At 46.4% G+C, this 144179-nt stretch overlaps 1 protein-coding gene across 9 annotated transcripts; it reads right to left on the bottom strand.

The window, feature by feature from the left end:
- Positions 1–33671: 33671 nt before the first annotated feature.
- Positions 33672–133186, bottom strand: BCL11A (BCL11 transcription factor A). Of its 9 annotated transcripts, none has more exons than XM_081100855.1 (5): positions 132775–133186; positions 125525–125854; positions 49984–50085; positions 44264–44406; positions 33672–34513 (listed from the first exon to the last, which is right to left on the bottom strand). In XM_081100855.1, exons 1-5 carry the CDS (start codon positions 132827–132829, stop codon positions 34412–34414), a joined length of 732 nt encoding a protein of 243 aa, XP_080956981.1. In that variant the 5' UTR covers positions 132830–133186; the 3' UTR covers positions 33672–34411. The 9 variants fall into 9 exon arrangements, with proteins under 9 accessions (XP_080956981.1, XP_080956976.1, XP_080956978.1 ...); XM_081100850.1 differs by having other exon boundaries at positions 42512–44406; positions 132775–133179; XM_081100852.1 differs by having other exon boundaries at positions 42664–44406; positions 132775–133017.
- Positions 133187–144179: the final 10993 nt, after the last annotated feature.

Here is a 144179-nt window from a genome sequence, read left to right as displayed (position 1 = left end):
GGGCCAGTGTGCACATCTTTAATTTAATTACTATTTATTATTTATCAGCCCTTCATAAGCCTGGGAGCTCTGAGCCTTTAAAGAATTCAACATGTGTACTACTAAGATTTGCAACCCAAAGGAAAACAGATTAATCACTGGCCTTTTCCCTTTTCTTTTAATTTTTAAAAAATGTCTTTACCATTCCTGCTTCTCCCTAACATGCATTTACCCGGAATTAACTTTACAGAAAAAAAATCCCTCCCCAGGGAGCAAGAGGAGGGCAGGTATATTAACAGTCAACTGAGAGCTGACTTTTAACCCCCCCAGGCCTTTCATCAGAAGATTGACCATTCAGTAAGCAAAAGGCCAGGCCGAGGGCAGCTGCAGGCACCTTTGGACCCTCGTCCTTATCACAGAGCAGATGCCTGTTCTCCTTGCCTGGCTTCAGTCCAGAAGCTCAGTTCAGCCAGCAGAGAGTTCCCCACATCCAGGCTGATTCCAGAATCCAGGACTTCAAGAACAGGGTCATCACCAAGACCCCAGTGCAAAGCAGCAAGGGCACTTGCTCTGCTACAGAGAAGCTGTGGGTGGACAGACCAACATTTATGGAACAGCCATCTCTGACGGGAAGAGTCTGGTATTTAGACAGTCCTGGGTTGAAATCCTGGCTTCACCCCAGACTAGCTGTGTGATCTTGACTGAGTTACTTAACCTCTCTGTTTCTCCATGTGTAAATTATTTAACTCACTAGTTATGAAAAGGAAAAGTGATAGTATAAGTAAAGTGCCTGGCACATAGATGGTCAATTTCTTCTGTCTCTTGCAGGGAGGAAACTCTTTAAATTAGTGGGGAGTGGAGGGGACAAAGAAAATGGTACTTCACTTGTTTCACCATTGATCACAGAGCCAATACTAACTCCCCTTGGCTATAAATAGAAATTCATAAGTAATATAAGCTATAAAAAAAAAAACACGAGAGAAGCTATGCATTCACAGGAGGCTTGTGTGACAGCCTATTTTGGTCCATATTCTATGCCAGGGATCAATAGACTTCTCCTGTGAAGGGCCAGGTAGTAAATATGTGTGGCTTTGAGGGCCAGTCTCTGTCACAGCTACCCACCTGACTGCTGGAAGCAGCCATAGCCTTAGACAGAGAACCATAAAAGAATCAGCTTGGCTATGTCCCAATAAAATAGTATTTACAAAAGCAGGCATTGCTCTGGATTTGGCCCCTGGGCTGTAGCTTCTGTCCTGTATCAGTAAGTCCTGATTTTGTGACTTCCTTGGAGCATTACAGGCCCACCTCTGAAGATCTTGCCATATTCCATATGCAGTCTCAAGGAGAACTGAAGTCTTGGGCACGTTCTTAAGTTTGCCAAGCCTTCCAAACTGCCACCTGGTTGAGACAGTCAACCTTTGTTAGGTGTTTTTGGTGACAATTGCTAGCACTTGGGGAAATATGTCATGTCCCTATCCCAGGCTACTATCAGACCACATGAAGCTGGGTTTAGCCTCTTTGAGGAAGCATCAAAGGATTGGGGGGGAGGGGGGGAATGCAAACAATATGCAGAGCACTCTGTTCCCTTCCAAGCCACTGTCTCAGTACATATCAAAATAAAATCAAGGAACTGAGCAGGTACCATCACCCCATTCTACAGCCCTGCAAGCTGTGGTGGCAGGGGTGAGATTTCCCTGTCACTAACTATGACTAAAGAGTGACAGAGCTGGAAATGAAGTTCAGATCTTGGTCTCTCTACCATAGCAAAACATCTCCTTCTGCCCTGCTTTTCCTGGTTTTTTGTTTTGTTTGTTTTTTTATTTTAGGGCTGTCAAAAGTGGCGGTGAGCAGATATCTGCCACACTGGAAGGGGCTGAATCTTCTGAAGCACAGGTAATGAATCAAGAAGCTCATGTGGATAGGAATGATTGTCTTGCTGTGTGTGATCTGTGATGTCTCAGGCATATGGCAAAGTTTAGCTCTCTTTTCAAAGAGCAGCCTCTGCAGTCAGGAGATAGGGCTTGGGAGATGGGGGCAGAGGGTGTCAGGGGCAGGAATAAGGCTGGGGCTCTCCTGCAGGTGCCACTGGGCTGTCTCCCCAAACTGTTCCTTGTATTTTGTTTCTTCATCTAAGTAGATTGTTAAACAAGTAAATCTGACCTTAACCTATTTAAGGACAGCTCTCCAAATGGCAACCGTTCTAAACAGGGCTCTGAGCCATCATGCCTGTCCTGGAGGTAACACTAGGTGTCTGCATGGGTTCTTTCCACCACAGTGCTCTGCGGAGAGAAGAATTCTTCAGCTCCCCAAAATAAAGGAAGTTATGTTTGGTCAGGAGTATTGGTGGATAAAGTACTCAAGACACATTCCTGCGCCTGTTACTTTCCCTCTTCCAAATGCCCATTGTAAAACTCTGCCTTTGCCCTGTGGATTTATGCATAAACTGTCTCTAACTCTGAAATGAGGGCTAGATCTAGATCTTAAGAAATGAATAACAACTAGCGTATATTGAGAGTCGACTTATGCCAGGCACCTCGCACGCAGCAACTCATTCACTACTCGCAGTGACCTCATTATTGTCCCCATGTCCAAGATGAGGAAGGAAGACTCTCAGAGCAGGTACAGCTTCAAGTGACACTCAGGATTTGAACCCAGGTATATCTGTCTCCAAAGTCCTCCTGCCCTTGCTGAATTGTGCTTGTTAAGAGAGCTGTCTCTCTTTATAAAGCCCGAATGAAGTTTGTCTGGGAAAACTGCTATTCACTGATGGCTCATTCTCTCTCCCACCAGCCTTCAAAACTCAGTGTCCAAAAGATGAAGGGGGAAAGAGAAGAGATATTCACCACTCATGCCCACTTTATTCAGCGTCCTTGGGGAGACCTAGGGAGTCTGGACAAAGAGGTGAGTCCCAGCCAGGGTCTTATGCAGAGCAGCTGTGCTTAGGCAGGGACCATGGTGACAGGGATGGATGAAGACGAAGATCAAAGCCGGAGGTCCACAAGGTGAAGGGAGGCCATCTGCCCACATCACCACAGGGCGGCAGACACCCGGAACCAAGAGCCACAATCACCGCTCTCTGAAGTCTTTTCCAATGTGTCTGTCTGCCGAGGTTTCATTCCCCTCCTCTGAGGTTTCAGGAGATGACCCGACACTGGGCTGCAGACCCGAGGCTCTCCTTCAAGGTCACGAGCATGAAATACAATACGGCTCCCTTCCCCCAGTCCATCCCAAGGCCTCCGGCAGCCCACAGGCAGCCCACAGGAGCCCAGGAGGGGAAGCAGACAGGCCTGACCAGGGAGAGAAGGGAGCACATGACCTTCCAGGATTTCTCATGCCACCACATTAAAAAAAAATAGATAGGTCAAATTTCATTCATGTCTTCTGGTTTACAGAAAGCAAGTCTGAGAGTTCAGGCGGGAAGTCCACACAGAAGAAGGTCCCTAAGGTACAGAAACCAGACAGCCTGTGTATACGGAGGGGAGGGGGTGACACACTGTTTGACAAAGGTGTCATGTGATATTAAACATGGTCTCAGACCTGCGAACACTGACCTTCGCCCCCTTTCAGCCACACCCCCTCCTCCCCCCATTTCAAATCTGAAATGTAGATTTGGCTTGAATACAAAATACCTTCTACCAACCAGAACTGAACGTTTGCACACCCGACTGCATTGAAATGATACAATGCCGGGGTCAGAGTAACACAAAATACTAGGACCACTAGACATAACACAGACTCTTTATTTCTAAACACCATTCTAGCAGTTGGCAGTCCCCAACCCCCATCCTCAACCCCAGGCTCAAATGGAAGAGAATTTTCACTTTATCTCCTCAGGCTTGTTTTGCCTTCACTTTCATTATTCATTCAGTGTCTCGTTGTTTTCTTTTGGCTTTTATAAAAAATAAAATAAAATATCAGGGCTTTATTGAAAGCTTCGGCCAGACTTTTTAAAACAGCCCTGGTGCAGGAAAAGGCACCTTCAGAAAACGTGTGGAAATCTGTTTGCAACTTTCTGGAGTGTAATTCTAAACCACAAGGAAGAATATCCTTCCGCCCTGCACAGCTGAAAAATTTAACACACCACAATGGCCTTTCCCACTCAGAGGCCAGACACCCCTCCCACCGGACAAGTGGATTCTGAAGAGTAGGACCAATGGGAAGAATCCTCACGAAGATGTTATCTTCTCTCCACTCACTCACCTTGAGTTCTGAGGGTCTAGCTGTGTGTGTGTGTGTGTGTGTGTACATGTGTATGCATGAGTACATCTTTTTGCAAGTAAGTGTATATATATATATATATGTATATATATATATATATGAATGTATGTGTGTGCCTGTGTGTATACATGTGTGTACAAGTGCGTGTGACTTTGTTTATATGTGTGAGAGTGTATGTGTGTGTATGTTGGTATGCATTCATGTATGTGAATTTATGAGTTTCTGTGAACTTAAGTAAGTGCATATTTGTGCAAAGGAGTGTGTATATGTATGTGTGAGTAGTGAGTGTCTGGACATGACTGTATATATGTGTAGGTATGTGTCAGTGTTAGTATGTATATTAGTGTGCATGCATGTGTGCAAGTGTGTGTGTATGTGGATTTTTAATGGAGAAATGTAGCGTCTGATTAATCAGCCGGAAAAGTGTTCTATTGGCTTCACTTGGGACCTGCCTCCACCCCACCCCTGTTGCTCCTTAAGTCAGGGAAAGGTTGGGGTTGAAGTCACCAGGAGATGTGCCATGAGCCAAAGGTCAGAAAAACACAAAACAGTGAGCCAGTTCTGTTGTTGAAGGTAGACATTTGTGGGCTTGACCCTGAGTCCCTGGAAAAGCCTACCACAGGAGGGAAAGCAATCACAAGATGGGCCCACACCCTAGAACAAAGCAGGGAAGAGGATGAGACTCCCTGCAATGCTGTTTATTTGCCGAATTTCTTAGTTGTCTATCTGCCCCAAGTTCACCAGACCTCCTGCAGGAAAGACGGTGGGCATCAGGGGGAAGATGCCCAGCCACAGGGCAGCCTGCACTGTGGGGCAAGAAACTGATATATCCTGATCCACCCAAACTGGTTCCCTCCTCTTCATCCCACCTCTACCCAGCATTTCCTCTCTCCCTCCTAGTCCACAGCACTCTACCAACCGAGCGACAAAAGAAGAATTAAATTTTCCTTTTTCCCCACAAATTTATGCTCTTCACTACCCCCTTATATTTCTAATCTCCTAAACTCATTTAATTATGTCCAGAGTAATTAAACTTGCTATCAGGGGGCATCTGGAAGAAAACTTAATACATTTTAATTTGACTTATACAATGAATATTCGATCCCACATACCGTGTGGGGGGAGGTGCTTGTACACACACATTCTTGCATAATGTGCTCCTGGGGAGCATGGGTTACAGGAGGTTCTCAGGATGGGAGCGGAGAGGATTCACCCAGACGTGCCAGGAGCCCATGAGCACCGTGTGGACAAGGCCTCAGGGTGAACGGGGATTAGTGGGGAGTGTTAAAGCTGGGCAGGGTGGAACTTCAAGAATCTCAAATACCCTTTTGACAAAACAAAGTCCCTGAAATTTAAACCAGACAAAAATCTCCCTCAATAAAAATTGAGGATTTGTATTTCCTTTTAAAAGCAGAGGTGGGTGGGGTAAAAAATAAAATGTGTTGCTTGTACTGAACCTCCCTCCCAAGTGAATTTTTAATGAGGCTCTTATCCTGAACTAGCCCGGCAGGGAAAGGTGGACACAAACAAAGGTCCTCACATGCTCCTTCTGAGAAGGGGTAAGGAGTGGGGTAGCTGCCCGCCATAGGCACATAACATGTGTCTATCTACACATGTGCCAGGCCATGCCCACACCTCTTGTAAACCAAGAGGATGAGTTCTCATGACTTAGAAAGAACCTTGAGGCTGGAGGTCTGAGTCCTGCTCCTTAACAGGCTGTGTGACATTGAGCAAGTCCCTTCCCTAACGGCTCTCTGTGACCAGCTAGCCTCAATTTTGTCATCTGTGAAGTGCCAAGTTGAACAAGAAGCTTGCCAAGGTCCCTCTAGCCAGGACACTCTATGGTTCCATATCTTCTCGCTTCAGACCCCCGCAGGGAAGTGTGCTCCCTGGTGAGAAGGGGTTGTGGGCCAAGATCTGTTGGCAGTAGAGTTCCCCAGCAAAGGGCATTAATCCACATGGGGACAGTTAGCATAACTGAAATTTAATCAAATAAATGGCTAAACCTTAATTGTTAAGTAGGAGCCTCCCTATGCCATCTGACAGATGGCATACTCTCTAATCCTGCAGCTTATTGCACGGCTGGACACCATTGGAGGCACAGGGTGGGGCTGAAGCAGATCCTGCTCACCGCCCAGTTGGTCCCAACCACTCACGTGCTTGCACTGGTGAGGCCACTTGTCATCAGAAGGCCCCATTATGCTAACAAGCCACCAAGATAAAACGTGTGACTATTTGAGGGTCCCTGGTGGGAAAGACTCATGGTAAGAGAACGCACCTCCCTGGAAACAGATGTCCTGATCCTATAACACAAATTGCAGTATCACATCCCCAAAATACAAGCCCTCCCATAAATCATTCAGTGGAGCCTGTTTCGTTTTCCTGTTCTGATGAAAGTGACCCGTGTGTGGGGCTCAAGGCCAGAAGTGCTGCCACACTCGAGCAACTCCACACTTCCCCACAGCTTACTGTAAAGGTGCTGACCAAAACCACCGTGGCTGGAACCACTTCCTCACTTGCCCTTGAGAAGTTGGCATTCCCCAGGCTCTGTCCACAGCTAACCCCCTGCCTTCCCCCTCTTCCTGTGCCAACCCCACCAACCCCGAAAGCCCATCCACACAAGACTCCTTTCTCCCCGCCACCCCAGGAATATCCACATATAGTTGAGAGCTAGGTCTCATCTTTAAATTTCTATGAATGAGAGTTCTAGTTGCTCCAATCTTTGCCAATACTTGTTATTGTCTGTCTTGCTAATTTTAATCATTTGAGTGTGTATGTAGTGGTATCGCCTTATGGTTTTAATTTGCATTTTTCTAATGACTAATGATGTTAAACATCTTTCCAGGTGTTTACTTGTCATTTGTATATCTCTTCTGGTGAAATGTCTGTCATTCAAATCTTTGCCCATTTTTATTGGGTTTCTAATTAAGTTATACAAGTTTTTTACTCTGGATACAAGTTCATTAGATGTATTTTTGCAACTATTTTCTCCTTGTCTCTGTCTTATCTCTTCATTTTACTAACAGTGTCTTTTGAAGAGCTAAAGTTTTCAATTTTTATAATGCTATTTTATCAATATTTTATTTTATAGTTTGGTGGGTGTATGTATATGTGTATGTATGTGTGTGTGTGTGTCCTATTTAAATGTATTTGTCTAACCCAAGGTCACATAGATTTTCTCCGAAGTTTTCATTTAGTTTTTAGCTCCTACATCTAGGTCTATGATCCATTTAATCTTTGTGTATAGTGTGAAACGGAGATTAAAGTTAGTTTTGGGGGAGTGGGGTTGCTTGGTTTGGTTTGGTATGGTTTTTGCATCTGGAATCTAAATACTTCAGTTCACTTGATGAAAAGATTATCTTTTCCTCCACTAAGCTTCCTTTGTATCTTTGTACAATTTTCAGCTGAGCATGTGTGGATTTATTTCTGGATTCTATTTTATTCTATTGACCCTCATGTCTATCTGTACACCAACACTGCAATGTCTTGATTATTCTAACTTTACACTAAGTCTTGAAAGCAGGTAATGTAAGTCCTAAAACTTTCTTTTTCTCTTTCAACATTGTTTTGACTATTCTAGGTATTTGTATTCTTATATAAATTTTAGAATCAGTTTGTCAGTTTCAACAACACAGTCTCCTGGGACTTTGATTGCATATGCATTGAATCTATTGATCAATTTTCCTCCCCGTTATGTTTCCAGTTCTTGGAAGACATGGAACCTATCTTACATTTCCCCCATGGTTCCTGAGTGGTGGTCACATATCACCTCGGTGTGGAAATGTGGCTGTGACTGGGGGCAGGGAAGACTGAGGGCAGAATGGGAGAAGGCAGAGCTAAAGGAGCACAGGCAAGGAATGGTGTGGAGTCAAGTACAGACATGAGTACAATGAATGGGAACTCCTGGCTGGTTCCTATATCCTGGGAGTAGCACAAGAAAGGGCCAGTTTCTCTTATAGCCAAGGTCACTGTGTTCCATATCAGGGAAAGTTCTAAGATGTCCAGAACTTGGCAATTCTAGAAAGAGAAACTGGGTCTCTTGGAGGCTGGGAGCTGGTGATCAATCACCCAGAAATGGAATGGAAGTTGATTTCATTTCCATCTGACTTTAGATCTCCGCTAGAAAGAGTTGGAAAGGTTTTAGAGATCATCTAGTCCATGTTTTACAAGTGACCAAAACAAGAACTGAAGAGATTTAGGTCACAGTTAAATAGTAAATCAGTGGTACAACTAAGGACTAGAAAACAATACAGGTCTTCAATCCCCTTCTGTCCACTATAGCCCAGCCACTTTCTTAGGTACTGTGTATCTTCTCCAACCTGTCAACTAACAAAGCCATTTGCCTCCAGAACTAGAGCTCTAAGAAGTTAATCAGATGGCCGTTCCAGAAATTCAGAGGTTGGTCTATAGATCTCCCCAGATGCCTCTGTCCTTTCTGTCCACCCATCAGCAGAAGCTATTTTCAAGAAATTGTAGAGACTTCTTCTCAAAAGCCCCACTGCAACCAAGCTCCCTTTCTCTTCCTTTCGCATCAAGCCAGCTTTGGCTTTCCCAGCACTTGGGTGAAATGAAATGACTCTGAACCAGGAGTCAGGAGACCTGGTCTCTGGAGCACCTGCCCCAAACTTACCATACAAATGACTGGCCTTCTCCAAGCCATGGTTTTTCTCCTCTGTCAAATAAACATAACATTTGCCCTATCTGCTTGAGGTTCTGTGAGGATACTGTGCCTATAGGGTGGCATACAGAACAAGGTACATGAATGGAGATAATGGACTCCAAAAATGTGCTTTTTCTGAAACTTTATTACCAGAAGCAGGAATTACAAAGAGGTTTGGAGCACACTCTCTTCCCAAGATTGAACTACCTCCTTGCTTGTAAAAAAATGGATTCACTTCTTTTGTTCCCAGTGTATGTAGAGGTTTCATGTGTTTGGGAAAGTGGACATCCCAACTCTCTGCCAATCTTCCCATCTTCCTCTCTCCTGAAAATAGGACCTTCCCAAAGATATTTAAGCTCACCTTTGCTCTGGTCTTGGAAGCCCCTCCTACTTCAGATAATTGTGCTGCTCAAGTCTTCAACATGCAGCGGCCCCTGCTCACTCTGCCTCCCAAGTAAGTCCAGTGTCCTGACCCATCCCTTGAGCTGTCTCCTACTGCAACTCTGATTTGCCTCTTCAATAGCTACCTCAGACAGCCCAGGGCTACATCCTTCCATAAGCCTGCCATGCCTAAAATGAGGTGGTTCATTCACTGGACACAGTTTTGAACACACCCAAGTATTAAATGGGAAAGAGCCTTAAGAACCATTAGCGATCACCTCCTTGATACCAAGCACTGACCTCATTCTAAAAAATCCCAGATAAAACTGCAACTGGTTCCCATAGACATACTCCTTTTGCTTGCCTTTGCCTCCCCAGAAAGGAGATACTGCCTCCCCTCTCCCCCCAATACTGCTCATGTGGAATACCCTCCTTCCTGGTGATGCAGGATTCAACTCCTATTCCTGGAAGGCCTAAAATTCAGGGCCCCTGGAATTAACTCTAGGCCTGTTTATCTCTCCTGCTTAGAGCAAATTAATTACCAAATTAAGGTAGTATCATTGCTTTTCTAATCACAAATAGCATTAAAATGATCAATGTCACTAATGGATAGCTGGATCTCCCTACAGCCTTCTCTACCTACTTACATCCTAACCCCTTCCCCCAACCTCCCAGAATCAAACTGTCCCCTCTCCTAGTGAGAGTATCACATTTCCATGCAAATTGAGTGTCCAGACTGAATGGGGTGGGGGCGGTGCCCAGACTTCCTCCATGGCTGAGTTGCTGGAGTATTTGCATAATAAAATGCGCTAACAGCTTGGAATTAATCATCGCTGCAACCCTGGATGGCCTAAAGAACTATTTTCCAGGCCCTCTTCTGTGAAAACTCTGGGTGGCATTTGTAGGTAATGGAGCCTCTGTATATTTTTCTAATTATCATTACATTTTTCTGTCTGTCTCCAAAATGTGCCCCAATCCTAGATTATCATAAAATGTGGTCGATTTCTTAGGATATTTTTATTATATGAAAATCCTTAAGCACGCAATAAATTATACATTGCATGCCTTTGTGCATGAAGATTAGGCTGGAATAGGGTGAGTAGAGGTTTGCATGATCGAGTAGACTGGGTATAGGCTCTGGAGTGCAAATGACCCGGTTTGTGTCTTTCTTCAAGGATGATTTAGATCCTTACTAAGACTCGGTTTCCTCTGCTGTAAAAAGGGGATGTGGTAAGCTGCCTTCTAAAATGGCACCAATGCCCAGCCTTCTGGTATCCACACCCTTATTTAATTCCCTCCCTTTGAGTATGGGCTGGACCTAATGACAGGTTGGCTTCCTTTAACACAACAACAACAAAAGATGGCAAAAGTAATAGGATGCCAATTCAAATATTAGGTTACAAAAGACTATGACTTTCCTCTCTCAACTTGCTCACCTAATAAAGCTAGCAGCTCTGTGTGAGCTGCCCTATAGAGGCCCACATAGCAAGGAACTTAGGATTGTCTCCATCCAACAGCCAGAGAGGAACTGAGGTGCTCAGTCAACAGCCCACATGGAACTGAATCCTGCCGACAATCGCTGAGCAAACTTACCCAGTAGAACCTCCAGAAAACTGCAGGTCTGGCCTACACCTTGATCACAGCCTCATAGCAGAACCCAGCCCAGCTAAGCTGCACCTGGTTCCTAACCTCCAGAAACTGAGATAATAAATGTGTTTTCATGTAAGTGCTACCTTGGGGATAATCTGTTTTGCAGCAATAGATAACTAATCCAGGAGATCAAACCATATAAGCTACTTCACAGGATGCTTTCTCCTCTGAGGTAATAGGGTTTTAAATAGTGAAGTGCCATACAGATGTATATTATCATTTGTTTTCAACCCAATAAGTCACTTTCCTAAATGCTCAACTTGCTTTGGTTGAAAAGCCAGAGGCAGTCCTACTCTCCTCCCAATGCCCCATCTATGTATTTTCAAGGAGGTTTTATTCCTATGGCAATTCTGGCTTCAGGGCTTGGAGACTGTGTTGCCTGATTGTGGATAGGACCACCTCAGAGAAGAGAGTGGGTAGACAATGGTGAGAAGTAAAATAAGGTAACAGGAAGGCTGGGCCTATAAAACTATTTTTACATGAGCTTTGTCATGGACAAACTCTAAAATAATAGTGATAAGAGTCATAATTATAATAGCTACTACCATTTATTGAGCAACTACTATGTTGGCAAACATTCCTTCAGATCCTCACCACAACCCTGAAAAAAAGAAAATCCAGAGGCTTTAAATCACTTGCTCAATGCTAATCAGTTAGAATGTGTCAGAGCTGAGGTCAGAATCAAACTCTTGTGTTTATATTTATTCCTTGTCTTTTTTGTATGTGTGTCTATATAAACTATCTATATACACTGAGTGGCCAGATTATTATGACCACCTGACATTTGTAGGCAAATCAGCTATAATTTCGCGGTGAAGTTGCTAGAGGGCCAGACCATTATAAATAGGGAAGCAGGTTGTTTACCACGACAGTAGGAGTGATTTTTTCTGAAGATATGGGTAAACAACACGATTTAACAGCCTATATCACACACACACACACAATGAGTGGCCAGATTATTATGACCACCCCATCAGCACTTCGTTGGGCCACCTTTTGCCTTCAATACTGCGGCAATTCTTCTTGGCACTGACTCCACGAGATGTTGAAAGGTGGTGCGAGGAATCTGACACCATGCCTGATGAATAGCACTGTCCAGTTCTGTGAGATATGATGGTTGTGGAACCAGCTGCCTGATGGCTCTTTTAACTTCATCCCACAAATGCTCAATTGGATTGAGATCTGGTGATTGTGGGGGTCACCTAAGCAAGGTAAAGTCTCCCTCATGTTCTTGAAACCACTCCTGCACAATACCAGCACCATGGCATGGTGCATTGTCTTGTTGGAAGAAGCCATGTCCATTGGGATACGCCATCAACACGATAGGATGAACTTGATCAGCAATGATACTTAGGCATGTTGTGCTATTCAGACGTTGATCCACATGAATTAAAGGGCCCAAATCATGCCAGGAAAACATGCCCCAAACCATAACACTGCCCCCACCAACTTGAAGGGTTGTATTTATGCATGTGGGGTGCATGCTTTCATGCTGTTTCTGCCAAATTCTCACTCTGCCATCTGCATGATGCAACTGGAAATGTGATTCATCGTACCACATGACTTTTTTCCAATGCTCAACTGTCCAATCCTTGTGTTCCTGTGCGAATTGGAGATGTTTTATCTTGGTAACTGCAGGCAGCAAAGGTGTTCAAACAGGCCTTCAGCTTCCATATCCCATACAATACAGTATATGGCTAATTTCCCTACAAACGTCAGGTGGTCATAATAATCTGGCCACTCAGTGTATATAAAAGGTTAATATGCAAAGTGTCTCCTTGGGAGTTCGTTGGGGAGACCAGGAGTTCAATCACTCACTGTGATGTGCGATGGCCACCAGGGGGCGGCACGGAATGAAGGAATGCCCCACCGGCAGCTGGAAGGCCCCAATCGGCCCTGATCTCCAGCCAGGCCTAGGGACCCTACCTGTGCAAGAATTTCGTGCACCGGGCCTCTAGTTTTTTAATAAAGTGAGAATTTATTTTGTATTTTTTTCTACTTAACACTTCATTGTGAGGATTTTCCTATGTTATTCAACTTTTTAAATGCTATTTTTAAAGGCAGCATAATATTCCATCATCAAGCAGATTGACCCTACCCTTATTATTATGCATTTAGGCTATTTCCAGGTGTTTTGCTATCACAAATGATGCTGTGATAAAGCATTCTTGTACCTACAACTGTGCTCAGATCTCTGATTATTTCCTTAGAATAAAGCCCAAGAAGTGGGTCTGCCAGGTCAAGTTTGTAAACGTTTCTAAGGCTCCTGATGCATGTTGCCAAATTGCTTTCCCGAAAGGTTGTACCAATTCATATTCCCAAGGAGATAAACACTTAACTTTGAAAGCAAAGGGTGTTTAAAATGTGAGATAAGCTGGCACCTTGTTTAAAGGAACAACTCCTCAAGCCCCCTGCAAAGGCCCTCTGAGAAGCCCTGTGAACTGCTGGCTGAGGAAACATTGTTCCGCCTTCCTGACTGGCTGGTTAAATTCCCAGTGTCCCAGATGTTATTTTATTCGCAGCGATAGGAGGGGATTGGGTGGGGTAAGAGGGGAAATGGAAACATTTGCATGATAATAAACCTGAAACTTAATAATCATGCTTTTACAAAATGAGTATATGGTCCTTTCTTGAGGCAGCTTTGCCAGAAGTGGATGACCTTCTCCAAGGGGACAGGATATTTTTCTCTGCCAGATCTTAAGCTAGGGCATTGAAACAATTTCTATATACATACACAAAGAGGAGGGAGCTAAGGTGCAAATATTTAGTCACCCAAAGAGAGGAGAAAAGATACCACAGTGGCATCTAGATAGTACTTCAAGCCAAAGGAAGATTTGGAAAGAATTTTTTTTAATTGTTAAGATTTTCCATCCCAATTTGCTATGCATTGACATAGCTAAAGAATCATTGGCATATTTTAACCTTTGAACATTTCTATTTTACTTTTATAAATTGAGAGAGATAAAGGAAAAGAATATTCACAGACAATCAGGGAAGGAAGACAAAACAGAGGAGGGGGAAGGCTATTTCAATTCTCTGTAGTTAGAGTTTTCAGACCATAGGCTAGGTATTAAGAAACAGGTCGGCTTCACATACAAGCCAGGCAGGCCAGGGTCTGGGTGGTATGGTTGTCAGAAGCCAAGGAGACTTCAGCATTCTGCCATTATTTGAAATGCCTTACATTGGTCAGATCATGCCAAACTGCTGTAGCAAACAACTTGCATTTCAGTGGCCTGACACACACCAAAAAAGTTACTTCTTCCTTGTATCACAGTTTGATGCCGGTTAAGGGGAAGGCGGGGGTGATGGAGGGCCTACTCTGCACTGTCATCCAGGAGCCCAAGGAAATGTGATGCAAAACAAGACCATAACATTCTCATAAAATGTGAATTTTTGCAACAAAAAATATATCTGTATATAAATTGTGTGACTCAAATAGATTTTAGGAATTATAAAATAGCCAGCCGGTGTTGTGCCCCCAGAACATACAGAGAAGGCCCTCATAAGCAAAGCGAGGAGTGGAAGCCCCAGAAAGAAATGACTGCCTCCCTACAAAGAGCAGCTATTGGCCACAGGGAAGAGGCTCTTTCAGGCTCCTGTGGCATCAGAACCCTCCCTGCAAGAATAAATCACCAAAATCAGTACATCTGGGATCCTGGACATGAAACCTCCAGACTCATGTCTAAGCTCCTGCACTTCTGTGCTCACGTTTCTTACTTAGCAGCCCAATTGGAGCATCAGTTTCAGAAGACAGATTCCTTGTTCCCAGGCAGAGGGCGAGGGGTGGGAGGGGGTGGGAGAACTGGGTGCGGCCTAGCCACACTCTCATCAGACTCATTAGAATCATCCCTCCTGCCTTGGACAGGTGAATGCTGGACAAGGAGGCTGTGAGGAATGAGAAGGTGGTTTCAGGGACATCTGGTGCAAGATCAATTAGACCAGGGCCAAACTAGCCTGTGCAATAGGAAGTAACTTAGTTACATAGGCCTGGGGACAGGGGCAGAAATCAGTTCATCATTTAAATTTCAATATTTGTCTGAGGGAGACCTGAAGAGTCTTGCAGGGAAATACTATAATTGCCAGAAGAGACTGGCACTTTCTAGAATTTTACTACATCTTAGATGTGATACCTCCACTCTCCTTGGTTGAGCAGCACCATGCTAACTCATACCACTGTCCTTCTTAAGGTGGTACCTCATCCCAGTTTGCTCATTTGCCAAATTTAAAACGGAGTGAAACCCCTCCTTCTCAAACCAGTATGGCTGTTGGTCACTCTAGTCCTTCCACACAATTTTGTTGAAAGCATCAACCAGGGGCTGTTTTACCCAAAGTGACAAGGGACTGGGGCTGATGCCCTGACATTCTCACCTGGAGGAGTCAGGATGAGGGCAGGTTAGCACCTCTGTCTGTGACCCTGGGACAAAGCAGCATTATCCATCCCAGGAGGAAAGGAGACAGAATTTACATCTTGGGCCTCTAACAACAGATTTGGGAGGGAGCTTGGAGATTATCTAATGCAACTGTCCAGATGGACAGTTAAGACCCTCCCAAGACATCTCACCAAGCCTCGCCAACCCACATCACTCTCCCTTCCCTGAATTCATGTAGATAGTAAAGTAGTATTTAACTACAATACATGCTATATTGTGCTTTGTCTTGTGATTGTTAGTTTGTTTCCCTTGGAGTACATGCCTGCAAAGGCAGCATGTTTGATGGGAAATGCTCGATTAATATCTGTTGAATGAATGAGTGAATAACAGCACAGATTTTGGAGTCAGAAAGGCCTGACTTTACCTCTTTCTAGTTAAGTGACCTTTATCTAGTCACTTACCTAGTTTAAGCCTCAGTTTCTTTATCTGAAAAATGGTAATAATACTCCATAGCTCAGAAGAATAAATGAACTACACATAAACAGCTGCTCAAAAACAGAGTGTACCCTTTACCTTTGCCCAAGTATCCCATGAGTTAGCATTCATTTATCATCTAAATCAGTTTGTATGTATTCCAGAGTCTTCTTTTTTTTCGAGAGAGAGAGTGGAAGAGAGAAGGAAAGACGGAAACATCCATGTGAGAGAAACACATCGATTGGTTGCCTCCTACACAAGCTCCAACCAGGGTTCGGGCCAGGGAGGACCTTGCAATCAAGGTACGTGCCCTTGACCAGAATCGAACCTGGGACCCTTTGGTCCACAGGCCAACGCTCTATCCATTGAGCCAAACAGGCTATGGCAGAGAGTCTTCTTTTTTAAAGTGTTCACGCTGGACTATGAATATGTCTACCATATTTTAATTAGGACAAAGTTTGGCCTATTGATTATGAAAAGTTTCCAGAAACCAAGACCAAATCCCATAGCAAAAAGACACATGAAAGTCACTGTATAGATGTGTGTTGATATGCTTTCTTATCTGAGAAGGACAATTCCCCAAACTTAGTACAATTCAGAAAATATCCTGTTTACTGTGTTACCCTCAAAATGCCTTGTACTGTGCTGCACAGATAGTAGGACATAGCGGACACACCTTTTGAGTTTGTAAACTGAACTAGAGTCATGATTCAAAAGTGTTGGGAATTTAAGTATGTAGTTGGGGTGGGAGGGAAATGTTTTCAAAAACTACTTAATTCTTTGCGCTCAAGACTATATTTCAACAAAACAGAACTCCAAAAGAATTACCCAAAGCTGCAGCCAAAACAGCCCTGGGCTAAGAGTTGTTGAATGGTGTTCTTTAAACCCTGCCTCATAAATACTCCCAGTCTACTGACCCCATGCCCCCACACAACCTCTGAGCTGGTCTACTAACCCCAATACATGTTAAATTTATGATTTCCAAACAAGATAAAAGACCTGATTGGATTTATTCCCTTTAAAAAAAAATAGCATGAAAGAAAGCATTCCATTCCTGACCAAGTTGAGACCCTGAACTGGTTTGTTTGCTACTAGCACCTACTTGCCCATCACTGAGGCCAAAACTCCCTCTGCAGCTTCGTCTTCCTTCTCTGACTGACCTGAGTCTACTCCTGTCACCACAGATTGCTCATGGCAGTGGCTCCTCCGTGACTCTCTGATTCCTCCTACAACCGTGCCTGGTGACTTCCTACCTGGTCACCACTGAGCATCATTCTCCCAGGTTTCCCTCCCAGGTTCTCCCCTCCATGGAGAGTCACATAGAATCTCAGCGTCAGAAGTGACCTTAGAATTCATCTACCCATTGTACAGATGAGGCCCAGAGAAGAAAATAAACGGAGAGAGCAGGAACTAAAACCCAAGTGTCTTGGTTTTGAATGCGGCGATGCACCACCAGGCCCGTGGCCTGAAGATGCCCTCATGCCCCTCCCCCAGCACACGTTCCAGGAGCCCCTGTGAAGTCCAGGGCGTTTGCCTTTGGAGCCTCGGTGCCTCGGCTGAGCCTCCAAGATGTTGCCTGGAGAAGCCCTCTGTGGCTGTCACCCTCCCTCCCAACATCCTGTGACTCCAGCCTCGTCTTACCTGACTTCTCAAGGTCAGACTCCTTGCTTCTGGAATAAAGTGAGATGTGCAAAATCTGACAAGCTAATCCATCTGAGGGAGACTAACAACTCCTCCCACATAATTTGAAAATATTAGAACAAGGGCTTTCTAAAGAAAATGGCTTTGCTATCCAGACCGGAACGGTAACTTTTAAAGAAGGCATTTGAACTTGGGAGGGTGAAGGGATGGGCTGCCCTCTTATGGGTAAGGCATAGGAGCTGGCCAGGCTCAGAAGTGGCCCAGAGGCTGCAGGCAAAGAAACAAATTCCAATCATTTGCCTCCATCAGCAGCAGATACATGCTGACAGCTCCCTGGAAGCAAGTCACAGGGTTGAAGGCTTGGGGTCCTTTGCCTGGTCTCAGAATGTAACTTCCAGTCTCTCACGTTCCTTCGCTTTTGAGGCCAGTTCTTAACCTTCAAGTTCATAAAGCCCAGTAACGACCAAACAAAACTCCTGTGCCCACTGCGTCTTAGCTCACTGTTCACATCTTGCATTCCAGTCTCTTTCTGTCTGCAGACGTGAACCTTCAGGGTTTGACAGGCAAGGAGTTTTGCAAGGATAGGCTGTGATTACACCGTCTTTCACTTAAGGGTGAAAAAAGGGGGGAGGGAATTCCAAACAAACAAGGAATGGTCAGACAATTTAACAGGACAGGTGGGATTTAGAATCTATCTTCCCTGACCCACCCGAGTACATGTTGGAAAACCAGATCTTCCACTTTTCCTAAAATGGTCAGTATGGACAATAACAGAACTTTTAAAATGATACCAGTAGATTTCACAGACTAACAGTAAAGAGCCCAGCCCCAGGCCCGGAACATTCCCCCTGCCTTTGGAATGCCCCCATGACTTGAAAGAACCCCACTTCTTGTGCTTCCTAAGTGTTCAGAAATTATTCAGAAGCGGAACTACAGTGAAAGGGGGCAGGACGCCTGGAATGTGATGGTTTTCTCCGTTTCCTCCCCAACAGAAGCCTTCCACTAAAGTAAATGGCGCTGAGGGCGCAGTTCATCTCAAAAGCACTCATATCAACCACCGGCTTTCAAATGGACATAAATATCAGGTCAGTTTCATAGCCGTTTATCCTACTCTCGGCATAAAACTCATAAATAAATTGGAAATGGACACTTCTCCAACCCCAGAGAGGTGACCCCACCTGGGGGCAACAGGCACACTGTTGTGTAATAAAAGGAAACCTGCCTTTCTCAGGCTGAAACTGGCTGGGACTGTTTCCCTGAAGGTGTCTCAGGTCCCAGAGAGTGCCTCTCTCTCTTGACAAGCTTCAGGCCCCCAGGCAAAGGGCTTCCCCTCCCCCCTTCCATTCCCACACCACTGTCTCCCACCCCGGCCCGTGTCCTTGCCCTGTGCCTTCTCTGCTTTCCTTACAGACTCTGGTTTGCTTTTTTGGTTGTTGGTGGTCCTTTTTGTTGCTTTCTGTTTGGGTCTTGTTAGATTTTTCAAAGTGTTTTTTTTATTGTGGTAAATTACATATCACATAATATGTACCACTTTAATAGTGGCACCAAGTACATTCACAGTGCTGTGTACCCATCCCCACCATGCATCTCCGGAACTTGCTCATCACCCCAACATAAACTCTGTGCCCATTAAACACGAACTCCCCCTTTCCCTCTCGCCCCAGCCCCCAGCCTTACCACAAAGGTAAGGAGTGGCAGTAATAAGAAAATGGCAGGGAATCTAAGCCCTCCATGAACTTCTTGTAATGCCTCCTCCAAAAGCCAGGGGCTGCTTCCCCAGCAACCCAGTGTGTTACTTGGGCATCTCTCAGGTGTGCATGTGGAGTCAAGCACTTAGGGCTTTCCCTTCCAAAGCACCTGGAAAGATGGCTTCTCAAGGCTAGATCTAAACCGCTGGAAAAACATCACGGGAGATGGACTTTTCCCACTGAAGGTTATGTTGGTCCTTCCAAAGGGCCACTTACATGTGGGCACCTCTCCAGAGAATGATGTGTGGGCACTGTGCTCGCTCCAGGGAAAGCCACAGAGTGTGGAACAGGGACAGGTGGAGAGACAAGAAATTAACTGTAACGCTCCAATTAACAACGCTCTAGGAGACAAGCTCCTATTTAAGAGATAAGCTGGGTTTAAAAACAAAAACACATATACACACACAAAGACTTCACTGAACAATGCAAAGTTGAGCACTGGCCTTTGCCGCTGCACGCCTAAAATACCTTCTTAGATGCTTCCACTCTGCTCGCTCAGTGCGAAGTAAACTGGGCCTCATGCAGGGTTGGAGTCTTCAAAATGCACGCTCTGCACCCAACTCTCTCCTTGGTTTTAGCTGAGTCCGTCAGCCCTGCAAAACCAATACAGGTTCTTCTCTTCACCTGTCCAGACTCAAGGATGGATTGTCTGGTTATTCTTTAGCTCACTCATACTTAAGTGTTACCTCAACCCCGCCTTTGCAGTGTAAGCATTTTCTCTCCTAATTGTGTTATGAAAGGATTTTCATCTTACTAAAGAAGTTTTAGGCAGGTTAGTGGGAGCAGAATTAGTCTAAGAAGCCCCTGAGTAAGCCCAAAGGCTTACTCAGCCTGCCTCAAGGTCAACAAGTTTAATTACCTAGGGTGGCCCTGGGGCCCTGTCCTGAACCCTATCCCTCTCTTCCCTGTCTCCCTAAATTCCACTTTCAAAGAGAGGTAACTGGCACCCTATTGCTTTCAAAGAGAGCAAGGCAGGACAGACTACCCTTATGTCCATAGCTTTTTCCAGAGCTTCTGCCAACACTATCAGAGCAAATGTATTCCCTCAGTACACCCTCTGTGCCCCTCAAGATGGACAACCCTTCCCTCCCCAGCCCACATCAAGGTGACTCAAGTGTTATCTAAGGGAATATTTCACGGTGTCATGCTTGTGCCCTGACAAGCTCCAATGTATCCCCATACTTGCTATGATATTTTTCCCTCTAATCACAAAGATTTAAACCTCTCCCCCCCCCCCCCAAGATGATCATTGTTTGGAGGACTCTCTCTTCATTATCCAAACCCTACAAACCCTAAATGGTAAGTGCCAAATGAGAGGTTCATACAATAGGTCAGCGGGCAGGGCTGGCAATACTTCTTAGAAGTCAATACACGTCATTGAAATGCAGAGCTCACCTAGGGGCTCTGGGGAGGGGCTAGACCAGGGGTGGGCAAACTTTTTGACTTGAGGGCCACAATGGGTTCTTAAACTGGACCGGAGGGCCGGAACAAAAGCATGGATGGAGTGTTTGTGTGAACTAATATAAATTCAAAGTAAACATCATTACATAAAAGGGTTCGGTCTTTTTTTTTTTTTAGTTTTATTCATTTCAAACGGGCCTAATCCGGCCCACGGGCCGTAGTTTGCCCACAGCTGGGCTAGACGCTGTGCATTTTCTAATGGGTTTCCAAGCGATGCCCAGGCTCTGTGGTCCACTGATGCACTTTGAGTCTATGGGATGGAGGTCCCTTCCCCCAGAGCCACTAGGTGAGGAAGGCTTCTGAGAGCGGTAAGAGCTGAGGAACACTTTTCTTGCCTGTTGAACCGCACAGGAGTGAACACCTGGAGAGATACAACCTAGCAATGCCACCCTGAGAGGGAAGCATAATTCACCTGCTCGGGGGTGGCCGTGGTGGCGGGAAGTCCGAGTACACCCAGCAGACTATTTGTGCCACCTGAAGAAAGAGGAACTGACCTTGTTCTCGTGGGGAAGTACATCTTCTCTTGTCCAAACCACAGACTCACAACAAGACTAGCTCAAGTGAAGTTCCTGCGATGACCACTGAGCATGGGCCTGCCTCTGCTGGCCCCCACCCAGGGGCTCCCTCCCCATGGGTCTAGGCCAGCCAAGCAGGCCACCGTTCCCCTGCCCTGTGGTAGGACCCCAACCGCTCCACCCAGGAGCACAGCACCCCTGGCCTTCCCCAAGCCAATGCTGTGATGCCTCAAAGCCCAAGCCAGGAAAGAAAGCTGTGTACACTGACACTTAAATTGGATCCTTACAATTATCTCTCAATCCTGGCCTGCCCTGTGCTCCTCTATCACTTTTTTTTATAGCTAAAGTTACTCGCCCTCATTTTAAGTACATTGTGCAAAAGGCATAGGCCAACTTCTGATATATTCCCACAAGCAAAATTAAATACCAGTAACATGTGTTTTAGTGAATTGGGTTCCTCAATTTGCATCTTATAATAAGGATGTTATCATACTGGTTTATGGCTCAGCTCTTTAGTTTGTATCTCTCTGGGGCTAGATTCCCCTCATGAGTTCAATATAAGTCTATGAACTAATGTAATTTTAAAAACGCTTTTCTTCTGTGTTAACATTAACACCCTTATGAGTGAAAGGGTTTTACTCCCCAAAGTGTACCGACTGTTTGCAGTCACTGGAGGATGGGGTGGGATATTAGCCCGCAGTGACATCCGTGGCTGCTCTTAGTGAAAGAGTTGAGTCAGTAATTCGGTCTGCCACTAAAAAAAAAAAAAAGGGCTTTTTCACCTCTTTGCACCGAGACCTAATCTCTGGTGTGTTCATTCCCTTACATTTAGATTAATTATAAAACATTGTCACCAGAATATTAAAGTAATGTTTAATACACAGAAGGGAATAAGGTATTCTGGAAAATGCATAATTTTTCTAGGATGATTTTGCCAGTTGCATGCAATATGATCTTTTGATTGCCAGCTATAGAAATATTGTGACTAAGCTTTCACTAGCTTTTTATTTTTGCAACCATCCTGTCATAGCACTTTGAAAACTGTAAGCTTGGCCGATGGAAAAAAAAAAACACAACCTAAGGGTGCCCATGCTAAAGAGTTCTCTCAGTCTGGTTCCAAAAGAGGGTGGTGAAAGGAGAGGGTAGAGTATACAGTAGCACTTTCCACTTCAGCAGCCCTAACACAGCAGGATGGTGGAGAAAAGACTGAACCAGCCCCCTCTGAACCAGTCTCACACACACACACACACACACACTCACACTCACACTCACACTCACAACACACCACCCCACACCACACACCACACACACACACACACACACACACACACGCCATGTCCCTTGTATATGGGAAGGTGTCAACATTCCAAAATGGAAATCTCTCAAGCCCTCTCACTTGCTTCAGATTTTCCAAGCTCTCGTGCAGCCACACCCCCAGGAGGGATGGTTTCAGTCAACACAGGACAGCAGCGAGTGGAACGTTCCTTGCTGGCAGTGGCTGAAATGGGACCTATGCTCCTTGGGGGGACGGCTCCTGGGGACTGGTTACCTCAGCCATCTCCCTCTAGGTCACTGGGCTCTGTCCTGGGCTGTGTTGGTTAACAACCAAGTGTCGTTACCAGCACAGAGCTCCTGTCCTTCGAGGTCTGGCTCCAGGTCTCTGCAGGTGAAACTTTTCCATTTCAATAATAATTTTTTTACATGATAATAACAAACGCAGCAGGAGCCCACACTCCTCGTGAGCCGTCGCCACACAAGTTGGCGTTCCCATTCCTCTGTCACGCCACCGAGAACGTTGGTAGAATTCTCTGAGCTTTTAAAAACTGGGACTAATGTTTAAATACTTATCCATGTCACTGGATGACAATATGCCCAACACCTGTCATCTTGTTTCCATGATCTTCAAGGTTTCCTGTGCTTGTCTGACCTCCACCCTCTGCTCTTCCAATATATGCCAGTTGTATATATGAAAAACTAAGCCCTCTTACCCCAAAAGGCTCAGAGTCTGGAGGCTTAATTACCTCTCCATTTGCCACACAAAGGCCCCGTGGGTCGGAGTTCAATGTGATTTGCAGTAGGAGAGGGAACAGGTTTACTCCACTGCCGCCCATCCTACATCTGTTCTGTAGACACACTGTCTCCTTAGGCTGGGAGAGGACGAACACAGCTTCTCCGGCCAGCTTGGTGGCCTTGACCTTTAGCTTCTAGAGAAGAAAGGTGGAGCCCACAGCAAACACAGTTTCTGACCATAAGACTCTAGAAACTAGGGAGTGATGAATACCAAGGATCCAAACGCAGCCATGTCCTTAGATCATCACCGTCTTTACAAGGAGGCCTGTTCTCCTGTGTGGGTGTGGGTGTGGGTGTGGATGTGCGGGTGGGTGTGGATGTGCGGGGGGCACACACAGACATGAGTATGTTTTTGCTGTAAGCAGGTGTAGACATAAAGAATAGTGTCACTGTGCGTGGGTATGCACTTCCTGAGCATACACCATACTTCTGACTCACGGAGAAATTGGAGAAGGTGTTAATGTGCAAACTATTTCATTAAACAGTTAAATGGACACTTGCATTTCCTAACGAAGTGGTTACCGTTTTCCTAGGGTGTGGCTCGAGCCCAGGGCTGACGTGGAAGACGGGCCCACGGGCTGCACCTCGCAGAGGCCTGGCTTCCCACCCCGCCCCCGCCGAGGTCTGTAGGGGACCCGGTGGCCCCGGCGGTCCCGCTACCTGCCTTCTGGATTCCCTGGGTTTCGGTGCTGAGCAGTGAGCTGTCCTGAGGAGCGGACTGCTTCGTTCGTGCGCTGCTCCAAGAAGCGCGAGGAAATCTCACGCTGTCCCGGGATGAAGTCTCGCGCTGTCCGGGGATGAAATCTCGCGCTGTCCCGGGGATGACCAGGAATAAGGTCTCGCGCTGTCCCGGGGCTGACCAGGAATAAGGTCTCGCGCTGTCCCGGGGATGACCAGGAATGAAGTCTCGCGCTGTCCCGGGGATGACCAGGGATGAAGTCTCGCGCTGTCCCGGGGCTGACCAGGAATAAGGTCTCACGCTGTCCCGGGGCTGACCAGGAATAAGGTCTCGCGCTGTCCCGGGGATGACCAGGGATGAAGTCTCGCGCTGTCCCGGGGATGACCAGGGATGAAGTCTCACGCTGTCCCGGGGATGACCAGGGATGAAGTCTCGCGCTGTCCGGGGATGAAGTCTCGCGCTGTCCCGGGGCTGACCAGGAATAAGGTCTCACGCTGTCCCGGGGATGACCAGGGATGAAGTCTCGCGCTGTCTGGTCGGAGACCTGAACCAACCCTCTGGCCCGCCTAGCTAGGCTGTACCCACTCCCGCCCGTTAGCCACTGTCAGATCAACTCTTGCAGTGCTTGTGTTCCAGTAACCCTATTTCACCTAATAATGGCCCCAAAGCACAGGCGTGAGGATGCTGGCGGTTTGGACCGGCCAGGGAGAAGCTGGGAGGTGCTTCCTTCCAGTGAAAAGGAGTCCAAGACAGAAGATTTTGAGAGATACCACATTTATATAAATAACTGTTACTACAGTGTGTTGTGTTAATTGTTCTACTTTTAGTTATCGCTACTCTCTTACTGTGCCTAATTTATAAATTAAACTTTATCGTCGGTATATGTGTATAGAAAAAACAACAACAGTATCTATAGCAGCGGTTCCCAACCTGTGGGTTGAGACCCCTTTGGGGTCGAAGGAGCCTTTCACAGGGGTCGCCTAAGACCATCCTGCATATCAGATATTTACATTACGATTCATAACAGTAGCAACATTACAGTTATGAAGAAGCAAGGAAAATAATTTTATGGTTGGGGGTCACCACAACATGAGGAACTGTATTAAAGGGCCGCGGCATTAGGAAGGTTGAGAACCACTGATCTATAGGGTTGGGTACTATTCACAGTTTCAGGCATCCACTGGGGTCTTGGAATGTATTCCCTGCAGATGCAGATACCAGGGACCACTGGACTTAACTTGTTCTATTATACTCTATTTCAGTGGAAAGGAAAGCATGGGCCATATAATCAGTGTTCTCACACCTCAGGGAGCATCTCCACTGGTGTTGAAACCCTTGGGCAGCTCCCAGCCATTTCTGACTGATCCTCAGCGTGTATTTGTATCCTAGACAATCCTCCTAATGAGAGGGGCAGTGCTGAAGCTTGTGGCTGTGGACAGGTCACAGGAATGGGGAGGGGGCTCTGGGAGAAACTCAAGGGTGTCATGGAGAGTTCACAACCCACGTCAAAATGTAATTCTTGATGTGCCTTAAGTGTTCCGACTTCTGACAATGGACAGTCCTAGACCAGAATTGCTTCCAGGAGTAGGAGGGTGATAGGCAGGGGGAGGGAAGGTAGGATGAGGAGACAGCAATACAAAAATACAAAGGTCTCTATTTTTGAAACATAAGCTCCAAGAGAATGAATCCTGCTCAGCCTTACTTTGTGCACAGAACATTTCTCTGATTCTGTATAAACATGCTTGCTTATTTTCAATTCATGCTTTCTGTCTGAAAGTCATATAATGCTGTGGCCAAGTGACAATAAAATCATATTACAGGACCTGGAATGTATCAACAAGCATACAACAAAGAAGAAAGCAACATAATATAAATTTTACAAATAACCAAGAGAAGCCAAAAAATTCTTAAATCTCCCCCATCCCCACCCAAAAAAAAAAGAAATCCTTGGAGCCCATTGACCTAGTAGTTTTCTATTCTTTTTCCAGTTAAGTTTATCATTGTGCTTGAGACATGATGTTAAAGTGTTAAATGCTTGATGTGACATGTTTTCCTTTTGTATTATAAAAATAGTCGATCTCTAGGAACTAACTGACCTGTTTGGGTCTCAAGGTCTTTATCTTTAAGCTCTTTATTGTGTAGGCTTCTAACAACAGCCAACATGTAAGGAAGACCTTTTGTTTGCTTCCGTAGACTGGAATGGATGTAGACCAGGGCAAATAGGGAATTTAGATATAGTACCATCTAACAATTGGATCATTGTCTGCTTTAAGGTGCTAAAGGTGACTACATAGTCTGACCCAAATATTCGTAGTAGAACCCTTTCTGTAGGAACTTGCCAACACCTGCAAGGGGCAGCCTCCTACTGGTTTCTTGGTCTCCTTTGAATTCCCCTTCAATCCATTCCAGGGTCTGGTATGCTCTTCCTAAAACTTTTCTACCAACATGACTTTGAAAAATTATTTTTGACTATGATACAAGCCTATCATTAAAGGGCATCCATAACATGGCTCAAAATTATTTTTCAGCCTTACCTTCCATGATTTTGTAGACAACCCTTCTTTTCCTGCCTCACTGGTCTAGCCTTTGCCCTCCAAGCTCCACAGTACTGCCTTGAACTGGTTTGCCCTCATCCTTTCTCTTTATCATCTAAATCTTAGCCTAACTTGGATGACTAATTAAAAGCCCAATATCTGGACCCCAGAGAAATGATCTTTCTTCACATTCCTACACTTTGTGTCTCTCACTTCTGAATTAATCACATTGCATCCTTTCATTGTTAATTGCCTGCTTTTATGTTTATAATCTTATCCCACCCCGTTAGGACTGACTATAATCCCTTTGAGGACAGGGGTTAGGTCTTACATTTCTTTGCAGTTGCCCACAGTCCCTAGAACATACCTTTTTGCACACTGGAGGTAAGAAAGACAAACTGGGCTTATGTGATGTTCTGGGAGAGATCACAGGACTACATGTAGGAAAAGTGCAGATTTCTTTGTCATGTTCCATCTAGATTAAATTAGCAGCAGGTAATCAGGTACAGGTCAGGTTAGAGAGTTGAAATACATGGACTTATCCCCTATATAGGTCATTTACCCTTGATCACAAGACAAGAACAGTGTTCCTATTACTACTCTCCTTCTAAATCATCTACTGTTATTTTTTACAAGAAGGACTGGGTCAAATGCATGAGGAAACATCAATGTATACTCATCCCCACCATTTGAGAAACAACTTTTAAGTCTGAGTCTTACTGATCAGATATAAAGAATAACATTCAAAAAAAAAATAACATTCCCATTCATTCAGGAGCTCCAAAGCGCCTTGCCTGGGACTGCTATCTACATTGGCAAAGTGAATTATGTATTAGCATTTTAAAAGGCCCACTGTTCTCACCACATCAGCTTAACTGAGACTAGTTATTTAGGATGATTCTAATTAATTTAATTCTCCACTGGTGGCAATTTCTGATGGGCAATGACTGTGCCTTTTACCTCTTTGCATTCCTTCCCCAGCACTTAGCTCAGTAGGTTGCATATAGCATGGACCTAATAAATATTTGTTGATTGAACAAATGAAGCAGCCTTACTACAGATGGAGAAGATGCTTGAGTGAACTCAGACATGCCTCACAAAAAGCGAACTCCCAGTGCTGAGGACGGACAGAAATGCAAGCACCATGGGAAATACTGATAGCAGCCTTGCTTAGTAGCTAACAAGACCAGAACCCTCAAAGCCAAGCCAGTCTGCATATGCTTCTTAATCTGCTTAATTAGCATTCTTGTTATTGTTTTTATATGGTATCCTCATCCTTTTGCATTGGTAACAAAAATTATTTTCACATATATACACTAGAGGCCCAGTGCACGAAAATTTGTGCACTTGTGGGGAATCCCTCGGCCTGGCCTGCAACCTCTCGCAATTCGCAATTCAGGAGTCCTTGGGGGGCGTGGGGGGATGTCCTAAGCCAGCAGTCAGACATCCTTAGTGCTGCTGCAGAGGTGGGAGAGGCTCCCACCATCGCTACTGCACTCCCCCTGTGGGAGTGTACTGACCACCAGAGGGCAGCTCCTGCATTGAGCATCTGCCCCTTGGTGGTCAGTGTGTGTCATAGCAACCGGTCATTCTGCCATTTGGTCAATTTGCATATTAGCCTTTTACTATATAGGATATTTTTTTAAATTGATTTCAGAGATAGAAACATCAATGATGAGAGAGAATCATTGATCAGCTTTCCCCTGCACACTCCCAACTGGGAATGGAGCCCACAACCCAGGCATGTGCCCTGACTGGGAATCAAACCATGACCTCCTAGTTCGGAGGTCGATGCTCAACCAATGAGCCACATAGGCCTGGCAGTGACAAAATTCTTGAATGAGATCGATCCTGGAAGTCAATATGTAGAGGTTAAGAGTGCGGATTCTGGAGTCATGTCATAGTGGTAATACCAGTTGTATAACCTTGGGCATGTCACTTAGTCTCTTGAAGCTTCAATAAAATGGGAATAATCATAGTACCTACTCCACAAGACGGTTACAAAGAAGAAATAAGAACAAGCATGGAAAACTCCTATCACTGTGCCTACAACACAGTAAATGCTCAATAAACGTTAGCTAATATTGTTAGTTCTACTTTAACCTATATTCTGTTCTTTACCAAGCTCTAGGCAGTCTGCTAGCTAAGGATGGGAAGGGTTAGGCATTCAATGAGAGGTCATATTTCAGACATATCCTGGCCCTCGATCTGCAGGCAGCAAATGTGTGGTGCTTTGCCACTCCTGGTGGGATGCATGAGGCCCTGTGGGAAAGGGCTGTCCTTCAATGAGTGCTACCCTCCAGCAAGCCGAGGGACTTCTGACTTTAAGGTGCACCAAAGTGATAAAACGTAACCCATAAAAGGCAGATGCAACCATTTCAAAAAATGTGAGCATTTTTAAAACATGATGGCAGCCTTATATTCCGAACAAAAATCACTGCAGCTTTTTTATTCTGTGACATAAACTTTAAAGAAAATGGGTTTATTAAGCAAAAGCAAAGGAAAGTTCACCCTGAAGATGGACCACTACTTCATTTCCCCACAGCCATCAGGACTGGATATCAATATCCCCAATCCACTGTAGGGCCCAGGGCATTCGGATGGCTTACACTGTTTAGTCTGTTGTGTGCTACTGGTTAGTAGGTAGGCAGGAAGCAAGGTGTGTCCTTCCATTTTTGGAGGGAGTAATGGGACTTTAATGGGATCAAGTACAGAGAGAGGGGACACCAGGCAGGTGAGCATGGCAAAGACAGAGCCACCATTACAACCTGGAGCTGCTGGCTCAGACACCAGCACCATTTACTAGTCTAGACCAAAACCCCAGGAGTCCACCCCCAGCACAGCCTGTCAGAGGGAAAAGAAAGTCTACTCTCCAAGAGGCTGAAAAATAAAAGGAATGCCACAAATAAGGCCCAGTGGCTACAGGCAAATCCACACATAGGGGTCTGCGTTAAAGTCAAATCTCTGGTGTCCCTGAGTTCTGAGCTGCAGGTGAGCTTCGGAAGAGAAGTGTTTGCATTTGGGTTTTCCCCCTGTGTGTGGTGAAGTAAGCTACAGGTAAAATGGGGCGCTCTGAAATAGGGGCGCGAGCAACTCTCCGCCAACCAGGTCATCTCCCCGTGCCCCTCTGTAAGCTTTCAAGGTGTCTGAGAAGAGAGGACTCAGTGGCAGGGAGAAAGGAGCAGAAGAGACAGCGAAGCCAGCAGACGCTGCCTGTTTGCATCGCTGTCTCAGGAAATTCAGGGAACTATCACTAGGGGGTAAAATCGGGCAAATGACTTCCTCTCCACCCGCTCCACCCCCACCTTGAAGGGAATGTTTGATTCATGGCTGCTCTGGGAGACTTCCCCCAGTCGTGCTCCTATTTCAGGGATGACTTTGCCCCTGCAGGCTCCTAGCAGCTGCTCCCTACAGCAACTGCCGCCCTGTCCAGCCGCAAGACATGGGAAGTCAACCCGTGTTCATTCAAAAAAAAGTGCGTGTGAATCAAAGGATGGCTGGCAAGAAAAGCAATGGCAGCAGAAGAGCTGAACATAGCAGATCTAATAAGATCACATTTGTACATCTCTAAACACAGAGCCTGGGACCCCTGTTCAAAAGGGGAAATGAGTAAGATGAGATCTTGCACAGAAAAAGACTGTGCAGCCTGAATAGGATGTGAAGTGGAATAATCCTCACGGTCGAGTTGTATGCCATCACTCCTCCCATTAGTTCATTGCTCCTTCCCCACCTTGGAACTCAAAATTAAATAGCCCCAGTAACATGATTCAGGTCATGCTATTGGTTATATGGATTGTCTAGCAGGATGTGATGCAGCCTCAAAATTCAAATTAAGTGGGAGTTTCTCTTAAATCCTGTCTGGAGAATGGAGCAGATTGTGCGATCTATTTAAGTCATTTGAAATGCATTTAGTTTTGTTATGCCTTTTTGACTTTAAAGGCTGTCTCCCTACAAGGGTTGGTCCCTAAGTTTATTTCTGCCATCAGAGAGGTGAACTAAAGGAGGAATCCTCCCTGGTAGTGACCTGTCATCAGCATGCTGCTTAGAAACCTTTGAAATGTGGGCCATGCTTACATGCTCCCCGCTAGGACTGGCACCCAAACAAGCTTTTGATTTCATTCTTAAATCCTTCTGTAATGCACACTCTTCTGCCACTCCTGCCGCTGAACTTCGTAGGCCGCTAGGGAGAGATTTTCAGTGAGAATTCCTTTGCACAGGAGCTGGAGGCTGGGATTCCAGTCCTGGCTCAGCCACTAACTGTGTGGTTTCAAGCTTGGCTCTCACTTTTTTTTTCAAGCTGTGTGATCATAGGTCCTTCACTTAATCCGTGGGCCTCTGTTGCCCTGATCTGTAAAATACATGAGTGGGGTGGCTCCTTGCAGCTTTTGTCTGTTCTGGTCTTACTGAATTCCTAGAATCACTAAGAAAATTGATTCTATCATGTCTATAAAAGTGCTTTATAAATCTTCAACATTTCCTGGGAGCATTTTTAAAAACATAAAGCAAGGGGAAAGGTAATGTGGCTTAACAAAGAGTATGTTAGTTTATGCCAAGATGGGATGGAAAACAGTTACTGTCTCTGGATTTTGCTGGAAGTGAGAAGTTCTTTGGCTTCATATAACCCTAGGGGCATACAAACTGAAGAGTGCTGTCTCGCCTGGGGAGTTGTTGGTTAAGAACTAAAACAGGATGGATCCTTGCAGTTTGTTGTTTTTGAACTTCCAGCTGAACTTCATACGGACTTCACAGCCAACCTATAAATTCCTCAAATCTGTTCCCTCACATTAGGCTCCAAAAGGAGCCAGAGCTATGTATGAGGCATGGAGGAAGAGAAACAATAGCCCACCAAATACTTCAATTCTGACCCTCTCTACCACTTCTTTCTGGGACATTGATTTGTACAATAAGAACGCTTGATAGTAATAAACATAAGTACTGAAGAAAAATATACATGTTAGTGTTAATAATCATCTTTTTCAACATTAACCTCACTATCTAGCCCTCAAAACAAGAAAACCATGTCAGGACACACACCTTGAAAGATATTCCTCACTCCTTGAAAGGCTTGGCTCATCCAATGCAAATGCTCTTGAAAACGCCAAGCAAAAGTGCCCAGGAAACATTCTGCCAAGATTGGGGCCACCCAGTTAGGCCCCCGTAGAATTCAAGTTAGCTCTCCTTGTCTAAGATTTTTTTTTAAATGACCACCAGGTGCAATCATTTATATTCAAAAGGCTGGTTGCTAGGTGCTGCAGAAGCTACTGAGCCTCTATCATCATGCACCCAGAAGTCTAACAGACCTTTGAGTTTAGTGTGACGATCTGGACAGACCACAGAATTAATGTGCATAGACCAGGCTTGGTAGGGTAAGAGCGATATCCCGTATTTGGTCCCCACCCTCTCGAGCACTTGGGGCTGTGTCCTCAAATCCGAGCTCGGTGCATACTGGGTCAACAGTTAATCTCTCTGCAATGTGAGTTCCAGTCTCAGGATAGGGCTTGGTGAGAACCCCAACTGGATTTGTCAGCCCCTTCTGCTGCTCCGACCATTAGTGGATGGCCATGACCTTGACAGGTTACACAGGGAGATGTCTTCAGTGATCATCAATCCTGTGTGGGTTTTCAAAAGTCCTAGCCCTAGCACAACATCATTATTTCATAGGAATTTCATAAATGAATCTTTTTCTTTCAACCAAAAAAGGTAAGAGGAAAGGGATAACCTTTTTTAAAAAGGGGGGAGGGGATCTTTTTTTTCTCCAAAAGGGGGAAGAAAAAAAAGATATCCTTTACCCACTCCCTCTCTCCTCGCCCATTCCCACCCCCCTAAAATCTCACTTCGAGAAATATCCATTTATTTACAAACTGTCTCTGAGAGGAAATACGAAATGAAAGTGTAGTGAACACCAAGTGTGGTTACCAAGTTGAAATTGTCCAAAAACCCTGTTTGTTGTTTCAGTCAGGTCTCCCCTTTAAAGTGCCATCACTCTAGTTATCAGCAAGGACCTTAGCACATTCAGGAAGGATGTTGTCACAAAATCCCTAATGGTCTTAAGTGTCAACAACCCAGGCAGAACAGGGGGCGGGGAGAATATTTCTCCACAAAACAGTTTGTCTGGAAGTACCATCTCACCTAGGTGTGAAGGCATCTCAAAAACTCATCAAGGCCACCTAGTCAGTCAGAGTATTTTTTTTGTCATGGAGAAGCCACTGGGGAAAGGCGGTGAGGAGGGAAACTTGCTCCTGCAGTGCACACAGCTGTTGGCGGGAAGAGACATCTGCGCATGCCCTCACCAATGGACATCCTTGATGTGATGTGTATGCATGCGCGTGAACCATACATGTGGGCTGATGAACACTCAAGGCATGTGTGCTAACAGCACAGGGAGGGACATTCCCTTTGATCAGTTACAGAGTTTAATGGGATCAGCCCTGGACTCAATACCAGAACACCTGGCTTCTGGGCTCTCCCTCACCTTAATGACGTGGTCTCAGGCAAGCCGTGAACCTGGGTGAGCCTCACTCTCCTCATCCTAAAGTGGAAGTGGTGAGATGTGTCCCAGTGAGGGTCAGATGAAATAATGTACATGAAAGCACTGTAGAAGGTATAAGGCAGCAGGCTACCGAAAGGAGTCATTATTTATGATGAATAAATAAGCAGGAAAGAATCCAAGTGCCAGTAATTTTGTTATCTTCCCACAAGGTGAGGTAATCTAGCCAGAGGGTGAGTGGGTACGATTCCCCCCACCCCCTCACATGCACAGCCAATATGTACATCTACAATACATGGGTTTTATTATTTATAAACCTATTTTAATATGCTATATGGTTTCTAGTTCTCTTCTGGATCTCCAGGCAATAGAAAACACCAAACTGAGAAAAGTTCTTTGCAAGTTAACTGGGCCAGAAGGAGTCTTTATCACCAGTCTGTAAACATAACTTATTTGTGTCACTGATTTCTAAGTAATGGGGCATTACTATCATTACAATAGTGTGTTCTGATCTGAACCTCTTTCCTCCTAAAATTTTCCCCCTTATAAAATCTGTTCCAAATTTCTTGATGTAAGTAATAACGAAGCTTTATGTGTGTTTGTTTGTCTGCATTAAGATATATTTGCCAAAGGTTTGGGAACCTAAAATTAGAATATTTAATAAGCAGCTGGTGACATTTGCCGCCTTCCTTGGGATTCACCACTAACCCAGTGACGTTATCTTTCTTGAGCTAAATTAAAAGACAAATTCAAATCCTGCATGGTAGCCACCAAAAGCATATATTTGAAAAACAGAATTCAGCGTGCCATATTATGCATTATTTAATGGTATGCAAATTATAAGTCAGACAGTTAGGAAAACCACACTTCAGCATTAATAAACAGCAATACTACTACTACATTAATTATGATATCGCTATGATTTATCCCCAAGTTTTGCATGTTGCTTCTCCTTGAAAATTTATGCCATCCAATAAGCAGTAACCTATTTCCCCTCCTACGCCTCCTACCCATTCCTCAAATCTGTCCTTCCTACCCACCCAATGGGTGTCTGCAGGAAACGGGTACAGAAATACAAAGTTATAAGCAGCTGCATTGTCTTATAAACATTAATAATTAAAGAACAAGAAAACACCACCTAAAGCTCCAACATTTATTGTGTCAATGTTAAGCACACTTTTTAAAAGACAACATAGAATGTATAGAAACAAGGGGTTGGGGACTCATGCTCATTTCCACGATATGGGTAAGTAGGTTGGCTGGTTTCAAGGGGCCGGGACGTCACTCGGGGCAGCGTTGGTCCGTGGGCCCTCTCTATGGGACTGATTCACTATTCCAATGTGGGTCTGTTTTTTTGTTTTTACTTTTTATTAAAAAATATAAATAAAATGGTGCTGCAGGCCCAGGCAGGAAGGCCTCTGCAGGACTCTGTCTTCGCACACGGCTTCTTGGAGGCTACTGTCAGAAAAACACCACAAACTAGCAGGATGACAGACCACGCAGATGTTGCCGGGCGGCACGCGTCCACCCCGCCCCTGGGGGCTTCAAATTTTCTCAGAACTTAAGGGCTCTCGAGCTTCCATCCGAAAACTGCCACACATCTTGAGCTCTCTGGACACTACGCCGAATGGGGGTGTGTGAAGAACCTAGAAAGAGGATGGAGACAGAGGAGGGGGAGAAAAAAGGTACAGGTGTGACTTGGCCCAGTGATTTTCTGTTCTCTAACTAGCTTTTTTTTTACACTTATAACTTAAACCAGCCACAGGTTGAGCCACTGGCATCTTAAACATGATTTCCAAACTCCATCCCCCCCTCCCCCAATCTCTAACCTCCGAGTGCCTTTCCCATGAGCTCCCTCCGTGCCTTCCCCCAAAGGACCCAGACCCTCTACCCAATCATACGATAGTCCTAATAAACTGGGGACACACCTGGAAGGAAACACTTTCCCTTATGACTGAGAAAACTTGAGTAGGAAACAGTCCTTTGGTTGAGGAGAACAGGGGAGGAAGGAGGGAAGGGGGACATTTCCTTAAAATAATAATAAAATTATAAAGAAACTAAAAAATCAAAATTGATGTAAAAGCAGCACAACGAAAACATGAAATGTCATCAAGTTCAACGTCAAAGCAGCCAACGATTTACAAGAGGCGAACAAATCTCTGAAGAGGAAAACCAGAACCCAACATAGTTGCTCCCAAATTGCACCAAAAACTGCCTGTAGTTTCTTTCAAACATGCAGTTTTCTTTTCTTTCTTTCTTTTCTTTTTTTTTTTTTCTCTTTGTAAGGGGGAAAGGCAATGGTGAGGGAAAGATGGGAGTTATTTTCCTCCGGGGTTCCTCCCTTGCTGTGTACATTGACTTGAAGCAGCAGAACTGGGAGTCCGGATGTGGATGTGCCGAGGAAGAGGGCTACCACTGTGGCATTCCAGGCCTCGTTGCCATGGCGACCTGAAGCAGGGGCCTGGGGCCTCCTCTCCCCTGACTTGGCTCCGCAGGAGGCTCAGGGTCTGGAGCTCAGCTGCTCTCAGGAATCCTGAGTGGTGGAGACCTGGCTGAGGGGCCTGCTGTGTCCAGGTGGGCTCTGGGAATCCGGTTCCCAGTCCAGCCCTAAGTCCTTGTCGTTGAGGCCCCTTTAGCTGATACCCCCATCAAACCCCTTTGTCAGACCTGCTACCAATATTTAAAACCCTAACAGACAAAGTATAGCATGGGCATGTACCATGCTCACTGTTATTTAAAAGCACAGCCCCCTGTAGGTGTGGGGGGTCCCTGTAGGTTTAGAGGGTAGACTTTGGAGAAATCCTTAGATTGCCTTTTCTGCTGTTTCATAAAGACCTGATATATGCTCTCTTTAAGGAGCCTTTGCCACTTTACAGGAAGGAAAACCAGTATTTGGACCAACCACTGCATTGTGTTCAGCCAAGTTTAGAGTTGGAGTACAATAACCCATGTGACCTGTATTGGTCTTCCTTCCCATTTGAAAGGAGAATTAATCGCATCCTATGACCATAGATGACACTGGGGAATAGAGAGAGAGAGAGAAACAGGCCCATCCCCTAAAGGCTGATTCACTGGCCATGTGTTTTGCTAAATGAAACAGTGGGCTAATGAGATAACAAAATGACAGCAAGCAAAAAAAAAGTGATACCCAACAACCCATGTCTACAATATGTAGCTGTCACAGCCCTGGAATAAATGTATGTAATCCAAATTCTGCCTATGTGTTCTGATGTCCATTTCTCTAAAAATGAGTTCATTTATTTGTGATTGGGAGCTTCAGAGCCTTAGGAGACACTTGGGAAATTTTGCTAAGTGGCTTATGCCTTTTAAAAGTTAACAGTCTTTCAAAGAAACATTTTTTTCCAAGCAGTTTAAAGAACACTGCCAATCCCATCCTCATATCGGCAAAATTCTCAGAATTTTTCTTTTTTTAAAGTGAAGTTTTCTGGTGGGGAAAAAAAACACGCCAAAAAAACAAGAGAAAATGGGATGGGTACATTCTTGAACACACTAGCCGCGGGGACAACAGAGTAGCAGCATCATCAGGAAGAAGACAGGATTACAGCACAGTCATAAGAAATCGTGTGTGTGTGTGTGTGTGTGTGTGTGTGTGTGTGTGTGTGTGTGTGTGTAGGGAGTGGGGGAAGGGTTTAAAAACAGAAAACCCTGTATTTCCTCCCTCACTCTCCAGGAGTAAAGTGTTTGAAACAGGACAGGATGGGATCTTTTCAGGAAGGCTTTGAAATATCCTAGTACCCTTTCCCAAACTTGGAGTACCTGTAGAATAAGCCACCTCATGTCCTTATTTCTCCAAATGAAATATCTAACCCTCACTGCCACTTCCTTTCAAATTCTCACTTCTAGCATTATGAACATATACAGTATGTACTTATTGCATATACAAAAATGGTATTTAAATAAACAGCTCTGTCACAGAACGCCCTGGGAAAAACTCAACTACTTCACACTTTCTGCCATTGCTGTTACAAACGAAGAAGCAAGTGTAAACCTCACTTCTTAGCAACCGGGCTCATCAGTCCTATAGGTCCTAAACAGAGGCTAATAAATGGTCTCAGGATGGAGACAGTCCTTGTATTGAGTTTCTGGTTTAAAGTCTGTGAGACATACCATCTGCTGTATTCCTGTTTATTAAGTTGTTCTCAAAATGAAGATAAAAAGGCCCCGTCTTTATAACTGGCAGTTCAGGTATATAGAGGACATTGCACCCACACATTTGGGAATGTCATATAACCTTATTTGAAATTTTTGAAAAATGTTAATGTTCATAGTATTCCCTCATTTTAAAAGGATATCGTGAACTCATCCTACTGTTGAAAATGTGGGGGATTTTTTGGTTATTTTGCATTTATATTTTTAATTTTAATGTTCTGGATATAAGATGTCATTTATAAGTTATATTCTTATTGTCTAGGTTTTCATGCTTCCATTGTTTGTTCAGTTTCAGAAATAGTATTTTAGAAGAGGGCCTTGATAAGTCAGGAGACTAAGAACCCTGAAGAACCTGTCTCCCAATAAATTTATTTCACTTTGGGATCATGTGAATCAAGCACAATCTGTGATTTATCACCAGATGTTTGCATCCCTTCTTATCTGCCATTTGATTTAAGAAATCTGAACATACAAGTATATAGTATCCACCATTAATTCTGCCAGGTCGCAAAACCTAATTACACTAAAAGCCTCATATACTGAGAAATTAATATAAATACTGTATATAAAACGTGCACAGCTGCACTCATAGCTCCCAATAAAAGAGTAATAGGGACACACAGCGGTTTTAAAGACATTTAATATGGTGGAGCAGAAGTCACCACGTCTAAAACTGGTCTGGCACTGGGGAATAGTTCTGTCTTGAACAGCATTCTGGATTCAGTTGTGAAGTAACCTAATCTAAAACACATATATCTGCCCTCAGTTCATTGCCAATTATCAAGTTCTACAAGTCACCAGCCTCGCCCCATCCCATCCCATCCCACCCCATCCCATCCCATCTCTCCCAAATCCCCTCTTCTAGACTTCTCTCTGCCTCCACTCTCTGCTTCCCACCCAAACAGGCTTTAAAAAGCAAACAAACACCCTACTACTTTCTCTTTATTTAGAAAGATAAGACTATTCTTGCCTCAGATAAAAGGCGTTACATGAAAAGGCCACCTCACAGGCACCAGGGCATAAGAACTGAGCAACAGAAAAAATGCTACCACGAGAAGACAACAGAACGGCTTTTGTTTTGGTTTTTACAAGAATAAAAACAATGTTGTGTCCATTCATCTACACTGGGAATGGGGAGACGGGTATCACAGAAATATGTTGTAATAAGGCAAATAGATGCTGCAACTTGCAGTACTTGTAAAACTGACAACATAGATTTCTAAGGGGCTGGCGGGGGCGGGGCGGGGGGGCGGGGGGAGGGCTTAAAAATAGACCTAACTTGCTTTTCAAAGATGATGTTTCATTCCATAAATCTGTTGATTGACCAAAAGATAATTAATTGAAAGATGTTCCCACCCTAATCTGCTATCAGCCAGGAAGACCCTATAAAAGTGCCTAAAAGATCTGTCCCGTCTAGGGACCCTAGCAGCTCAGAATCACAAGGCAAACCACCACACACATCTCAGAACATCAGTGGCTGATTCCACAGATTTGGCTACATCTGGCTACTGCTTTCATTATTTTCTCTCTCTCTCTCTCTCTCTCTTTTTCATTTGATGCCTTCATTTCTGGATTTTTAGATCTGGGAGGTGTGTTCATTTTTGACATGAGGAAAGACTTTATGTGGGAACAAAAAAGCTAATTCCTTTTTTAAAAGAACAACAACACCTTGTTTACATTATGCTCTAAGGTAGGATGAGAATGGGAGAATAGAAAAGAACTTTTAGACAATAAGAACAGCAAAAAAAATCTAATGGAAATCAAAGCTTAAGATGCTATTACCACTATGTTTTTTTCTTTATATCTGAGTGGATTACTGTGAGGAGATAAAGGGGAAGTTTTTAATATCAGACTGAAAACACCTTCTATTTCTTGAAAATTATTCTAGAACTATAAAGTCTAAAAACTATTTCCATAGTTTGGGATAGATCTATTTTAATATAGTAAGTATCTTATGTTCCTTTAGGGTATATAATACATGCATCAAAATGCCCATAGAAATGATCCTGAAAAAGACTGACTGGCCTTCTCTTAAAACTTGTTATTTTCTTGAAAGTAATTTATAGAGTGTGTCAAATGAGGACACAAGAAGCTTACATTGTGTACTTTAATTTTTTTATTTTTTTTTCAATAAAGGGACAAAATGGGTGTATGAACAGGTTAATGCAGACAACTGCCAAAAAAAACACAGACAGTGGTTTTTCCAATAGAACTTAACAAAGACCAGAAACAAATACAATAAAAAGCCAGGTTGTAATGACCTTTGGTCATCCAAATAAAAAAAAATAAAAACAAAGAAAAATAAAAGATCTAATTAAGTGCCTCTGTTTTGAACAGGGCACATAAGCAATAATAAATAGTGACTCCCATAGTAAAAGATAAAATTTCAAGTTACGACAAACAGCTTTCATTACAGGAATAGAAAAGGCCAATAACAAAATATTCTGCATTGCCATTTACAAAAAAGTATTGACTAAAGCGGGCTTTCTCTTTAATATGCTTTGCATATGAAATTCTTTCCAATCTAAATATAAAGCACCATTTAGTTTTTGGCAATGAAAAAAACTGCAAAACATTGTGGGGTGTTTTTTTTTTCCTTTTTTTTTTTCTTTCTTTCTTTTACTGCATATGAAGATAAGATGCTGGAATGTAAGGGTGATAGAAGGAAAGGGACAAAAAGCACACTACATAACAAACCAACGTTATTAGCTTGCAGTACTGCATACAGTATGGCAGCAGGAAAAAGGAACAAAAAAGGATATGTACAACCCCTATGACAGCCATCTGTGTGACATTCTAGCAGGCTCCCCCAAACGGCCATTATATGGCTTCTCATTTGTACAATGTCACACTTTTTTGTTTTTCTCTCTCTCTCTTTTTTTTTTTTTTGAAGCATACAAATAATTTGTACTATATTATCCTGCCAAATTAAAAAAATATACTGTGGCAGCCTGTCTTTTTTTTTTTTCCACTACCAGAAAAGGTACACTGATACCTTTTAAGAGAACAAGCAACAGTTAAAAATACAAGCTTCAATATAAATACTATAGTGCCTAACACTAGATGAACATTTAATTCAAATACCATTCTAGAAATACAGAAAAAAGACCATAAATGTGTTTTAGCATAGGAATCAACATGAGTGTGCATTTTCCTATATTTAAGTACTATATAATCTTAAACCTTTCCCCAATGTATGTTTTCTTTTTTACAACCTGAAGAGCGGTGCGTATCCAAGGCATAGAATTTCCACTACCATTTTTAAATGGATAACAAGTCTTGTAACACCACCAAGACAATAGAACCCTAAAATGCAGTCCCCCCTAAACATAATGAAGTGTTTTTAAAAATTTTTTTCTTAACATTTATATTTAAAAAAGTTTTGTACAAAAAAAAATCCTTGCACTGTAGAAGCGAAAGCAATCATTCATTTCTATGTTAAGTGTATTCTGTTTTCCATTCACAGCGCTTGCAATGTTGAGTCCAAGTAAGTAAGCTCATTAGTCAAGTAAATGGCTGGCAAAGGTTTTTTTTTTTTTTTAGTTTTCTAAAAAATGCTCATCAATGAGATTGTGTTCAATTTTTTTTTTTCAGCATTCTTGTAACTTTTCCCTTAAGTATAGACCTGTAAACTGGGAAAATTGTACAGTGCACGTAATTGTCCTATCTGAGCAGTTTTATTTTATACTCAACCTCTGTATCTCTGATTAGAGAAAAGATACAGATATTACAGGCAGAGTCAAGTGCTATTTGAACACCAACTGGGGCAGATGCTAGCTTAATAAAAAAGAAAGAAAAAATTTAAAAATAAAATAAAAACAATGAGTCCTCTTCCATGTTAACACAAATAGCACACAGTGTATGGAAAAGAAATGAAGTACAACTTTTAGGGAGCACAGACACATATACTGCTACTCTTAAAACTCTTTCTCTTCTTTTTTAAGAATGTCACATTTCAACGCATCTTAAGAATTCATAATCATCATTGTATCAATATTAGCTTATACACCTGTTCTAGTTTAAAATGGCAAATAGTACCACATTGTGCTAATAAATCACTTTTTCCCCCTCTGTTATCCTCTGTCAAACCTTATGGTCAGCCTCTTCTTTTTAATATGGCATACGAGGTCTTGAAGTTTATTGTGTGATTGTCCTTTTGACAACCAAGTGGATCTGGATCTATTTCTTCTGGGGCCAGAATTTTTTTTAAAAGACATTATTTAAAACAAGTATCTTCATGAAATGAATTCCTTACTCGTGTATTTAATTATATTCCAGGGCTTTGCACATTACACATTCAATGTAATCATCATTTAAAAAAAAACAAAACAAAACAAAACAAAAAAAACTTTGGGCAAAACAGCCCATTTCTTTTAAGCTCTCACCAGGAGCAAAATAGCTTTTATACTGGTATAATCAGTTTTGCTTACAAGATTAAACTAAAGGGAAAATGATGATTAACTAGGACATAATGGGTCATATTTTTAGGTAGCCATTGTTGTGAGAAATACAAGAAAGAATTATATGTTAGGTCCTAAGGTTTATTACCTCACCCAATGCTGAATTAAGCTACAAGTTTATTACAAGTAGAAAGAACCATCAACGTGGTTTTAATAGATCCAAGGCACTCATATTTTAAAACCAAATGATAGAATAAACTTGTTTTGTATTTCTGTTAATTTGTCAATTCAAGGCCCTTTTTTCCCTCTCCAATTAATACGTTTAACCCTTTAGAGACAGACATTTAGCTCATAGAGATTTTCTTCCAGCACTACTTATTCTGTCTATAGAGGGTTAATCCAAAGACTGTTTTTCCTCCTCACATTATAAAATAAAACTGTACATGATATGTATTACAGAATGTATGCAGCATGGTCTTTTTCTCTCTCTCTCTCTTTTTCTCTCAGAACGGAACTGGAAACAGCAACATTTTTGCTCAACAACGAATCGGGGACAATTTAAAATAGCCATTACATACCATACATGCTGTCTAAGTTTAAAAAAAACAACATACACAACATGTAAATTATTGCACAAGAGAAAGGCTCAAAGTTTGCGTAAAATGCAATAGTATTGCCCCATACAGATCATGCATTCAAACGGTGAGAACATAAAGGAAAAAAAGAAAAAGAAAAAAGAAAAAGAAAAAAAAAATAGGTGTGCTGGTGACAAGCACTCTCATATTCTTAGCTTCCGTTACTTCTGTTTGTTTGCTTGCTTGCTTGCTTGTTTAAATCACATGGGACTAGAAAAAAAATCCTACTGGGAATGGGGCTGGAGGGCGATGGGGAAGGGGGTGATGAAAAAAGGAGGTGTCAAGTGGGAGTGAGGGGGGTATTAATATACCTCTATTCAGTTTTTATATCATTATTCAACACTCGATCACTGTGCCATTTTTTCATGTGTTTCTCCAGGGTACTGTACACGCTAAAAGGCATCTTACAAATTTCACATTTGTAAACGTCCTTCCCCACCTGGCCATGCGTTTTCATGTGCCTGGTGAGCTTGCTACTCTGGGCACAGGCATAGTTGCACAGCTCGCATTTATAAGGCCTTTCGCCCGTGTGGCTTCTCCTGTGGACAGTGAGATTGCTACAGTTCTTGAAGACTTTCCCACAGTACTCACAAGTGTCGCTGCGTCTGCCCTCTTTTGAGCTGGGCCTGCCCGGGCCCGGACCACTAATATGGGGCGTGCTCCCTCCACTTCCCGTGCCGCTGCGCCCCGAGATCCCTCCGTCCAGCTCCCCGGGTGGCGTGGAGAAGCGCAAGCTCCCGTTCTCCGAGGAGTGCTCAGACGAGGAGGCGAAAGGCGATTGTCTGGAGTCTCCGAAGCTAAGGAAGGGATCTTTGAGCTGCCTGGAGGCCGCGTAGCCAGCGAGCCACTGCGAATACACGTTCTCGGTGTTGGGCATCGCGGCTGGGGGCAGGTCGAACTCCTTCTCGAGCTTGATGCGCTTGGAGAAGGGGCTCAGCGAGCTGGGGCTGCCCAGCAGCAGCTTTTTGGACAGGCCCCCGGAGGCCGACTCGCCCGGGGAGCAGCCGCGGCCGTTAACAGTGCCATCGTCTATGCGGTCCGACTCGCCGGCCACCGAGTCTTCGTCACAAGTGTCCCTGTGGCCCTCGGCCTCGGCCAGGTGGCCGCGCTTATGCTTCTCGCCCAGGACCTGGTGGAAGGCCTCGCTGAAGTGCTGCATGGAGCTGAGCACCATGCCCTGCATGATGTCGGGCAGGGCCCGGCCCTCGTCGCCCACGCCCACCACGGCGCCCCGCGAGCTGTTCTCGTGGTGGCGCGCCGCCTCCAGGCTCAGCCCGAAGCCGTAGTCCACCCTCTCGCTCTCGGTCAGCTCCTCCTCCTCCTCTTCCTCCTCTTCTTCCTCTTCCTCGTCGTCCTCCTCTTCCTCCTCGTCCCCGTTCTCCGGGATCAGGCCGGGGTCATTCTCGCTCTTGAACTTGGCCACCACGGACTTGAGCGCGCTGCTAGCACTGCCCACCAGGTCGCTGGTGCCAGGTTCCGGGGAGCTGGCGGTGGAGAGGCCGTCGTCGGACTTGACCGTCATGGGGGACGACTTGTGCATGTGCGTCTTCATGTGGCGCTTCAGCTTGCTGGCCTGCGTGCACGCGTGGTCGCACAGGTTGCACTTGTAGGGCTTCTCGCCCGTGTGGCTGCGCCGGTGCACCACCAGGTTGCTCTGAAATTTGAACGTCTTGCCGCAGAACTCGCATGACTTGGACTTGACCGGGGGCTGGGAGGGAGGAGGGGCGGACTGCAGAGGAGGGAGGGGGGGCGTCGCCAGGAAGGGCGGCTTGCTACCTGGCTGGAATGGTTGCAGTAACCTTTGCATAGGGCTGGGCCGGCCTGGGGACAGCGGTGGGCTAGACGTGTTCCCTGCCAGCTCTCTAAGTCTCCTAGAGAAATCCATGGCGGGAGGCTCCATAGCCATTGGGTTCAACCGCAGCACCCTGTCAAAGGCACTCGGGTGATGGGTGGCCAGGGCCATCTCTTCCGCCCCCAGGCGCTCTATGCGGTGGGGGTCCAAGTGATGTCTCGGTGGTGGACTAAACAGGGGGGGAGTGGGTGGAAAGCGCCCTTCTGCCAGGCCGGAAGCCTCTCTGGATACTGATCCTGGTATTCTTAGCAGGTTAAAGGGGTTATTGTCTGCAATATGGATCCCATGGAGAGGTGGCTGGGAAGGACATTCTGCACCTAGTCCTGAAGGGATACCAACCCGCGGGGTCAGGGGACTTCCGTGTTCGCTTTCTAAGTAGATTCTTAATCCATGAGTGTTCTGTGCGTGTTGCAAGAGAAACCATGCACTGGTGAATGGCTGTTTGCAAGTTGTACATGTGTAGCTGCTGGGCTCATCTTTACCTGCAAAATAATACAACACCAACATCAATGTTTAATCACCGAGGAGGGTATCAGCAATCGCTTATTTATGTTCCACCTCCAGCCTTCCCTGCCCCCAGCTCCCAATCCCAAGGCCTCAACCCTCCCTGACCTATCCCCTGTGCCTACACAGGGCCTGGCATATCCAGTGGTTGGTGCCCAATACTAAATACTTGTCGAATCAGTCTTCCTGCCATTTAACGCAGTTCTAGGAATTTTAAATCTAGTCTCCAAAGCAGAAAAATCTAGACCAGCGGTTCTCAACCTGTGGGTCACGACCCCTTTGGGGGTCGAACGACCCTTTCACAGGGGTCGCCTAAGACCATCGGAAAACACATATATAATTACATATTGTTTTGTGGTTAATCACTATGCTTTAATTATGTTCAATTTGTAACAATGAAATTGGGGGTCACCACAACATGAGGAACTGTATTAAAGGGTCGCAGCATTGGAAGGTTGAGAACCACTGATCTAGACCAATTCAAGCTTGAGAATGACAATCCCTACAGTCTAGAGAACCTTAGCAACGTCTTCTGAACTTTCCAGTCTGTCACCAGCTGTGGTTTGGGGAAGCCATTTCATCTCGTGCCCGTTTTCTCATTTGTTAAGTGAGGGACTTGGACAAGATGACCTACGGGAAACTTTCCTGCTCCCTAAATCCCATCGTTCTCACTCCCCCCTGGGTGGCAGGTGAACTTTCTAAATAGGCAATCATTTCATGGAGATATCAAAAAAGAGAAGGTCAACTCATTACAATTCTCTGTGGCCCCAGAGATGCTTTTAATCTTAGCCTGAAATGCACTAATTGTTGATATTATTAAAAAATGAGAAGGTTCTCAAAAATAATTCCATGGAAGAAGAGAGACTAGCAACATTCTCACATCCTGTGTGAGGGTCAGTGAGTCCCAATTCTGATTCCACAGTGCCCCAGGAGGACTCTCAATTTTTTTTTATCTCAAGGGATGTTGTGAAAATCTCAAAAGATAAATTTAATTCAGTTTTAAACAAAAGGCCATGTCAAACCTTGAGGAGTTGTGCCCCAGTCAAACAAATGCAAGCCTAGAGTTAGGGGGAGAGGCTGGTGCCAACTTACGCAGACACGGCATCCTAGTTTAATAACAGTTAAAGGAGCCAGCACCATGACCAGCAGCAGGCTGAGAAATGCTACACTATCCTCCTCCTCATTATTTTGAGAGGCTAACAACGTGAACCAAATTATACAACATCCTGCGCCCTCGGCTGAGCCTCAGCTCCAGTTGAGAAAGAAACAGAAAGACACAGTTCAGCTAGTCAACTCTTTGGCTAGTAGCCAAGCCGTCTGGAGAGGGGCCCTGCTTAAGTCACATTATTTCTCTCTCGTTGAAAAGAACCCGAGAGTGGTAAATGCCACTTTGGCAAAAAGGGGCCAGCTTGACTTCACGATCATTCATTTTTGGAGATAGCTAAATTTAAAAACAACAACATATACACGCCAAGGGAGTAACTAACAGTTTACCAGTCAACTGCAGTATTAAAGAGGGCACAAATGTTGGTGGGCAAAAGACAGGAGGAGAAAAAAAGAAAATTTCCCAGGGATTCCAAAAAAGACAGTGTATAAAACACAAAGGAGAAAGAACAAACTTTAGCCCCTCTCTTAAAAGAGGGGCCAGAGGAGTTCCTGAAAGCATTGGCTAGTAACTTCTTAATAAGGAAAAAAATTCATACATGGGCGAGAGTGGGAATGAGGAATTAATCAATTATGATTCCTCCATTTAGCAAGTCAGAAAGAAAAGCTGGCCGGGTCTTCTCAGAAGCCCCAAACACTCCTATTCCAAAACAAGCCAGCCTTCGCACAAGCACTTGTCTGAATAATGGACTCCCTGCCCTGACCTTGCAATTTACTTTACAATGCATTTATAATCTCACTCAATATATCCCACTCCTGGGTAAATCTCTTTAACAAGATTAGATGATAAGATACCAAAATTAGGTTTTAAACATTTGCCTAATGTGGAGGGAGAAAAAAGGCAGAAAGATTTTGAAAGAAAATGCTGACATTAGTATCACATTATCTGCCTATTTTTGTTTGCCTCCTCTCTTCAAAGGGAAATAAAAAGCATCATTGAGAGTATTTTCATAATTTTTTTTTTACTTGAGTCCTAAACAGATAGGAAAAAAAGAAAACCTATCTGGTTCCAACTACGGTGACCCTCTGTGGCTTTCTCCGTTGCCTCTCTAGGACTCCATGTTATTATCATACATTTAGCCTGACAATCTGAATTGGGTAAGTAAAATAGAGGATTTGTCAGCTGAAGCAAGTCCTTCACACTTTCATCACTCCAAATGCCTTAAAACCATATTTTACTTTATACTATTCTGTCGAAACCCAGCACTTGGACCCCTGTGCCATGAATATGGCCACTGATAAACGCCGAGATCTGTATAGCACTACTTCAAGAAGCTCCCCTCTGTATCCTATCAAAAAGGCTTCACTGAGAAAAGCCCATTTCGTTTTGCTGCCCTGAGCTTCCTAAAATTTTGTTTTCAGAGCCAGCGTTGTGATCATGTTAACACTGTGCTGTTACCTTCCCCTCTCTCCCATACATCAGGTCAGAGAAAATGGCATTTTATCTTCTAATGAGCATACAACATACAGTTTTCACTACTGCATTTTAGTATTCCCATCAACTAGATATTCTAGATCACGAGGGCAGCTAGTGTAATCATAATGTCAATGAGAAGGGCTGTTACGATTGAGACTAAAGATTACATGAAAAGAGCTGCTTTGAAACTGGTAATTATTACCAGTCCACTAATAGCAAATGATGCATTACGGCTTCCCCACATAATCTGTATTTCACTCAGCTCATGCCCGTGCACCATATTATATTACGGTGCTCACAGATTCTAAATTCCTAAACTGCAGTCATCAATAAATGTGTTACTTGCCATAATTTGTGAAATTACTTTGTTCATAACATCTTTGATGGTTTAGAAAGACCAGAATTGATTTCCTGCGTGGCAAAATTAGGGCTACATTGATTTATTGACTTGTAAAATGTAATAATATTCTTCATTTACTCTGATGAAAATCAACTTCTCAATTTGAGAGCCTCATTGGGCAATCCTGGGGATTGTTTTGATTTAGAGCAATAAACTGAGACCTGGCCCCACGCACAGGAACTCGGGGCATCAAAACAGTTAAAATGAGCTAAGAGCTCACCTACTGGCTTTTATTTTATTTCTCTTTATTTTATTTCTTTTTATTGTATGGGAAGGAATGACCCCATTTCTAGTTTGTCAGGTGATTAAAAAGTCACATGATCAAAGCCTCAGGATTTAGAAGAACAAGAGAGCTGGCCCCTGGCTCTACTGTACACTAGCTCCTGGCTCTGGGACAGCCTGGGGTTTCCTATCTGTAAAATGAACATAAAAATAGCACCTTAAAGAATTGTGAGGCTCAAATGACAGTTGGATATAAAAGCCCTCTGTAAACTATCAGGTCCAACGTGAATGAACGTGAATGTGAGTCTTCATTACTACCAGGCTTGACTGGCTACCTAGCATGATGACTAACCACATCAAACACCCAGAAGGAAATCCAGGGGAAAGTCGGAATCTAGAATCCAGAATCCAGGTCTTACCCCAGGCCAAGGTGGGGGCCAGGATAGAGGAAAGCAGGAGGGGGCTGTTTTAAGGACTGTGACTGTGCCCACCAGCAGAGAGGCCACAAGTGCCTAGTGCTCTGAAAGCCTGGCTCGGGCAACTGAGTGAGGTGAGGGTAGCTTGGTGCTAGAGCTTTCTGGAACCCCACCACCCACTTCCACATACCTTGTTCTGGTCACTCCTAAACTGGTCCTGCCAGCATGAGCACCAGCAACCCAGGCACCCTCCCTTTGCAGCAAGCAAGGAACAGGGGGGGTCTTCCATATCAGGCTCTTAGTTTCCCATCCCTCAAATCAGACTCCCTGCCCTTGGGAGGATCAAGTGGAAGAGAGAGAGCTAAACAGATTCCAAGGCCAACAGCCCTTGGCTACTCAGCCCCACCCTCTGCTCTGCTGCCCCACTTCCCTTCCTTCCCCTTCCCTCCAAGGTGGCTCTGTTCCCACAGCCAAGTGTGGGGCCCCAAGCACCCACAGCCAAACAAGGAGAGCTCTCCCCACCCAGCACCCAGTCAGCATGTAGGGACTCGAAACCATGAGTCCAACCCCCTAAGCTCTGCAATCTGTGACCTAACCAGGCTTAGGCCCAGCTTGGTGTGTGTGTGTGGGGGGGGGGGGGGGGCGGGGGGGTGCTTTTAACCCCTGCACCACCCAGCCCTCAGGACCCAAGGGCTTGTGAAATTCACATAATAACTCTTTGTTACCTAGGATTACCTAGGAGTTAACAAAAATAAACAACTGGCTTTGAATTTGGTCCCAGGGTGTATGCCATGCCCTGCAGACACCATTCACAGATCTAGTTTACCTCCCATCTGAAAACCAGCCCCCTGTACAGCTTCTACTCCTGCTTCTTGCTCTTCCAGTATTCTCTTCCATGACACTTTCCCTTTCTTTTTTTCTTTCCACAGCAGGCTATTTTTCATTTACTTTCAAAATGAAAATACTTTCCTTAAATAGACGTTAGATATCAAACTTCTTTTTATCTTGAACCTGCTTTTTTGTGTGTCTTGGGTAGAATCAGCCTTCTCCACCTCCCCCCACACCCCCTCCCCCCCGCCGCCAACTTTTTAGTCATGCATGATTCATACTATTTATTCCTACACAGAGAAGCAAACTGTATTACTTTCTAAAACAGTATCTTTCAAAAAACATTTTTATGAACATACAAATCTAAATTTCATAGGAAGTTCTCCACTATAAAATTTGGCTTGAACAAGTAGTGGTTGGTGGTTGTGGTGGTGATGGTGGTGATGGTGATGGTGATGATGGTGGTGATGATGGTGGTGGTGGTGGTGGCTATGGTGGTGGTGGTGGTGGTGGTGGTGGTATCTTTGAATTTTGGCAACAATGCTGTGCATTTTTCCCTAAAACTAGGAAAAAAACAAGTAGAAATTACATATGTATGCACATATATAATGCACCACGTATATATAAAAATACACCATGTTTAAATACACATGTAAATGCATATGTAACATGCATGAGAATAACTCTGGAGTAACTCTAAACTGACTCCCTTTGGTTCCGGCCTCTGCTAAAAATGTATGCCATGGAATAATTCAATCTTAAATGAGGCCATGGGAGCGAATATCCAGCAATAAAATGGGCTCTGACCACACAGACTGTTTGCAGTCACCAGCCATGGAGCCAGACAGGACCCTGGGGAGGAGACCCACAGGGACGCGCTGCTGTCAGCTCCGCGCCCTCAGTACGGAAGGAAAGAAAAAAGGGGAGGGAAAAACTGAGTGGAGTGAGCGGGGGACTGGGTGCCAAGTGAGTAATGGAATAATACATGTGCGGATGCCAATCTATTTTGGAAGTAACTCCTTTCAGTGCTTAAAACGTAAGGGTAATTTCCAGAAACTCTCATCTCTACACACACGGACATTTGTAGAAGAAATAATGCTCAACTTACAAATACCCTGCGGGCCATACTCTGCACTCATCCCGGGCGTGGGGATTAGAGCTCCGTGTGCAGAACGAGGGGAGGAGAGGCCCCTCCAGTGCAGAAGTTTATCTGTGAAAGAAACCCAGAGTCAAGCACGGAAGCTATGAACAACATGCATCGAAAACCACAGAATATCACATTTCCACCCCAATAAAATAGATGAACATCATTGCAACAGCCTTGCAGACAGTTAGCAGGACCAACACCTGTATCCAAAAACAGTGAAAAGTTATTTCCCACAGTTTGGTTTAATTTTGGTCTTTTTGACAAAAGGAAAGAGGTTTCTGAGGTTCTTCGTTATTTTTTCTTTTTCTTTTTGTATTGGGGTGGTTCTTTCATTTATTTATTTGTTGGTTATTGCTTGATGATAGTTTTGTAATAAGATGTATATAAATAGCAAGGGAAAATTGGTAATGTGTGGGTAGGCTGGTAAAATAGGGGATTTATCTGCAAGGCTGGTTTGCGTGCGTACATTTACTTTACAGACAAGCCCAAGGAAAAAAACAATATGCTGATAGGAAATGAGTGGGTTTGTGAATCATTCCTTCTAGACAGAGTCCCACTCTGCCTTCCCTATCCCAATGCCCATCGTCCCATGCTGTGTTTATGACAGCACCTTGGCTGATAGGGAAACCTTAGGCACTTCAGGACTTAGTTGAGCCACACTCCAGAACTTCTATCAGTGGAGTACCCCATACCGACACAAGATAGTGGAGAATTAAGATCAGACTTTTGGGATTAAAATAACTTTGGTGAGTTCTCACCATGAGCATAAGGAACCCTCCCATTAAACGACGGGGAGAGAACCAACATTCCAATGTAGTGGCACCCAGAAAAAGCGACCCACCTTCTCCATTCCACTGCACTTTGTCGCACTCTGGCGAGGAAAAAATGACTTCTCACACTAATAAACATAAATCTAGCAGTAAATCAAGCATTTCTAGCAGTGAAATTTTGTGAGAAAGGAAATATTTGGTTTGTGCAACCTGGGGATTATATGGTTTATGTGGGAAGTTCCTAGCTTTTCCAAGGCCACCTTGAGCTAACCGAGCATGCAGAGGTCAACCTTGAGGCAGGGTGGAGGACAAATGGAGCAGGAGATGCTCAATGTGTTCTAGAGGTTTGCAGTGTGTGATGATTGGGGGAGGCAGCAGAGAAGAAAAAACAGACTTTGATGGTGAGTAAACAGAGTATGTTTTCCATTAGCTTAATATTAAGAGCACTTAAAAGTGTTGTTATACTCTAGGACAGCAGGTCTCCAGTGTAAAATACATCCTGTTCTCCTTACATAGATCGTATTACCAAGAACAGCCAGGGCAGTCGGCACAAGGTTTCCTTTCATGAGGACCCGGTGGGTGACAATGGCATGGGGCTCATGGAAGCTCTTCCCCAAACGGCACAAATCTGTTGCTACCAGGACTGCAAAGGGAGGCTGCTGGGGAGCCTCCACCCAGCCCAAGACCACCTATAGAGGCACGTCCTCCTCTCTGACCCCAAAGTAAACACCACAGAATGAACCAGCTAAAGTAGAAAGCCTGGACTCAGAAAAGAAGTATGTCTTCATCTGACCACTTATGTTAAATGAATTGAGAGTATGGGGTAGAATTACCTACAGATTTAGTCATAGTGTTTTTCAACGAGAAATCTGAGAATTCATTGTTGCACTTGGTATAAAAATGGAACCAGGTACTTGGACCCTGTAAGGAAATTAGACAGGCAGAGTCTAATTTCAAATTCCCTGCCACTCACTCTGGGAAGAGACCCCTGGGTGCCTCAAATGGACTCCAGCAAGAAATGGGACAACTGTTAACCGGATCCAGGCCTGGCCACCTGCATGTGTCTCTGGTTGGCAAACCTGTCCACAAACCTGGTGGCCCTGAGTACGCTGAGCTTCAAGGAAGCAGCCTGGCCCAGTTCTCCACAGCACCAGGCCATGTGGCACCATGAGGGCTCATCCAGGGGAGTGCTGAGTTTCTGGTACCATGGTTTGGTTTGGTTTTTTGTTCTTGTTTGTTTGTTTTTTTAATCTTTATTGTTGAAAGTATTACATATGTCCCCTTCCCCACCCCCCCCATCGGTTTTTGCTTTTTTTGAGTTGTGAAAAAACTAAGAGTTCATCAAATCTATGCCTTTTTTTAAAAATCCTCACCCAATGATATATTTCTTTATTGATTTTTAGAGAGAGAAGAAGAGAGAGGGAAAGAGAGAGAGAGAAACATCAATGTGAGAGAGAAACATCAATGGGTTGCCTCCCATACACAGCCTGACCAGGAATAGAACCTGCAAACTTTTGGTGCATGGGACGATGTTCCAACCACTGAGCGACCCTGCCAGGACTCTATGCCTTCATTTTACAGATGGGGAAACTAAAGCCTTAAGAAATTAAACGACTGGCCCGCAGCTATATTGATGGTTAGACACAACGTGAGGATCAGAATTAGCCTTCCGACTCCACGTCCAGTGCTCTCTCCTGGGATATCCATCGCCGCCTCCCCTCCGCCGGTCTTGCCCTGGTCTTCACTGACCAAGAAGCGCCGTGAGGAGGACTCTCCTCCTCCTGACCCAATAGGAGAAACAAACTCCTCTAACCTCTTGGGGGAGAGTCCAGCCCAGAGGTGTCGAGTGGGCCTTTCAAAAGGTCCAAGTGAACTGACTTGGTTTCAAAATTGGAAAATAGCACCTGATGTGCTTCCTGCAACTCTTGGCTTGCCCCACTGTTTTCACCCTCGGCCTCGGTTCCCCTGCAGAATTCGCCAGCTGAAGAGGAACAAACCATTCCTACCGCCTGGCAAGCCATCGACATTGTCCCTGTAAGACAGGCTCATCCTTGAGCTTCTCTTCCTCCAGGAAGAGTGTCAAAGCAAAGGCGGCGGGCCCCAGCTGACTGCACCGCTCCCGCTGGACACGCCCGCAGCGCTCTCCTTGTAAGTAGAATCGACATTCCCGCAGGGACTGCAAATGCTAAACTGTTAATAGCTTCCCTAGGGTTCAGCTTCTTGCTATGATGCTTTCAATTGTTTCATCACAGTTTAGGCAAAGCAAAGTCTCACATTAGAACATATATTTTAATGCTTCTACGCATCAGACTCAACGTGCAGCTCTGCCTTCCCAGACCACCCCTGGCCGAAGGCCTCTTCTCCCACCTGCACTTTCATTCTCCCCAGGGAGAGATGGGCTCGGGTGACTGGCTGGGAAGTGGGTGGTGCAGCTGTGCGCTCTTTATGTCCTTGGTGGTACTCTTAGGGCAGAGGTTCTCACAGCGAAAGCCCAGGCCCAGTATCAGCATCGCCTGGAATTTGTTGGAAATGCACATCCTCAGGCCCCACTCAAACCTACCCAATCAGAAACGGGGTGCAGGGTCAGGGGGCAGCCATCTGCATACAACAAACCCTCCAGGCGATTCAGCTGCACAATCCAGTTTAGCAAGTGCCACCGTCAGGTAGGGGAGGAACGAGGCTGGAAGTGCTGATGTTCACCTGGCAGAGATCCCTAGTCTGTGAGGCTGTCCTCCCTGCTAGCTGGGAAATCCTCGTTTAGGACTGGGATAGTCGGAAGTAGAGCAAGCCTGGGAGATCCCTAAGGCTGTCTGCATGTGGAATCCAAGACCCCCCTCTCCCTCACTGACCAGGACAGGAAACAGGCCCTGCCTCTCCAGCAAGTAGGAACACTCTTTGCGTAAGACAACATCCAAACCAGCTCATGTCAGGCAGGTGGTGTCCTCACTGCCCCCATAAAAGCTGGCTGACATGCTGGGGATGCAGCTGTGGCACACTGTATGGCTGGAGCTAGAACTGGACTCCTGCTTCCCTTTCTGGACACTCAAACATGACACATGGCCCTTTTCTGAATCAACCTTTTAAGTGCCTCGATTCCTCGGGTGAAAGGCGTTTTAACCTGCTCTGTTTCATAAAGGTCTCTCCAGACCCACCACCTCCACGGGGGGCCTCAGCTATGCCTTATGCATTGTTACGCTGCAATGTTTCCTTATGTCTGAATTTTTTAAAAAAAGAACCTTATTTTTCAGGTTTCATTAAAAATATGCAACAAATTGGCAAGGATTTTGATTTAATGTGACACCTTGGTCCTTCTACATGTCTATACACAGTAAGTACCAACTTTTGATGCACTGTAAACCCGGTTGGATTTTCCTGGAACTTAAGGTCACTAAATCAAGTTTTCAGTTTCATCGAGAACATCTCAAAGATCTCTTTACTATAGACATACTATTTCTTTCTGACACTAATTTAGGTGTGTAGTACATCCACATTATTGTCTACTAATTCACAAGGGATACTGCTGACCTACAAATGTGCCCAAACCGCTACGCACAAAGCATCATTTCCAATACACAGTGACTGCCCTGGGCGCCCAACTTCTATCAGGAATTAAAACCCCAGGCCTCTCTAGGACTATAGATGTTTGCTGTTCATTAAAATGTATACGTGTGACCCTGACCAGTGTGGCTCAGTTGTTTGGTATTGTCCTGTGCACCAAGAGGCTGCTGGTTTGATTCCCGGTCAGGGCACATGCCTGGGTTGAGGGTTTGGTCCCCAGTAGGGAGTGTGCAGGAGGAAGCCCATCAATGTTGCACTCTAACATTGATGTTTCTCTCTTCTCCCTTCCTCTCTCTCTAAAAAGAAAAATCAATAAACTATTCTTTTTAAAAATGCATATGTATGCATATTTTTTTTTTCTCAAACATATATTTTTAGATAACATCCCTGTTTTTCCAATGAGACAGGGCACAAAAGAAGTCAAGCTGTCCCCAAGAGGAATGGCCATCTTCTGAAACTGTGACCTACTTACCACGTTGGGTATTCAAGAAGAGAAAGGATGACAACCCACCATGATAGGGAGGGATCTCTATATTGGTGACAGGCCAAAATAAAGGACCCTTATGGCCCCTTCCAGCTCCAAGATTCTCAAGTCTCCTCCCCACCCAGCCAGCAACCAACTTGTAGACTACACTTAAAATGCATCCAGGAAGTTTGTAAAGTTCCCCGAAAGAACCAATTCCAGTTTGTTCAATATTACTGGATCCAAGTCACACAAAAAAACAGTAGTGCAGCTAGTCTGAGCTAGAGGCAAATCCACGGAACGTCCTTCAAGTTCTGTTTACGATAACAGATACGATAGATATCAGCTCCCCTCTCTCAGATTCTGTGACTTCTCAGAGTCTTATAGAACGAACGTGAGCTATGCCTATACCTTGAGTCATGTCGATCTAAACTGAAATGTGCCAGCTTTACCACTGCTAATAGACTTCTTAATTAACCTTCCAATATTGTCTAAATCACTTTCCCTTTTGTTCTAGAAATGAACATTTCCATGAGCTTTTTCCCATCACTGCTTTTTGACCAGCTAAGGGTTTGCCAAATTGTGGTGCTCTTTAAAAAAGTATATCGTGTACAAATGAAAGCAAGGGAGAGTTCTAGATACACCACACTACAGTTTCTTTGCTGAAACTTGGTCACGGTTCTTACATTCCTTGATATTTCATTAGCTACTTGAATTATCGTCAATCACTCATTTAAAAACTCATTTTCTTTTTTGACCAATTCTATCCTCAGAGCCCTGATTATCTAAACAGCACGTTACTAACTTCACCTTGGAAGAGTTCTCACCCTATGTATTCACTCTATGAGGGGGGGAGCTGGAGAGATGACATCTTTCAAGCCCCTTTATCTGTAAAAATGCAAAAAATGCACGCCACCAATCTGTCAGGCCTAAACAAAATTTTCTGCAATCTGTGTCTTTAACATAAGCAAAGCATATAATTCCAAAAAAAAAAGAGCTTGCTTTTCTGAAGAATAACTAAGCCAGAGACAATGTGTTCCATCTTTGTGTTGAAATGCAGATTTCCCACTAAAAGGCAAATCCTTCATTTCAAAAGGTTGAATAGGATGGTACTTAAAAAAAGAATTCCAGCTGGTTAAATTTAGGGTGTTGAAAAAAGTTCACTCCAATAATATTCTTTGGCTCTGGGCCCAAAGTATTTTTGCTTGATAGTGAATTAGATAAATTTTTATTACACATTACGCTTTTGCCTTAGAATGATGGAACTTATTGAGGAGACTGGAAGGGCAGCTGCATTAAAAAGACAAATTGTCTTAGGACAGTTTTTTTTTTTTTTTTTTTGGCTTAGTTTAACTGTGTGCTTAACTAAGCAAAATGTATGTACCCAAGACACATTTCATTCATTCATTCATTCTTTCATACATACATTCAACAACTATTTACCAAGTGCCTAAAAAGCCCAAAAAGTAAGCTAGCCTCTGGTTAGCACAAAGAAAACTCAGACCCAGACTCCAGGAGCCTTCATCTATAGTAGTGAAGAGAAGGCCAGAACTGGTTCTATTCCAGTGTAGGCAGTGTGTCATCAGAGACACACAGATAAACTGCTAAGGAAATTCAAAGGGAGAAAAATGGCCTCCATTTGGAAGAGAGACAGTGGAGTTAGGGAAGAAGTAACTTAGGAGCCAGGCCTGGAGAGCCAAGAGGAAGGACTTTCTAGACAAAAGAAAACACAGGTATGGATGCCCAGAGAGAAGCTGAGCCCAAAGTGTGTGCAAAGCAAGTGGGGCCCAGGGGGTATAGTGACATTTAAATCAAACTATGGTGCATTGATTCATTCGGTTGACAACAGAGGATATGGTCACCTAAATGGCCCTCCGAGGACTTCTGTGGAGTCTTCAGCTTTCCCAAGTTCCTGTGTCCAAACACCGCGCTTTCTTAGGGACACAGGCATGTGAAGCTCGGTGCAAGTTCATCTGCCCTCCTTGGTTTCCCTGCCTTGACTTTCTTCCCCTGATGAACGGTGGGTGGTCTCCCAAGGCAGACTGCACTGTGTTCTCGCCCCCAAGGCAGACCAACAAGTGTTGATAGCCACATTCTTTGCAATCCTGCCTCCCCAGCTTAAGTAACCTATTTCAGATGTATCACTGCCGGTTTAAGATGGGCTTGTACTTGTTGACACATTTTCAACAAATGACTGTACAAGAAATGTGGGGATTTTCCTACACTGCTTTGTCTCTTCAATCATCAATGTGACCGTCCCTCCAAAATCTCCCTCTTCCTTCTCTCTCCTCTTCTCCACAGGGAGTGGGGCCACCTGACTCCTGCTGAGTCCTTATTTGAGGATTGTATTTGTGTATGGTGAGGCGTGCATGCGTGTGTGTGTGTGTGTGTGTGTGCTTGTGTCTGTGTGTGTACAGGCTTGCCTCTTCCTGCGGTAATTTTCAGGTTATTTGGGGGATTTGGAAACTACCTTCTAAAGATGCCCTTGCCCAGTGCATTCCTCTGTGAGCCCCACAGACCCTCTCTTCAGATTATTTTCTTCCTTTAGGATGTGAGGGACTCATTCTTCGGAGAGACTGTTGGAACGAAGTCAGAAATCTAGGTTCTTCGGGCCCAACTCTGCCACTCACCAGCTGTACGTGACCTTGAGTAAGTCTCTTCCCCTTTCTGGCTCTAAGCTTTCTCATCCTTAAAAAGAGAAGACTGGCTGATGTGTACGACTTCCCCTTCCTGTTCCCCACACCAGCTGCAGTCTCCTTGAGAGAAGATTTAGGGCGGGAGACTTGGACGCAGCTAAGGGACCTACTACGGGCCTTGCCAGAAGCCGGCCTGGATGGGCTCGTACCCTTTGTGCCTTGCAGGGACCAGGAGGAATCTACAGACCTGTGTGGGCTGGGTTCTGCCCCAGGTTCATTCTTAGATTCAGTGCAAACCTCTGGGGCACAGTCTTGCAAAGCTCACCTGTCTCAGCGTCAAAGAGGAAACCTAAGTGGGTCCTGAGCCAAAGAGGCTGAAAGTCAGAGAGAACCAGGAAGACAGTTCCCACAAACTCAGGCTAAATGTCAAGGGAAAAGGTCTCTGCTGTATGTGCCAGAAGGCCAGTGGCGAAGCTCGGCCGCATGCCAGAGCCTCACACCCACTGCTCACGAGGGCACAAGCAGGACTCTAGAAAAATCCAGGGTTCTCACCCGGCCACCTCACACCAGGGAGGCAAGGTCCCAGCGTTCTGCGGTCCCTGCCCTCGACCAACGCAGAAGGTTCCTGGAAAGCCATGGGTAGGATGGGTTTCTGTAAAGTGAATCCCATTTGCTCACCGACATAATTTCAGAGACGTTTCATCACCCTTCCAGGCTCATCGAAAATTGGCAGGGCTTCTAAGATCTTACCTTTGAAGAGCTTCCTCCTCCACCCCCTCCCCAACCTCTCTGTCAAGTAGTTAATGATCTGTAAACAAACACTTTAAATTCAGTGGGGGAGCTCACCATTTAAAGAAACCCTGTGGCGAAACCTTTTGAAAAGTTAACAATCTTTCTGTAATGTGAAAAATCACCCTCTAATTGATCAGTTTCCATTGGTGAGATTTGTGTGTGCTGGGCTTTCTTAAGGTGGGGCTCACCTGCAACCCCTTTGTGGTTTAGAAGAGGAGGTGAGGGATGAAAGAAGCTGCCCTGGGTGCATTTTCTCACCCCAACTGTCCAGCCTCACACAGATGTTCAAAGACTCCACTCACACCTCTCTACCCGACCTGAGAAATGAAGAGAAGGGTGGAAAATCATAGTCCTAGGCACCTGGGAAGCTTGGAAAACCACCCGAGCTTCTGATTTAAGTGTTATTAGATGCCTTTCGCGTTTGGGCTGTCAAGACGGATCCCATGGGACTGACCATTTGCTTAGCAAACGTTTAGTTCTGATATCACCAGCCAGGGCAGTGAAGGACTTGTCTATCAAAGCCAACAGAACGTGCAACTCCCAAATTCCTCTGAAGAGGCCACCCGAGCCTTGTTATCGGTGTCACCTCACAGCAAATGTAATGTATGCCTCTCTATCACCATTTTCATCAGTCTCGAGAAAATACCACAATAAGGTCCAGGAAGGCAAGCTTCGCACGTACACAAAGACCCTTGATGTTTTCGGGTGTTCTTGGTGGAGGAGGACATGGGCTGGGTGGGGATACGGGTGCTGCTAGGGGGACCAGGATGGGGAGGCATGGTTGGAAGATGGGAGCAGGCCCAGGAGCGCTGCCACCCTGCAGGCTAGAGTTTTCTGCTCTTTTCTCCCAGGAATGGCCTGAGCAAACCCTTCCATGGAAAAAGGCCCAGAAGAGCGGGCAGCCCCGGGAAGGCTGTGTCAGGCCTCCACATCTGGCCCTTCTTAAGGAAGTCTGCCCTGCCGTCTGTGGAGGCTTCATCTGCTTCTGAGAGCCTTTCCCTCACATCTGGCCCCACAGCCATCCTCTGGAGTAAGGTCAGGTGTTACCCTCACCTCCCCAGCCAGGAAAATGGAAGATCTCAGGGTCGTCCTGCAGGGGTCCTGAGGGCACGGCGGGCACTCAGAGAGTCCTGCCCACCTGCTTTGCCCCTCGTCACCACTCACCTCAGGCCCCCCTGGAGGTGGGTCAGGGCAAACTGTGCTGCCCAGGCACTAGTCTTACAGACACTCACTTGCCTTCCTGGGACTATAACAGTGACGGCGAACCTTTTGAGCTCGGCGTGTCAGCATTTTGAAAAACCCTAACTTAACTCTGGTGCCGTGTCACATATAGAAATTTTTTGATATTTGCAACCATAGTAAAACAAAGATTTATATTTTTGATATTTATTTTATATATTTAAATGCCATTTAACAAAGAAAAATCAACCAAAAAAAAATGAGTTCGCGTGTCACCTCTGACACGCGTGTCATAGGTTCGCCATCACTGGACTATAACGTGGTGTGTGTGTGTGTGTGTGTGTGTGTGTGTGTGTGTGTTTGGGGAAGTGGGAAGGCACACTCTACCAGCCTAACGTTCTGTGACAGACCAGCTTGGCCAAGAGATTCTCAGAACTAGAACTGGACATTTTCCAGAATGAAAACCTATTATGTCCTATGGCTAACACAGAGCTGCTCAGAAATTATGAGAACTAATTTAAGGCTTCAAAGCTCTACACACTTTTAAAAAAATGGTCTAGCAGGTCAGGCTCTGACTTTTCTTCAGGAACAAAACTAGGCTGCCCTCTCGCCTGAGGTGAGACTGAATCGCGGAGGGTTCTGGTGCGGGGAGGCCAGGCCTTGTCCCAAGGTAGCAAGTCCTTCTTTCAGAAAACAGGCCTCTGCCCGCCCACACGCTCCTGCTTCTGCCCTCCCCCCACCCTTCTCCTCAGCCCTCGCACACACACACACACACACACACACCAACACAGCAGCCCCGCTCGGGCCTCAGCCCTAACCTCTCAGACACAGTCCCACAGAACAAAGGCGAGGCAGACATAGCCTATTTATTCAAGGCCTATTTTCTTGGCTTCATAGTTATTTTCCTGGCTTTTTACCCAATTTCAAATCCTTCATTTATACCACTTACCAACCTGGAAAGAATTTCCTGAATAAAAAAGAAATGCCCACATGCATAATCCGTAATCACTCAAGAGGCCCCAATCCAGCCACAGAATGGGTGCTGCTGGCTGTTCTCGGGTTTACTAATTCTGTTGATTCAATGGGGGTGACACCAAAAGCTATCAGACACCCTCTCCTCCCAAATCTCCTCAAACCAAGAGCGCACCATCTCAGCTCCTGTCTGCACACTAGACAGGTCCCCTGGGAGCTCAGCTCATGGAGGCCTGGCCCCTCTGTGCAATGGGTACATAATACCTCTTTTCCTTCTCCACAGGCATTAAGGGGGGGGGGTGAAGGAACCCCACACTACAGAGGAGACCCCAGGATCATTTTTCATTTTGAATACCCCTAAGATTCAATGAGATTCTTCAATCAAGATCTCTTACGTCTACCAGGAACAGGAGACACTCCACTCTCCCTAACAAGCCCCTCGGGCTGAAATCTTTTTGCTTCCAGAACCTCAACTTTCGACTGCTGGGTAGAAAGCCCCGTCTGTCACCGGCCCACAGATCTCCGCCGCCTTCGTGCTCAAACCCTGTCAGGCAGTGGGGAGTGTGGACAGCAGGACTGACACCGTTTCAAAGAGGCCGACCAGGCAAGAACCGTCCTGTACGCCTGCCCCGGCTCTAATGCAATAAAATGTCTTTTATCAGCCTAACTCAAGGCAAAGAGTCAAGGGTCTGTCACCATTTTAAAGAGGCTTATTACATGGCCACAAAAATTTGCCTCAGGCTGCAACCTGGCATGTAAGGTATCAGCGTGGGACAGGTTCTTTTGATTTTATTTTATTTTCTTACAAAATCAGAAAATGAAACGCTTCTGTCCCTCCCTTCCACCAACCGTTTTTTGATTCATGGAGAGGAGGAAAGAAATCTGAAGTTGACAGGTTGGGACAACTCCACTCGGCTTTCTTACTCAAAAGCTGCTTTTGTTAAACCATACTTTGCATTTATGGCCTGCGGCTCTTGGCTGACACGAGGGCGGCTTCTCCAGTGAGGAGCAGGCTGTGGACTTCCCCGGGAGGAGGCCCCACTGAGATTACGGGGGCACTGAAGCTCAGGGGGGCAGGGGCACGAAGGCCCCTGGCTAGACAATGGATAGGACAGCAAGGATACGCCGCTCTCTGTCCCCCGCTCTCCACTACGTTTGGGTCCAGGGCTCCCGGTATCATCATGTATCCCACCAGCACTGGCCCCCGGCTGAAGTCCACGCCTTCTGAGAACCAAGATTGTCCTGTCTACTTCTCATTGCCCAGCACCCCTCTAGGCAAAGAAAAGCCATCAGTAAATACTGAGAAATCGAGGCTGCTGGGTGGACTCTCCTTCCTGTGGGAGGCTGTTTGTTCTAAATGACACGGCTGGCCAGAAGGAGCAGCCAGGGAGCCGGCTGTGACCAGGGGAACCTTCCCTTCCTGAAGCCATGAGGGCTCTTCAGTAGATGATTCACTCACCAAGGAGTCTCCGGGTCAGCCTTGACCCAAGGCATGATTACAGCCCCTTGAAGGTGGCTGCCGGCCCATCGGTTCACTGTACAATTTTGGCACTCTGTAACTGTATATTTACTCATTGGCTGTTATGGACAATCAGGTTAACAATTCACTTCCCAAATTACTAGATGTCAAATTTCCTCACGTCTTCTGATGAATTGGTCCCAATTACCTACCTAGTCCGGGTCCCTTTCCTCTCCTCTCTCAAATTTTTTTTTAGTAAACCCTACCACACACACACTTTCCTCTCTTCTTACCCCCTACGGCACCCCTATTTTTGTGCCCCAAAAGAATAGCATGAAGTCCTTCCATTATGATAATCCTGTTCATAACCCATAGTTTTGCTACACTAAAAAGGCTTTAAAATGAGGCGAGGAAGCTGTCCATGGGAGGGTCAGTAAAAGCTGGCTGGCTGATCTCACCTGCCTCCCTGCCTCAGACGCAGAACACCTGAGCCACCCACACCTCATCACCCGAGCTGCACCAGATCCTGGCACAGCCAGCGGGGGCCCCGAGAAGAAGGAATGCAGAGCCCTGGTATGTTCTGCGAGGCCGGAGCTCCCCAGACCAGTGGCTGGCAAGGGCCCAGGGATGTGAAACCACATGGGCTTAGGAGACAACTCCGCTCGGGACATGCTAGAGGGAGTGAAGAGAGAGACACATGCACCCTGAAAACAAAAATGGGAGAGGGATCCCCGGAAAAGCAACAGCAGCCAGAACCCAGGGCCTCCTCTCCATCTCCCCAGGGCCCTTCGCACCTCTGCTCTGTGGTTTTAACACACTACACCTCACCCACCACAAGTGGACAACCTGCTGTCAAGGGTCAAAGCAATTTCTGCTCCCCAACAGGGCAGTGTGTGGTCAGGTGACCCAGGCCATCCCAGCCTGGAACTGAAGCCACCCAGGCCACAAGCTGCAGGGCCTGGTGGGAGACCCAGGCAAGACAAGGGTCCCTGAGCACAGCTGTTGGAGGAGAGGGGACGAAGGTGACAGGGTTGCCCCAGCCTGCTCCTGGCCAAGAGTGACTGCGGCTGAGACAGTGTTTCTTCTCCAAGCTAATGGGTTGTGATTTTTTAAGTCCTTTCTTTCTTTCTTTCTTTCTTTCTTTTTTTATGTTCCACCCCCGTACACCTCTCTCTCTCCCAGCACACACACTTCGAGGCTCTAGTATTTTAAAAGGTGCTGGTTTGTTTGGTGTGTTCTTTCCCCACAGGTAAGATTAGTTTCCTAACAGACTCCCAACGCACGTTTCTGTTATGGTAGGAAGTGAATTGGGAAAAGCCTGGCCAGACAACCAGCGCCACAGAAAATTCCCGAACTCATGAAATCCATCTAGATCAGTGGTTCTCAACCTTCCTAATGCCGTGACCCTTTAATACAGTGCCTCATGCTGTGGTGACCCCCAACCATAAAATTATTTTCGTTGCTACTTCATAACTGTAATTTTGCTACTGTTATGAATCATAATGTAAATATCTGATATGCAGGATGTATTTTCCTTGTTACAAATTGAACGTAATTAAAGTATAGTGATTAATCACAAAAACAATATGTAATTATATGTGTTTTCCAATGGTCTTAGGCGACCCCTGTGAAAGGGTCGTTCGACCCCCAAAGGGGTCGCGACCCACAGGTTGAGAACCGCTGATCTAGATCGAGAGAATGTCTCCTGACCCTCTAGTGTCCATTCTAACCTTGGTGTCAAAAGAATGCAAATGGACTAATGTTTTCCAGCTGAGGGTTTGGCTGCACTTTCAACTCAAACATCCCTGCTCATCAGGGTGGGAACAGACTGGTGCTGGGGGGATTTCTATATTAGAACATTGGGACTGTTCTACCTGGAGTTTAGTTTGGTTGGCATTTCTGTGTTGTTTATTCAGGTTGTGGTTTCTTTTCCTCCATAGGAAAAAAAAGTGGAGCTGTATTTGTTTCCTGATCATGGACAGAAGGAGGGTGTGCAGTGGAGGAGGTGTGTGGGGAGCAGGCAGAGAGATGGAGTGGGGCCGAGAATATCCGGAATTGGAGGAAAGTGAGAAATGGAGCTGTTTCTTGGCTTCCAAACAGTTGTAATTTCTACCGCCACTGCTTAGATCCTGGGCACCAGGCACGGAGAGTGGGAAAAGGGACATGTGACAACTTTGCAACAACTCGGGATTTGGCATTTAAATCCACAGGAAATAAGAAAAATAGAGGGACTTCTTATTTATAGATTTGCAGATGAATTGAATGAGATAACCAAAATGCACTTCTCGTGCATCTGAGGAGCAATTCCATTTTCAGACTTGGAAAGTTTCCCATAACTGAGCATCACCCACCCCGCTGCACGCTGCGTCCCAAGGTTAAGGTCGGCATCCTGAAAACAGGGCAGAAGGCTGCTGCTTTGGGGGTAGCACGAGAATTCTCCTTGGAAGGACAAGTTGGTACCACACTACACTCAACTGGGTTCAGTTCATCTGATTACACAGTGCCTTGCTTTCTAGAATATGTAATCATCTCTTTCTGATGACATTTTAAATGTCCAACTAGACAAATAATTGCAGCAATAATTGATAGCAGAGTCAAGCAGGAAGATCACTGATTGGCAGAGTCCCCGCCGAAACAAATCTTCCTTTCAAACGTTACAGGAACGATGCTTAAATCTAACTTTTGCTGATAAATGCTCAAAATCTGATTTACTGATAAAGGCACTGCAAGAAGACCTGCACTTCAGCCTGTGATTACTTTGTGAGCTGCTTGAGAAGAATCAGGCAGCGTGATTTATATTATCTCACTTCCCATGAATAATTGCTCGGTTAGGGTGGGTAGTTTGGGGAGGATCAACACGGGCAAGAGAAGTGTGGCTCCTGATGCTGCACGGCCCCAACAATGCTGGGCAACCATCAAGTTTGCAGCCCTTTCCCCTCCAATATGCACCCCTCCTGGAGAAATGTTGGGGGGTGGAATGGGGGACACACAGAATGGAAGACGCACAAGTGATCAGCTCCGCTCAGGCCTTTGAAAACTGGTTTAAATCAATACCTCAAACCAGGACTCAAATTCCCCAGCCATCCCTGCGCAGAGAGCCCTGAACATGGTCGGGAGGCCTGGGCTCCAACGAAACCCAAGCAATCTCAGGCAGGTCCCGGGAAACGGCTTCTATCTGCTTCAGCCCCCAGCCTGTTTCTCCATCCGAGGTAGAACCCAAATCGATGGTCTCTATCATGTGTTTTGAAGGCAAGATTCAAGTTGTTACAGTGTAGGGATCTGCTTTCAACAACTCAGGCCCTGTGGAACGCTCTATGGTCAGAAATAACTCACGGAGGATGCTTGTCTCCGGGAATCATCAAATGAACGAGCTGGCGTATTAGCAAACACAGATTACAGTAAGGAAACTGACCAGCAGCAAAGCAAGAAATCAGAGATGGGGGTCTCAGCATTTGCCGGAAGCACTAGCATGAGGCTATCCTTTCATTCTCCCACTATTTTCTTATTGTTCTTTCTTCATTTCTTTCTTTTTTGGGGGTGTTGAGGGGTGTGCTTCCCTGCCCCCCTCCCCATAGAATCTGAACCATTACAGGTGAGTCCTTTCATAGCTTCTGTTAAAAATCAGAAGCTTGTTAGATGTAATGATTATCTGCGCCGTGACACTTACCACATGCGAGGGGGCTTGTCAAACAGCTTTCCTCTAATTTAGAGCTCGTCCGGTAATTAGAAAGCCCTCAGATATTCTGCAAATGCAGGTCACTATCGACAGCTCGTGCTTTTGATGCTTTGCCTGTGACAGTTGTTGGGCTGCCCTTCTAGGAGCTGGCAGCGTTGTCCAAACTCTGACAGTGTCAGAGAATGCAGTCACCATGGCCGCCTCGCGGGGAGTTCCACGCAAGGTGACTGTCCGCACAGTCTGTTCCTCCATCGCCAGCGAGCCTGATGAAACCTGCACTCACATTCAGCTAAAAATAGCTCTCATTTCAATCCTCTCTCCCTTCTCTCTCCCCCTTTTGCTTCTCCTTCTCACCTCTCTCTTCTCCCTTCTTCCCATTATCTTGCTAGCATCTCCCTTCTCTCACCTTCCTTCCCCTTACACCTCACCCCCACCCCGCCCAATCATGGGGGTCCTCGACTATTGAAATGGTCATGTTCACCAGAGAGGGAAGTAGGTCTCACAGATGAACCAGGTTGCTTTTTATTGAAACAGCAGTGATTGTGGAACAGAAACTCTCCCCCCTGCTTTAAAAAAATATTTCCTATTTTGTGTGCAGGTCAGCAGCTGCACCTGGTGAGGTGGAGGTCAAGTCTATGCCTCCAGCCATGCTCACAAGCTTTTCTCTTAAGGGAAGGGGGCCCTTAAAGGGGGAGAAGAGGAGGAGGGAGGAAGGGAAGGTTAACGACTCAAGCAAAAATGGATACAGGGCTGACGTTGTCCATCCTCATCACCCTTCCAATGTAAGACCTTAAAATTATAAGAATTCTTACTTAGGAAAAGCTTATTATGAGGAAGGGGACAGTGGTGATGCGTCCATGACCATATGCTTTAACTTGTGTTTATTTCACCAAGTTCATCCAAACTTCATCAAGTTCAAGCCAAAAAGAAATCTTCTGTGGCACCTGACTTGGCCAAAACAGAGACCAGTATTTAAATCAAAACAGGAAATAGAAACACTATTTGTGCGCACACACACACACACACACACACACACCACCAACAACAACAAGGCACAGCCCTGGAAGAACCAGGTGTCCCTTGCCACCACAGTCCCCAAGTTAACTCATCGCACCAGACCAAATCCCAAGTCTTACCTAAGCAGGCCCACTTCTTCCTTGAGGTCCCTGTAAACAAACACAGGAGACGCGGGAAATGGCAGCCTGGCCGGGCAGTTGCTGGCTTACGAAAAGCAACGTGGGCTGGTGGAATACTACGCAGCAGCAAAGCAGAAGGATCGATATTACTCTTTGCAACAGCATGGATGGACCAGGAGAGTATTATGCTAAGTGAAACAAGCCAGTCAGAGAAAGACAAATGATCTCACTTACATGTGGAATCTAATGAACAAAATAAACTGATGAACAGAATAGAGCCATGGATGCATGGAACAGACTGACAGATCTTAGATGGGAAGGGGTGGCAGGATGGGAATACATTAATCAAAGAACATATATACACAGCCCATGGACACGGGCAATAGTGTGGTGAAGGCCTGGGGTGAGGTGGGGGCTGGGTGGATGGAGGCAAAGGGTGGGAAAATGGGGGAAATCTGTAATACTGTTCACAATAATAAATAAATAAATAAATAAATAAATAAATAAATAAAATGCAATTGGCTGGGATGGGGGTGAGATGCCATGCGCTAGAATTCCCCCAAACCCAGATTAGCTAAAGTCACCGCGACTGGGCTAATGTGGGGGAGCAAGGTGACCCCCGCAAGAATCCCAAGGACAGCATCCTCAACAGGGGGCCACTAACCCCGGGGGTGGGGGTGGGGTGGGGGGGGGCGGAGGAGGGGCCATGCCTCCACCACATCCTGCTGCTGGCGGCTTGGTCATCAGCCTCCAGACATCAGTCCCAGGAGAGCCCTCAATGCTTTTAAGCTAACTGAGGGAAAAAACACCCAGGATTGTTTAGATCCTGCCTGTGAGGAAAAAATAAGAAAAAAACCAAGATCCAGAAAATAATGTGAATAGTGGCAAAAAAAACAACCAACTCATTTCTAGAGAAAAACCCTCCATCCAACGTCACAAACTGCCGAATATTAGAATATTCCTTGGAAGCTGTCCCAGCAACCTAGATATGAGAAACTCCACTTGCTATTCTGAGGTGAGAAGTGAAGTTGCCTTTCACTCGGGACTGTCAAACCTGGCCTATAAATACAAGCGCTGACCCTTGTGGACACCAGGCTAAGCTCAGCCCAGAGAAGGCAAGTGGTTCCCTACGGTCACACAGCAATTCCCGGTCCCCTAGACCAGTCCCCCTTCACCACATAGATGGTTTTATCTTCTCTTGAAAATATGTATTATTACATCTGATCCCCATATTTAATAGGAGAGCTGAGGAATGAGACTGTACATTTTAATGTTTCTCTCCCCTACTTTCTTTCTCCAACTTCTGTTCTGGTTCTTTCCTCCCCAAACACACACACACACACACACACACACACACACACACACAACCTGTTTGGTATATTTAGGGATCTATTCCAATATTTCTAATACTCTTGTTCTGTCAGCAGGCCAAGAGCAGAGGACAGTGGCAAGCCATTCTCCATTCTGAAATGGACTTCATTGAAAGGCTGCTGAAGGTCAAGACAGCCTGGGGGGTCTGGTACTTACACGGGGGCTTTCAGGGTCATTGCCCTGTGGGTGAACTCATTTCCAGAGCATGGCTTGTGATTTGTTCTCTCCCCACACATCAAATTGAGACACCAATCACATCTCTGCTACCCACCTTGTCCCACCTCAATTTAGCCTTCTTCTCACATAATGAGTGTGGCCAAATGCTGTTGAGTCCACTTTATGCACATACATGTAGTTTAGTACTAAGGCAAGTAAGGAATTCAAGAAACCTATACTTCACACACACACACACTTTAAGGGGTAATTTCTAAAGACCTACCAATGTGCAATATTGAAAGAAAATGGCTATATCTGACCTGGAAAAGCCTTGAACTTGTCCCTTTCTACATACCACAAGCCCTGTGGTGGACTTGGGGTCCTCTGGCTTTGAAATAAATAATGCACAGAAATGGGCAGATTGATGGATTAGCTGATAGATTATCAGACAAATGGAAACTCCAGCTCAACATCAGGATTGGGCCTGAAATTTCCTTCACGGAGACCTTATTAGCATTAGACAGCTGACCAAGACATCATGGTGTGACAGAAGAGCAGCCCATAGACTCCGAATGACCACTGCCTCCACGGAATGCTTCCACTCAGTGCCCTGCGAATGGCACTCGCCCAGCCTGAGACAGTCATGCCAGGGCTCACACCTGACCACTGCTCTGCCCGCTGCTCACTCCCCCTTTCATGCATTCACCCGTTTCCCTGCCATCGGAAATGGAATCAGAACAAATTAATATTTAATTTCAAGATTACTATTCTGTCAGAACAAAAAAGACTTGGGTAATTCAAAGCTAAGGCAAACGCCCCTCCCATAAATCTAATTTAGCTATTCCGACGCTAACGGTCCTACGGCCGTCTTCCTGCCTTCTACCCGTTATTTGCCAGGGGCCTCTGCCGCAGGCAGGAGGGGAGAGTCGGCACCACACCTCGAAGTGTGTGAAGTCCTAACCTTTTGCCCATGTAATGATCTGCTTAATATAACAGTTTGTCTTTAATCAGAGAAAGAGTAAGATAATTTGATATCCCATAAAACTCCCTAACCTATATTTTGCAAGTCAATTACCCAGCCTTTTCGCATTCATGTCAGCATATCCCATATGCTGCACCTCCAGCCCAGCTCTCAGGTGTCTGCGACCCACAACGCCACACACCCCGAGTGTAAGAAGAAAACTCAGGGTGGGGCAGGGGGAGTCATGCAGTGGGCAGTGACTTTTTCATCATCTAAAAGGAAATTGGGAAACTGTCTTCTCAAATAGAGATGATCTTCCTATGGGGTCCTTCTGGTGGGCTATAAATACTAGCACATACTAATCAACATTATATACTTAAAAATGAGTACAGAATCAAATTAAATTATAAAACTACATTATACTGTTATAAAATCCAAAGCAGGGAGAGAGAGAGAGAGAGAGAGAGAGAGAGAGAGAGAGAGAGAGAGAGAGAGAGAGAGAGAGAGAGACAAGAAAAAGAACTCTTAGCTCGTCCCCTTAAGTTTAGCCCTATTCTCTGGCAGTCAACCCATCCTTAATAAAGGGGTTCAAAGTAACCATTTCTCTCTCCCCTATTTCTGAATAGAATAAAAAAAGCAAGAGGTTCACTTTTACTGCATTCCCCATCAACCATTCCATCCACAGAAGCTGCAAAAAAGGTGAAGACTTAAACCTGCATAAGAATTTGGTCTAAACGTATGAAGAGGAACACAGACACGTGGAGCAAACACAAAATACAAGCGTTCCCAACTCCAGCTGCCCGATAATGTCTGTCTCCGACAGGCTGAGGACTCAGCTTCCCAGCTCTAAGATGGAAGAGCTCGCCAAATCTGGGGAACATCAAAACTATTAAATATTAAACTCTCAGAACCCTCTCTTTGTTGCTACTTTTGACCCGGTTTCCAAAACACAGTAATAATACTTCTCCCGCATTTTCCTTATGCAGGAACATTAACATTTTCCCAGGTGAGTCTGTCTCATTGGCTGTTGAAAGAGAACGTTTCTTTCTTTCCTTCTAGGAACAGGAGGAGTGAATCTGGCTATATCATCAGCGTCTGTAAAAGAACCTGAGTCATCACTTTAACGGAACAATTTCTCCAAGAATTCCACCTCTGAGAGGGCGAAGACGACTGTTGGGAAGCACCACTGCGTTCCCCCTCATTCCTCTCCTCTGTCCTTGGCCATCCAGTTACGATTTGACAGCATTTGAAGATGACAGTACTGGAGGTAATAGGACAATGCCATAACAGGATTACAGCAAGTGTGCGAGAAAGGACACGCGGAGGTACGGTCATTTAGGTAATGTCATCTGTGATCAGTTTTCGTTTCATGTTTTGCTGACACAGAAGTCAGTATCACTTATACCATTCATTGTGAACCCCGGTGTGGTCGTAAATAGTTTGCTTCCCGGATGAAAAGAAACATTTATTATACTGCAGGGGGATTCGGGGAAAGTTTCTAGCTTCGGTTGATGTGAAAACAGTAACAAAAGAATTTTCAGACCAATAACCAAAGATCCAATAATAGTCTGAAGTCACTACCACCCCAAATAAATTTATCTTCAAAGAAAGAAGAGCCCTACCCGGCTTGGCTCAGTGGATAGAGCGTCGGCCTGTGGACTGAAGGGTTCTGGGTTCGATTCCGGTCAAGGACACATACCTTGGCTGCAGGCTCCATCCTCAGCCCTGGGTGGGGCCTGCAGAAGGCAACCAATCGATGTGTCTCTCTCACTTCGATGTTTCTCTTTCTCTGTGTGTCTCTCCCCCTCCCTTCCACTCTATCTCAGAATCAATGGGAAAAAAGTATCCTCAGGTGAGGATTAATAAAAGAAGAAGAAGGAGAAGGAGGAGGAGGAGGAAGAGGAGGAGGAGGAAGAGGGGGAGAAGGAGGAGGAGAAGAAGGAGGAGGAGGAAGAGAAGAAGAAGAAGAAAAAGAAAAATTTCTGTTGGTCATGGACAGTAGAGGGCTAAGAGGTTTGAGAAGAATGTCTTAGACCCCAATGAAACTGTTGCTTTAGAGAGTCTGGGGAAGATAAGGTGGAAACACCCAACTAAATTCCCGCTGGGGAACAGTCAGCCCTGGCCTCCCCGACAGCAGGGTCCTTGCCAGTCACTGACACTCTTCCTCTTCCATTTCCTTTATGTTGTTCGCCCACAGTACATCCAAGTCCATACCCTATGAGCTCTGGGAAGTCAGTTCTTTCCTACTCTCTGATTAATTTTGGCCGCTGTTAGTTCTTTCCCGAAGCCACCACCTCTCCGAGAAGCTGCTATTCCTTTGCAGAGAACACAGCTGACCTGCCGTTAAAGCGCCTTCCTTGTTGTCCAGGACGAGGAGCCGTGCTGGCTAGCGGAGGAAGGGTCACGAAGGAGGCTGAAGGCATGTCCCGACCATTTCAATCCTAACAGAGGCTAGTCCTCTAGAACATTCTGGGCTTACTCGGGTTTCTGGTCTCCCTCGGACTTTCTCTGCTTCCCTGGCTCATCTCCTTTCCAAACGCGTATCTACTAGCCCTCTTGTCAATTCTGCTCCTACCCCATCCAGAAAAAAGTTCATTCAAACTCAGGCTAGCTTCAGAGCCTCCGGAGTGGGAAGGCACTATTTAAGAGAGTGCACAAGGACATGAATTTTGGTGCCTGCCTTGTTCCATGGCATGCCACCTGAATGACAAAGGCCATCATGAAACACTGTCCACGCCCTGAACAACTCCCCAGCGTGGGTCATCTGGAAGGGAGGGGCAGGGAACAATGTGGAACCTGATAGGCTCTCACTTCCCAACTTCATTCCTGTCCACTCCCCAGTGAAAACTGCGAGACTTACGATTTCCTCTCCATTAATAACAGGCCCATGTGCTAGTCCCCTACAATGGTTGGCTCCATTTTGCTTATGAAAGGAAACCCTACCGTCAATCAACTCCATCCTCTAGAACAGCGGTTCTCAACCTTGGCTGCACATTGGAATCACCTGGGAATCTTTTTAAAATCCTGATTTCTGGGCCCCATCCTCCGGAAATTCTGTTTCTTTGTTATGGGGTGGGGCCACAACATTAGTAACAAAGAAACAGAATTTCCGGAGGATGAGGCCCAGAAATCAGGATTTTAAAAAGATTCCCAGGTGATTCTAATGTGCAGCCAAGGTTGAGAACCGCTGCTCTAGAACATACATGTCAATGGGGGAGAGAATGTAGCATGAAGGACATTACAGAGAAGGCCCAACAAGCAGCCCCCTCCCACCCCTGGACAGAGTCCTTGATTTACATCTCCTAGAATGCTGCCTTTGCCCTGTGTCAGCACAGTTCCCCAGCCTTGATGGCTGACAGGATACAGACCAAATCCTTAACCCATCGTCCCAGAGCTCCATATCTAGTCCCAGATTTCTACCTCAGGCTTAGCTCCTGCTATGCACAAATGAAAGGACTTGGCTCAAGTAAAAATCCCTCCCAGTCTCATATCCATTCTGGCTTCTCTCCTTCTTCTCTGACTTCCTAAGATCTGTTCATACTTGAAGGCCCAGCTAAAGGTCTATGAGCAGCCATAGCAGACTCAATTTCTTCCTTCTCCAGCCTCGTAGAGTACTCATTCCCTGCACTGCTCTGGCCTCATCCCCATCCTTATATCACTGGTTACCTCACTCAGCCTCTATTAATTCCATGACTTCCCAATGTGCTTAAGTGCAGAGACTCCATCTTCTACTTGTTTTTATTTCAAAGTACCCAGCAGAGCATGTGATATGATACACACATATCCTAGGAATTCAACAAATAGTGGTTAGATGGCCGCTTCACCTTCCTAAAAGGGAAGTCCTTTTGCCAAATATCATTTCTGTTCATAATGGTCATTTAAACCATCTCTGTACCCACAAACAGTTCCCTTCTGATATCTGCTTGAACTTCTCCAGATAAAAACAGGCAAGTGGCAGGAACATGTTATGCTCCCCAAAGATTAGCATTCATATCCACCCTCTTTAAACAGCCACCCCACACCCTGGAGAAGAACAGCCAGACCATGTGCCACGCCGATCGAGTCTGGGGGTCAGAGTTACCAAAAAATAATAACATCTCTACGGGAAGCCCAACTGGAAGGTTGGGCAGCCCTGTAGCTGTACTTCAGTTGCCTGCAAAGAAGTGAGACTCAGCAGGAGTGTATCCTGCGTGCAAAGGCCAGGTTCTAAAACATCCTCTTCACACTCTTTTCAATCCAGCACCACTGAAAAGGACTTCGTTTAATGCCAGAGAGCAGTGAACATGGACACTGCTGGTTCCCTTTAGCTGCTGGGTGTGGTAAAGGGAAGGCCTAGCAGAAATGAAGGCAGCGGTGAATGTAACTACCACTTGAAATGTTGGCCACAGTTTCCCAGGCTGGGCTGACTGCTCCTATCAAAGCGCCCTGGGCACCCTCACTCCACCTTGACAGCCAAGACCTGGAATCAGGCCATGTGGCCAGGCAGGACCTGACACTATGCATGCACGAAGGTTCCCATGGTAAGGACCCAAATCTACACAGCCTTGCCACTGAAACTGGGTCCATTCAGAAAAGGCGCTCCATGCAAGTCTGCCCTAAGACATGATCCAAGTTCAGATACCGTCTTTATGCTGACTACCTTGGAAACTCGGCATGAGAGACAACTCGGGGAGGAAGGTGGAGGTTAAAAGCAAACAAAAAAACTCTCACTTTACAGGAATTCACCAGACAGTTACACAGTTGGGATCTCCACACAGGGAGAAGATACATCAATGAATAAGCCGTGGGCACCCTCTCCCCTTTACATTTTTTAAAGCCCACTGGGTTCTATGACATGAACACCCTCCCTTTACCTTCCCTGTCCCTCCAACACTCCCCGGTGCTCACGTGTTTCTCACCCAAATACACATGCTCTGCCGTGGTGGATAATACCACCTCAGTCTGCTTCTGCCTCTTCTGTAAAGTCATCAACAACTTCTATGAAATCTCCTCAAAATCTCAAGAGCACTCTGCTATTCCTGAAATGGACTGTGGTGCCCCCACCCCACCCCCCAGCACCCTCGAAGACCGCTGGGGTCTTGCAAAGTCGCAAATAGTTAAAGGCTAGAGATAGACAGCCTCCTTTGATGGTCCAACCCAAGGGGCTGGTTTTTTGTGTGTGGTCTCCCCCCTACCCCCACCCCCGCTTTATTGAGGCATAATTTACATACAATAAAAATCACTCCTTTTAGGTGTACAGTTGGATGAATTTTGCTAATTCTATACAGTTATATAATCTCCACCAAAATCAAAATATAAACCATTTCCATCGCTCTAAAAAGTTTTCTCACGCCCCTTTGCACCCAATCCCCTCCCCATCCTCTGACCCCTTTCAGTCATTGATCTGCTTCCCATCACTCTAGTTATAATGTTTCTAGAATTTCATATGTATGGAATGATAAGGCCTGTCCCCTCTTGTATTCAATTTCTTTCACTAAACAGAATGATTCTGAGATCCACCCGTGTTGTTAAGTGTATTACTCGTTTATTCTTACATTGAGTATTCCATTGTATGGCTATACTACAATTTGTTTAACCATCCACCTATTGATTGACATTGGGGTTGTTACTGCTTTCTGATGATTATGAACAATAATACAATTAATATTTGTCTATGTGAGTTTATATGAATGCATGTCTTCCTTTCTCTTAGTAAATATCTAGGGCAGCAGTTCTCAACCTGTGGGTCGCGACCCCTTTGGGGGTCAAACGACCCTTTCACAGGGGTCGCCTAAGACCATCAGAAAACACATATATAATTACATATTGTTTTTGTGATTAATCACTATGCTTTAATTATGTTCAATTTGTAACAATAAAATTGGGGGTCACCACAACATGAGGAACTGTATTAAAGGGTCACGGCATTAGGAAGGTTGAGAACCACTGATCTAGGGCAACAAGTTTTGAGGACACAGAAAGGGTTTTGAGTTTGAGAGTCCAGGGAGTCCCTATTCTGTCACCCCACTTCTTCCCCATTCCCCAGGCGGTCCAACTCCAAAGCCTGTATACCAGCCATCTGTTTGGCTCAATTACCAAATGTCATCTTATTCCCTAAAAAACTCTCCCCTACCCTGAAGAAGTGATGGGAAGAGACCCCAGACCTTTTTATAATGGACATTCATTTGGACTGAGGTCCCTTCTGAGTCGGGAAACTATTAAATGCAGTGTTGAGAACCCTAAGAGTTCCCACTGGGTTGGAAAGAGGGGTGGTTGACCTCCCCCATTAGCCATGTAGTTGAACAGCAGCCAAGGGTCCTGGAGATAACTTCTACTTTTCCAAAAGGCCTTGGGAAGGAAGACAACATCAAGGCCTCTCTCAGACAACTTCCCTAGGGGGTGGAGGTGGGGGTGGGGGTGGACAGCTACTGGCCAGTGCTGCGGACAGCAGAGAATCAGGGGTAGAAATGAAGAGTCCCCTTATTCCCCTGTCCCCCAACCTCCGGGAGGAGCCAGAGAGTGGAGGCTACAGCCGCAGTGGTAGAAGGGGATTAAGGGAAGAGACGGGGAGTGGAGGGGACGTGGACAAAAGAGAGGCAGCCACCTTAAATAAAAAGACAGTAACTCTAGGGGAAGAAGCTGAAGAAAACAGAACAGAGACTGCTGCTGGCAATAAACTGAGAAAAAAGAAAGCAAAGCCCATAAGTGAGGCACACCTGCTACTTAAGATCCCTGAGCAGATTCTTGTTCCTGGGGCAATAGATCCTTTGGCTGAACAGACTGGGGAAGCGGGAGGCGGGGGAGAGGACGGTGCTGATGGAGTGGCGTGGAGGGTGGGAGTCAGTCCCAGCTTCTCGTCTGTGTGCCCGCCACTAACTGGCCGGGTGACTTTGCCAGGGCTTCTCACCTCTCTGGACCTCAGTCTCCCTAGTGTAGACAAGCAGGTTGGATAAATGATCTCTAATACCCTAATGTCTTTAAACCTTGTGCCATTCTACAGGGTTGGGAGTGCGGGAGAGGGACGTGGAAGTGGCTCAGAGGTAGCTGACGGGAAATATCGAAGTGCTCATTCCAACTACCTAATCTTCGGTTGGCAAAGGGAGACTTGGGGAGATGCAGACTGGTCCTGTGATGACAAATAACTGCTGGCTCACCCCTAATGTTTCGCCACCAAACTTTATTTCTTCAGCTGGGATAAAAAAATTGACTCATCTGTAAAATGGGAATAATAATAGTGTCTGCTTCATAGGGTTGTTATGAAAGTAAATTAGTTAATATTCGTAAAGTACTTAGAACAGCGTAAGTGCTGTGTTTGTGAAATAAAATGCGTGCCTCCTGGTATTTATTAATTATACCTCAGCAGAAATGAGGTCATCAGCCCCTCTCCCAAGAGCAAGTCCAGATCAACAGAAAGGAGGGAGAGAAGCGAGGAAAAGAATATGAGGCTCAGGGAGGGGTCAATTGGGAATACAGATTCCAGCATAACAGCCGGTAGCTGATAGGTGCCTCTCTATGACAGACGGATGGACAGATGGACAGTGGCTAATGGATGAAAAATGGATGGACAGTGATGAGGTGGGAAGAGTTATTTCCATTGAGAAAGAAAATCTAATTCTCTGCCTATAAGAGCGCCTTCTGGAAGAGGCCGCCTGAGCAAACAGTCGCAGACGGGAGATCTACCACTCCTCGTCCACCCCACCCCAATCGGAGGCCCAGCCCTTCCATGGGGCCTTTGATAAAAGCGACTGTTAGCCTGCACCAGACCAAAGTGTTGACCCTGGGGTGTTAGTCTAAGAGTGAATGTCTTATCTTTATCCGGGCCAATGTTGGGACTCTGCATTGGAATCAGCTACCTACTCTTACCTGTACACACCTGGGGCACGGACCAGCCCCTGGGTCTCTCCTCAGCCGTATCGCTCCCAACCTAGCTTCCTTTCCTCTCACAGGACAATCTACCGGCACCTTGGGGTGGACCCCCCAAGGAATGAATGGGGGCAGTCAGGTTGTTTTCCTGGTTGGGGTGCAGACACTGTGTTGTGATCCCTGTGGTTTGAGAGTTTGGGACTTTCCTGAAAGTCAAAATGTTCCAAAGGGACCCTCAATCTGAACATACACATAAAAGGTGTTTGGCAAACCCCAATTCCCTTCCTGCTGAGATGGGCAATTCAACACCCCTCCCCTAACCCAAACACCCTGCCACCGTGAGGCTGGGCAGAGATGGCACGCTCAGGGCATGCTGGACCTGCAGGCTCTAAATGATGCGCCACTGCTCTGAGAGCCTAAATTACATCCTCCTTAGAGTTTTTGTTAAAAACACCTAAGAAACATAAGACAGACCAGGGAAAGATTGCCCGAAAAGAGGTGGGGACAAACTAAAAAGAAAGGCCCGGGTCACCCTCAGATTTGAAAACTCAAATGATGATGAAGGCTTTAAGGATAACAAAAGGAGAAATGATTGAACGTTATGTACACAGAGGAAACAGATTAGGTGTACATGGGCTTACTTGTGAAATCCCAGAACGCTAGAATTAGGGGGCAATACTGGGAGCAGGAAGAACAAATTCTGGCTTATACAATTAAAGTCCAATAAATGCATTTACGGAATGCCTTTGCCCCTGGAGGTGGTGCAGGCTGCCACAGATAGGGGTAGGGAGCAATATTCCAAACGTGTTAGTAAAGGGACAGTGGCTAACCCTCTGAGGCAGATGTCCAGGCCAGACCAGGAGCTTTTTATAGCCATTTCCCAGGCAGAGGCAGGGCTGGGGCTAACCATATGACGATAGGCCGTTGTTCCCTGGTCAGCTCTGGACACACGGCAAAAGGGAGCTCAGAACAGCAGCAGGAAGGAGAGCAGGAGGACAGAGGATGACAGTCACCTTTTCCTTTGCCGCTGGTCTAAGACACAGACTTGAGCCAGTTTCCCTGGAAGAGCTCGATGAGTACATCTCTCCCACCTTACACAACCCTCTCTCCTCACTAGCTTGGCTCTCCCAGCAGCCCAGGGACCTGGGGCATTTCTGCAGTCCAAATCCCAATAACACAGAATTAAATTCCACCGCAGCCAATCCCCTGCACCCCATGCTCCCAAAAGGAGTCTTAGGCCAACCCTTTCCTCAAATCCCCCTCCATGGATGCAAACAGGATACAGTAAAGCAGAGCCCATTTTCCCATCAACCATCATAAGAGACGAGTGGACACAACTTGGCACGTAATTTCTGTCTTCCCGACACTGACTTCACAATTACTGCACAAGAAATACGGGTTCCAACGGGACTGTAAGTTCTCAGAAGGGTGATTCGCTCCCCATCTCTCTTCCCCCAGCCTTGAGTGCATGGAGGGCTTAGCAGACACCTGTTGCCCAACAGGCTCTAATTCTCTTGAACGTGCACCCTCTAAGCTGGAGCAGGGAAGCTATTATCTTGCAGCCTTCCTTGTCTCTATCAAAGCCTTTCCATGGAGTGGTTAATGGCCTGTAAACACTTAGGGAGACACGGAAACATTCCATCGAAAAGGAACAGCACTGTGGATCCTTTAGTAAAGTGGGGGGGGGGGTCACTTGTAAAATGAAGCATCACTTTTTTACTGCTGTTTGATAAATTCAGGGTTTTTCACAATACGGATAACTAGTATGCAAGGATATATAAGTTGTCTTCAAGTCAAACCCTGGAAATTAGTCCTCAATATATAGCAAGCCAAGGGAATACCAGAGAGCTGTGAAGTCTAGACACACCCCAGCACTTGAATTGAAGTGGAATGTTCCAGGTGGGCAAATTCATGGCCTCTGAAGTCAGGAATCAGCTGGAGACTCGATCAGTGCCCGCCAGTTACCACCTACCTCATTGCCATAACCTATAATGGTGATGATAATGACCATTATGATGATAGTAATAATAGCTTCCACGGAATGGCACTTTGCAGCTCACAGAGCGATTTAACAACTTGGAAGGCCTTCCAGGCCAGTCTTGACACCCTCTGTACCTTATCGTCAGCACTGACCCCAGAGGACTCCATGGCCTCTTCTGTTCCATTTCTCCCCTTGCCAATGACAGGACAGTGATGTAGCAGAGAGATGCTCATGGGGTCCTGTGCATGGCCCTAACTGAAACCTCGCATCACCAAGGGCCACCGTGAGGATCCAGGAAGGTCTGGGTGTTGCACAAAACCAGCAGCCCCGAGGAGGTGAGGGACTGGGGTACCCACAGGCAAGGGAGCCCCTAGAGAACAGGGTCTGGTCCTTTGGGGAAAGGTGTTGCCCTGAGCAGGGCTGGGCTGATCAAAAGTCACTGGGCCAGGTTGCTGGAGGGGCGGGAAGCGGGTGGGGGAGACTGGGTCAGACTCTGAGCAAGAGGGGCCTCTGGATAGATGGGTGTGTGGCTCTTCAAGGGGACACCATAGCCCTGGGCGCAGAGGTGGTGAGTGGAGATAATGCCCACAGTGATAACCAGCAGGGCCCTGGCAGGAGAGGCCCTGGACACTGCGGGCTGGGCACAGCCTCGGGGACAGCTCATGGGACGTGTGGTAGCTCCAAGGAGAACTCCTCCCCACTGGTGACCCCTATCAGTGCGCACCAAGCACACAAAACGCACACCCAGGCTCGGCTGGACGCAGGGGTCCCTGTGAGGTTGCAGGGCGTGCACCGAGGAGGTGGGGAGGTGACGGCCTTCCAGCATTGCATCAGCCCAGGACCAGAAGGCGCCACGAGGCACTGAGCTGCCCCATACTCACGTGGCTTCTTAGAAGTGGCCTGGGGCATTCATCACAGTGCCACCTCTGGAACTGCATTTATTTATCTAATTTTAATAGCAAATACATTTAGTGTACTGAAGGGAAGTGGGCAGGGGTGATCTGGTCTACCCAGCTACTCACCAACACGTATGAAAGAGAGGGAAGCGGGCAGACAAGGGAGAAGTAGGCCTGACGCCAGTGGGGCCACTAAGGTCATCTGCACGTCCAAGGTCGTCCCAGCCCCGCCCATTGTTGGCCAGGCTGCTGATTCTCCGAGGCACCTGGAGAGCTGGTTGCTAAGGGAAGCCCCTTGGGTTTATGTACTAATACGTGTGCCTTAAACATACAGTTGAAGAATCCCTACACTTTGATAAGACGGTCCAGCTCATGCAGAAACTGTATTTCTCTAACAGAACAGGAAGCAGGTAGGGGGAGGCGGGGAGGCAGGCACAGCATCTCCCCTCCCCGCACTTTCCCTTCCTCTGGCTCTGCACATGAACAGCAAAAGGGAAGAACACTATGACAAAACACGGATCTTCGCCTTTTCTGAGAGTGACCCAATGGCATGTCCTCTGGAGCTCAGGCTCCTAGGGTTGCCATCATCTTCTCCCATCTTTGGGCCCAAGCCAAAGGGCTGAAGAACAATGTCTGGCCTCAGAGCCTGGGGAGGCCAAAGGCAGAGGGGGCCACCACACGTGCTGTGCTAGGTCGGCAAACAGTGCTCCTCAGTGGGCTGCCAGGGGCCCCGGCACACCCCTTCCCTGCCACACACCTCCAGCCAGCAGTGCCTGAGGCCAAGTCAAAAGACCACCATGCTTTCTGCCTTCCAGAGCAAGGCCCCTGGGAAAAGACGCGCATTCGGGAGCACCTCTGAGCGAGTGACAGTCAAGCAGAATATTTCTCCCCAGTGGACAGGAAAGGTAATTAGCCCCATTCTACAGATAAGGAACCTGAGGCTCAGTGGGTAGATCAGCTTGTTTCAGGCCATGCGGCCAGCGGTGAAGGAACTCATGGCTCCTTCAAAGTGCTACCTTTTTAAGACTATGTTTGCCAACCACCCTGCACCTACCCACCAGCCCCAGATACAGGTGTCAGTGAGCCAGAGGGACCGTGAGACCCCCTACAACCAAAGCATGGACTGGAGTGAAGAAACCCCGCTCAGCCCCAAGGGGAGTGGCTGCTTCGAAACAGCTCTAAGGCAACACCTGGGCCACGGGTGTGGTGGCAAGATACATGCCCAAGTTGTTGGCTGCTCTGCTATCGCCCTTCTTTCTTCTCCTCCTCCCTACTCGTAACCTTCAAGACTTTCAGCCCCTGTGTTCCTGGCCCCACACGCAGCTCCAGCCGCTGGCCAGCCGCCAGCAGGACTGAGCCCGAGAGAGCAGGCACCGCCTGACTCCTCCAGGGCAGGCCAGCCTGGGCTGGCCCCTGCAGCCGGGGCACCCACCCCACTGCCAGACGGAGTGCTCCTGAGCTGGCTTTTGTCTCTCGTCTGGTCTGCTGCAGCTCTCCTCCTCCTCTTCCTCCTCCTCCTCCTCCTCTCCGTCCCCTGTCCAGGCCTGCCGGAGGCTGCTTGCCAGAGTGATTGCATGTCAGGACGGTGCCCAGGGCACTGAGGGCTGGCACTCCCACAGTCCTGCTGCTCTGCCCAGGATGGAAAACCCACAGGGCCCGAAAGGTCTGGGGGAGACATGGGGCGGCAGAGGGGCTGTGGGTCGGAGGGGTGGTCCTGAAAGTGAAACTCGCCAAGTCTAGCCTGGCGGGGAGGAGAAAGGGGACAGGTGGGGGTCTCTGGGACCAGTTCCCGCAGGCCAGCCGCCTCTGACTCCTCCACCTCTTGTACCGCACCCCTGCGGGCTGACAGACATGCCTCGTGAGCGGGACAGGGAACGGCCGTGGCCCGGCCTGAGAAATAATCCCCGGTAGGAATGCACGTGGGAGCAGGTGGCCTACCCAGGAGCCAGGCGGACAGTCTCTGCGGTAGGGAAGAAAGGTGAGGCCCTGGGAGAGACGGGAGAAACAGTGGAAAGAACTAGGTGTACTAAGGACACTCCGCCCCTCCCAACCCCTCAGGACCAAGTCCAGAGCCAGCCTGCCGGCTGTTATCTCTAAAACCGGCACCTGCCAGCAGTCAGGGTGGGAGGCTGACAGGCCTGGGACATCAAACCCAGAGCCCGTGGCCTCCAGCTCTGGCGGGTCAGCAGGGCGAGCTCTGAGGCTCCTCAGTTCGATTCTGGAGTCTTCCTCTACCACCTCTTCCTGGCTGTGCAACCCAGAGCAGCTCATTAACCTCTCTGAGCCTCCGTTTCTTCATCAGTAAAATATGCATGACCGTACGATACTGTCAGCCTCCTGGGGTAGCTGTGGAAACTGATTCAAATAGTGTCTGTGAGGCGCTGAGCCCAGAGCAGGAGCTCAGGACCTGGTGGGACTCAGGCACCTTGCGGGGCAGGTTCGCAAGCACATCTGGGCTTCACTTCCTCATCTGCAATATGGGGGAAACCTTAACTGCTCGGCCCAATCACGGTTCACTAAATCAACAACAGAGGGGCTCCCACTGCCTCATGAGCCCCTCCCAAACGAGACGCTCTTGGCCTGTCTTCCGAAACAAGACTTTGTTTCTGGCACGGTGTCAGTCAAAACCCAATTCTGCACTTTTTTACAACGTCATTCCAGAAATGCTGCCTTCCCTCCCCTTGATATTCAACGGCAGCCAATTCCTTTCATTTGACCCACACACGTACGGCTAATGGCCAGGAGGACAAGGTAAGATGTGCCTCATTCCTTGCCCATAAGGAGCTCACAGTCTAGCGGCTCTAATCCTGCATGATCTGTAAATGGACGTGGAGGTGTCCCAGGAAGGCCTGGATCCCTCAGGAAAACGCAGGACACTTTTGTAATATGATTAGTCACTCTCCCATGGTTTATAAATTCTTTCAGGTGCTCACCTGAGTGGCAAGAGATAAAAGCTTTTCACGAGTACTACATTGCTTCCTTAATTACAGCACTGTGCTCATCTCACATGAAAACTTAGGAAGGGGTGCAGGGAGACACGTGCTGAGGAGCCACACCGGCCCCTCTGCATTCCAGAATGGCCTCCTCTCCTGGTTATTTCACTCGTTAGTGACGGAACGAACCAGGCAATATCCTGTTTCTCTCTGCACAACCTGTGCTGCACTGGGGGAAATCTCAGGCTAACAGGGTTCGGGGAGGAAAGGCCAGATGGAGCACAAGCCTCCCTCCACCGGGAAGCTTTGCCACCAGAACGTCCTGGAAACCTGACAGCTTTGCGTGTTGCAACAACGCAACTCAAGACTATCGGAATCATATAAATATTTGTACAGCTACCTAACAGAGCAACAATCAGGTATCAGGTCCCGCGGAGTCGGCCGAGGTGCCTCAGTTTATTGTCCTGATTTGTAAAAGTCGGTGCAACAAAGTGACACGCGGAGGAGTGGCCGAGCTCCGAAGTCAGAGAGCAGGTAAACCAGCAGCCGTGTTGGCTTCCCCCCCACCCGCAAGCAAATGGAAAAATAAACCGTCGGAAAACGTCTCGTCCTCGTAAAGTCACACAGACAGAATAACTTGGTGGGATTCGGAAGGATCGCCCAGTGGGTTCGCGCAAGCACGTGTTTTTTTTTCATTCTGCCTGCGCAGGCTTCGTACATACAACGCCAACCTCGGGTATTGCTCTGGAATTGTCCCCACTCAACTTCCTCCCCTTATCTTCCTCCTACATCAGAAGTATTATTCCTACCCAATCCCCTGCTTTCTTATATGAAAATGTGTGTTTAAAAAATGCCAATAAGAAAAACATAGTTAGCACTGATCATGGGAAATTCAGTAGGACAGAAAAAGCACTCCACTGGCAATCAGACAAACACCAATTCTAGTCCTGTCACTAAGAAGCTGTGGGACCAGGAGGAGACACTTAATCTCTAAGAGTGTCAAGTCTCTCATGGGCAAAATGAGACAGGGGAAGGCGTGAGCTAGACAGAGAGCCAGAACACTCATCCATCAGGGGCTCTCGGAAGAAACAGCATTGCTTGTTGCTTTCTCTCTTCCAAACACCTACCTGTCTTTAGGACCCAGGGCCCATCTAGGTGTGGATGGCTACTTGCTTGGAGCAAAACCAATGTGTCTGTCATCTTAATACGCATGGAATGTGTTTAAAATAAGGATCAAAGCCAGTCATGAAGGTATCTGTGGGGAGGGGAGTCCCAGACCCACTCACTGCATTTGCCTTGAGGGTAGGAACAGGGGAAAAGGCCACCTCCCCCAAACCCAGTCATCCCAGAGCCAGGAGGGCCACCCCTCCCCACCCCCTACCCCCCACCCCGAGCATGTCAGCCCCATTCAGAAGCCACAGCCATCACCAAGTAGGTAGGAAAGATGGAGGCCAACCAGGAGACCCACGACTGAAGAAGAGGGCAGTAGCAAAGGAACCTCACTTCTCCAAGGACCTGGCTTCTTATTCAAACTCTCACCCATACACCACCACCACCACCCCCGTTACTCCCCAGAACCCAGACTTCTCCCTGGAGATAGCTGACTCTTGGCTGTCTATGCACCATAACATTTTTTTTCTGTGTCTTCTCATCCATCTATTCCCAGGATGGAGCATAAGGCCCCCGCCTACGAGGCAGACTTGCCGTGCACTGCCCAAGGCCAGGAAACCTGTGGAACTCGGGTCTGAGGGCTGTCCAAGCTCCCACACAGGGTTTACAACTGGTGGTTTCCACACCCAGCAGTTCCCACCCAGGACTGAAAAGCCTTCATCAAATACTCAGATGGCTGGACCAACAAAGTGTGACATTTTGTGAGGACTAACTTAACCCAACTACAAGATTTGGGAGAAAAGATGCAAACCCAATGCCCATTGAGAGGGACAATACTCTGGATCAGCGGTCGCCAAACTTTTGGACTTCACGGACCATCGACTGGCGACCACGGCTCTGGATCGTTTGTCGGAGTTTAATTCCTTTTGTAAAGCTTTTAAAAGTAAACAGTAATTTGCATTCATCTAAACCTCCTGAAACTTTATTATCGACTGTTGATCCAAAAAATGATAAAGGAGGAAAAGAAGGGACGGAGCCCTAACCCGTTTGGCTCAGTGGATAGAGCGTCAGCCTGCAGACTGAAGGGTCCCAGGTTCAATTCTGGTCAAAGGCATGTACCTTGGTTGTGGGCACATTCCCAGTAGGGGGTGTGCAGGAGGCAGCTAATCGGTGTTGCTCTCTCATTGATGTTTCTAACTCTCTATCCCTCTCCCTTCCTCTCTGTAAAAAAACAATAAAATATATTTAAAATTTAAAAAAAGGGAAGGAGAGACGGAATGAAAGATACTGATTGTCAAGTCCCAATTAAACCGAAAAAGGAAGCAAATGAAAGACACTGAGTGTTAAGGCCCAACCAGACCCAAACCCCGAATTTCCCACAGCCTGCTGGGAGCACTCATGGCTTTGGGTGGCACATTCTGCAAACTCTGAAAAGGATCATGCTTGGTTCACCTTTGTGCCACAGGGCCCTGGTCTCCTTTCAAACTCCCGCTCGCCTGGCAGGACTCCCCCACACAAAGCAGGGATGCCCACCGAGCCTCCGCATGAGAGCACAGGGCCAGGGCTCACCCTGCACCGCCGCTTCCCCAGCCGTCCACGCACAGCTGCCTGCTGGCGTGCATGCAGGGGTGACGATAAAGACGCACAGTCTTCCAGAGGTCCGTCCAGCCTACCCTTCCCTTTCAAAGTTGCCTCGGGGCTTCGCCCAACCCAGCCACCCACTGCAAAGGTAGAGGAGGCCACCAGTCTGAATGCCAGAATATTACACACACTTGCACCTTCCGCCCTGTCAGCCTGCCCTCCCCCAGAGGAAGGCATCATAAAACAAACAAGCCAACCTCCGACTCCCTGTGGTTTTTATCTGTACCCCGATGTTCTCCTGGAAATGGGAGCTCAGCATCCCGGAAGCCAGGAGAAGGCAAGTCTAACGCAGAATGCAAACGGAAGACCGAGGGCGCTGAGAGATCCAACTCTGTGTGTCTTCCTCAAACCCCCTCCTCGGCACCGTCTCCCGGCTGTGCAACAAGTTAGGAATTAACCTTAAGGAACAGGTCCTGCTGCTCACAGGGAAACATACCTGCGGAGTTTACTGAGAAAGAGGCCGCTCCACCCTAACATGTCCCCTGGTGCTCAGGGACCATGGCGGTACTTTCTTGAAATTATACAGAAAGGCTGAATGTCAGCACGGTTCTGTCCCTGCAAACCCTAAAAGGAGAAAACGAAGTCCTGCACCTGCCCCCCGTAGCAGTGAGCACCCCAGCCACTCCTCTGCTCCAAACTGTTCAAACAGACCTTCCGCCAAGAACCAGCCTCTGCAGGCCCTGCCGGCCAGCCCGTGGGAGGGCTGCGGACAGTGGAGGACAGGAGCCCGGATTCCTGGGTCCTGGGTCCTGGGGCTGTGTGAGGCCAGACGTGCCCTTCACCTCTCTGGGCTTCAGATACCACCTCTCCGACCTCTTCACAAGGTTACGCATGAGGAGAGGCTCGCGTCTGACAATGCCCATCAAAGGGCTTATTCGAGCCCATAAAAACACACTGATGTTTATGTCTACCCTCATTATTAATAGCACAATGGATGTCTGAAATGGGATGGGCCTAATTTTTTCATCAACCAAAAAACTAGACGGTTGGCAGGACGGGAAGGCACAGAGTCTCAGAGATTGCTTCGAGGGTGTCCTTCGGAGCCCCATTCTTCCAGATTCTTCCAAACGCCTGCTGCAGCAATAGCCCCAGAAGAACACGCCACCTTGTCAGGACTTGCAGGTGAAACGTGTTGCAGCAGCTGTCAGCTCGGGGAAATCACTCATCGCGTAGTCAACCGAGTGGGGCTGCTTTCAGCTGGACAAACACTGGATCCGCACCCGCATGCGGGCTTTCCTGTCCTTCCCTTGGGGCCAAGCCAGCCCTCCTTTACATTCCTGTCCCAACCAGTAGCCTCCTTTCCCTCAGAGGCACCGCTCCCTCCCCACCCTTCCTCTCTGCTCTGAGAGACAGGGACCGCCAGGGCATTGAGGAACAATCCCGCAGCCTGCCGCCCCCTCCGGGAGGCAGGGCCACAGCTGCCTGCTCTGCGGGTGAGGATAGGTAACCCTCCACCTGGGTCTTTAATGTTTGCCCACGTCATTCATGGATGAGTCCCGAAGGAAAGGGCCAATTACAGACGTCACCAGGAACAACCCAACCGGAGGGAGGAGGACAGTGTCCCCCAAAGCAATGGTGGGCAGAAAAATTCACATCCAGCCAACACCTGGGCGCGACAACGGACCCACCTGATTTACTGGCCAGACGCTGCGGGGGAGGCGCGGTGCCATTTGGAAGTAACCCACACAGGGTGTTGCAGGGTACGGGGCGCCACACTAGGCTTTGCAGCCAGGGTGAAAACCAGATGGTGTCAGGAGACAACGAAGGCTCATGGGCAAAGGATCTGTTGTCAGCACACCTCAAAACCCCATTTTTCTAGCCATCCTTTGACACCCACCACACTAAATCACAGAGAAGCGGGAAAGAACACCTGGACCCAAAATAGCTCATCGTATTACCCAAAGGTTGGCGCTCCCGCTCTGTCCGAGGGCGTTGAGGAAAGGCAGGTGAGCAGAGCGGGGGCTCTGGCCCTGTCTAACTCCTCTGCATCAGGCCAGAGCTGCGGGCTGACTGGCCTCATCTCATGTCCCAGGTCTGCCAGTGGCTGCCACCCCAGTCTGCAAACCCCCTCGAACCCTGAGACAGCCCTCCTTCCGATGCCGGACAGAGCTGGCCTGGAGTGGCATGGAGATAAACCCCAGTGTGCCAAGCCTCGACCTTCCACGGTGACAAAGACCTCACTAGACTGCGTCTCGTCAGTTCAGGCTCCGTGAGCCAGCCCCGGGGGCAGGCTGCCTCCCAGGAAAGCCCTGGGTGCACGCAACGCACCCAAGCGCCTTTGTGTGTCTCTGCTCCAAGGACTAACGATACAGGCCACAGCGAAGGCCATGGCCGTGCCCAGCAGCCTGCCAAACTGAAGGCGGCATTCACTCTCGTGTCTCCTTCTAAAAACCTGATATACAGCCATTTTTCTGTCAGCAACCTCAAATAATGTCTGTAATGCTGAGATTTAGACACGTGTGCTTCTAAATGCTATTTCGTTATGGCCTCTGCAAAGCTACCTTTCCGCCTAAACATTCAATTAATGTAATTAAATTGCTACCTGATGGCATTATCTCCTTTAACTTGGGATCCAAACTATTGAAAAGCATGTGCCTTTATCCCCCGACTGGTAAGGCATGTGATGAACAGAGCTATAAACATGTTGGCATAACTGAGCTGTTTAAAAATAAATTAGCAAACTATAAAAATAAACAGTTACATACATATGTACTCAATTATGAACTGACTCTAATTTTTGTTCTGAATACTGTCTTTGACCTTAGTCATAAACAAGCACTATTAAAAAAACATAATATCTCAACAGACAGGAGGCTAAGGATTAAATGCTCTCCAGTGCCTCAGAATGCAAAACAAGAGAGAGAGAGAGAGAGAGAGAGAGAGAGAGAGAGAGAGAGAGAGAGAGAAAGAAAGGAGAAGGAGGAAGGAAAAGGAAGGAGGAAGGGGGAAGGGAAGGGAAGGGAAGGGAAGGGAAGGGAAGGGAAGGGAAGGGAAGGGAAGGGAAGGGAAGGGAAAGGGAAATAAAGGGACTGCCTTTCTTTCAAAGCTGGGGAAATGTGTACAAACATACAAAGGCTGCTGTGCTCTGACTGATTTGAAGCTGCTCCTGTCTGAGCCGGGAAAGTTAAAACCCGGTGAGGTGCTCTGCATTTTCATATGTGTTGGAGCCTCTCAGGAGAAGAGGGCAGCACGGAGAAGCACTGTGTCCAAGTGCAGCTGTCGCAACAGCTCGCTGTCTGAGTAAGTCCCTGTCACAGGGCGGCCTCCCCACCTGAACTGAGCTCGCTGTCCCAAGTCTGCTGCCGTTAAGTCGCGAGCTCTTCTGAGACATATGGCAGAAATGTGGAAATTGCCCTCCAAACAGCCCAAGACAGAACGGGGGAGGGGGCACAATCAAGCTGTTGAAACCAGAGACAGGACACGTTTTCACACGAATCCAGCGCCCCTGTAACAAAGGACAGCCTACTATGGGATAATTACTGCGGATTATTATTACAGTTTCTAAAGCAAAAGAACAAAAAAAAGTTTTCACAAAAGACATATTACACACGCAGATTTCCAAAGCTTTCAAATCATATGCTGGCTCCTATGGGGTTACGGGTAAGGCCCTGTAAGGCCCGAAGTGAGCAGGACAGATGCAAACACAAAAAAGAAGTCACAATAAACCTGAAATTCTCTCATGTCATGGTGCTTACTGCCCTTTCTGTCACAAACAAAAGTAGTTGAGCAACAGCTAAGTACTTATTCATCTCAAAGAGACAACCTAAAATTGGGACTGCCCCAGGGCTGTCCACCCCTCCCCCGAACAACTACAAAAAAAAATAGACATAAATAAAAAATAGGAAGAAACTCAAACCCAGCCACTGTTTTCAGAATGTGACGGAGAAGGCCTGATGTGAAAGGAGCCACAGAAAACTCCTTGGACACAGAATGACGCCCCGGCCACTCTCCCTGCCGAGGGGAAGGGGCCAGCACCGCAGCCTGGGCACCCGCCCCGTCCATCCGTCCGCCGTTTACAGAAACAAGGCGTTTGCCAGCTGCTGTGAGAAAAACATCCCCACGACACATTCTCTGAGAGCTGTGGCGTGAGGTTATGGAACAGCTAGTGTGGAACGGTGCTGGGCTCCTCCCTTTCTGAAGACTGTCTTTTCCTCCAGGAGGGAAGGACGGGATCGGTGGGTGAAGGATGGGTCCTGGTGCCAGGCACCTTGGCAAACTGGCCGAGGAGGGGAGCTGCCACGAGAATGAAGACGCCAGGAACCCAGCTCTGTATGGCTCAGGAAGAGGCTGGCGCTGACATATCGGGGGCATGGCCACGGCTGGAGGCCTTGAGATTTCCTGAGGGTCTCTCGGACAACAAGGCTGGGCCTCTGAGCGGACAGCCTAGCCTGCTCTCGGGGCTCTCCTTTGAATCGCCTCTGGTTCCAGAATAAGTAGTTCTACGTGTGGCAAAGCCAGCACTACCGGGGGTGGGGGGGGGGGAGAAATACTAAGTCCTAACTTGAGGGATGTGAAACTCTTCTTCTAAATGCTGTGTTTCAAGGTCTTTATCGAGACTGCTGGCTCCTATGACTGAGTAAGTCCCTGTCACCGGGCGGCCTCTCACCCCCCGCCCCATGGAGAGGAACCTGTTGCTGGCAAAAGATGTTCCACCTGTGAGCCCTACGCCACAGAAGGCCTCTTAACAAAGGGGGCTCAGACAGAAGCAACCGGCTCCTGTTTCTCATCAGACTCCTAAAATCCCCGGTTTCTGATCTGAAGATTCAAGCTGAGGTCAGGGCAAGAAAGCAATTTGTTTGACTCCGGCCCCTGCAAATTACCCCAAATAATTTACTTGGTCTCAGCTTTGGCTGGCTCGGGTGCTATGTGGATTCCAAGAATTATTTTACTTTTCCATTAGAGGGCTCTCCACACTCCTTTCAAGGAAAAACACTCTATCTGCCAGCCAGCTTCTCTCCAGGAATGGGAAAGGGGGAGGAGGAGGACCGTGTAGAGGAGGTTAACGGATTTCCATAAGGAATTCCAAACCCCGGAGTGACCGGCCAGCCGGTCAGAGCACGGCAGAGCCACAGACTCTGCAGAAAAGGACTCTCTGGATGTGCAGGGTGGTGGGTTCCCGGGAAGGCGCAGGCACCAGGAGAGGGTGCTGTCCAGGGAAAGGCAGCTTACATGCCCATTTCTAGAGCCCATGTCCACCAGCAGCCCCGGGGGGTTACCCAAGCTCTGAGAGGCCAAGCTCAGGAAAGAAGTGCAAGTCTCAAAGCACGTATTCCAGTGTCTTTGGTATCTCAAGGAGAACAGAGCAGGAAACGGGATAAAACCAATTCAGAAAAACACCTTCCCTAAAGAACCACAGTTAGAGTAGGACTTATGTCATCTCAGCTACAAGCTGTCTACAAGAGCTCTACCAACCGTCCCATCTGGGGGCCATGCCCCTGCCCTCCCAAACCCTCCTGAGCAGGGCAGCCTCGCACCCACCCTTGACCCCAAGCAGAGGAGGAACCTGAAGCTTGGGGAGAGCACCTCCCAGTGCCTTCCCCAGCCCAGAATACAGCAATGCCATCCTTGTAGGCACCAAGGATCCACCCTAACGCCTCTCTTCCTCTCATACCCCACATCCAATCTGTCAGCAAATCCTGTTGATTTTACCTTCAAAATATGTCCCAAACCCAGTCTCTTCCCATAGCCCCACCACCCTGAGGCAAACTGCCATCATCTTGCCTGGGTTTGGGCAACAGCCTTCTGACTGCTTCTGCCTCGCCTTCCTACACTCTAGTCTTTAAATGGAGCCAAAGGGACCTTCTGAAATCCCATGTCACCGAACACCACTCCTCCAGAGGCAAAGCTAAAGTCTGCACAATGGCCTACAAGGTACTGGTCTCCCCTCCGTGGACCTCAGCTCCTACTCACCTCCCAGCGACTTGCACCCTGACCCCAGGGCCCATCACTCCTCCTCCAGCAGCCAGACAGATGGTGCGTTTTCTGTTCACTCTGCTTGGGACCCTCTTCCCCCAGAAATCCACATGGCCGGGTCAGACCCAAATTAGAGTTCTTACCCCTAAGGCTTAGAGGAGCCTCTGCAAGAAGCTAAGAGCCTGGGAGGTGCCATTCACCTGCAGCTCTTCAGAGCTCTTGCCCCTTGGTGTACACACGGGGACACACACGTGTACCCTTGCAGCCACGTGTCCAGGCAAACTGAGATGCGCACACTCACCCAACACTGTGCAGGAGTACTGGGCAGGGGCAGAGCCCTGCGACACCAGCTTCCTCCAGGCATTACTCTTCCTCTGAAAGCTTTCAGACTCTCCCTCCTCCTGGTGGGAGAGGTGTGTGTGGGGGTGGGGGGGGGGGATTCCTTGGGAAGGGACCAATTGCTTACACCTGAGAGCCCAGGATCTGCCAGAAATGCTAAAGTACTCTCTCCCACCCTGGCATACATTTTGACAAGCAAATAAATGCTCCCCAGTAGGCAATAACAAGGAGAAGTCTGAATTAAAAGAACTTGCCAATTTGAAAAGAAATGCCATTCTATGTGACTCCACTCTATTCTGTTACCAATAAAACACTTAAAGATGCTATTCATGCAGACATAAAGTGCTAATGGCCACTTGTTAACATGTTTCATAATGCTAATATTTCCCTCTGATTTCCAACAGTTCTTTTTTTTTTTTTCCTTCTCCTTTTTTGGGGCTATTTTAAGTGAACAGAGCACTAATCTGATTTGAAAGCGAAGGCTTAAAGAGCCACACTCTACATAACTGCACTATTAATGGCAACCACTGCTTTACATGCTGCACCGTTTCATGAAAACAATCATCACTCGGTTTTTCCAAATCATAGAAAGAAAAGCTGTAATAAGTTGCAAATGCAGGAGGCATAGAAGAAGCTCCCCACGGAAGACAATGGTGGGGGGCGGGGGGTGCCATCGGCTCTTCTTAGGCTTTGTAACCTCTTCTCCATGAAGGCAAGAGGAAAAGGAATGGTAAAACAAGTGGGATTTTTTTTTTCTTTCAAAACAAACAAACAAATAAGAATGTGGCAGCTTCACCTGCTACGTTCAACTCACCAAGCTGGCCTTCTGGTAACCAGGAGGAGAGTTCAAAGGCAAAAGGAAGGACATGGCTCAGTTCTTGGTGCTAACGGGGCCATAGAAAGAGTAGCACTTCCCAGGAAATGCAGTGTCTCCATGACTCAAAAATGAGTATGTGTGCAGACCTGGACCTGCAACTTCCTCCAAACAACTGGGAAGGCGAAGAAAGTGGAGTAGGGAAGCGGTAAAGAATGCTTTGTACTCACCCTCCCTGGAGAGCTGTCCCAAGTGGAAGCCTGCTCACCTCGGATGCTCTAGAGGGGGCGATTCAGAAGGCACCTAGAGGCCCACCTATAACTCTGTTGAGGTGCTAATGGTGGCTGGCTGCCTGTTGTGCTAGAAATCGCACAGATGGGTCTGGGAGACAGAAAAACCTATTAGGGTTTGTGGCTGAGCTCTGCTAGGTCGACTGGCGGCCTGGGCACGCGTCACTTCCCCTCTTTTAGGCTGTGTATTTTAGGTTTTCTGGCTCTCAGGTAGAGGATTTGCCCGCCCCTTCCCCCCTCCCCCTCCATGTGCCCTCCTCTCCCAATCAATCCATCTCCCAGATGAGAAAGTCCGCTTCACGCGAGCGAGAACGAGCCTGCTCTTATTCATCTCTGCATCTCCAGTGCCCAACACAGCGCTGGGCATAGAGTGAGGAAGTGCTCGCTACGCACATGTGAACAAAGCAAGGAGGTGACGTGTCATCTGCCTCTCGTCTCAGCTCTAATACTTTGGTCCTGTGAAAACAAAAGCCCCCAGTAACTTCATGTTGCTTATCAAATAACTTAAGAGGCTTCAATAATGTAGGCATCAGGGCAGCCCTGGGTTGCTTGAAATTTGTCCCGAGCCTAGAGAGGATCACCTCTGATGAAGATGGTTTGTTTTCTTTCAGTTTCTCAAGGGAGTCCCCTCCAATGAAGGAGAGGAGAGCAGGCAGGTTTTACTGCAGGACACATCTAAAGTGAAGAAACAGACTTGACCATGTTGCACACCCACATGGCATCCATTTGGAAGACACAAGGGGAACGGAGTTTTACCCATTAGCACCTCAGAAATGAATCTCACCCGAAGACAAAACCCCCAGGGCACAGCAGACAAGTCCCGTTTGCCCTCACCGGCACCTCTGGGTCCCACTGAGAGAGGCAGACAGAGCAGACAGCCCACAGAACAATCACCCATGGGGAGAGTTTCCCGGATAGTGAGGGGTCCCCTCCCCCTCCATAACCCACGGTACAGAGCCTTTGACAATCTGAGCCACTGTCTCCTGGCAGGATGATGACCACAGTAAGGGCATATGGATGGTCTTACCTATACCTACACCGGAGAGTGAGCCACCCTGTGCTGATTAGGTTTGAGGCCCACCCCTCTCGTTCCCCAGTCCCCAATCTATGTGGTCAACACTGCTCCAAGATGGTGGGATATGAGACAAAGAGGAGACCAGGACTTTGGTCCTAGCAGTGGCACTAGATGAAGTCACTGCGCCAGCCGCCCACTCCCCGGGGCATCTGCTGCCAGGAGATGAGAGAGAAGCTGCTCCCATGCCCCTTGAGGCTGCACTGCAGCAGAAGCCACTGGCCAATGCCCTAAAGCCAACCGGCCGTGGCAGCAGGTGCTGGGGTGCCTCACCAGAGGTGGGTGCTGGGTCAGCCTCTAGCAAGAACTCCTACTTCTTCTCTCTTGTTGGAGCATATCTTCCAGTGCTGCCAGGATCTTCCCTGTTCTGCTCTCTCTCTTCTAGATCCCCCTTCCCTCCAAGGGCTGGCTGCCCACTCCCACCCACAACAGAACAGACTCATCCTGGACCAGGACAGAAAGTCTCCACCACCCAGATACTCCCATCATGCCAGCATCTGAGAAATTAGGAGTGAGAGCCTACTCTAGAGCCGGGCACATCCGAGTCAGCACCTACGCTGGGGTGCTGTGTGCATACAGACAAAGGGCAGGTGGCCCATCTTCCCACTAAGCCAAGGTCATGTTGTCTTCCACAAAAGGGCACCTCCAAGGATGAGAAGCGCTTCCCAAGGTCCTAAATTCCCAAAGAAGGAGGGGATAAGGGAAAAGGAGGGGAGGAGAGAGAAGAGATGAGGCGAGGGGAGGATATTAGGAAGGAAGGCTGGCCTGAGGGAAAGCCGGTGGACTGACCTGGGCTGAGGCTGAGGGGATCCACAGGAATCTCTGGCCACACCAGCCATTTCTTTCCAGACTCCTCCTTCCTCCTCCTCCCCCCACCCCCGCCCCCGTCCCGGAACTGCCAGCCAGCACAGCAGGGCTGCCCATGGCTCTCCAAAGGGAATGCATGTGTGCTGGGCCACCTCTGCAGGGATAGGTGGGAGCAGGTAAGGAAGTAATGAGCATGGCCAACAAATGAACCAGAAGGTGTGTGGATGGCCCCAGGCACTAACGGAACAGCAGTGCTGAGCCTGGTCCTGTGGGCAACCCTCTTCTGGACAGTCCTGGGACTTGGGAGAACCAGTGACCTAAACATGGAATTAAATCAGTGGTTTTTTTCTCATGAAAAAAATCAGAATTGTGCAAGTAAATCTACTTGGTCTGAATGACCCTGTTCACAACATGTCGGAAAGGGTAGCACTGCAAGAGTCGGTGAATTCCACTGGTAAGAGGATTCCCCTCCAAATATTGATGGGCTTACATATGCATACACCAGACAGAGAATGAATCACTACTTAAACCCACCCCAGCGTCTGCTAGAGCCACCGGAAGAAAAGCAGTACTAAGTCCCTTCTGAAAGCAGCTCATACTCCCTTCTGGAATGTTCTGGGCTGATGGCAGGATGCTGCTCCCAGTTCCCACACCCCTAGAGGATCCTCTAGCTGCCCTCCCAACGTCTGCCCAGGCCTGAGGAGCCTCTCCGACACCGACTGCCCGGAGAGAAGAGGCAGAAGCTGAAAGCACAGAGCTCACTTGGCCAACAGGAAAGGTGCTCAGGGAGGGAAGGCAACCCCCATCCTAACCCCAACCCTTCCCCATCCTGTCTACGGGGAGAGGGAGCAGGAGGGAGAGAATTCACTTGTCCAGCCAAGGAATCCAAAGCAAAGCCTACCCTTTTAATTTTCAATCAATTAGCCTGAACGAAGTATAAATTAAATGGCATCTGTGAACCGGCGTTATTTGGGGCATGAAAATACAAAAAGTAAAACATAAATCCTTGCCCTCCAAAGCTTATAGTCAGGGAGGAGAAAATACCAACACCCAGGAGGCAGCGTGAAGACCACTGATGTGCTCTCACTAACCCCAGAGCGATGCTTCCACCAAAGGGAGCAGCAGGGCTGGAGCCACTCCCTGATGGAGTCCAGCCGCTTGCGGGTCCCCACTCAGCATTCTTGGTGACCAGGAGGAAGGGCCTTGGAGACCCGGCTACAGAAACAAGCTCTCAGTGCGTGTACCTGGGAACAAGCTACCTTTTCTTCCTCGAAACACAGCCCGAGCTTCGGGGGCGAGGAGAACAGAGAGGCAGATGCAGGTCTGACACCCACACAGGGGTTTCCAAGCGACTCTTGATCCCCCAATTTCCAGGCTTCCCCATTTCTGCTCCGGACTTGAGACTGGAGGCAGAAGTTCCCAGGCCGCTTCGCCCACGGTGAGGTCACACTGTGGGGATTACCGAGTCACCTCCGGGCAGGGCAGGGCAGAACAGGAAGTGAGCTGGTGAGGCTGAGAAAGTGCCAATCGGGACGTTCTCTGGGCTCCACGGGGCCAACACCCATGCAGGGGTTCTGGGCTACAGATGCCCCGGAGTCTGAAGAGCAGGCGGCCCCTCTTCTCGCCAGTTTGTTTACGTCCTGATTGCACTGGGGCAGGAAAGAGGGCGGCAGGACTGGGAGTCCGGCCTTGTGGCTCTAAGCCTGCTATTACTCATGCCATGTTTGTGTGCCCTGAAATGCTTTCCCACGTCTGTAATGCTTTTCCTGTCGTCCTACACACTCGCCATCACCTCTCCTCACCCCGGCACCCGGAGAAGATGTGCTTATCTGTGCATTTGGTTTTGTTTTACTATTAAGCACAACGATCAGCTCCTATTATTACAACACAGGTTGTGCGGGAAACTCAAAAAAGACTTGGCTCTGCTGGCTCTCGGGGAACCTGGGCTCTGCTCCTCCAAAACCTATGTTGTCCCGATGTCAGTGGGAAGTTAGGAACAGCTCTCTCCCCAGCAGTGAGTGGGGCCAGAAAGGCCACTCATGGTATTTCTCAGCCTCCAGGAAGCCATCACTGGGAGAGGAGCCAAGAGGGTGGAGGCACCTTCCGGGACAGGATCCCAACTCTCCATCACCTGGTGAGGCAGAGAGGTGGTCGGGAAAACCCGAGGCAGGAATGGAGAACTAAGTTCAAGATGAACAAGGACAAGAGAGGGCGGTCTGAGATGTGGCAACGATACGGTTGGGACAGAACGTTAACTGCACCCAGCGATGGCTGACAGACCGAGGAACCCCAACGGGCATCAAGCTGGGCATGAGTCATCAGTGAAGCACTGGTTTTTAAAAAGCAAGCAAGATACCCGAGCACAGGTCTAGGAGTAAGGAACGTGGACAGCACGAAGGTGTCTGCAGTCATTAGACCAGTGTTCGAGTAAAAGATCTGGGAAGCCAGGAAGTTCTAAAGAGAGGTACAAAGATCATAAATGAATTGAGGGATCACTGATTTATAAATTCAAGTTCAGGAAGTTGAAATTATTAAAGGGAGTAAAGAAAAGAATTCTAAAATGTGAGGGGTTTTAGTCCACAGCTGGTGACAGGACAATCTGTCTTTTCTGGAATGAAGAGGAAATGGGTAAAGACTGAAGCAGAGGGATTGAAGGCAGACGAAAGGATTCCCTTCTCTCGAGAGAGGTCTTTAAAACCAGAACCCATGTAGTGGAGAAGAGGTTGGGCTGCCCCCGAGAGGGTATGGGTTCCATGACCACCCCAACTCCATCAACCCCATGTGTCCAATGATCTGGATAAGGACGCCACGCGCACACAGGGCAACATCAGAGCTGCCACACTGTGGGAGCCCTAGCAGGAACCGGGGCAGAGGACAGAGGCAAGGGAGGAGGTGCGATGAGCAGGCGAGGCAACACACCTGCCCCGCCGCCCTCTGCAACGGCCGTGTGGTTGGGTGTTCTGCTGCTTGGGTTCTGCCACAGGGTCCCCAGGTTGGCATTGCCCAGAGAGATCTGGAATCTATATCGGCAAAGCTCCAGTTCTGAACAGTAATCCAGCCGTCGTGATGAAAGCGCTGGGAGTAGTACAAGTTACTCGGCAGAGGCCCAGGGAGCCGCCCCTGGGTCCTGCGGGGCAAGGAGAGGCTGTACAGTTGCTACCGCTTTACAGGGTGAGAGTGCGGGGGCCGGGCTTTGGGCCATGTCTGTCCCTGCCTAGGGAGTGGCCTCAGGGACATGGCAGTCTAGAGAATCTTGTTACTACTTAGTGCTAATAAAACTTCCTCTTTAAGTGTCTGCGTTAGAGCAGACTCGAGATGGTGCCTGCAAAATGACGTTCCCACTCACCTGCATTTCAATATACTTACTCGAGTGGAGAGTGAGAGGCAGGGCCCAGCCAGAAATCGCCCGTGGGAGGGCATCACACGAGAATGTCAGTTTCTCACATGCGCAGAGGTGGCTGGACAAGGCCAGAAACATCGAGGCCAACCTGAGAGTTGCCACTTACGGGGGGGTAGGGGGATGGGGGGGGGGGTTGGGGAGGCCCACCAGTGTGTTGAGGAAATTTCAGGAGCCTCCTTATCGTTACAGAGTTCCCTTGACAGTCCATCCAGAACCAGACTGTAGACTGTAAGAGGGGGTGCCCCGGGGCTTCCCAAGGACCCAGCGATTACTATTGAGGCTCGGGAAACGCTGGGCGGACCCCATCAACATGCCGCTGTGTGATGGGGTCAGACGCAGGCGCGGTCATTCACAGTGGGAGTTCATGGGGCTGCTTACTACTGACATGTTGCCATTTAAGTTGAGACCCAGAGCCACAGGCTGTACCCAACCTGCCTCCCTAAAATCCACAGCCAAAGGAGAGCCCATTCCTTCCAAGAGCTCTGGTAGACACCTCTCAGCCCATGAAAGAAAATGAAGAGAAGGGGGATTCCTCAGTCCTGACAGGTTGTGCCAAGCCAAGAAGCTTGCTGTCTCCCACGTACACCAAGGGCCCCTTTTCAAATGTAGACTACCAATAAATAAATGAACGAGTGAGTGAGTGAGTGAATGAATGAATGAATGGCTGTGTGAAAGTGGGGCAGGAAAGGGAGCCAGGTACTGTGCGTGGCCGGATTGTGGGGATCAATATCTCCGAGGCACTTTGCGGCCTCTTTGATTCTCTAACCTCCAGAGTGAGAGACATAAAACACAAAACATTACACCTGTCAGGTGCAGTGCCCCGAACCATCCCCAGGCAGCTCAGAGTCAGTACATCAGACTTTTAACGACGTGGAAGTTAAAGATTAAGAACATGTTGGAACGCTGACTTTAGGCAGTGCCAACAATGTGTCTATAACCTGTTAGGGGAGATGGGTGTCGAGCGTCATACGAGAAAGATGACAGCACTCACGCCGCAGAGGGAAAAACAAGGTTCCCCACTAGCTTTCTTCCCTCCCTTCTGTCCTTCCTTCTTCCCGAGGGAAGTCCCTCCTGCTATCCGGCACGCCTTCCAACAGCAGCAAGTCAGCCACTCCAGAGAGGGAGGCTGGAACCAGTGGACTGGGGCACGCTGCTGAGGCCAATTCTGTCCTGACACGTCAAGTCAAAGCCACTGGTTCAGACTATTCACGGGGGCATGGGGACGTGCTTATTCAGACAAGGGCTCCAGGTTACATCCTGCATTCTCCTGGATTACTCCAATGACAATAAAAAACTCACTGAAAGCAAAGAGACACTTTTCACAGGGCACTCCCATTTGCCAATCTATAATGTAAGTATTCATGGCTATGCTTAGTTAACTCTCTCTGGACATGGAGTATTAAAAGTTTGCATCTGCTTGTTCTGCTCTCTCTCCCTCGCTCTCTGGCAGAAAATTCATGTCACTGATAAGCAATTATTGTACCTCCTTCAAATAACTCAGCTTACATGTTCATGTGTGGCTGAAGGTGTAGATGCACAAATGTGTACCTGATGTAGTGTTATGGTTTCTTTGTTTCCAAAAATTCAGAAAGCCGAAGATAGCAGATAACATGATATACCTTGAATGGCATGTCCTATGGATAGAAGCAAAACAAATTTTTTTAAAGTCCTTGCAAAATTATGCAGGAGTATTCAATTTTTCCTCAAAAGTTCCCTGGCAAATGGGTGCCTCTTTAATTTTCACCCTTACAAAAACTCTTCTGCAGGTTTTGTTTATTTTGAGGAAACATTTCACTTTTTTTTTTCAAGACATGAGGTGTGAATGATGCAAAACAGTATTTGGATATGTAAACTGAATTATTTGCATAATGTATTACTAATCAGTGAGTATAAATTCTGGAGTCTAAGGAACTGAAATCAAGTGCCACAAGATTTTTAAATCTACATTTAAAAAGTAAAAAGCATCGCCCTTTGGTGGAATAATGTGCACATTTGCATTCCGTTTATAAGCAGGAGGAATTATCCCCACAGAGTTTGCTGAGGAGTTTTAAATAAATGATGCTGATGTGCACTGCTTTGCTCTGACTCAACAGTCCTATTCACAGGCACAACCACACCAAGCACCAAGGACCGAGGAGAGTAAAGTTATCTGCATCTAAAAGAGCAGACCTCACCCCCATCCCCACGAGGGTCTGCCCGCTGGGCCCACAGGAGTCTGTGATATAAAGCAGGACGGAGGGGCAGCCAGACATTCTGCCTGCAATACCGGTTCGATCAACTTGATCGCGTTGCCATGAGGCCCAAAGCGTCCGCGCCCTCCTTCTGTTGGGTGTCCATTGGTACCGTCAGGCAAGCTTAGCCCCTTCTTTGCAGAAAAGCGCTGGCATGGATGTGCAAACAGTAAAGAGTATGCCAGCTTTGCACACTCCCTTTGTCAACCACGCACAGTAAAACCAAGTTGAAGAAACTGTCTGAACACACACATTTGGGGAAGGGATGAAGTGCGGAGAAGAGAAAGAGGAGGTGGAGCCCCGCAGTCGGACTCAGACAATGGCACTTTTCCCATTCCCACAACAGTGGCCTGGCGGGTCCGAATCGCCCAAGAGTCACCTGCATGCTCACGACTCCCCGAGGTGCACATGCGCGTGCGCGCGCACGCACACACACTATCCTTGAGGGTGCCAGGTTACATTTGAACAGCAGCTGCTCCTATTGTGTACTGCCAGTGAAGCCAAACCAGCCTAAAATTTAATTTAATCTGCTGTAAACCCAAGTGTCATGCACTTCGATGGCAGCCGAAAGCGCCACTCGCAGATAACTGAGTGACACCTGCTAATAATAGCCTCTACATGAACCGGCCTGAGCGGGCATTTTGTAGAACCGGAGGCACCGATGCCTGGGAAGGCTGGTGAGGCTGCAGATCCGGCCGAAGAGGGCCCACCGGGCGCCCACATGCTGGCTGCACTAAGACCCCCACTGGATGACCCTGCTTTCAAGCTACTCAGAGACAGTCCTGGCTTTTGGCGAGGGGCGCCGAAATGCCCCTGCACAGCCGTGCAGTCCTGCACTGCTCCCTCTCACCTTCGGGGGCGGAGCCAGCCCTCCCTTGACTGTGCTTTGGTCCCCTTCCTCCTTAGTATGCGGTCAGCCCCCTCTCAGGCGAACCACCGTTCTCCAACATTCAGGGCTCCAATGGCCACCGGAAGGCCCGAGGCTTGTCTTCCTCACACTACCAGGTAAGTGGGCACTGCCCCCTGATCCTTCCCGACATCCACTTGCCCAAGAGGCACAGGTGCTGAAACTCCCTCAACTCTACTGCACCTCTTGTTCATGCATTTGAAAAGGCCAAGGGATCTCTTTTCTTCCAGGAGGAGGGAGCACAGCGCAGACAATGGATGACCCTTTAACAGTGACTTTTCCAGATACTAGACCTGAGTTCACAGGTACTTTCGTCCCAGGTACAGCTGCCCCCTCACTATCTCTGAGCCAAACCCTGCGGGAAGAAATAACACCCACCGAACAAGGACATTCTGCTCCTTAGCAGTCAGATAGCACCTTTATTTCCGGGACAATCTCACCTATACTAAAGTAGAGACTGGTGTCAATCAACCCCCAAGCAGGAGCCACCCAGCTTCCTCCCCTAGCCTCTCACGCCTATCTTTGTCTATCTAGAATCCCACTGCCAGCCCTGCCCACTAGATTACTCACGCCAATTCTAGACATCCTATCATTTCATCAGTAAATACTTTAGCGTGTATTTTTAAAAGATAAATACTTTTTTCTTTAACCACAAAACCATTATCACACCAAAAAAAAAAATGCAGGGACAATAATTTCTTATCATTAAATAGAGGAGTTACTTTAGACTTAGAAAGACTTCTGTCCGTCTAGGTCAGGGGTCCTCAAACTATGGCCTGCGGGCCACATGCAAATACAAATATTGTATTTGTTCCCGTTTTGTTTTTTTTTTACTTCAAAATAAGGTATGTGCAGTGTGCATAGGAATTTGTTCATAGTTTTTTTTAAACTATAGTCCGGCCCTCCAACGGTCTGAGGGACAGTGAACTGTCCCCCTGTTTAAAAAGTTTGAGGACCGCTGGTCCAGGTCATGCTTTGGTGGATCCCTTCCACCCAGGTTCAAGACTGAGGCCAAGGAAAGGATTCAAAGACTCACTCTCTCAACAAGATCACAGTTTGTTTAAAGCCACCTTGCACTTCAGCCCAATTCCTCCCTTGTATCCCTTGTCCTATGTGGGGTCGCATGCACCCTCCGGAGTCCTCTGTGAGGGTCCTCACTCCTCTCAAAGTCCCCCTAGGCCCGGAGTTTCCCTCACTCCCTACCACCTGTCCCATCACCCATCAGCAAGCAGGTACACTCCCAGTGTTCAGAACTGGTATTTATTTTTCTTCGAAGAAAGTGTTCTCCGGACCAGCGCTGCTCAGAATTCATTCACAGAGCATGTCTTGGATATACAGCTGACTAGATATGTCAGTTATGTTCCAAATGGGGTTTCACAGGTCAAGGTTTTGCAGGCAAGAGCAAATGCTATTTTCAGCCAGGATAAGGTCACGGTGCTTTTAGAGACAGTGAGGTCTACAATAAAACCTATTGATCAGCCTCTGGAACTGGTGCTCCAGAGAGACTCAGAGATTGAAACAAAAATTGCCTGGCCGTTTTCTCTGTAGACTCGGTGGGTAAAAGCTTGTTGGACTTAATATCTTTCAGGATATAAACTAAGTAAGAAGTAACTGCGTACAGATTACGGGAGTCCGTTTAACCAGATGCAGAGGCGGGTCACGGGGAACATCCTCCTGTCAGAACTTTGAGGAAGGGGACTTCAAGGCAAAAAGGATCCCCCAAGAGAGATCAACACCAGCTTCTCTAGACAGTGAAGGCAAAGGTACAGGCTGCATCCATGGTTTTGCCCTCGGATCGTTGTCCCTAAATTTGAAACACTGCCCCCTCAGTCCAGGGCTATGTGAAAAACAGACCCTCAGAGACAGACAGCATGATGAGAGGAGGTATTCGCATGAGAGATTTTTAAAACTTCTATACTGAAAATGGAATCATGGTAAACTGAAGACCTTCCTATCTATGCACATTATATAGAGATAGAATGCATTATATCACTATATATACACTCACACTATATGTGATACATGTACGTGTGCATAAATGTATGTATGTGTACATAAATATATGCTATACCTTATGACGATAGCGTTGCTGCATACGGGAATTTTTTTCAAAAGACCTAAGTTTTTTTACAGGTGTACCCCACAGGATTCCAATGAGAAAAATCATTTATTGCCAGTGAAACTGGAGAAATAAATTTGGAAATCATACAAACACACGGGAGCCCAACCACACGAATCGTCAAGGCATGGAAAGCCACTGGAAAGCTATTTCACTGGCCCGAAGGGTCGTGAATTTACTGTGGTTTCAGCAGCAAACCCTAAATAATTTGCTTAAGTCAAATAGGAGTTTTAAGTAAAGACATTAATGTACTGGACTATCACATCTTAAACTTCAGCCAGAGATCTAAAACTTTGAAATCAATTAAGTCCCCATAAATACCTCTCCATTATCAGTGGTGTTTGATTGTTTGGGAGGCTCGGGCCACAGGAACTACTGTGAAAACTGTAGGGTATCTTCATTTATCATCTGCTCCCACCTCCCAGCCCAGCTCGCAAACAAAATATGCCATAGTAAACATAATCCATATATCACACTGTGACACAGCTGACCCCATTAGTGAGCCCAGACTGTCCTAGAGGCAGCATCCTATCATACATTAACAATACAACAGCCGATACATTTGCACAATACAATGAGGGGCGGTGGGGGGAGAAGAGGGGCCATCGGACTATGACATCTTAAACTTCAGATCTGAATACATATTTGGTCACCTGTCTCTTTGGCATGAATATGATCGTGCTTTCTCTTCTGGTAATAAGCGACGGGGAAAGTGGTGCCTCTAGGTGGCTGCCATTCATTCACTCTGTCTGTACCCTTCCTTTGCTTTGGGTTAGGACTAAACTTTTTCTTTTCCCTGTCTTCTTGTTTTTTCTAAACTTGTTTGTTTGTTTGTTTGTTTGTTTGTTTTTACCAGAACCAAACAGCATGCAAAATCTGAAATAGGTGATTATCAATGCCCTAGTAGAGCACTCCTAATAAAAAAAATAAAAAAAAACCCAAAACACTACAAATTAAAGAGGCAGTCATTTAAATAAATTACTTTTTTTATTGACGCTATAGATCTCGAGTGCCTCTGTCCTATAATATAGAACACGTATTTTACAACTGGCTCATTTTCCCCTCGTCTCAGCACATGGGATAACAGAAGAAAGTTTTAAATAACCATTATCAAAGAATAACTTTGTTGTTTTTTCAGCGTGCTTCTGCAAACATAGTTTTCTATGTAATTTAATGCCACAAATAAATGGTATCTGCTGGACCGTGTGGAAAACAGAAACATCCATGCTAAAAGTCAATGGAAAACACCAAATTTAGAAAAGACTGCAAAAATCACATGTCCCAGAACAGGCCATATGCTTTTACCTACATGATGAATTAAAAAAAAAAAAAAGAGCATTTTCCCTCAATTTATGCTGTCTTCAACACTAACAGAGGGAGAGTTCTTCTAAACATGTTGCATCTGATGCTTTTAACAAGCAAGAATTTGTAACTCCAAGAACTCAGCATATGTAGGCTATGTCCATACCAAGAAAACAGCTTTCGGGGGAGGAAAAAGGAAAATATCACTGAATTCAGTCAGCTAATTGAATTTAAAATACCTGGTTGTTTGAATTCAACTGGTTTCTTTGTCAAACATATTTCTATTTTGACATAGTTAGAGTTGCCCAAAAAAGCAAGTTTGGAGAAAATACCCATTATACTCCTTAGAGTTTATAAAAAAAAAAAAATCCCACCAGTTTGCAACAATTAAAAGGTGGGTAAATCTCGGCTGGAAACGCCTGGGCATTGTCACCGTCCATTATACTGTGCTTGGTTTTGCTTCCAGCAATTTGAAAGTTGTTCTTCAGCTTCCTGCCAAGGGAGCATGAGCCCAAGCCTTAATAAACACCATGGCTTCCATCTTTGGGAAAAATCAAGAAGTATTCTGCCCTCTTTGCAGGTGAGCCCCATTCAGCAACTCGATTCCAAAAAGAGCAGGGAACCTGCCTGCCCGAGCTTTCAGAGAATGCTAGAACAGGACGGGAGCTTAGAGGTCCACCCAACCCCAGCAACCCATGTTATAGATGAGGAAACTAAAATGCCAAGAGGCCAAGGACACCCAAGGTCTCACAGCTCAGGGTCAGAACCTGCTTCCCAGACCAGTGTCTTTCCACAATCATTCAAGTCAAAGTTTGGGTCTAGAAAAATCATACAAGACTTCAATTCTCTCCCCAAAACCAGTTCTTGTAATTTTCCCCTGCCTTCGTGGGAGAGTAAATGTCTAGTTATAGGGACTTAATGAATTTTTATTTTATAGCTCTTTTTATTTTTATTTTTTTTACTTTATAGTTTGATAACCAAAAATAGTTCATCATCATGTCTCAGACTGTCTTCCTAGTACAGGCAGACACTGTTATTTCCTAGTAGGGAATGGTAGCAGGATTGGTAATAAGGACGTTGTTTTTATTAAACATTATGGCAGTTTTTTCTGTAACAATGACTTCACATTCCCTTTTGTTTCTGTTCCTTTTTCTTTATTTTACTTTTTTCGTCATCATTTATTTCTTCTATGCCCTCTTCCATCTCCCCCCTCCCCCACTATCACCACACTGTTGCCCATGTCCATGAGTTCTCTCTCTTTGACTTCACATTCTAGGTACAAAACAGGTATGGTTTCTCTCACCCTTAACTTCTGCAAAATCTAGGAGGAATCAAATTCAGAATCGGGTGAAAATCCTACATTTTAGGACGATGTGTTCTAGCAGAAAGCTCTTGGGTTGGCTATATTTTGCTTTTTCCTCCCCGGCAGATTTTTTAAATAGTTTTCATTTTTAAAAGGATTTCAACTTCGGATTGTGCCGATGCCAAAGTCTCTATGCATCTAATCAATCAATAAATAAGACAAACAAAGCAGCATATGTTTACCCTTTACCATCCGGGAAGTGTACATTAATTACCGCAGATTGTCCCCTACGCGTCTCCCCCCACCGCAGACAGCAGTGCTCAAAAGGGTCCACAAAATAAAAATGTATGGGGTAATTGAATGGATATTTATAATTAGAACTTAATAATTTGCATCAGGGACAAATGAGCTCTGATTTTAATCGGCAGCATATTTAGATTAGCCAGAAGATAGTGTAATTTGATGGTTTATAGGCCTCCTCTCGGATTATGAAATAATACCAAGCCTTCCAAGACAGCGGGTCTGTGTCAGGAGTGTGTTAGAGAAGAAGATGCAATGAAAATGTTTGACAACGTGAAAGCAGCCATAAATTACATGACAACTGTGTAAAAGTCATGATGAAACAAATAAAGGGCTGACCTATAATGCGTCTGATTCATTGTGACACACACAACTCCCCGCACTAATCTCTGCCCGGCCAACGCATTCTTAAGCAGGGAACTACTTAGCACTGGGAACGCTGTAAATTATCACTAGTCAACAGCATTGATTTTTAGTCGACATTTCAATCAGGTTGAAGTAGAAATACTACCCAGCTCATCCAACAGCCTCTTACCCAGTGCACTGCCCCTCTGCGGTCTCCTCAGTTATGGCTTTGTTAAATTTCCATTGCTCTCACCATTCAATATTTATTAGCGCGTGGCCACATCCAGGCACTTGGCCTGAAGGGTCACCGGCCTGCCTCTGGGGACATTAAATTTGTGCTTACCTTGAGGAAGGTAAAACCAAAACAGAAAAAGAAACAAAAGGCCACCATCAGAGAGCTGGCCTGATTTTCAAGAGAATGGAGAGAAAACTGGGGAGGGAGGGAGGGAGGGAGGGAGGGAGGGAGGGAGGAAGGGTGGAAAAGAGGCTAAAGCAATGGCATTCCTGTTATCATTTCAGCTCTGCAGTCTAGGAGTCTGAGCAAACAAAGCTCGGAACTTCTCTTCTGGGTGATCAAGGGATCTCCTGCAGTCCTGGCCCAGGGGCTGGAGAGCCAGTGGAAGAGGTGGAGGGCCCAGAAGCAAGGATGCCAGTCCCAGGGCAGAGTAAGAACCGAAATGGAAGGTTTGGAGTTCGCTACCCACATGCATTCTCGGCAGCCACCTCCACCCCCACCCCCAACACAGACAATCGCCTGGGTCTATGTCAATGACAACCTCTTGGGGTTCAACCTCCCTGGGTCCAAAGGGAAGGGCTTACCATGTGAGCAGAGCTCCCAGATGACGCTTGTCAGCGCTAAGGCCGACTCTTCAGCTCCCCCACCGGCCTCCGCACACAGTAGGTGCCTCTTAACCACCAACTGACTGAAATTATGTAAATGGAGGCCTATGGCGGCCCAGCAAATCGAAAGAATGGGTAATAAAAGGAAAACCCTGACATTTGGTTTTGGAATACATTACGTAATCCCTCTGCAATGAACCTCGGGTCTTGCTTCAGCAAATATTAATGGTGTCAGAGCAGCCTGCGGAGTGACTGGAGGAGGCCACCATGCAGTTGAAAACTTGCCTCAGGGAAAGCCACATGTGGATCAGATGGAGTTGTTGACTGTAGTTTCCATTCAAGTATTCCCTCAAGTCTCCTCGCATGCCTTCCAGACTCGCCTTACCACAGCCCCGATGTGGCCAGAAATGAAAACCTCCTTGAAGCAGATTATTACCCCCTAGCGCCCATCATCCCCAGCACCCCTACACACACACACACACACACACACACACATTCACATATACATACACATACACACACATACACACTCACACATATACATTCACACACATTCTCTCTCTCACACACACACACACACTCACATATACACATACATACATACACACTCACACACATACACATTCACACACACACACACACACACACTCACACACACACACTCACACAAACACACTCACACATGCTCTCCCGCACAGTATAATGCTGATTCTCCCCCTCCACCTTTTAAAGGCCAAAGAGACAACAGACAGAACTGCTGAAAGTCAGACTTCACCAGCCCTGAAAAGTCCTAGCTTATTTCCTGGTCAGCCTACTGCCGCCTCCTAACCAAGTCATACACAAATAGTAAAACCTCCTCCCTCTTCTTCACAGGACCCTGGCCCCATGTCTGGCTCACTCTGGACAGATGGAGAAGTGACTACTTGCAAAGCAGAATTCCTTACATTGCAGCCCTTTTCCAAGAGCTCCAAGGTTCCCCCAGTATGCCCAGGACAGCCGCCCAGGGACTGGATGGGAACATTCCTCTCCTTCCCAGAAGACTGCAGAACTTGACCACAGAACCCACAGGAGGCCAACCGTCCAGCACCAGGGATTCCCACCCAACTGGTGCCCAGCCCCGCTGCAGAGAGCCGCAAACCTTTTGAGGAGGTGGCAGAGGGTAATGACTGGAAGCCAAAGAATTGAATCCTTAATAACTGTGAGCCCTCAGGGAAGTGATTTAACCCTTGGTGAGCCCCAATTTCCTCCTCTACCAAATGGAGCTATTAGGACTTTCCTTCTGGGTTTGCTGTGGGATGGAGTAACAACAGGTCAGATACATAGTATGGCAATAAAAACTCTTGGAATGCATCCTGTGTGGCAAGTAATTTATGTGCTATCTCTCATTTACTCCTTGCATCCACCCTATAAGGGAGATACGTTGGTTCACCTCCATTTCACAGAGGTTAAATGGTTTGCCCAAACTCTCCCAACCAGTCAGTGGCAAAGTAGGAATCTGCACCCCAAATGACTGTCACACACCCGGGCACACGCTCTGGATGTCTCTAAGAACAGAGGCCCAGCACTGAGGGGGCTGCCAATGGAGAGAAGCTCCCAGTCACCTCACCTCACCAGATCTGGCTCCTGAACCATCTCTACCCAGACCCTCCCCAAAGGCTCCCACAAGAGCCCACCCAAGGCAGAAAGAGGCTCTGAGGGCTTTAGCACCCTCCCTGCCCTGCTCTCCTCTCATCCAGCCTGCTCACCCCCACACAGGGAGGAACTCTGGGGACCCCAGGTCTGACAGGAGAAAGAAGTTCCCAGTCATGAGTCATAATCATAGTGGTAACTAGCTTTTCTCTAGTGCTTACCACATGCCAGGCAAGTGTTCTCATAGAAAGCTCCCAACGTCCACGAGGTGGGTCCTGTGACTCCCCCCGAGATACAGATGAGGAAACCGAAGCTTAGAGAGATGAAGAAATCTGCCCAAGCTCACACAACTAGAAATAGCACCACTTCTTTGCCATTTTATTTCATGTACTCACTGAGGCTGAAGAGGACAAAAAAGGAGATAAACATATTTTTAAGAGCCTATCACCCCGCCCCTTTCCTTACCACGCAGGTTACAAAGACACCTCAGTGGGAGAGAAGACCGCCCCAAAGGGCTTGGCTGAGTTTTTTTGGGGGGAGACTTGTGGGATGAGCCCACAGGCCTCCAAATTTTCCCAGTGTCCATCAGCTATTAGATAAGGAGGGAGAAAAACTCACCTGCCTTGTGAGGCTTCAACCTGGGGAAATAAACATGAGTTTTTTCATGTTTTATTTGGACGGTCACATTGGTGCCTTTTCAAGTCTATGGTGGGGAAAAACAGATTTCATTGTGTGAACTGCCCTTCAAACAGGCCCCCAAACCACTTGGAGGCCCTGTGTCCCCAGGTGGAACGCTATGAACCCGGCTGTGGCCCCAGCAGCCCCTCTGGTGGGACCCGGAACATGCCTCCTGCCATGAGAAACAGGGAAATTCAATTACCTCGCCGCTTGTGGCAGGAGGGCAAGGACTGCACATGGAAAGAGCTAAAAATGTCAGGAAGTCCCTGGCTGATGGCTCTTGCTTGCCAACCCTCCTAAGTGAATGCATGACGTCACAATAAACTAGAAAACACAGAAACAGGGCCAAGGGAGATATGATGATGGAGAACAAAACAAGCCTAGACACCTGGGTTTGCCACCAGCCCTGCACAGGAAGTGCTGTGCTTCCAACAAGAGCACTTTTCCCCACTCCTGGCCTTCCTGGGCCCTGCTTGTGTATTATCTTTCTCAGCCACCAACAGATTAGTTTACAGGTCCTTTCCAACAAGGAGTTTAACTTCAACCAAAAAAAAAAAAAAAAAAAATAGTTTCCACTGAGTTCCTACGTGCACGTGCAGGCCCATCCACCAAGCCCCACCCCGGCTTCGCACACTTCTACTCCGACAAACGGTGTGCACACACCAAACCCTTCTGATCCTGGGCCCTCAGGTTACTGGCGTTATCACAACTTCCCCCCCAACCCCCCCAATTGGCAAGCCAGGAAAGATGATAGAACCTGTGTGTGTCGCCAAAAGGCTGGCCTCAACTGGTTGGGGGGGGGGGGGGGGAGGGGGGAGATTGAGCTGTGAGTCTTTTTTTTTCTTCTTGCCTTTAGCCAAAGACCTGGGAGCATTTGATGTACAGTCAGCAGGTATTCAAAAAAAAAGAAAGAAAGAAAGAAAGAAAAGAAAGAAAAAACAGCACCGAAACGGCTTGGCTGCACTGGGGCCCTGACACGCTCTCATCTGAAGCTTGGCCCTCGGCCAAGTTCATCTGTTAATGGACAGCCACAACCGAGGGCCCGCACCTCCCCCACCTCCCCGACTCTGCTCTGTTCTCCTACCTCTTTCTAGCTCCTAAACACTAGACATCGATTATGTCTGTGCTTTTCCCTTTCTATTCAAGATAAACAAAGTGCTTCAAGTTCAGGGCACACCCTGGGACCCTTGACAAAACAATCTATCATTCTGTCTGCTAAACCAGTCTGGCTACACCACGGCCGGGAGAGCAACGCTCCCAATGTACAATTTTCTCTTTGTGCTCCTTCTCTCTTGCCACTAACCTCTTTTCTTTACCACCTTCTCCGGAGCAGATGGACTTGACCACTCTGCTTAAGCCCCCGCCCCCCCCCCCCCACCTCAGGAATTAAAGAAAAGAGCTGAGCTCCTGGCTGCCCCTCCTCCTCCTCTGGGCCCCCACATCCCTCAGACACAGACACGAACCCACCCTACCCCTCCCCCCCCCCCCCCCCCCCCCCCGCACCACCATCCTTCCGACCCTCACACCACAGACACTCCCCCAGAAAAGAAACTCAATGCAGGGACTGGTCCCTCTTTCGCTCCCTGCAAGAATATTTTAAGTGAGTTTTGTTTTAAATCATATCCATTTATTTATCCTGACTTGCAATTAAATGCGAGTACACTTTTTACAACCAGCACGGAATGTATTAATTATTACTACAAATGGTCAAATGAGAGCACAGTCCCTCCTAAAAATATTAATAAAATACATAATAAATAATATTAATGAAACAAAAATAGACTCATAAGGCCCTTGGCCAGGGCTTTTATGATTTCACACAAGGGGAAATCCAGCCAGTGAAACTTGCTATAGACATACTTTGGCAGGACTCTGGCCAACCACCATCATTGAACTCTGAAGAGCATGTTTGTGGGGGGTCAGAGGTGGTGGTGCCCTAGGTGTTGGGGGCTCAGTGCAGACACCACCTCGAGAAGCTGACTGACGGCCACAGTGCCCAGGAAGAGCCCGCAACGTCTCACAGTGTTGACATGTGGTAGGGAAAAGTTACCCACAGGCTGCTTCCCCTTCCTAAGGCGGCTGGGATCATCCCTCCCCTGAAAGAACAATTAAATCCCTCGACCCTGAGGGAAATGAGCCCAGCCAAATTAAGGCTCAGGGTTCGGGTCCATCAGCACCGCTTAGCTTACTGTACCAGCGCTGGAAGCCACCTTCTTGCCACACCGCCAGGCCCCCACGAACCTGTCTCCCCATCACCCAGCCCCTCACATCACCCCCAGCACTCCCTGCCTCCTCCACTCCCCCGAAATCCAACACACCCATAGCACAATTGAATCTAATTAAGATCAGGAAGAAATTTGCATTTTCTTTTCACTGTACCCCCAGTAATCACAGAAGTTCTTCAAATTTTGAGAATTTTGTTCCTCAGCTAATTATTTCCCTCACTTTGCATTTCAAGGCACAAAGACAGTCTATCTCACTGGTGGTCTATTAATAGTTGGAAGTTTTGAGCATCAGAGGTGGGGTGGTGGTGGTGGGTTCCCCTTTTAAAACTATGCTGTCATTTCCAGTTTTGAAAAAAAAGGTTTTTTGTTGTTGTTAGTGGTGGTGATGTTAATGTTTCTTTCAAAAGACAGCTTAGCTGTGCCATTCTGTGCATTACATTTAGTCTCCCCCTTACAACAGTGACTCTGCCTGGTTTACTGATTTACAGAACCTTGGTATGTGAATGGCAAAAAAAAAAAAAGAAGAAGAAGAAGAAGAATAAAAGAAAAAAGAAAGAAAGAAAAAGAAAGAAAATTCCTTGGCATAAGTATATGTTTGCTGATCAAATTTCAGATCATGTGTTGTTCATTATTATGACTTTACTTGAAAAACAGTTTGCCACAGTGAGATGGATTCACTTATATGCCTTCTACCCCTCCACTCCTTTTAAATACTTTGAAAAAACAGTGCAATTTTTTAAAGGTACATTTAAAGCATGAACTGGTTTGGATTAAAACAATGTTTCAACGTCCGTAAATTCCCTCGAAATACATTTTTAAAAGACTTATGCAAAGCCACACATGATTCTGAGGGAGCAAATGAGATTGTCCCACCAACAAAATTTAATGGTGATTTAAGAAAGGCTAATACTTTTCATTTACTTCCTGTAGAATTACTTGTGTACTTGACATTTATACAGTTTCTCCATTATATAACAATCTGCTCTGGGTACACCAGATTATGCCAATCTATTAGAATGAAATTTGTACTCCATATAAGCAGAAGTTTCCAGTTGGTTTTGACTTACCATTATGTTTCAATGTAAAGTGTTATTATATCTGAGTATGAAGCACAGCTACTCCCTGCTCACGTTTTTAACTCTAATACTGTAATCTTTCTTGCTGCTTCTAGGGCTGTGTCAGTGTTTACATTCCTGGAAGTTAAATAAACCTACATGGCAAAACTCCTGGATAGACTGAATAATAAGGCCTGTGATGACTAAACTGTTTACTTTTTACCTTGTTAGGATCCCTTTCTTGTAAAGTTTGGGGGAGAGGCAGGGAGAGAGGGAATGGGGGGGCGGTGGTGATATGAGATAGAGAGAGATTTACACACTGGCTTCCATATGTCACAAAGACCTTCCTACCCGCAACCAACGCGATTATAGCAGTGTGCATGAGTTAGTTTTGCCTTTTTTGTTTTGTTTTGTTTTCTTACATACCAGGTCATCTGAATACCCCCCTTCTCTACTACCCTCCCTCCAATAAAAAGTATGAACCTTTTTTTTTTTTTTTTTTACCATTTTCAAATAGCAAATTAGCCATTAGATTTCATCATATCTTAGTAAAGCAATTACATCAAGAAAATGATAGTGCGTGTGGAATCAATTATGCATGCAGTTGGCCGGAGACCAAAGGCTGTGAAGTCGGAGAGGGCAGAATCGCTCGACACACACAAATAAAAAGCCCCTGGATCTCACAGATGGACCCCATCAGTTCATCTTACTGCCTAAAAAGTTCATGCACTTAATAATTTATTTGTGTTCTGGATACTGTTTCCCAGCTGAATATTAACAACTTTGAACTGAAGCATGCTTTTAGCATGGTATGGATGGAAGTCACGGTAGGGCAGGGCTCGGGTCCCTCAGAGGTTAAAATTGTAGTTATGTTTCTTACACACTGTTCATTTTCCATCACAATTTATTTTCTTTCATTGCACATTCCTTTTAATCGGAATATCAGTTTCAGTGTTCTGATTCTGCTCGTTAACCAGTGATAAACTCAGACACCAGAGATGAACATCAATAACACGGCACAGGCGGCTCAACAGCACAGGCAAACGCCAAAAAAATCTCAGGCTCTCAAAAATCGGAAACCGTTAGTTAGCACCTTGTTTTCACAACCAGGGCACTTGTGTACCTTGAGGGAGGCACCCGGGAACCAGAGACCACGATTTACTTGAGTGACGAGGGGAGGACACAGAGAGAGAGCTGCTCGAGAGCAGCAGCCAAACGAGGCCAGGCCCAAGGCATGTAGGTGCCAGCCACACAGTGAAAGAAGAAATCCGAAGCATTGTTAGAAAGGTCTGAGTTTGCAGCCGTTTCTCTTCCAAAGGAGGAGCCTGATGTCTTCATTCACTGGAATAGTCGAGCCTCCCTGCCATCAAACTGCTAACAATAAAACTGCCCACAACTTTCGTGGGGGAACAGGGACAGGCAAGGCAGATTTCTGTACGTATCTGGATGTGCCTCAATCACACACTTAAATTTCACAGTCTTCTCCCCAAATGAGAAGGGTTTCCAGCCAACACTTCCACAAACTGTACTTCACGTTAAAAGAAAACGGATAAAACATATGTAATTACTTAAGGTCAGACTTCTAATTCCTCAGTTCACTAAAGGAAACTTGGCAAGGAGATGCGTCATTTTGCTCCTTTCTACTGGGGCATCCGAGGAGGAGAGCCACTGAGGCAGCTAATACACAAAACATGATCAAAAGTGATTAACAACAGCTTCATATGCAAATTGCATTAATGAAGGAGTGCAAAGTCATCATGTAAATTAAATATGTCAAATCTCTTGGTGAACTTTCAATCTTGAGAAGAAAAAACACTGCTTTAATTTTTTTACATCATCAATTTTGCAAGATTGAAAATCTAAGAATCTTGGTGCTATAAACAATTTTCACCTTTTTTTTCTCCTTCAGCAGGCTGACAGGCCAGCCTGATGTGCACCGAATGTACATGTTAATAGGCCAATCAAAAATGCAAAACAATTCGCAATTACTGGAAGGACCTAATGGTCATTAGAATTTACAACTAGGTAATGAACTGAAGTCTGCCCACACCATGCATATTCATAAAGCAATTTAGCCTTTGAAGATTAAAGAAGTGCTTAAAATTCAAATGAGCTTTAGCAAATTATCAGTAAGATTCATCCAAAAAGCAAAGGGTTTTTCTTCCTATGATTTCCTCATTTTTTTAATGCAAAATTGTTATATCTTCCAGACTGAGCTTAAACTAAACATTGAGCTCCCAGTGAAGCCGAAGGGGCTAAGAGACAAACAGAGGCAGCAAACATCGTTACGGACTTTGTTCATAAAACTAAGCCCTTAAGAGCCAAACCTATCTCTAAACATGGTAATTTATCAAAAACAGCCCAGAGTTGCTCACAGGCAATACTGCACAGTCCTCCAACAAAACAGATTAACACGAGTCCCACCACCCTCCCCGAAAGCCTTTTCCCCCTCAAGTTGAGTCTCCTGTGTAAACATCCACTGTGGTACAAAAACAGCTTTTTCATCGGCGTGGAGTGGCATTCACTTTAGAAGTTTCTGCTTCCAAAGGGAAAAGAGCAAGGAAGGAGAGAGCATAGGAGGCAGGGGAGCGAGATCTGGTTTGCTTCCGAAGGGTGAAAATCCTGTCGTGGGCTATTTATCTTCCTGGGGGTTCCCCCATCCTGCCCTGGCAGCTTTTCATCCAAGAGGAACGGGTCATGCACACATCAGCTGACATTCAGAAAGTTGTGTGTCCACCCACCACCACCGTCCCACCCACCCCAGTTATTAGAGGGTGTCATGGGAATTTGAATGTTCATGCTTCCCAAGGGCCGGTCTGGAGAAGAATCTAACTCACCCCTTGAATGCTACGTCACGCCTTACTAATCTCATGACATTTCAGCAATTCTAGTGACAGAATTCCCCAGGAAGGTCTCCTCTCCCCCCATCCCAAACACCCAAGGCAGGTGAAAGCACTAAAGTGTATGTGAAAGTCCTTTCTCTGTGAGTGTGCAAGTCAGACTGGGAATAACAGCTTTGAAAGAACCACGTGCCCGTGCTCACTGCTCCACTGCTGGACCCAAAGGGCTCTCTGCTTTGGTGACTGTGTTTGAACCCCTATTGAAAATATTCCAGTAACTTCTCTCTGCCACCCCTCACCCCCCGCAACCTCCTGCCTCTAGGCTCAGATGTCTTCCTTGAGCTGATCTTACCCGAAATGTAAGTCTATCCAGGAAGAGGGAAAGAGTCGGAGGGAAAAGGGAGAAAAACCTCAGGTACTATCCCTGATTCCTTGACTCTCTTTTCCTTGGGCCCTGCTCAGAAACGTGCCACCTTTTAACATTTATTAGGAAGAATAGGATGCAGAGCTGCATGTAACCTGCATCCACAACCATCTGTATGAGCCACAGGTCCACAGTCCTGACCAATTCCGTTTGACACTAATGTTACTCTACATGAGTAGAGTTCAATGAGGGTTGATATGGGATGTGACAGAGTAAATCAGAATTAGATTAAAAACAAAAGTTTAGAAACCGGTGCTACACTGCAGAGCAAATGGGACTTGAAGGCAAAATTTCCCTTAACTGCCTTCAAGTCGTTTCCCCTATTAGAGTGTTTGCCTGCCACCCCCTTGCTGGCAATGCCGCAGTCACATCAGAGAGTAGAGTGTGATGCATATAGGAAGGCTTGAGATAGGCCTCTTCAGATACAATACCTATATATTTAATATATAGCAATTAACTTCTGGTCAGGAGTCTGCAGGCAGCAAGCTGCCCCAAGCAGATAGGGGGGGGGGGTGAGGGCCCAGAGCTGGGACAAGCACAAAAGACAGGTCCAACAACAATGCCTGCTGTCAGCAGCTGAATTATTTTTATACAGGAATTTTTATCTCTATTGTACAAACAAGTACGTGTCTGTGCAGACTTGTTAAGCAATCCACTTGTATGTAGAATAAGATTTTTTTTCTTCCTTGCTACCAGTCACACAGCTCCAAGATCAGAAGAAATACATAGTCTTTGAAGCTGCTCAAATGTTTTAGTTAAAAGGACAGCAGTTGTTTTCAAAGATCCAAGAGTATCTTTATCAGAATTAAATTTTTCCTTATTGATTTTTCCCCTTAACATAACAAAAACATAACATGAGAAGGTTACGATTTATTATTAAAATTTTTCTCAGCCTTTAAATCATTCTTCAGTAGCCAATGTTCACTCTTAAATGTAAACGGAAAAAAATTTTTTAATCTTAGGACGAGATGGAGTAGCAGAAAATCATGAGCTTTAAATTTAACATTGGTTAATGTATTGTTTTAACTGTAAAGTCAAAGACTTGGGGTGGGGGGGCCAAAAGGAGGAGCAAATGCCTCATTGTGAGCTGCTCCTTAAATGTAAATAAATCATGAAATCATGGTATCCCCTGAGTGGGTAAAGGGAAATGCTTCAGATTTTTTTTTTTTGGCCCAAATAGAAACTCCATATTTAAAATGTAAAAAAGATCAGGCATGACATGTAGGGCTTTGTGCTCCAGCTAAGGTAAGAATCCAAGCTACACCTTATTTCCCTAAAAATTAACAGATGTGATTTTTTTTTTTGCAGCTCTTTTATGCATCATTACATATCAAGAAAATGAACAACTGATGAATATAAATTTAAATGCCCTGATGCATTAGCAGAAGGCTTCCTTGTGTTTCTTAGAAAGTTCAAACAGAAAATAGAAAGGGGGGTGCACAACAGCACCTGTGTTCTTTACAAAAGCACCTTTGCAGGTTTCACAATAATTCCATTCTTCATTTTAATGGGATTTTTTAATCAGTGGACTCACCTCTATCTAAAACTAAGATCAAATTGTAGGTGTAATTGTTCATTGCCAATGCTAACAAGAGTGAAGATACAAACAGAAACTCATTGTGAGTGACCAAAGGTCCCCAGGTATCCCCTTCATCAACATGCCTGCTCCAGGTTCCCACTGGGAATTCCCTGGCTGCCCAATTCAATCTGGTCACAGGCTGCCAACCCTATCTAGAAAAGGGTGTGCAAGGTGCTTTCTCACCTCTTTTACAGGAAGTTTAAACCTGATCATCTCACCTTTAGCGGATATGATTTGCTGTTGAACACTCTAAGAACTTGGTATTTTATCTTTCCAAAGAGATCAACAAGGAAAGAGGAGAGCAGCAGAGGGAGCGAGCCTCGTCCTTGGACTCAGCGCCCTGGCTCAGAGCAGCAACCTGTTCAGGTAAAGCTTCCAGCGGCATTGCATCAGATCCGCTCCGATCTGTCTCTAGGGTGAACCCAGAGATGAAACACTGCGGTTCCCTGTCTGCACACTTCTCATTCGCCAGTTCCTGGCAGCTTATTTTTCCAAGTGTTTTGTTTCAGGAAACGTGTGTATTTTTCTTTGTATGTTTTGTGGATTTACCACAACTGGTCCTGACAGCTGTTGATTCTGTTAAATGAACACATTATAAAAATCCTCTTTAAAACCTCAAGCAACAATGGACTCAAAAATAATGGTAAAATATTTTAATGGAGTTCCAATTGAGAGTTGGTTAAAAATAATAATAATAATACAAATGAAGGTACAGAAGTCCTTCAAGACAGCACCAAATTTAAACTGGATGTCTGTATGTGCGTGTGCGTTTGTGTGTTTAATGGAGTAAGAGGGGTGTTGCAAATCACCACAAATATTTACACTGTACACCCTTTGTTCAAATCACATACTTTTAGCAGGAGAAGCTGGAACTGTGGCTATTTAAAATTTTAAATATTCAAACGCCTGTAATTAACCATATGAAACAAATTATGTCACATTTCTCCATACCAGCACATGCAAAAAAAAAAAAAAAAAAATTCTGGTAGTGGGTGGGGAGGTGGCAGAGTTGGGGAGACAACTCCAGGAGGAGGAAAGGATGATGTTTTCATTTTGCTATAGATCAAAGAACAAGAATGGGAACGGTGGCATATCGAGCATTTTTACATCGCTGTCTTTCACACTGGGCTATCTAAGTTTACACAATTCCCCAGGCTAGCTGCATATTAAGCTGGCTGTGTACAGCTTTATTATGGTGCGGTGGTGGGAGAAGCATTAATATTCCGGCTCCGCATCTGACAGGGCATTTACATGCGCCCATCTGAGCGGCACCTGAGCGCTCCTCCAAGGTGCAGCCACTGTGTGCCTATTGTAAAGGCAAATGAAGCTCACCTATTCCCTGCTGGGGTCAGAAGTGACCTCACCACCCCCCCTGCCTCAAATCCTTCCCTTGCCAACCGAACGCAATGCCATCGCAGAATGACGAATGAGCTCAGAAATAGACCCCCAGTTACGAACCCTGCAAAGAACAGCAAAAGCCTTTGCTGAAATGTTTTAAAAATGCATGGGGAGTGCAGCTGGCCAGTAAAAAAGCAGGACGACAAATTCCAGCGAACCCAATATGGACTACGTTACAGTCTAAAACTGATTAGAAATACAGTCTGATGTTTACTGGCTTCAAATTGCGTTTGGCATCAAGCATACTGGCTTTAATAATGCTGGCATTTTTTTATTATTATTATTATTTTAAATCTGCCTCTGGTCTCCAGGAGCACATGTGGAGAGCTAAAGCATTCTTATTCGTCAGGTTACATTTCCTGGAAATTAAGTTTGTGACAGAAAATGACTCTAGTAGCAATAATATGGTTCATGCTCAAATTAATTAGGTCATTGTTGTAAAAACTACATGGCAAATTACAAAGGTAAATTTACTGATATTGGCCAGAGCTCTATACCCTGCAAGTAAAGGAGAAGCAGCTGAAGGATGCTGATTTACCTGGGTAGGAGCAAAGAACAGAGGAGGGAGGGATACAATGGCCAATTTTCTATTTGTATTACAAATAAAAAATACTGGCCATTACCCATTCGATTATTGTAGTCTGAACATATTTTATGAACTTTATTAATGTCCTCTAAATTGACACATAAAATAAAAACCTGCTTGATTAAAGATAATGTTCAAAATGGGCACTAAGTTTAAAAAAAAATTTTTTTTAATCCTTGTAATAACAACACTGCTGACATAACCATGACCCAAATGAAATCTGAACAAGCAGAAAGGTACTAAAGATCCTTGGTGATTAAATCTCTTGCTAAAAAAGTGGCAAGGTGCCAGGCTAGGTCCAGCTTGATGCTAAGTGCTTTTTATTGCACAAAGCTGGTACTACTGTCTGTAAAAACAGACTTGGGCTTGGGGTAAATTTTGTCAAATGATTTCTTTGTGCAATAAAGGGAACGAACAGACCAACCCAAGTAGATTAAATTAACATCGAATGACACAATCTCGTTGCCTCTCCCTAGCTGTGCTACTTCGGTTAAATTTCAGATTTTCCCCCAAAGGAAAGACAAACTTTCTTCCTTTCTCCCAGACTAATGTGGGAAGCCACCATTCATCTATTCTCCTTTATTAAACATTTTCACTAAGAAATCACGAAATTCTGAAAAATGCTTCCCTAGGATGTGCATGTTTGCTGTGTACTCCAATGTAGTCCTCCCACATCAGTCAAACGACATTGACGCTGCAGTGTGAAATTAATGATTTTCCAGGACTCTAAAATGTGCCATTAATATGCATCCAACTCGCCTCTTCCCTGAGCTCAGGGTTTGCTGTCCTGACATTGTCTGCACGTTTCTACACCCCCTTGCATTTTTCCAGCCCATGGGCAGCTCCACAATTAAATGCCACATTCACCAGGAGAAAAGGTGTGCAAAACAGATTTCAGATCCTTTAAAGTAAAACTCACAACTTGAAACACAGCAAGGAATGGGGTGATTTAAGAAATTACAGCACTGTTTTCTTAAGCTTTCAGAGAATAAACAGAGAATGGGAGGGAAACTTTCTCCCTCTGCTCCTGTTCTAGAAGTGAATACATATTTGTGTTTCCAATAAAAGGCCATTTTTACATTAACTGTCTGTAACAGCAGGAGACAGAAAAACTCACACAATCGCCACATCACACACAGGAGGATCTTCATATCACGTGGCCCTATTCTCAAAACTATTATTTATAAAAGACAACTAGGAAAATGCACAATGCATCTTTTCTGTGTCACCGAAAGGAAACTGTCTGCAGAACTTGGGATCTTTGGCTCTTCCACCTTTTAGATTTTTCTTTTTTTTTTTCCTTTTTGGCTTTCCGAAGTAAATTTAGCAGCCATGTGGGCCACTGTGTTTAATTAAGCTTTCAAAAGTCCTCTGACAATGCCAACAATTGTAAGACACTTCTGCGGCTCAATCATGCAATCACTGTGACAGTTCTATTTACAATTTGTCTTAGAGTTTCTCTGACATTGCACTTTGACAAAACATCCAAGCTGCCAGTTCACAACCTTTCTCTGTCTTATTTACAAATACAGCTTGTATGTAGGGCTCCCAGTCTCATGAACATGAGTCTTTGGGTAGTGGCCTCACAAACATAGGCTCCCAGAGAAAATCCTAGGTATTTAGAAGGAAACAATATTCTCTAGTCTGTGGATTCTGAAGGTAAATAAAATGTTCATCAGTATGTTGGGGGTTGTTGTTGTTTAGCTGCCATACTACTAAAAATTCACTTCAGCAGTCAGTGGTTTTTATTCAGAATCACACAAATAAAGAAAAATGAAAAAATAAGGAGTCGTAATACGATACTATCGTTTATAGTCTCATTTATAATTACACTGTAAAGTATACAAATACATCCTCCAGTTCAGTCTGAGCTGGCATTGGGCACAAAGAGAAAAGGCAAGTTGATTTTCTAAATTCTGAAAAGCATGAGCATGTTCTACTTGATTTACCTTTAAGTAACGTGCTAATGTATTTCTGTTCTGAATGAGTAGTTCTCCCTTCATTAGGGTATCTGTCTTACATAGTATTATCTAGATATGAAGTGTAGGCAAATAATTGTTACATACCCTGATTTAAGTGTCTCTCTTCATGATTGCAAGGAGGAAAATAAATGTTACGTATCAATAGTAGTAGACTTTACTAAATTTTGTAGGATTTGTCATATTGTCTCCCATTCTCTCTCAAAGAAAAAAAAAACAACTATGTTTATGATAGCCCAATCCTAATTTAAAGATTTCTATGTGCAACAAACCAAAACCTCAAATCTGATATGTAGGATAATATTTTTTGGCCTTTTCTATAACTGAACAGCAGTTTTACATTCACTAATCTCCAATTAATATTTCCCCATCATAAAATATGAGACTAGAAAACAAAACCAACCCCCCTATTAAGAGCCCTGGCTGCCAGTCAAAGGCTGCTGAAATCTGATGGTGGGTATTTGACACACAAACTGATGAACTGGGCCCCACACAGTATAACCTGCTCATTTCCAGTTACATTAACACCATTTCAATGGTCTCAGTGAATCACAGTCACACAATATTTTGACTATTTGAATAAAGTGAAAAAAGCAACCTGATCAATGTATATGTGTGTAGGTAAGACATGTACACGGGTGAAGTGCTGGGCACATACCCATCTATTCACCCGGTAAAAATTATCCTTTCTAAAAACATACTCAGCTTTGAGAGGCCTATGCACAGTCAAAATGAATATCATTTTACTGAAGATTTAAAGAACTCTATCTTATTCTCCTATTTGAAAGCCCTGAATTTTAAGCTTTATTTATCTCAGGAAGATCTGTCGCTGTTTTATTCCTGCTTCCTGCCTATAAAATGGCCCAGAGCACACAGTGAGCTCAAATCCAACTTACATCACTTTAATAAAGCCTTTCCTACACGGCGCACTTAAATGACTACCTTTTATGTGGTTGCCAAACATATTCTTCCAGAGATTCATCAATACATCTCTTTCCCAATACAGAGCGTTGCTTCTCCTTTATTTTTGTGACACGATTCAAATATCTACTGAATGATTACTCTTATTGTTTCCTTCCTCGCCATAAAAAGAGAAGCAGACTTGGAATGGTGAAGACGTGCTTGAGAGAAATGGGCTGGGAGTACACAGCTGTCTTCCAGAACTTCGCTTCAGAGGCACCTGAGGGCCAGGGCATCTTAATTTATGTGCAATAGTAGAATGTTAATTTCACCATAGGAAACTCTTAATTCATTACTGTGAATTATGAGAAGTCGTGATGCTAGCTACTGACATCTCGCTTTGAGATGTGACCATGCTATTTATGTTCAGCCAATTCCAGGGTGGGAACAGGTGATTAAGCACAATGAAATGGAATCAAGGCTTTGTAATTATTCGTGCATGCAAGGTTTACCTCACCTGGGTCGAAGCACTTGGGCACCCATCATCTCAGTGAAATTATTTCATATTGGACCTATAAAATGTATTTTAAACTTGCCCCCTTTTTTTGGCTTCTCTGGGCTCTGTTATTGTACTACTTCTTGGAAAAAATAATAATAAAACCTTTATGACAACCAGAGAGTTAAGGAACATATCTTTTCTTTCCCTGCATAGATTCACAATTATAACAGCAAAAAGCCTTTACTGCAGGGCCCAGCTTTCAGAGTCCTCCTCCAAGTACAGAAGCACAGAATTTTCAAGCTGGTTAATCTGAGACTGAGTAACCTATCTGGGACCTCAATAAGAAGTGTGGTTTTAATTCTTGCTTGACAGACACTGTGTTTTGTCTTTTAAACGGGCAGCTCAATATGTAAATACGATGTTACATCACGCAAGTGTTACTCCATATTTGGTGATTTAGAAAGGCTTTGGATCTCCGAAGATGACAAATCCCCTTCCGCTTGCTCTTGCTTCATTAATCATGCCTTACACTTCTGTTCATTTTCCTTCCAGTCACAAGACAGCACATGGAAATGGTCATTGCTGTATCCTACTGGGGGGGGGGGGGAGCCCCCGCGGGGGATAGAATCTTAACCTACCCGTCACATAAGCTCAACGTTGTGGATTCGAGAAAAATATTTTGTAAATGCAGCTTCTCTGGGAGCAGATTTCTCATTTCACTGAAGGAAAAGTATCTGAATACTATTGCAGGACGCATTTAAAAAGAAAGAAAGAAAGAAATGCCACGTTTGATTTTAATGACCAAATTCCAGAGGGGGAGAGAAGAAATAATATGACATTTAATCCCCTCTGGACCACTGACCTACTATAGTTCAACTTTGTGGTCAAACTAGGTCAGAGAGACCAGTTACAGTGAATCAATTGATTATATGCACTATCTTTCCTAAAACTGAACAAATCTCTTATCTTTGGGGGAGGGGACGGGAAAACAGAGGAAAGTGATCCACCGACAGGCAAGCCATTTTTGTCACCACAGAATCTGCATCCAGTTTGTCTTCTGTGTTAAATCACTGTTGTTTCACACAAATGCTTTAAGGGCCACGATATAGTGCTGTGTTTATCTCTCAGAGCAGGGATGTAAGTCCCTCTGCTAGCTGTTAATTCCTTTTCCCTTGAGCTGCTGAGAAACCCACACACCTCGTTACCTCTGCTAAAATTAACCAAAGGAAGGAGAGCTGTTGAATGTACGGTGCCTATTTTTCTGAGAGAATTTTTATATTGTGTTACAGCAGAAACAGTGGAAGTCTGGACTGGACATTTGTAAGGGTGACATGTGGTTGTGTAAACCACAAACAAAATCAAGATACATCTGTCAAAACCACATCAGAGACAAGAGAGAGCACAGAGAAGCATTTATCATTTAGCTGAGGAGGCAGGCTGCAGGGAGCAGCCGTTCCTGTCAAACCAACCTTTTGAAATTTCCAACATGCCCTTAAACTTTTCGAGTAAGCGTGTCTGTGCGCTTCAGCAACTGCCCTCTCTACTCTGGCCTGGCCAGTCGAAAATGGCATCTTAAAGTCAAGGTCAGGGTGTCATCCCACCACGGGCTGTGTTTAATTACAGCCCCGTACGGGCTGACAGCCAATATGGATCCAAGGCTAGCCCTGGAGCTCAGTTAACTCTTTCCACCCCCTCCAAAAATGCCTGTCAGCCCAGCCCACTTCGTGGAGGCCCTGAGAACCAACTGCAGCCCTGGGACGTCTGACCAGGTGTTCTGACTCCAACAGGTCACTGGCCCAACTACAGATGCCTACATGGCCTCATTGTCTCTGACTTGTTCCCCCAGGCTAGAAAGGGACACTGGAAACTGAGCTAAGGGTCGTAAGATTCAACACTTAAAAATGAGAAGGGAAGAAAAGAAGGAAAGAAATTCAGAATCAGTAGAGCCAGAGAGAGGGTATCAGGTGTGTGTACCGATTCCACCTACATCTGACTCAGTGAAGTGGAAAATATTTATTTTTATATTGTGTCCTGGATGTCAGCAATTGGAATGATTATTTTAACATTACAGGCTGTCATGGACAGTCACATGGAGAAATACAGAAAGCACTCCACCACTCCTCAGTGCTTGGCTACAGCGCCTCTGAAAATGAAAAGAAAACATGCAAACAGCTTTTCTCCTTGCTTCTCATTTACCTGCTATGTGTTCCTGTTTGGGGCAAATTCCTCTAGATGACGTTGATAAACAATCGTCATCCTCTGGCGTGACCTGGATGCCAACCTCCACAGGATTGGATGCTTTTTTCATCTCGATTGGTGAAGGGGAAGGTGGCTTATCCACAGCTTTTTCTAAGCAGAGGCTGCCATTGCATTGTTTCCGTTTGTGCTCGATAAAAATAAGAATGTCCCCCAATGGGAAGTTCATCTGGCACTGCCCACACGTGAGGAGGTCATGGTCCCCTTCTGGAGGTCCCAAAGGGCCGTGGTCTGGTTCATCATCTGTTAGAATGGCTTCAAGAGGTTCGGCTGTGGTTGGAGAAACAAAAGCACAATTATTAGAGGGCCAGAAAGGAGAGAAAAGGCAGAAATACATTTTCAACCCCATCCCATCCCACCACATTATGTAAAGTATTTCTAGGCTCTTCCTTATAAATCCCAGAAAATGTGAACACCTAAAATGTGCAAAGCTGTGGAGGTGGTCAGCAAGAAAGCAAATTTATCAATGAGGCAAGTCATCATATATTTAAAGAAATCATCATATGTTTAAAATCGAACTTGGAAAACTCCAGAAATACTCACACACACTACAAATGTGTCTGGTTTGTGAGTTTGGGAAGAATGCGACTATTAAATAAAGTTAAGGCAGGGGACATAAAGAAAGCTTAAATAACTATTCCCCCCCCCCAAAAAAAAACAACCCTGTAAAAACACAGATTGAAACCAAGTTTCTTTTTCCCCCCCTACATACTAAGTTGTCTATTGTTTCAAAGAATAAAAGGAGAGGTGAATAAAAACACACACCCTTTGTGTGTGAATGTATATACCCCTAAGTTATACAGAGACACAGCTTCATAAATTAGAAAGCTACTACATCACACAGAAAATGTGCCACATTTACACCGCCGTAATAAGAAAACGACTGCATTCACCTGTGAAACGGATCTAAATAATAATCATAACGCAGCATCATTCACTCTGCCAAAAACCTTCCTGATCTCACGCTCAGCAGTGCCACAAAATCAAAGAAATACCAAATTCACTGGCAATTCTTCTCAGACACATTAGCTAAATGGGATAGTTTTGAGTACTTAAGAAAATAAGCCAATTAGTCATTTTTCATTCTGAAGAAAGAAAGCCTAAAATATCCTAAAACATGTTTGTACTTGGTGGCCTCCATCACATAAAAATCAGAATGGTCAAGCAAACGCCACATTTCAGAACAAGGCAGAGAAGCCCTTTCTTTAGACTTGAAATACTTTGCCTCATGTTGTCAAAGTTGACTAATTTTCTGAATGAGCTCTAAAACGCTTCATTATGGGACTATTTCTGCACACATAATCACCAGCGATGGTATAACAAGGTAGACACGTCTTTTATTCCTGTTTCCTTTTTTTAAAAAAACACTTTGCACCAAAACACTCCAGCATCTATTGGAACAGTTTCTATTCCTGTTTAACCTTCCAAAGGGGAAAAGAGAGTTGGTAAGTCTCTGCTTCTGAAACCTTACGCTTACGCCATTAAAAAAAAAAAAATCATAAAATACAAAACACTTCCAGGATGCTGCCAGTTAATAAAACTGAAGCAGAAAATGTACAAGTCTTAAACAGTTAATCAGTCTGACCTTCTTTAGCAAGCTGCCAATTTCACATTTAATGAACTTAAAGCCACAGAGAATCAAAAAATAGATTTTAATTTGAGTGTAGAATATTGGAACAGATTTTGATAAAGTGCAAAAATCCAGTGAACTCAGGTTAAATTTATTTCAACCCTACCCAGGCTGAATATTGAGGGGGAAGATCTGGAGTAACTCCCAGATGTGCTGGGTGAAATAATATTGAGAGAGCCCTGCCTAGCTGCACCTGTGCTCAAGTAGGACATGTCATAATTTCTAGCCTCTGGTACTCCTCCTAATTTAACATAAGGTCATCACAGGAATATGAAGGTTATATTCCTACTAATAAAGGCAGCGGGGTGAGCACTTACGTTTCTTTGCCCAACATACTGACCAAAGGATAAATACAAAATACACATGAATACTTCTCAAATAAAAAGAGACAGACGGAAGTGCTTATGCATTATGCCTCTATGTCATTTTTCTCCTACATTTGCTTTCATTTTGACCAAGTGAGGAACTGAATAGAGAAGTCATTGTCCCAGATCCCTGCTATTAGAATTCAGGATTTTAAGTACACATGGACAAATGTGGGGTTTTTGTTGTTGTTGTTTTTCAGCATTGACTACAAGTTCTGAGGTTTACAGACTAAAGAAAGATTCAGAAAAATATTTTATTTTATTCAAGTTAGTAGTACATAGACCCTTGGCAAAAAAACACACACAAAAAACAACAACACTTTTTTTTTTTTTTAACTCCACCATTAAGATTCTTTTTCTGTTCCCAAGGCCTGACACATTTCTGAAAGCGGAAATATTTAGGAGTAAATGGAAATATTCTCCTAGGTAGCAAATAGTTAAAGGTAATGCGGTACAAAACAGACTTGGTTAAAGTCTTCTGAATGTAGTGACTGAACTGATTTACAATCAAAACCAGGAAATGAAGTGGTAATTCAGAGGTTGCTGATTACACCTCCACATTTCACCTAATTAATTTTATAGGAGGCAAAGTTCTTGAAAATAACAAGATGATCAAATGTACAGATATAAAACCTGTAACCTCAGCATTTTCTATGCTCTTAACGTAAATTATTGCTAATTAACAAGAATTATATCCTAATGTATGAAATAATGTTTAACATCAGGCTCCCTGCAAAACATTTGCTAGTGATGTTCAGAAAAATACCAATACGTGTTCTTATTATTGCTGCTATATTATTAAAAATCAGACGGAGTGGGGCACAAAGAAAATATGAAAATACAATTCTCTTGGTGTAGTCTACTGATTTGCATTGACATCTTTTCTCAGTGGCAATCAACATTTCCTTTCTGGGCATCAGATAATTTCTCTGTATTTTAATGCAAATTCCTCTTTCCCTAAAAATATTCCTAACCTCAGCCATTTTACCCCCTCCTTCAATTCAACTCCATCCTCCTTCGCCCCTACAATACCATCCTTTCTGAGCTCCGGCCTAAGCTCTGGCTACAAAGCGGGGAGTCCAGGATTGAAGTGGAAGGGAGTGGGCAAATAATCATAATAATTAGCGCGAATTCTCTACAAGAGAAAGAAATAGAAAATAAAATGCTTCTGCGTTCAAACAGCAAGACAGACTGAAACGTCTCAATGCCCCAGCGGCTGACTGAGAGATCTTTCCTCTTTCTGCTGTTGCAAAGGAATAAATTTAAATTTAAAAAAAAAAAAAGCCTTAGAAGAAATATAGGGAATGAGCGAGGGAAACTAGGGCTGCTGGGGAGGGGGAGGGGAAAAGAGATCTGCCTTCAAGTTTGCTTTCCAAGTCCTTCCCTTTGATTGTCTTAACAGGGTAAGGAAGCAAACCAAGGCTGAAATGCCGAGAGGAAAAGCAAAGAAACAAAAGCGAAGGCAGGGGCGACAGGCCCGGGGCAGGGGGCCCGCGGGGGCGGCCGGTGCAGAAAGTGAAGTTGGGTGCAGGGACTCTGAGGCACAAAGCGAGCAGCAGGCTGGCTGCAGGCTCCGGCCGCGCTCGCTGCGAACACGTGCAGCGGCGGCGGCGGGGCCATGGGGCCGGGGGCCGGGGGCCGGGGGCCGGGGGCCGGGAGGCGGCGGGCAGCCAGGGGCCCCGACTGCCGCCTCCACGCCCCGCCGGAAGACAAGATTCCCCGGCCCAGCCAGTTGGAAGAAAAGGCACGTGAGGCTTAAAAATCTCGGGTGGTTAACCTGGTGCAGTCTCGGCAACACCGCACACACCTCAAGCGCGGCTCCAGAAATTCATTTTGTGTCCAAAGACTCACACTTGACTTTGGGGGGATCTCAGCAAATGCATTTTCTCCTGCAATTCCAGCACCGGTGCGCGCAGCGCGCGGCGGCTGCGGTTATTCATTATTAATGACGCTGCTTGCCCGCATCATTATGATGATAACTATTACTATTGTTGTGATTTCGGGCTCCTAAGCGAGAGCGGCAGGAGGCGGGGGAGACGGGGGTCGGACTGCAGAGCCTCTCTGCAAGCCCGCGGTGGCCGCAGCGGTCCGTGCTTGGAGCGGGGGTGAGGGTGGAAGAAGTGAACCGGGAGACTAAGTACAAACTTGCCCGATCCCACCCTTTGGCCCTGCCGCGAAGCCGAAGCGCGCACTCCCCTCTCCTCCCTACCAACGCTGCCCGCCCCGAAAGAAAACGAGAACTGCACCCCGCTCGGCTCTCGGTGCCCGGGGATGTCGACGCACTGGGGTGCTTTCTCCGCAGCCCTGGCCTGAAGCCTTTTTAAAGTCAAAACGAAGAACAAAGACATAAGGGGTGATGGGGGGGAGAAATGGAATTCTGCCTAACCGTCCGTTTCCCCCACCCCCACCCTAGCAAAGCTCTTCCCTCCCCGGCAGAGAAACGGAGAGCAGGGGGTGGGGGAGGCTCTGGTACAGGTTCAAGTTCGCTGAGCTTTCTTGATCTTGTTCTGCCTCCTAGCGACCGAAAGGCTCTCGTTCAGCCCAAGAAGCAAAGGATGGGGGGGGGGGGTCCTGAAGATCCGAAAGACTCCCGCCCCCTCTTCGCACCCAGTAAAAGGAGCGGCCCCCGCACCCCCTCCAAGCTGGTCTCGTAACCTAAAGCCCGCACTGGAACGAGTGGAGAGCAGGGCTAACCCACCCAGCCAGGAGTATCCCGAGATGGACCCGGGATGGGGGTTGGGGGGTGCGGCGAGGACTGCAGGTCTCAGTCCGTCCTTGGAGCCCCCAATGCATCCTTCCGAAGGGCCCGGCTTTCCCGACTCCTACGAACACTGCCCTGCTTTCCCGCCGGTACCTGGCCGGACTGTAACTTCACACCGCCGCGCGCCGCGTCTGCTCCGCATCCGGCGCAGCCGGGGGAGTGGGGGGCGGGGGAGAGCGGCGAGGGAGGGATGCGCGGGGGTGGGGAGAGGGAGGGCCCCGCAACGTGCCGGGGCGGGGGAGCTTCCAAACTGTGTGACAAGTTCCAGGGCCCAGTGAAAAATTCAATTCTCTGTACGCACACCCCCCCCCCCTTTAAAAAATACAGAATTGGGTATAGATGGTCCTTTAAAATTGCATCAAAAATTAAAATAAGGGTGGTGACTGAGGAGGGGAAAGGGTGTGGGCCCTCTCACGCCTTTCTTTCCCTCACTGACAAACTTTCCTAAGTGCCCACCCCCGCCTTTCCAGAAGCACTCAGCTAGCCAGGAGAGGGCCACCCACTCACCCCTTATGGGGGCTCACAAGGGCCACCACCACCATCCCCCATTCCGACCGAGCCGGGCCGGGGGTAGAGGGCAAGAACTCAAAGGTAGGGTGCGCAAAGTCCTGGGATGCAGTTCTCCCAGAACGCATACTCGAATATACTACCCCCTGTCGACCTCCCCACACCCATCCACCCACCCCCTACCTGGCCAGTCAGTGCTCGGGGGGCAGGGGGGCCGGTGGCCAGACCGGGTGGGAGGGGGACAGGGAAAGCACGTGGTGACCTCCCCGCTGTCCAGAGCTGTGGACAAGAGACGCAGGGGGCGGGGAAGGGGGAGGCAGAACGCGCTTTTTCAGTTGCTTTGCTAAATAAAAATGCTTTGCAAAGCCGAGTTTCTCCCCAGCCGATTTCGAAGTCGAGTTGGCCAGGAGGCGGTCTGAGTATTGTGCTGGGGGCGAGGGGGGACTGCGGACCCCGCCGGCGCGGAGTCTCGATGCGGCCTGCCGCAGTGCCGGCGGGCGGGCGCCGGGAGCCGGGTGGGCGATCCCGGGCAGGGCGGGGGCGCGGCGAGGCTCGGCGAGGCCCCGGCGAGGCCGGGCCGCCGCCGCCGCCTGCTCCCAGGCTGCCGCGCCGCGCTCGGTCCTCTGTCTGTTTGTTGGCAGGAGGCTCCCGCACACGCGGTGCTTGTAAACATTCAGACACGAGATTTTTCCCAATCAAAATCCACTTCCACTTTTTTTGAAAATCTTCCAAAAAATAGTAAGAGGAGGGAGTTCCTCGCTCCCTCTCCGTGCCGCTAGCGCTCTAAGTTTGCAACTAAAGGAGTTTGGGGGAAGAGGTCATGGTAAATTTTTCCCCTTTATTTAAAGAGGGTGAGATTTTTGCCGGGGGGGGGGGGCGGGGAGGGACGGGGGTGTCAAAGAGGGGAGCGTTGCAGAAAACGGCCGGCGGAGCGTGTGGCTTCTCGATTTGGAGGCAAGAAATGTTGCATTCTCTTGCCTTGTTTCATTTCATTTTTCACTAAATTTTATTTTGCTCGTCGTCTCGCCGCCACTGAGGTGAGGCCGGGAGGGGCGGGCGTCCGCAACCGAGTCGGCGGCGGCCCGGGCGCTCTCCCTCCCTCTGCAGCTCGCCCCCGGCCCTCGCTCCTGCCCTGCCGCGGCGGCGGCGGCGCGAGAGGGCGAGCGCGAGGATCCGGCACAAAAGGCAGCGGGACAAACACCCACCTCGGGCCGGAACAAAAGGCGGCAGCGCGGACCGCGACTCCGGTCCCTCCCGGTCGCCCGGCTCTCCCTGCCGCCGCGGCCCCTCTCCACACTCCGCAGACTCCGGAGAGCCGGGGGCCCCCTCCCACAACCCCACTTTCTCACTATTGTAGGTGACTACTTTCCTCCCTTTGCACACTTTACCGCGAGCGCGCCGATGTCCGAAGGCCAGTCTCACCTATTTTCTCCCTGGGAATTGTTTTTTAGGCTTGGATTCCCTATCACACCGCCCCCCCCACACCCCCGTTTTCCCTTCTTGGATGAGTGGAAGCAACCCCCCTTTCCCTTCCAGTTCCCTCCCCTAGGTTTGCCAGAGAGTTGTTCGCATCCATACATATAGCATTGTTCATTATTTTTGCAAAATTGAAGGAGAAATCATTGCATTCCTTTTCGAAAAGCGAAATAAAGCAGCGGAAAGCAGGAAAGAGGAGGAGTCAAATTTTTGTACAATTAAATAAAATAAAAAGGTGCGTGCTGTCCCAAAAGTACATACGGCTACGGTTCGGGATGGAATGAGGTTTTTCTCCTCCCTTTAATCTCTTTTATCCGACTCTCGGAGGTTTTTCTTGTGAAAAAAATTTTAAATGCATGCACACACCCCTGTCTGCCTCTCGCTCTTACTTCTCGTCCTGCGCGCTCTCGTGATTATTAATAATTATTATTACTATTATTGGGTTACTTACGCGAGAATTCCCGTTTGCTTAAGTGCTGGGGTTTGCCTTGCTTGCGGCGAGACATGGTGGGCTGCGGGGCGGGCGGGCGGCGGCGGCGGCGGCGGCGGCGGCGGGCGGACGACGGCTCGGTTCACATCGGGAGAGCCGGGTTAGAAAGGAGACTCCAGAGAAAATATCTTCATCAGTGCCTTTTGACATCCAAAATAAATTAGAAATAATACAAAGATGGCGCAGGGAAGATGAATTGTGGGAGAGCCGTCATGGCTTTTTTTTTTTTTAAGCAAAAAAAAAAAAGAGAGAGAGAGAGAGGAGAGATAGAGGGAGAGAGAGAGGGAGAGAGAGAGAGATGAAAAAAATGGCAAAAGCCCCCCTGAGCTGCAAGTTCAAGTGCGGACGTGACGTCCCTGCGAACTTGAACGTCAGGAGTCTGGATGGACAGAGACACACAAAACATGGGCAGGGCGAGCAGGAGAGAAGGGGAGGAGGGAAGGGGAAGCTCACACCAATGGACACACATCAGGGGCTGGACATGAAAAAGAGACCAGGACAAGCCAATGGCCAGTGCGGGGCGGGGGAGGTGCGGGGCGGGGGGCTCTGCAGACGCCAGACGCGGCCCCCGGGGGAGGGGCAGGCGGAGGGGAGGGGGCGCTGGGGCCGCGGGCTCACCAGTGGCCGCAACGAGCGCCGAAACAGCGGCGCGGCTTGGGGAGAAGAAAGGGGCGGAGGGGATAGGGGTTGGGGGGGAGCAAGACGTGCTCCTTCCCCCGCGCCGCACGTGCACCCCAAAATGAAAGATTTCTTTTCCGCTGGAGTGTACGGGGAGGCTGCTGCCCGCGGCCGGAGACGCGCGGGCGGAGGGAAGCCAGGTAGAGTTGCTCCCGGACACCCTCCTCCGTGCGCACACCCACTTCCCCTCTCCGCCGCCGCCGCGCCTGCCCCCCGTGTGCGGCCGCCGGCGGCTGAAGTGAAAGCCCTGAGCCCGCGGCCGCGCTCGGGAAACTTTGCCCAAGAAGAGGATAGCTAGCAAAGAAAAATCACCCCAAGTTGAGAGCTAAGCCTCCAAGTTACAGCTACGCAGCGGGCGAGGGGAGGCAGAAGGGAGCGCGTGGCGAAGCGGAGTCCAGCCCAAGTTTGGAGGGTGGCAGGTCCGGAAGGGCAGCGCGGGGGCCTCCCGGCGGCCGGGAGAGAGGGGGCCAGGGCGTGGGAGGTGGTGCAGGCCCGGGCCGGAGCGTCGGGAGGGCGCCCCCAAGGCCGAGCCGGGGGTCCGGGGTACTGAGCGCTCCGACAAACGAATAGGTCTGGATGCAACTAGAAGCACGGAGTAGAGGCGCCCAAGGGTCGCGGAGAGAGAGGCCGAGAAATAAAAACGTCAACAGTCAAACTCGGGGCACGTTTCGGCCCCCGGAGGGGAGCGCCGGGACCCGGGGCGACGGAGGCGCCGAGGCGTCCACCTCTCCGAGCGGCCACGGGCCAGAGGACAAAGCACGGGCAGCCCTGGGAGTTCCAATCCCTGGGAACGTGCTTCTGGCGCCGCGGGAGGTCCCGGAACCGGGTCCCAAGGATGGACAACACCCCTCCCAATCCGGAGCCACTGCATAAGCACAGAAGAATGAAAAGAAAATGTTTCTTACGGACAGAGCACAACTATTCCCGTGCTGTTACCCGGGGAGAGGAAATAGGGAATGGAGAGAGCGACTGGCTCTCTGGAGCAGCGGGGATGCCATGGTGGTGGGGTGACCGCCCCGGGTCAGCGCCACGCTCCCCACGCCCAGCCGCCCACCCCGGAGCCCGCATCACCCCCTCTGGCCTTTCTGCAGACGTTCCCAGGAAACTAGGGAAGACCTGTTGGAAATAAACCCCTGTCTCTTTAATGCACACGCGCGCGCGCGCGCGTACACACACACACACACACACACACACACACACACACACACGCTACCGCTGTCAAAAAGCGGGCTTCACTCTGGCGTGGGATACTTTCAGTTTTTACGTAAAATGTACAGCAACAGCACCCCCTGCGATTGGAAAGTTTATTCGGAAACGTGCCTACAAAGTCCCCCGGCGTCTCCCGCCTCCCCGCCGGCCTGCGCCACCCTGTAGCCTGGGCCGCGGAGACCGCGCTGCAATTGCAGATCCGGAAGGGCAGGGGGGCGAGGGAAGGGGCTGCAGCCCGAGGGAGGCGCGGGGCGTGCTGGGTGCGGGCGGGCCACGGTGGCCCGCGAGACTCCGAGCTGCAGGTGGACGTGCGTGAGTGTGTGTCTGCAGAGCGAGGAGCCTCCTTCCGTCTCCTCCAAGCAGCTCCACAGCCCCTCGTGGCTTCTCTTTCCCCTCCTCAGTCTAAGGGATTTGGTTTTCGTAAGCTGGCCCACCCGGCAGGGGGCTTTATTATTTTAAGCAAGGGCCTGGGCTGGCACGGGCGCACCCACCTCCCAGCCGTGCCGGCGAGCGGCTGTTTATTCATGTGCTGTCTTAGTAAAGTTTCAAACCTATTGGAAAATGACTGGCTTGCCTAGCTCAGCGAAGCTTCGGGTTCCTGTAAGGAAGAAAAAGGAGTTTTGACGCGCAACGTTAGGAGGGACGTGGGCTGGACTGCGTTTGAGTAAACGTGGTTTGTTGTTTCTCTCCAGTTTGGCGGGGAGTGGGAGGGGGGGGGACTCAAATCCTGTTTAAGAAGCAGGAAGATTCACTTTCAGTAAAGCTCTGTAGCGTGTACGTTACACCATTTCCCCTTTTTCATGAGTTCTTCAGAGCAGGTCAGCATCTCTCTGCCACTACTATTTTTTGTGGGTGTCGAGTTAAACTTAGAGCAACCAAAAGAATGTCCTTGCAGGGTGGGGGAGGCGGGGAGGAGCGGGGCTAGGAGAAGAATAGTTCGAAGAAGGGGAGGAGAGGGAAGAAGAACGTGCCACTGGGAGGCCTTTGAATAAGAAAGTAAATAAAAGTCCCTTCAGGTAACAATAGGGAGTCAGATTCTTTCGGGACCGAGCCTTTCGAATTTAAATATTTTCCCCATCCATCCATAAAAGTCCACATATAGAGAAGGTATATCAATGGGCGAGTGTGTTGTAGAAATATATATGTATGATTTATATATAATGGTGTGTATAAAGCTTTTCAGGGGTTGGCTGCAGTGTAAAAAGTAATGACTTTATTACCTCTGAAAGGTTGTGTGGTTCACATTTAACAGTCTTCAGAATTATAATTCATTACACAGTTGTGTGCTCTCCACAACCGGGACCCTATCAGGGCCGCTATCTGTGGTTATTTCCAATAAATAACTGGCAACATTTTATTGATTTTCTTTTTAAAAAGAAAACATAGGAAATTAAGCACTTAGTTATAAGTAGGTCTGCTAGTCTGCTATGTTATTGCACTTGTTTCAGATTCTAGGGGGGTTCCTTCCTAAACCACATCTTAAAACATACATTAAAAACCCAGTTTTGCAGCTGCTTTCCCTGGGTGCCAATGGAGAGGTAAGCAGTGACATTTCCACCATTAACATCTATTTAATTTTACCATCATAAAAATACCCAGAGTGAAATGGGAACTGCCCTCCACTCCCGCCCCTCCCCCAGCCTGATTTCACCCAGTCCAGAAAACCAGAACTGTGTGTAGGCATTTGGTCCCTTCTGGTCGCGGACCCCAAGTCACAGTACCCCGGGCTCGCCCCAACGAGTGGTGCCCCCTCCCTTATTGTGGCTGAATGGCTGGATGCTAGCTAAAGCGCCCAAAAGGGGGGGAGGAGGAGGGTTTGTCTGATTGCTTAAAGACATAAAGATGTGTTGTTTTAAGAGGTTTTAAAATATTACATAAGTATTGATTAATGATGCAGGTGGTTTTGTAGAGAGGTGAAAGGTCACTTTAAACGAGCACACTTGGATACACAGAAGCATATTCACCTTTCCAAAAGTGGCTTTTAGAAAGTAATAAATTATGACTACGTTAAAATTATTTTCTGGCCGTTCAGTTAACTTCATTTGGAACTGCAGAACCTTTGCTGATTCCACTAAGGGGGTAATACCCTCCGTGGGCTCTTTCCCAAACCTTTGGTGACGACATGGCGTGTAAACTCCAGGCCAGCAGACGACCCCTCCCCTCCCCTCCGCCCCCTTTTATCTTGCCTGCGGAGGAGACTCCCCAGGACTTCCTGCAGTATATATTCTGCCTCTGATCTCCCTACTTAATAGCCAAGTCCTGGTTTATGCTTTATAATGTGTTGACAAGTTTTCTAACAGACTTTCTGAAATAATGCACATATATTCACGTCGGTTAGAAACCCACCGTATTTTTAGAGTCGAGTAGATCTATACCCTAATGCAGTGAGAGAGTGTAAATCATAGAGGATTTCATAGTCCTTTCAGTAGTTTTCGGTATGAAGTATGAGCCGCGTGGCCTCCAGACGTAACCTTTTAGAAAAAAAAGACAGTGCTTTTATTTTATGGTGTAAAGTGCTTTTAGCTCCAGGGCTCTGAACGTGAACGTGGTCAACAAACAGCTCCAAGAGGGAGACTTAATACAGTCCCAGCCCTCGTGCCATGGATCGCCTGGCGCGGGAGACTCCCGCTCAGGCTGAGCCGGAGAAGGAAGGGTTAAAAGGTCTGTCTCGATGGAAACTACAAGATTAAAACAAAATATTCACTGCCTGCCTTTAGGGGGAAATACCTTTATAGACTTAAAGATAAATAAATGAATGACTGAATGAATGGTTAAAAATACTATCGATCCCACCTTGCTTTTCACTATTTTCCCCCCTGAAGGCAGGTCAGAAAATAGAGAATGGGCAGTCGTCGTCATAAAAATGAAACTTAGGTACGGATTCTACATTTAGCATAGGTTTGCATTTGGGGGTTCTTGCGGGTGGGAGTGCTAGGATGTTGTTAGGACAAAGGAAAATTAATTGAAATGAGAAAGGGGGGGGCGTTATGTGGGGGGAAGGAGCTGGGCTTTATGTGGGCACCTAAATTGAAAGGTGAGCAGAAGGGCCACATTTCTTCCTCCTCTATATCCAGTGTGATCCAGAGTCTGGGACCTAAGGAGGCCCCTGGGGGGCAGTGTCTACAACTTCTACAAAGGCACAGACTTCCCCCAGGGAGGTTCCTGGGGCAACACTTAGTCTGGTATTTCTCCAGAGGCTCCCTGGGCCTTTGACTGGCTGGCAGGCAGGCCACCTCACATACCTGGATGAACCTATCCAAAAAAATAAGAGAAGGGAGGGAGGAATCAAAAAGCTGAATCTGCTCTAAATAAGCCTATACTTGCCTCCAGACTGGGCAGCTGTGTGCTGAGTCAATAATGTGTGGGGAGAGGGGAGCAGTAGTCTCACCACTTAAGAGGCCCCTTTTAAGACAACAAGGAGTTCTGTTTGGAACACTGCTAGGTGAAATAGTCAGCTCCCTAACATTGACTTCAAACACACACAGCTGTGGGGCAATGAGCCAGTCCAATGTACTGTGTTAGAGATGTCTTCATGCAATACTCAGCACATAGTAGATGCTCAATAAATGGTTTTTGAGTGAACAGTGAATAAATCCTGTCACTACATAAATGAAACCAAGGTAACCATCCAAACTCCATTAGTCCTCCCCCCAAAACTAATAAGGCTTTGATCAGGCAACCCTATTAAGAGTGCATCTCAGCCTGAAAGTAATTCCCACCAAGGATGGTGAGTTTTAAAGAAATTTAATCCCAAGTATCAGAGCAGCTGAACAATTAAGAATACAGTGCAAGATATTGTGATCAAGTCAAGCAGACTGCCTTATCAAATATCTTCCAAATGAACCAGTATCAGAACCCAGTATCAGAAGATCCATTTTTCTTTAACATTGCTTTTTTAGATATGTACAAATCTGGTTACCCAGATGAGAACGCTTCCAAAGGAAAAAAATGCAGTAAGAACAAACAAAAAATATCTCAAACTTCAGTCTCTGTGAACCCCCCTCCATGAATCTTTTGCCTTTAACAAGGGAATAATTTTTAATACCTGTTTTTCACACCTAATATTAAAAACAAGCTTCACCTATTTCCCTCTTTGGGGGGAGGGGTAAACAAAAAGAAAAGCAACACAACGCGCACGCTCGCGCGCACACACACACACGCGCACACACACACACATCTGGTCTGACACTTTGTACAGTAAGTTTCAGTCCAATGTGATTTAAAACAATGTGAGTTAAAAACCTCTTAAAATTTGGGTTTTTAATGGAAACGCTGACAGACTCTTAATTATAGCAGCCCTGCCAGACACTGCTATAATGAAATAGTTGTGCTTTCATTACTATAGAGGCACTATAGTTAAGGGTCTGTCAGTGTTTCTATTATAAACCCCAAGTTTAAGAGGTTTATAACTTAAGCTATTTAAATGGCACTGGGTGGAATTCAAGTTATCAGTCCAGATGTGAAGTTGTTTTATAAAAAACAGAATAACTCAGCTAAGGAAGGTGAGCTCACTCGCTCTCCTCTCTCCCTCTCTCTCCCCCTCTCTCTCTCTCTCTCTCTCCCTCTTCCTCCTATCCTCCCTCCCTTTCTAAGAATATTTCACAGAAATGAATTTTAGTTGTTTCAGATGGTCTTTTAGCCAATTGCTAGCTATGACTTCACTGTCTAAAAAGAAATTTTATAGGCAGTTAGTCCTTTATTTGGACAAGTATTCTTTGCCTTTATTATACATTTTATTATCCTGTAATAGATATATATGAAAAAATATATATTAAAATATATATACAGAAAGAGACATAGAGGAACAACTAAAAATCAAGATATAAGTTAAGAAATGTTGCAGCCTCATATACATACACAGAGGTATACATTTTGTATTACATTCTGAAGAAAAGGAACAATAAGACACCTCAGATCGTCTCTATCTTGTCTACTTACAGTATGGTAAAAATGAAAGAAGTATTAACATCTTATTTCGAAATGAGATGTTAGCTTTCCTGGTACCACTTGGTTTGTTCAGAAAGCTACAGCTAACATGGTGCAGTCTGCATTGAACCACCCAAGGACTATACACAAACACTTTGCATTTCTCTGCCTGACTTTGATTGTTGACAGATTGATCAAGAATTTACCTTGGGTTATCTGATGGACTAGGTTTTTTGAAATATGTTCTATTAACGTGGTCTACCACCACCATAATATGTAAGTAATGTTTGTTAGTAATGATCTGACTGAAACTAATTCTACCATAAGGAAAACAGGATGGTGATGGTGATGGTGATGGTGATGATGGAGGTGATGATGGTGATGGTAGTTTCTCTAGTTAACAAGTCCATCAGAAGGGAGTAGAAATAGGATGAAGATGAAGGTAAAAGGTTCAAACCCTGAGTTCTCCAACTCTTCTTGCATTAGAAAAGTTTTTCCATAAAGCTCAGGTGGTAGACGAGCTAAGATGGTGTTTTCACATATATGTAGCTCTTTGTCCCTCCCACACACACACACCAAGATGTGGCCTTGGCTAGGTTTTGTGACCAGGCCCTAAAGTCACTGACTTCAGACAGAAAGCCCCACCAAGAACTGTGCAGCAACCATGTCTGCCCTTGGAAACCTTTTCACTTCCAAAGAAAAGCAGTTCTTTTCTCTGTCCTCTGACTGGAATCAAACCACCAAATCAGGCCACCAGGTTACCATACGGCCTTGATAATTCTCACTGCACAATAGCTTTGGTTGGTCTCCTCTGGAATTGGCTGGCAAAAGAGAAGCAGTCACCAAAGCAAGTCACCAGGCTCAAGGTCCTTCTCTGCCAGTTTCTCATAAACCCCACAACTATCTAGGCCTGCGACCACTCCAGATGTGTGCCAACCATTCCCAGAGAACACTGAATAGCTGGGACTATTCTGGTTCCTTTTCCAGAAATTAAGACACTTTTTTTCTCCTGATAGTTAATCATCAGTATTTTTTTTTTCCTGCCAAATTTAGCAAAGGTAACTCTTGTGGTAGAAAATGCCTATTTCTAGTTCATCGTTCTTTGGCAGCATGGTAATGGATAAATCTCTCTAGCCTCCCATTCCTGGTTGTATACAATTTGCCTGCTTTCTCTCTCTTTCTGTTAAAAAAAAAAAAAAAAAAAGGTCCCTTGTACAGGTCAGCTATCTAAGCCTCCAGGTTCCTATAAAATAAAGAATCTGGTCCTAAGGATTGTTATTCTTTCCTTCTTTATGGAGCACTGCACTGAGCAGACATGAGACGTGGCTCCTGCTCTTGGATGGCTTTTATTTTTAAGGCACTAAGATACACATACACAGGCACAAGCCTTTATGTCACATAAAGTTCACGAGTCACACATGCCAAAGCCATACAGATGGATGCACACTATTATCCCCACTCTATACAACCCTGGCTTCACATTGCTGATTGTAAGCCTTTAGCAAGGACCTATTTGAAGGCACACAGCTCTGGTGACTTCTGACAACAGATTTTTACTTTCTAGAGCAGCGGTTCTCAACCTGTGGGTCGCGACCCCTTTGGCGGTCGAACGACCCTTTCACAGGGGTCGCCTAAGACCATCCTGCATATCAGATATTTGCATATCAGAACAGTAGTAACATTACAGTTATGAAGTAGCAACGAAAATAATTTTATGGTTGGGTCACAACATGAGGAACTGTATTTAAAGGGCCAGAAGGTTGAGAACCACTGTTCTAGAGAAAGAGCTTGATTGGCCAGAAATTAGAATAGTAAATTAATGAGGTTTGGTCATGGATGTCTGTGGTAATCTATTTGGGTTGGGCTTTTGTTTTTTCATTTTTATGATGTTATTAAATAGCTTAACTAGTTACTTTTGAAAAATGAGCTTTCTGTACTACATTTGTTTTGTAGACAATATTATAGACTGCTTCTAACAAGCATGTGTGAATGTATCATTTTTTAAATGGCAGTGTTTCGCCTCCTTAACACATAGTAGGCATTTAATACATTTGTCGAATCAAAAAATGAATTTCACAAATGTATTTTCAGTTGCTGCTGCAGATGAACAACACACAGGTATTTGTGTCTGCTTACTAATAAATTAAATATGCAAATACAGTAGTAGAAAATTATGTTATTTCACTTTTTAAAAAAATATATTTTATTGATTTTTTACAGAGAGGAAGGGAGAGAGAGAGTTAGAAACATCGATGAGAGAGAAACATCGATCAGCTGCCTTCTGCACATCTACTGGGGATGTACCCGCAACCGAGGTACATGCCCTTGACCGGAATCGAACCTGGGACCCTTCAGTCCGCAGGCCGACGCTCTATCCACTGAGCCAAACCGGTTTGGGCATGTTATTTCACTTTTTAAAATAGTTAAGTGTGGGTCATTTGTACTGCTATCTAACCTAAACATTATAAACTGCAAGCCCATTTGCGTCAGGTGGAAACAATTGCATGTTTTTCTGTGTATATGTTATATAATAACTTTTGTCATAAAAGCCACTGCATGGCTCAAGTCCTGGGTTGTCAGTGCTTACAGGGTAGAGCCTCTTTCCTTTTCATCTTTTTCCTCTCTCAGCACAGAGTAGGGCCCTAGGAAATGTCTGGCACCTGAATAAAGGCTTACAAAGTAGATCATTTAGATTCCCAGAAACTTCAAATTCCTATATACCATAGATAAAATGTTATTTTTATTGTTCTCAATTCTCAGATTTTGAAGTGCAATAAAATATTTATACAGCGAAAATCCAGGCACCGAGTAACTCTGAGAGATTAATTCTGGAGTCTGATTCTCCAGATACTATCTTCTTTAAATATCAAAGCCTGTTCTAGCTGGTTCTAATATGAAAGAGGCAAGGCTCACAGAGCCTTATATTGGCAACTGCCCCCAACCCATCCTCAAACAGCGATTTTTATGGCCTTGCTCAGGGAGCCAGGGAAATATCAGTATGTGCTCTTCAAATATAACGGGGAAAGAATGATGACCCTCTCTTCTCAAAATACTCAATCTTGAACTCCTAGCTTAATTAGTAGGAGAATTTTTCAAGTAAACTCGGTTTTTGACAGTAAACATATTGGGGGGAGTATGTAAATTAATTATTTGAATATTATGCACATAAAGGGGTTTTGCTAAAGATTTTAGATCTTTTGGATGTGTTGATTTAAAGGCTCTAGAAAGTTATAAGTATACTCATTTTAAAACACATGCTTTCAGGAAGTTAACTCTCCTTAATGGGAACTTGCAACTCTGAATTTTTTTCTTTTATCTTAGCATAAATAAATCAGACTGAAAAGCAGCCTCAAACCAAAAAGGAACTAATTTTTAAAAAATTATATGACTTTAACTTTAGTAACATCTTTAGCATTCCAAGCTGGATTATTTTAATTCCACTGATCTTCACATTTAAAGGTTTCAATCTCTTGAAATTAATGTGACAAAGAGAAAATTTTAAATACTGAGCTCAGCCTTGTGTTTTCAGCTATTTTACCCTCAGTAAGATTGACATGATATCTGGTTTGTAGAAATGTTACAAACCAATCCATTTCTGACAGTGGTAAAAAGTTGATATTCACTGCTTTCAGTGTTTAAGTATTCTAAACGGGAGAAGCTTTTCACTGTAGGAGCAGAAAGAGGCAACAAAGCCCCTGATGTAATGTCAGATGGTATCTTTTCTTCACTTTTTAGGGACCAGAGATTGACCAGCAGCAAGGAAAGAAATATTAATGGTGAAATATATATATATTTAACATAACAGCAAATGCCCAAACATTATGGGCAAACTTGCACTGAAATAATAAGATGATGGCAGTAATTATTTTAAGGAGAATTTCCCTAGTCAGAATAACAAACAGAGATACCGCCTAATGTTACACTGAAAGGAACTACCTAAGTACACATACTGTTGCAGTGACTAATGTGTGATCAGAGAATCCTTCTGCTTTGCAATTTGGGCATTTATGTCACCGCGTGTTATTGATAGCACATATTATTTTTACTACATGGTGTCTTTATTGTGTAAAAACTGCATGAAAAATTATTTTCACCCCCTTGGTTTTGATAGGCATTTCCATAGAAGGATGGGAGACAGAGAAGGCTGTGTATTTGGAATTCCACCGTCAGTAAGGATGTTTGCTGATGACTGCCGATAACAGTTCTGCGAGCACTATACACTGGCCTTTTAAGAAGGAAGGAAATTACGTACAGCAAACTTGCGATAAAATAAGGACGAGGTTCTGATGAAGATACATGGAAAATGAACGACTCAGAATTACAGCTTCAGTCTCCACATTCCTGTGTTCGAGTATTGCCAACGGGAGCGTATATGAAATCTCTCACTGAACTGAAACCCTGATAAAACGTCACATTTACTGCACCTTGGTCCTGAGTGGAGATAAGATTAGATTTTTCTGGGTGTAATTTCAATTACGATGCTTACTTTGGTGGGATGCTTTTCAAGAGGGCAAGCAGAGGAACAGAAACCTGGCATCCAGAACCAAACAAGC

Source organism: Myotis nattereri (genome assembly GCF_964212035.1).
Source record: "Myotis nattereri genome assembly, chromosome: 10".
NCBI lineage: Eukaryota > Metazoa > Chordata > Mammalia > Chiroptera > Vespertilionidae > Myotis > Myotis nattereri.
The sequence above is the reverse complement of the archived record's forward strand: the minus strand, read 5'-3'. Positions and strand labels throughout refer to the sequence as shown.

What these genes read in the sequence shown, in the direction of transcription:
- BCL11A (XM_081100849.1), bottom strand. Translation starts at nt 132,829, where the DNA reads ATGTCTCGCCGCAAGCAAGGCAAACCCCAGCACTTAAGCAAACGGGAA. An exon ending in AAGCAAACGGGAATTCTCGC is followed by an intron (nt 125,855 to 132,774) that starts GTAAGTAACCCA and finishes CTCCAACCACAG; the next exon opens with CCGAACCTCTTGAAGCCATT. An exon ending in CAAACAGGAACACATAGCAG is followed by an intron (nt 50,086 to 125,524) that starts GTAAATGAGAAG and finishes TTTCTTTCACAG; the next exon opens with ATAAACTTCTGCACTGGAGG.